The sequence below is a fragment of the Scatophagus argus genome, chromosome 11, assembly GCF_020382885.2.
Source record: "Scatophagus argus isolate fScaArg1 chromosome 11, fScaArg1.pri, whole genome shotgun sequence".
Taxonomy (NCBI): Eukaryota; Metazoa; Chordata; class Actinopteri; family Scatophagidae; genus Scatophagus; species Scatophagus argus.
The window spans coordinates 6,065,103-6,194,410 of NC_058503.1; the positions used below are offsets into that span (position 1 = coordinate 6,065,103).

A 129,308-nucleotide genomic window follows, 5' to 3' on the forward strand; every position below is an offset into this window, starting at 1 on the left:
CACACTGGGGCCAGTGGGGCATCATTACCATCTGGCTATAAGGCTATACCGATGTCAAATATAGGCCAGTGAACACACACACACACACACACACACACAGACATCATGATCAGCCACACAGTGTGCTGTTAGCACTTGGAGAGCAACAAGGGGGAGGGAGGTGATGTGGACATGAGGCTAGCCTCTGTGACAGTCCGTCCAAATTGACCGCCAGCGCTCTGGTGGCAGTTGGCCTGGTTCCTTCTCATTGCTCTGTGACATTCCCTCAATCAGCACTGTAACACACACACACACACACGCATACACACACTTGCAGAGCGAAATTCTCCAGCGGGCCTCATTGTCTCACTAGACTATCCATATGAGTCATTCTTCCCCTGACTGCAGCTTCCAGTGAAAATACTCTCTCACACACACAGACACACAGACACACACACACACAAGCCAATTTATCCCGTTTTATTCAGGAACAATAAAAATCAACATATATGGCCTGCTGGGACAAAAAGAGGTCAGCCATTATTTAAAAGGATTCTTCATTTTTGAAAATTGATCTCTAGAAGAAACGACTTTCTGTTTGAGTCCAGTGTTCTGGTAAATAACTTTATTTGTAACTTTAACACAATTTACACAGCAGTTACAGTCAGTTGTGACCACCTGCAGAAGTCCAGTACTCAGTCCTTTTCTAGCACCATTTTGATCTCTACCAACTGAATAAAACAAGTGCTTTGTTCACTGTAAAGCGGTAGCACTCCAAAATATCCGCCTCTGTTGCTACAAACGCGGCAGGAAAAGTCCTGACATGACATTAAAAAAGACTCGATCAGTGTTCTGCTGCTCGGCATCTGTCTCACTTAGGTGTCACGCCACTGCCAGCCCCTCCTCCTCCTCCCAGTGAAGAACTCAGCTCTCTTACATTTAACTCCCCTGGAAGAAAACATGATGCTTTTAGTCCTCTTTAGAACATGAATATTGACTAGTAGAGTTTTCAAGTAATGGTGCATTTTCTTGTTTTCATGTGAAATTGAGCTTAGACAACGATGATGATTGATGATTTCAAATGATTTCAAAACTATGCTTCCTGAGTGTTGTTAAAAGAATGAGCGTGACAAAGAATGTACAGTTACAAAAAACAAGTTTATCAGTTTGGACATGGAATATCTTGTCCTTGCATTACATTCAAATATGTCAAAAAGGATTTGCAAATCACTGTATTGTGTTTTTATTTATGATTTACAAAGTGCCGATTTTCTTTCATTTTGTTGCATTTGATTTTAGCCGGTTAATGACTGAATTCTAAAAACAAACATGACTCTATGGTAATATATTGTAGAAAACAGGTGAATCTACAGCACTCATCCCTGGTGAGTTTCACCTTGCCCAGCAGTCTTCTGAGAGCTGTTAGTCTCATTAATCTCTTGTTTTCCCTCCCTTGCCTGCTTTCCTCTCTTTTCTTCCCCCATCCCTCGCTCCTCCTCTCTCTTTTCCAGACAATGATCCAATTAGCTGCTAGCTGCCATGGCACCAGTTGCCCCTACAGATGACAGATGCCTACGCGTGTGTGTGTGTGTGCGTGTGTGTGCATGTGTACGTGTATGTAAGTGTGTGTGTGTGTGTGTGTGTAACTGCCTCAGTAATTATCAGTCTGATACTCCTGCCGCTCAGTAACCTTATTCTGAGTTGTGACTCCATGCATAACACTGCTGCTGTGCGCTGCTGTTTAAAGGGTACACAAACCTGTGAACAAGCTCTATTTTTAATCAGCTACACTGCCATCAAAGTCACGGATGAACTCACAATTTGGTCCACTGTGGAACAACCACACTGAAAAAAGTGATTCTGAGCATTTGTAAACCTAACATAAATTAAATCTGTGAAATTAACAATAAAAATCGTAGTTTGTATCTTTACATGAAAATGTATCGTTTGAAATTAATATGCATTTGTTCAAAATACAAAGTATTGTGTGTTTTTTAATTTACAAACGTTTTTTAGTTATCCCAGTCAATCTTCTCAAGTACAAACACTCAACAAACAATAAACTTGTTTCATTTACTTCGTGCCGTAATCCCGCCAACCGACATGCATTCTGGGTACCTCCTGCATGAAAACAGCGCCACATTTCCAGAGGCTGAGCGTATGGTTGAGTCGACTAACCTTTAAGGTAAGAATAAAGTTTGCCAAGTAGCTAGTTAGATTAGATATTACTGTCTTTTCAGTTTTCATAATGTTTTATGTGTTTTTTCCCCCGTGCTTTGGCTCAGAACGCCAGTCAACAGGACCGCCAGAAATTAGCCGGCGCCAGCAGGGACGCCAGTTTCTATTTTTCATAGTGTTGCAGAATTAAAAAGTAAACTTGCGCAAAAAGCGACTTGCAATTATTAATGTATGAAAAGGAGAATTGTTATTTTGTTGAAGCAGTGGGCAGAAGTTATAAAAAGTAATGAGGAAACACTGCTGTCATCAGACAATCATGCATCACATTCAGTTTCATGAAGATTGTAACCGAGGTCGGCTCCCTCAAATAAATGTCTTGCCCCCTCAAATCAAAATTTTAGAAGTTGAAAAAACAACATTTTAATATCCTCACAAAATTAATATATTACAAGTTGACAAAATATCTACAATAGCGGAAAAATCCGCCGAAAAATGGAGACGATACATCAGACTCCTCTCATCTCCGCTGTGTATCTTCAGGTGTCAGCACGGCCACGGACTTGCTGCATTCACTTACACTCGGAATATGACGTTTCTCGTTTCCTCTCTCCCTTAAGTAGCTGATGTACTTCCTTAGAAGTATTTTAAATGCTCGAAAGACATCCAAACAAACATCAACTTACTGTGACCAGTCATGTTTTCCGAGGTTGCGCAGTGAAACACATTTACCTCGGAAGTCGGAATTTCCGACCCAGATCTTTCCAAGTTCCGAGTGTAATTGAACGCAGCAGAAGCAGCAACGTTTTCGCAGGCACACCAGCCTGTAGTTCTGCACTGTTTTGTTTCAAATAATCACAGCGGTTTTTACAAAGCCAGCTTGCTTATTTTCCTCTCTGCTTTCAGCAGCTCACAAAGAGAAAGTTAATGCTGTGTAATGCATCTGTTTTTCAGAGCTTTTAAAAAGTGCAGTGCTGCTCCTGTCTGTATTGATAGTAGTAGCAATGATGCTGCTGCTAGTATATCAGAGACAGCAGCTAGCATAACTACTACTTTAGCATCAGCAAGCACTGCTTCTCCTGTACCTTCCCCAACAAGTGCTGCCCCAAAGCAGCCTGCTCAGCTACCTAATGACTTAAATGGCAATGCACCATCTCAGCCAATACTGGGTAGTTACCCAAAGCATGCATTTGGTACAACATTAAGATCATTCAATCCTGCCTGGTTTAAGGAAACATGATTGTGTACTTGATAACCTAGTTGTCTCCGATTTAGTCAAACAGTTGAGTGAGTCAAACCCAATTAGCACAGCTTTAAGAGCTGATGGTCCTCTTGCCACATCTTACAAAAGAAAGGAGTTTTATAAGAAGACTTTTAATGTGGTTGAGCCAGTTGAATACATTCTGGACATACATTCTATTGCATACACTGATTATCCACAACATTAAAATCACCTGCCTAAGAGGTTGTTTTAGTGTTCAATGTAGTGATTTATTTACCTGAGAATGCCTCTTATGCGTTTTAATACTGCTCTCTTTTTTTTAAAAAAAAAAGTTTTTAAATTATCTCTTTGTAATAAGATGTAAATGAATTTTTTGCATGCCTAAATTCAAAATAACCCTTTGTGTTTTTTTCCTACTACAGAATCAACATGTCTGTCAGACTTCGAGTCATACTGCAGGAAGAAATTCGCAAGCTTACCTTGCCCTCAGGAATCCCTCAGACTGTGGGGGAATTGAAGAATATTTTACAAGAGACATTTGCAATTGAACAAGATTTTAGTATTCAGTTTCAGGACCAAGATTTCGATGGTCAGTTTTTTAGTCTCCTTGAAACTAAGGACATAAAGGACAAAGACACTATCAAGGTGGTTCTTATTGAACCAGTGATCACACTAACATTTGAGGATTGTTTGAATGCTAAAGGACTCCAAGAGAGCACTGACTGCAGTCATGCAGAGTCATCGAAAGATACCTGTTCCACAGCATCCACCATAATTCTGTCTTCTCCAGAGAGCACCTCCTCCCTTCACTCTGAGTCCTGGCCAGCTCAGTTTGAGATACCTACCTTCTCCTTTGACACTGAACTCATTCTGCAAACTGCAAATGAAGCTTACAGAAAGGACGGAACCTTACTCAACAATCCTGCAGTAAAATCCAACATTCTGGACAAATTAGCAGCTAGCATCTTTGTCTACACTGCCTATCCTTCACAAGCACAAAGGGAGCAGGTTGCTGAGGCCCTTGTTGCGAAGCACCCATCTTTGAGGGACCCAGTATCGTTCAATGGTTTATATAGTTGGCACAACAGCTTGAAGTATAAGCTTGGCAATTACAGAGCAAAGGTGAGGCACCTTGGACTACCAGAGCTAAATGTAAACTCTCGAAAGAAAAAATTGGCTGCAGACTCCAGTACTCCGTGTAGACACTTGAAAAAGGCGACGAAATCTGAGGTAAACTACCTCCCACCCCACTCTCAAGGTGAAACTGATGCAACACTTGAGAAGGAGCGAGTGGAGATTCTCTATGAGTACAAGAAAAGAGACAATAACAAACTCATAAATGAAAAGATGGCAAAAACCTTCTCACTGTGTCGAAATGATGTAATCCTCAACAAACCACCTGTGATTGACTTCAAAGCTCGATGGCCTGCCTTGTTTGAGTTTTCCCAGGTATAATGAACATTTTAATCATGTCTTCTCATTTTAATCTGTTTCTCTTGCCCATGTGCGTCTGTAATTCTTTTCTCTCTGTATCTCATTATGTTTCTACATGTTTGTCTCTTGGTCTCTCAGATTGAGGAGGAATTCCGCAGGATCACACTGAAGCCACTTCAGTCCACATTCCTGGGCAAGTTGGACCAATACACACCCCAGCTGTTGAGCCTGTACAGGAGGAAGGGTGGAGCCGTTGGGAAGAAACTTGATGAGACCCTTGACATGCTGAATGAGGCATGTATTTACAACAGTGTAGTCGTAGTTAGTTTTAAGAAGTTGTCTTCTGACATCTGTAATCTCATATTTTATATTAATCTCATATTTCTCATATTAATGAGTATTCTCATTTCATATTTTTGTAGGACAGCAACATTGAGTCCCAAAGAGAAGTTGTGATCAGAGGCCTCATTCTCTACCTTGGTGAAAACACTGGAGAGTTAATCAAGGACTTCCAGGTAAAGAAAATATAACTTTTGATTCAAAGCCCTGTCAGTATGAGATACGTTTGTGCAAAAATAGCTGTTATTGATAATTTGACAAGATTTATTTTGTAGATTTAACAAAGAGTTATGCATCCTTAACATTACTATACAATAAATAAGTTTTATTCTCTCTGGTGTATTTCACAGGTTTTCGATGACGACGATGCTGCAGCTGTCCAAGAAGCCATTACTACATTTGTCCTCGGCATCTTTGTGGTCAGCAAAGCCAGGGATGGTCTCCCCAAGCAAGCTGGAATAGCCATCGAGGGAGCAGAAGTCCTTTTTGGTATCCCAGATGTGGCACATGCTTGCACCTATCTGATGGGCCTTATCTATGCCTTGGAACTAAGGTACCCTAATAAACTGAAATACACATTTGAGGTCTTTCAGAAGATCTTTTTGGAGCTGGAGGATGCAAACAAAAAAATGTCCTCCAAAGTCCATGATCTCAAAGTCTGTTTGCATGCTTAAAAGCCATACAGATGGTGTTGAAAGTATAGGATTTGAGTGAACTCACTCTTGTCAAGTTTGACAGTTAGTTTTACACTGCACATTCTGAGGTTCTCCCAATGCACTCTCTCAGGTTACACTACTTGTTTCTTTATTCTGTGATGCTGGAAAATATTTAATTTGATTGAATATGATGATGCTGGTGCATGCTTAATTTTGTTATGTATTGTGCATTCTATCTGTTCTCTGCACTTTAAATGGCACACATAATGGATGTAGCTGTTTTGACAGCTAGGATTTCATTTAGTTATAGTGTTCTGATCTCTAAGAAAGATTGTCAGTGGGGTTCTGATAGTATGTCTGGAGTTCATAGAGTTCAGTTCTTATTGTCAAATAAATTTGTTTATTTGAGCTAAACGACTTCCAAGTCTTGTTTTGGGTTAAGATGCATAATTATACCTAAGATTGTTTGACTCATGTGGGTCTTGTTCATGGTATACAGTGTGATAAATCGATTTGTAGTTTGGTCCATACTGTGTAAGAAAATGGTGAAAAATTAATCACTGTTTGATTTGTCTTAATCAACAGTCCACAATTTAAAACATTCACATCAGAGAATCTGGGATTTTTCTTCTTAAAAAAAAATGACTAAAAAAAAAAAAAAAAATCATAATTGTTGACGATTAATTTAGTTGTTAGCAACTAATTGATTAATCAACTAATCGTTCCAGCTCCTGGCTATTTATCAGTATGGTCAACACTTAGGTCCACGGCAACATATCTTGACATGTGATAAGAGGATTGTCATTTCCAACAGACAGATGACACATACTTAACTTTTTAAGTAGACCAAGCATGATACAAAATATTGTGCCTGATCTACTTACAAAAGGTAAGGCAACTTTTTGCATCAGATTATTATGTAGATAATGCAAGGCTAGTCTTTGTACAGGCTACTTACTTTCTGGAATGTAAGAAATGGTTTAAGGAAGTAAAGTCTACTTAATTTTGCAAGTAAAGTCAACTTAGCTTAATTATATAGACTTTACTCATAAAATTAAGTTCACTCATTTGCAAAACTAAGTTGATGTTACTTGAAAAATTAAGTTGACTTTACCTGATAAGTTAATATTGACTTTACTTGCAAAACTCATTTCTTACACACAAGAAAGTAAGTAGCCTATACAAAGACTAGCCTTGCTTTATCTACATAATAATCTGATGCAAAAAGTTGCCTTACCTTTTTTAAGTAGATCAGGCACAATATTTTTATCAGTGCACAGTGAAGTCATAGTCAAATACCAAGTAACGTGGTCACATTTGAAAGCACGTTCTAGCATTTTGAGACGGGTCTCTTAAAGCTCACATTCAACCTGAAATGAAATACACAGCACACAGTAGATGCTGATCTGCCCTTTGGATGAGTCTAAGTTCTAAAAGAGCTCTCACTATTTGTATTTCACAGCAAAAAACATGTGGGCAAAAACATTTTGATTATGCAGTGGCCAGGCATTACTTCAGGCACGGACCACTATCCATCTCATGTTTCACTGCCTGTGAAAAACTCATCCGAAAACATTATAACAAATGCCTGAACTGGACCAAACTGGACCAAAAGAGGTGCTGATACATTCATCCGCTGCTCAGATATATTTATATTTATACAAATACTGTATTTGTATTCTTGATATTGTTGTATGCAAGTCATCACATACATTTCACACTGCACACATTTCCATAATTTGTACATGAATGTATATTTGGTTAATATATTTGGGAAGTGATTCTTTTATTGTTTGTACTTATCACAGCTGAAGTACATCACCACACACTCATCCCATTCAGTCAGGTCTTTGTCTACAATGTACGCTCAAAAATTCAAGCTTCGTATCTTTCACAATTATCATTTGTTCTGCAGAGTTAGTCAACTTGGTCCCTTGTCCAGCAGTCAGTGCACAGTTCAGTCAGCTAACTAAGCTAATGGTGGCAATAGTTTCAGCCATAGATATCTACAGCAAACTGTATAGTGAGTAGCAGTCTCTTTGGTGATATGTTGCCCCTTTAAGAAATCTGAAAATAAAAATATATTTTCTGTATCTTTATATCTAAGAATTCTGCATCAGTGATTAGCGAACAGTGTCAAAATAAAAAAAAGCCTCTTCTGAAAAAAGACAGAAAAGCTTGGGGGTGGAATCTGCTGGCTGAATGTGGACTGAAGGCCAAATCAAAGAGAAAAAGAATCTTTTTAAAATGTATCTTCATCAATATTTACATGTTCATAATGCGTGCATGGAGAATCACATATGCTGTATTTCTGTGTGTTTGAAGATGCTGATGCTGATTACTGATCTATATTATGTTCTTTAGTTGCTTCCTTCTTCCCTTCCCTGCCTTTGTCCTCCTTTTCTCTCCATCCTCCGAGCCTCTTTCATCAAGGTCCTCAGGTCAAAGGGGGTAGCAGCTGCTTGAGGCTGTTTAGGATCCTGAGGGTTTGACCTCTGACTTTTTTGTTACAGCACCATGCCATCCATTTACACTCAATTTAACACAGCAACATGAGCGAACACAGAGCAGAGAGGCAGGATCAATGAGGGAACATGCCAGGAATTCAGCAGCAAGGCTTCATCTTTGTGTAAAGAGAAGGGGTTAGGGTGATGTCAGCTTTTATAATCTCATGACAATTTCATGTTTGGGGATGGAAGCTCTTAATATCAATAGATGTTATTTAGTGTTTTATTCTGTGTTTTTATAAGTGTCTCACAGAGAGATCAAACCACAAGACACTAACACTGAAGGAATAATGTATATTTTTATGAGAAGTGCAGAATTATTTCTAAATCAGAAAAAATAGAACTAAATAGAACAATAAGACTCTACATAGACAAGCAGTGCATCAAGCACCGACACAGTTTACTGTTGATCAGTTGATGGCGAGGGAATCAATTGACAAGAACTGTGCTGATTGCTTAATCATTTGTTTTCTCTTAAAAATCTTAAAAGGTTTAGGATCGAGTGGTGTGGCTGCAGATTGCAACCACCTACACACTCACACTGAACGCTCTCACCACAGAAAATGCAAAAGACCCTGTCTAGAGCAAATGTTTGGTTTGTCCTTTATTGGGTCCTGTAGAAACATGGTGATACAATGTGACAGACTCCTGTGAAGAGGAGCAGCTCCCTCCATAGATGGAAAAGGCTAATTCTGAGGTAAGGAAAACACAAGTGCAGCCCGAGCAGAATCAATGAACTCTCTGTTTAACATTGTAACATATGACACAGTCCCAATTCCCACCACTAATATGAAGCTCCCATATCAGGTCTCTATATCACCCGAATCCTAATCCTGACCTAATCCCAGGTTGTTGATAACCAGCCTTTTTGGCTTGTGACCTTTCCAGTCAAGCAGTGCCGACTCACAACCGCCTCCTCACAGGCTGTGTCTGCCTATGAGCTGTGAGCGGGTCAATCAAAGATGATTGTCCTCTCCTCAGACTGACTTGTGTTATTCATTTTTTTTGAGTCCAGAGGAGGTAAAATTCTTCTTTTCTCCCAACACATCAGGTCTATCTGGGAGGCCCTCAGGGGTGCCCGACCCCCACACTGAGAACCACCACTTTAAATAGATATGCCTCAGGCTGCAAATTATATTCAGTGATATTACAGACCCTATCAGGACCCACACTTCTATTGTATATCGATTTATTTCAAAATAAATCTCTACCTTCTCTTGACATGCCAATATTAAGGCAACAACTTGAGCATTGTACTCAAAGGAGAATCAACAACCTTGTTTTGATAAACCTAGATAGATACAAATACTATCTTTCAGATTCAATATAAACAGGGTTGTACTTTGGAAATCATTAAGGTTAAAGTGATGTTTTTGTCAAGCCTACATGGGTTTTTGGTATTTGGGAATTTCTCTGTTGTCTGTCCTGAAATGCTGTGCGTGTCAGTGTTGATGCACTGAAGCAGATTCAGAAATTTATAGTTTATTAATGTAGTCAGAAAGCAGTTTGACCTTTTTCATAAAGGCTTTATCCAACTCACACCATAGGATAATTAGACATTTTCTTTTTGATTTTGGGACATGAAAATTGATTTTTTTGCACACAGACTGAAAGTATCAGGTTAAATCTGAAAGCAATATTGTAATTTTAAAAAGAACAGTTGAACCAGAGGCTGCTTGTCAGGCATGTATTCCTCTTCCCTACAGGTGTGTCCATACAGGAGCATTTACTCATATAGGCCTACACAGAGTGTGTGTGCGTGTGTGTGTGTGTGTTTGTGTGTGTGTATGCATTGGGTGGGTGGAGCGGGTGGTGGGTGGTTACCAGGTGTGGATCAAGCAGAGACGCAAGAAACACGCACAGATGGCCAAAATCTCCAGAGTCTTTCATATGCACATGTGTAAACAGCCAACACCATGCCGCAGCAAACCAAAAAGCTTGTACCTGATAGTAAAAATTACCAGGTTTTTTTATAGGTGATTCTGTCTTACAGGAGCAGTGCAGTTATCGAAAAATAATTCACCACATGGAAGTTAACAATGCAAAGTATTCCTATGTTGTTTTTATTGGCAATTTACAGTAATTTGTTCTGTACAAATAAATTGACCAAACAATGCATAAATACAGTGGCCAACAAGAGTAAATGCAGTACAGTACCCAAAACAAGAGAAACGGGCTGCAACTTCCAAAACGATGCACAGTCAAAAACAGATAAAATCCAAAAACAACTTAATGCAAAAAGAAGTCTTCCAGGCTTCTAGGGGGAGTGCTAAGTAGGATATTCTAATTTTTGACCCCAAGAGAGACCAGACAAGAGGGAAAGTGTACATAAAAATGTACATGCCCATTTTTATATTTCGCTGTAGTCTTTTGCAGTATTACAAAAGAGCAACAGATCTGGTCTCTCTCTCTCTCTGGCTGCAGCACATTCCTCCTAATGGAAATGTTTTGGGCAGTCATGGCATGTTTGTCCTTGTTGGCAACCATACATAAGTAATCAAAAACGAACTGACAATGTAGAGGCTAGCAGAGAAGTGGTTGCTTAAGTGGATTCTTATTTTTGTGTCTGCTTTTAAATACCTCTTGTCCACTGGACAGGCATCAGTATAAACACATATGTATTGTGTAGATGTAAGATAATATAAAAATATGCATTATTGTATTAGTATTAAGACAGTGTACAAGAAAAAACATTCATTGTGGCATTCTTCACCCTTCTTCACCCTCATCTGTTGTGGTCTATGTTTGGACACCCTGTCCTACATTATACATATATAATTCAGAATGCGCATGTAGTGTTTTTGTAATTCACTTTGCTGTGAAAGTTAGCAGCATATCAACATTCAGACTTTATCAGTGATCCACACTTAAACATAAACAGGCCTGTAACCCCCGACCATGAGTGCTGATTAGTTCCCACTGCTGTGGTCTAAAGTCTTTAATTAACATGTCTGTGTGACAGTGCAGCATGTGTGTGTGTATGTGTGTGTATAAACTGGCAGAGGAGTGTGAAATTGGCTAATTAACGTGACCTCGCTTTGATCCAGGGAGAATACACATATGACATCTGAATTGGGGTGAGCCGGAGGGATGGGAGGGTTCCTGGAAATTTGGAAAAGTGTGTGTATGTGTGTGTGTGTGTGTGTGTGTGTGTGTGTGTATTTCCAAAGCATGCCACAGCTTTGAAAACTTGATTTAACCCTGTGTTTACTGTCAAACTGTAAAACATAAGAAACAGTAACACAGTATTTTTTTCCATGAGTTCAAGGTTAATGCTCATTCTTTAAAGTTGTCATGTAAACTTAAAGTTCCAGCAGAATGGTCAAAAAAATGCTATTACTTGTGTACAGGCTTTGAATTAGACACACTTCTATCCTTTGATGAATCATCGCAAATATGATACTAAGAAGCCATGACATCCACAGCCATTTTCTGCTATGACATATTGACATATGTTAGCAATAGCAAACTAGCAATGATGTTGAAAAATGTTTGAAAATCTTCCTTGCATTATACTAATTAAGTCGCTTCCCTCTTTACTTCTCTTCCTTTCTTTGAAATTGTTGTCAATAGTACAAAATTAATTCTTTGACAATTAAAAGATAAAATAATCAGGCTCATATTTGTAGCCACAAACAAATCTCAATAATCATTACTGTGGTCTTAAAAAATAAAAAATTAACTTTCTTGGTGTTATATCCCTGTAAAATTGCACACTAACACGGTTTGAATAGATCTAGGAGTGAAGCAATAATGAATAGGAAAAATCAGGGAATTAGCTGTTCTGTAAGCGTATAGCTACACCAGATGGAGGGAGCTAAACCCAAAACAGATGGACAATGAACTGCTTCATCACACCAATATGTAAGAACCATATTCATATCTGCAATGTGTTTGTTGCACCGAAGATGCAGAGCCCAACAACAGTAATATCTAGAGAAAAATTATTGTCTCATTCCTTAGAGATACTTCACTTAAGCAGGCTCTAAGGGAAACTAATGTGCTCTTTATGTCACTGAGAAAAATGACACTAGCAGTCTGTTGCTCAGATTGTGATTATGGCAGACGGATAAAGAGAAACACATAAAGAGAACAGATAGTAAAAAAACATGTAAATTTAAAAGATACTGTTTGGAGTTTTTGTGTGTGTGTGTGTGTGTGTGGGTGGGTGGTCTCTGGTTCTTTACAAACATTTCTTAATTAATGACCTTGGACTGGCTGCCAGTCAATCGGAGGGCCAACACAAAGACAGACAATCACACACACTCACATACCCACACCTGAGGTCAACGTAGAGTAGCCAATTAACCTAATGTGCATGTTTTTGGGACTATGGGCGGAAAACCCCATGCAGGCATAGGAACAACACACAAACTTTGCACAGAAGGGCCCGGAACCGGACTCGAACCCAGGAACCCTCTTGCTGTGAGGTGACAGTGCTAACCAAGGCACCACTCTGCCATCTTGGACTAACTGCATCTGCCCTAAAGCTTCATGACATAAACATGACCTGTATTTATGTCCTCTTAGTTTTTCATCTGTGAAGCACTTTCAGCTGCATTGATCTATGAAACGTGCAACACAAATGCATAGTCTAATTTATTTAGCAACTGATTAGCTGTATTGAGCATAGTATTAGAATTAAGAGGGACATAAATGCACTACTTAAATAAATGTAACTTATGTCTCCATGATTATGTCACTGAGTTTTGCTGTGTGGCAATTAAATGGCAACTAAATTAAATATTCTAAGCATGTCAGCTGTTTCTAAACATTTGCATACTTAGTTACTGATTGTGTCACTTGCCAAGTGCCATTTAAAATTTATTTTTATCACTTTGTTTCATCTCCAGATTTTATAAGGCTTACTGTAAAATAACCAGTTATACCTACTCTCAGCTTAACTTGTAACACTGCACAGTTTTCTGTCCAAACACTGAAATGTCTCTGTTTATTTAATTTTTATTTTTCACTTTAGCAATCTCTTGGCCTCATCATCTATTTTAGAACTACTCAATTTTCTTTCCTTTTCTTTATTTTTAACCTTCCTTCATCGTTCCTTTTTACTCTGTCCTTTTCCTCACCATCTCAATCAGTCCATTCTTATCCTGTCTGTCTGTCTCTGTCACATTTTCTCTTTCCTGCAGTCTCTCAATGTCTCTTTCTGGTGTCCTCACCTACGACTGTCACACAGAGGTCCATGCTCTTACTGTTGCTTTTCTTTTTCTGTTTACCTCTCCAATTTTCTCCCTTCTCCTTTGCCCCTCCTCTCCCTCCTCTCTCTCTCTCTCTCTCTCTCTCTCTCTCTCTCTCTCTCTGTTCCCCTCCATCACCTCCTGGGTAATGACAGGGGGGACAGGTGGAGACCAGACCATCACTACCACCAGTCTGTGTGTGGTTGTGTGCGCGTGTTTGTCTGTGTCATTTACACACACACACACACACACACACACAGATGGTGGACAGGGGTCCCTGCCGGCCAGCCTGCCTGTCTGGTGATGGGGTGTTGTTGTTGTTGAGTGCACTCAGCCACACATGATTACCTAGACAAACACACACACATACACACACGTATTCCTCTCTACGTAGCACATATGGGGCTCAGCACCAAAACAAGTCACCTGCTATTCCAGTCCCAAACACACACACACATACACAGACACACACACACCGAGCAGAAAAACGATCAGAGGGCTGGTGGACTGTCAGTACTGATTATGCATCTTTTTGTGTGCTTTACGTAATATTATCAGTATTATCACAATTGTGCTCCGCTACAAAGAATACAATGAGATTTTCTTGCATTTGACCCTAGAAAAACATCAGAAAATTATACATATGGTTGGTAATTAATCATTTATGTTTGCAGTTTAAGTCTCCGTTATTGTGGTTGTATAAAACTTTATGCAATTTCACGGGCTGTGAAAGCACAAGTCTCAGTTGGTCCTAATTAGACAAATAAAGGTAGCCTATGTAAATGAGTGTGTGCATATGCTCTTAAATAACCGGGTTACACGTTGCTTTCTCCACTAAGATGATTTCTTGTCTCATTACAAAGAAGACATATGGTTTGTCTCCATTAAACATAAACATGTATTCACTTTCCACTGCTCATTAAATTGCCATCTCTCTGTGTAAACTTTTCTTCTCTTGGACATTTTGATAGGTTGCTTCTGTTAACACTATTAGCTACAGCCAAACAGCTAAGAATGTCACTGCTGGAAACATATATGACAAATACGATAGTGAGGTGCTCTTTAGAGCATACTGACACTGATGGCTGGATTCATGCCTTCAATGTATAACAAGGCCGGGATGCTTCTTCAGAATAATTCTTTGAAGGGAAATGGGGAGATGGAGAGGGGGTCATCTGTTTTTCACTTTCAAACAACGGTGGCAATACATTACTGGCCTGACGCTAGTGATGATGATACATTTCTATATGTCTGCTCTCTGCTCTGACAGTCTGCTTCACTGCAGTTTTCCGAGCATCAGCGATGATGACAACACACTCATCATAGAGCAGGTGCAGAACAGGTGCAAAACACCCACCCATGTGTTACCGTCACGTCAAAACTGCTGTCACATGTCAAACAATGTGTTTCTCACGAAGCAGAAGGCGATGATGTTCAAAAGGTTGGGGAGGGTGGAGGTTCTTCATTCCCAAACTGACCCATGGAGAAGTTCACTGGACAACAGATCGGGTTAGGTAGCTTTTCTGACTATGAAATTCTGACTTTGGCTGAAAAGAAAAGTACATTCTTTTTCCTAGTGTTTTTATTATAATTTGCCTTCTAGGCATCACTTACAGAACAATGTCACCCAACACCCTCACCTCACCAAGGCTGTTCCAGGAAGACCATTCCCCTGTGTGTGTGTGTGTGTGTGTGTGTGTGTGTGTGTATGAGAGAGAGAGAGGGAGAGAGGGACAGACCACCTGGGACTGTCAGAACAATGCCTTCTGTTATTTTGAAGCTCATTAGTTTCATTACACAGAATGTTAGTTTTATTTCCTGACAGTATTCTCACTGTTTAACTAGCGGTAGATGTTGGTAAGTGACAAAGCATGTATAAAAATATTGCGCAAGCTATGAAAGTGTTCATTATAACTGTCAACATCGGTGAAATTTAATTAATTTTACTCTTTTGAATTTTGGACATGAAAACTAAATATCCTCCAATTTTATAGAGAAAATTCTTGTGTTGGTAGTATTGCTAAAAAGGAAAAAGCAATCATAGATCAACCAGTAAGTCAGACAGCCAGTGAAAATACTAAGTATCTGTTTATACAAAACAAAACATGTAAATTATATAATCCATGTACACTTACATTGAAAATCACCCAACAAAAAGTCCCTCATGCTCGTGGTCTTCAAGCCTACAACCAAATTACTCTTCCAGTACATACAGTTGCCCATTTGGGTTCACAACTGACTCCTCTGAGTCTGGGACTGACTGACTCTCAAACTTAGCATCTGGTCTTAGCATTATGGCTGAATTTCTCAGATCTTTCCTCTAACAGCAGCCATCTTGGCAAATGCTGCTCTTCCACCAATTCATAGATCCACAATTTCTCAATGAGGAAGAGAAAGTAGATTCACATCCAGCCTTTACCTCTCTCTTTTTCTGTGTATGTGTGTGTGTGTCGCTCCTATCTCTTCTCTCCACAGTGCATCAGCCGGAGCTGTCAGATCAGCATCATTCCTTGCCAGTCAGATTAAGGATGTTACAGCAGCAGCTTCCTGGCCAACAGCCGAGCCGCTGCAGATAGATTTCACATTTTCTGTGTTTATCTCTCCTCTGTCTCTGCCTCGTTCTCCATCTCTCTGTCTACTGTGTCTCTGCAGGACACCGCTGCTCTGTCGGCTCAGGTCCCAGGGTCGAATGGAGGTGAGCTGCGCTACGTGGAGAGGTGACGGGACAGGTGGTGCCACGCCACAGTTTCACAAAAGCCCCAGATGAATCATAGATCATGAAAAGTCCAATTACACTGTAAAATAAATTCATAATTCTGAGCCAGGTGGTGCAGGAGTGGAGGAATAGCAGATACTGATCAAGAGGAATTTCACACTGTGCATAGGTAAAATTTCATCAACTTTAATAATTAAAGTTTTCCGAAATACCAAATATATTATGTATGAATCGTGAATGTTGGTTATTCAGATATTTCAATAACCTCTATAGTCTAGATTTTCTCCCAGTGCTGTGCTGCCCTTTGCTTATTTAACAGCACATTTAGGTAATACATCATATCACATTAGCAGGCAGAACCTATTTATATTACAAACTCATTACTGAAATTCATTGTCATGAGAGTTGCTGAGATGTCTGTGTGTAACACAAAGCTGTGGTGGTTCTTGAAGCTCCATCACCAGGAAACATGATATTTGTGCCAGTCTGAATGAGGGAGTGGAGGGCTGAAAACTGTGCACAGTTACAGTACAGAGGGTTATACTGAGCTTGACACGACCCTGTGAAGGTCACTCATCCATGTAAATAATATGGCATCTATGAACAAACACACACTGACAAACACACAGCGCAGGGCAGTGATACAAAGACTCAGGATGATATCACAGTATCAGATGTAAACATGAATAAATCCATAAACTTGCTGTGAAATATGAGATACATATATGACCCAAGAAACACAGGTCTTGGTCAAAAACACATATTTAATATAAATGAGGCACACACACACACACGCACACACACACACACACTTAAATGCACAAAATGCAAAGCTATACCTCAGGAGCAAAACAGCTTTTAAAAACCGCAATGTATAATGGACATCCATTATTTTACTTTACTTATAATAAGTTAGTTTTGTCCTGCTGTCTACTTAAAATTAAAGCTACAGGAGTTACCAATGTCAAAAATTAGAAATCTCAAACTTACTGAAAAAGGATTTTATATAAAACATATAATGATATGTTTTGTTCAGGGGCATTTTTGAGTATTGAATGGAAATTAGCTGACATCTTACACCTGACACGTATTATAACATGTATTGATAAATATATGAGTCATATTCAGAAAGAACATGTTTGCTTTTGTGATGTTTGAATTGCTTAACCTATAATCACCAGCCTTGACCTGCTTAATCTTCACCACATCTCACATACGCTATATAGACAAAAGTATTTGTAATGGACACCAGACCATTACAAAAACAGGGATTTTAATGACATTGCATTCTAAATACATATTAAGAATTTGCAGCTGTAACAGCTTCCACTCGTCTGGGAAGGCTTTCCACAAGAGTTTGGAGTGTTTCTGTGGGAATCTTTGCCCATTTATGCAGTAGAGCATTTGTGAGGTCAGGCGCTGATGTTGGACCAAAAGGCCAGGCTGGCAATCTCCATTCCAGTTCATTCCAAAGGTGTTGGATGGGGTTGAGGTCAGGGGTCTGTGCGGGCCAGTCGAGTTCATCCACACCAAACTCTGGAATAAAAAAGGGTCTTCCCCAAACTGATGCCACAAAGTCGGAAGCATAGCATTGTCCAAAATGTCTTGGTGTGCTGAAGCATCAAGATTTTCCTTCAGTGGAAGTAAGGGGCCCAGCCCGACCCCTGAAAAAATAGCCCCATAAAGAGGTCTGTCTGGATACTTTTGTCTATATAGTGAATTGTAAGCTGCCCATGCATGTTAAAATAGCAATATTCTTTCACAGTTGACCTGATCATTGTTAAGTAAGATAGTCTGGTCTTCAGAGAACCTCCTGTTTGCGTCCCCAGCACTTTCCACCCTCCACCTTGCATCAGAAAGCGCAGCTCCTTTTTGTTATTAACTTTTAAATTGACTTGATCCCAGTACTTACATTTAAAAGTGTAATCCTCAGCTGCTGTTTCCACCATAATTCTCCTTTTGGAAAAAAAATCAAATTGTCACCACACACAATGCATCTTGAGATAGGGTGGAAAACAAGGCTGCATATTCTACCACATTTTGAGGATCCTGATGAATATATGTCCAAAAAAACTCCTGACAATAATGTCTTGTCTATTTAGCTGCTAATTTTCCACTAGCTAGTTGCTAACTTTGTAAGCCCGTTGGTACTTGACAGTTTGCATTGGGTTTATCTGAGCTTGACCCCTTATATATTTTACATTTGATTTGTTGCTAACGTATGATTAAGTGATCTTTAATACCTTAATGGGTGACGACTAAGGAAGGTTTGTGTCAATGAGCTTTTTCATGAGTGCAAAGCACAAACATGTGTGCAGGATGTCTATGGTGCTCCAACCACCATCCATGCTTCTCTCCTGGGTCCATGAATAATGTAGAACTCACATTTTCATACCACTTCTTCTTCCCTCCCTTCATCCCATTTTCTCCTCCCCCTCGTCCTCCCCCTCCCTGTGCCGTAGTAAAAATAGAACCACAGACCTGCAAGCTTTCGTTCTGGTGTTTACACCATCATGACCCGCCCCACTGCTCTCTCTCTCCTGACAGTAAGGTTATTACTCTCATTCATCTCAGCCTGTTCTCTCTATCCTCCACGGGAGCCAGAGAGCAGAAACAAGAGAAGAGGTTGTCGGGCCAGACCGGGAGCGGGGAGAAGGTCCTCAGGTAGCATATAGATGCTTTATCTCCATATCTTTATTATGTGACTCATGAAAACAGCCCTGTTTGGGCCTTCGCCTTTCGCCTCTTCTCGCCTCCCACTCCTCCTCTGCATGCACTCAGTCTCTGCTCAGGGGAAATGAGGCGCTGCTCTTTCCAGACATTAAAAGCAGGAACTAGGATGCAGGGGCAAAAAAATCAGATTCCTACTCCTTCTCTGTGGATGCAAAGCAGTAATAAAGTCCCTTGTCAGTGTAAGAATGTACACATCATGGGTATAAAATGTGAAAAACAAAGCGAACTCATTTTATCTGGATCTTAGTTGAGTAAATGGATACTGCCTACTTTTATATTATATAAAACTAATACATTTTTGATTAAATTCAGTTTATTTATATAGCGCCAGTTCACAACAAAAGTTATCTCATGACACTTTCCAATTAGAGCAGGTCTAGACCAAACTCTTGGCAAGTGATATTAAACTACGCTAAATGATTTTGAGTGATGTATGTCCTTTTATGTGAATGTAAAAAGAGTTTTTGAAGAGAGACAGTACCAACCAAACTGGTTTCTTACTCTCAGCAACTTGGAAGATGAAGATGTGCTGATGAAAACTGGCTACTTGCTGACTAAATCCAGCATAATGATAATGTCAATTGATGTGCATGGTCCCTGCAGGTTTAACAGCTCAACTTGAAGTGAAGAAATCAATTTGAAAAATTAGACCTGTCATCAAATGACATTAACTAAACCCCTCCCACAAACAGCAAATGTCCAGTCACAGCTGAGCAACTGTAACCTGGCTCACCAGACTTGCTAACCTGTGGATTTCTTCCCATGTTGAAGCAGAGAGCATGGAGATAATATTCAGTGTACAAGGAGTTTGGAGGGTTGTATCTTTTTTCCAAAACCACAAGAGAAGTATAAGAAGTATAAGGATTCAATCAAACTATGTGTTTGTCCTCTCTAATATTGACATGCTTGGGCAACCATAGAGAACCTAGCATTACTTCCAAGGTCAATAGTTCACATATTAATGACTAACTACATTAGGAATTAGAAAAACAGCTTGCAGCAAAAGGCCTGTTGGTTGGAAACCAGAGACAAAAAGCAGTCTGCCAAAGCTTTGTTGATCCGTCCATCCATCCCATCCTCCTCCCCACATGTACCTCTTTTCCTCCATTCAAAATTACTATGGTCACTGACAGACTTTGTCTTTGACTGTAAATATGTTATTTTGGGAGAATGGCTAAAATGGCTGCTTCTTAGGAAGACAGTCTCTGTAGGAATAGCAAAAGAATCACCTGGAGATTTCAGGCAACTCACAGATAGTTAACTAGCTGGCTGCAGCTAATGAACTCTGCCAGACACAGCTGTCATTTTATATAAAATCGATGGTCACTGACTGAGAACGAGAAGCCAGTACTATCAACCTTTGTCTGACATTAAAGATGTCAGACCCATTGTATCAATGTGAAAGGATGTTACTCTGACTTTCTACATATGAGATCTACTGCGTGGCTTAACAAGCATATCAACACTAAGCGGGATGGAGTTTAGCAAAGGGTCAATGCTTTACCATTAATTTACGAAACGTATATTCAGTGCTTCTATCATCAACATGTAAATCTCCTTCACGGATCATTTATTTCACATCACTGAACTTACTTAATGTTTAATATCATGAATGATGAGCTGTTTATGCCATGAATGGGACAAAGCAGTTTTTACACAGCAGGGAGCAGCAGTCTAGTTAGTGAACACACACAGGAAGTTTTAAGGGAGAGAGAGGGAGTTATGGGATAAGGATACACTCCATTGCTAAAGGTCTGCTCTTGCTTCTTCCCGTGTCTCCTCCTGCACGCTTTTAAAGGTCACTGTGGAAACAAGAAGAAGATGGATGGAGAAGACAAAATGAGAGCATTTAAACGCTGTCTTATATGCTTCATATAATAGAAGTGTTTGAAGAGCTGGGCTGATGATGCCTTCACCACACACACACACACACACATCACTCATATCATGCAGCAGAGGGGTGTTAGGACATTGAACTTAATTAAAAGTTAATTAAATGAGTTGTTTTGCATTGTCTGTCCTTCCTGCCCAGATGTATGTATGTGCTATTTTTTTGAACGTGACATCTCCATGTTCTGCCTGCAGTCTATGTTAGGCAACACAAGTACATTTTGAAGGTTGGTGCCTGCCTCTCTTCTGAGTCCGCTGATGACTGCCACTTTGTATAGCCATTGAAATTCCAAAAATCACTTATGTTTTAGTGATTCTGGCTTTTGAGAGGAAAAAATTGTTACCTTTCAGAAGAAACTCCAGTGAACTACTGAAAATAGCTGAACAGTTTTGTTTACTACTTGCCTTTGAAAGGTGTTTTAGGACAATTTTACAGAATTTACAGGAATGGTAATCAAGGGTTATGACTGACAGTGACAAGTTGGATGGCTTAAATCTTGTCTGCTTTCTTCTGGAAAAATACTAAAGCAACTTGCATCCCTTTTACTCTGAACCATGTGATTTGTTGGGGAAGATGAGTGTGGAAGAGCGGAAGAGGAAGACAGAAATTCAAAATAAAGTGAGTTAAGTGCACTTCCACCTCAGACTGAACAGACAATGGGGAGCAGCGAACAAACATACTGTGAAGAATCCACATCCATGGCATTGTTTGAAAGGACAACAGAACAAAACCAAATCATGTGAAAGAAAACACAGTCTGTAACACAGTGAAACGTGCTGATACAAGTGTTGAAGGAATCAAAGCTGCTGTCTTTGCACCCTTTATGAATGTGAAGCAGATTGCAGACGGACTGTCACACCTTCTCTTTGACCGATTCCTGTGGCAGGATTTTTAAATTACCCCCTGGACATCCTGCTGTCTCCAAAGCTTTTCAAAGAGCTTTTAGTTTGGCATTTGATTCCCTGCTCTCCTTTTCTTTTCTAGACGTATCTGTGCTTCTTTTTTCTCCCTCTCTTTTCTTCTCTCTCATGCAAAACACCTTGGCCCTAGAAAAGAATTGTCGAAGGAATGCATGGTTATTCAATGGGAAGAAGAGAGGAGACAAGAGGAGAGTAAATAAAGGAAGAAATGAGAAGAGGAAACAAGAGGAGAGGAGCCAAGGAGGGAAGAGGAGAGAATGAGAAGGGAGGAAACGCATGGAAAGGAAAGGAAAGGAAAGGAAAGGAAAGGAAAGGAAAGGAAAGGAAAGGAAAGGAAAGGAAAGGAAAGGAAAGGAAAGGAAACAAGGAGAGGAAATAAAAGGTGAGAAGAGAGGAAAAGAGACAAGGAGGGCAAAGAAAGAGGGGAGAGAAGGACACAATGGGAGTGGAGAGGACATGAAGAAGGAGAGGAGACTAGAGGAAACAAAAAAGGAGAGAAAAGAAAGAGAGGAAACAAGGGAAAGGAGAGAAGAAAAATGAAAGGAAAAAGATGGGACACATACATGAAAGGAGAGCAGAGTAGATCAAAACATGAAACAGAAGAGAAAAGAAATGGATAGGAGAAGAAAGAAGAAGAAGAAAAGAGAGGACATGAGGAGGATGAGAAGCCAGTCGTTCTTTAACCGGGGGGAGGCACAGCGGGGGATGGGGGGGGGCTCTTCATCCCTCTCTCCTCCAACTGAGCCTCCTTCCTCAAGGTCAATCATACACATACACACACATGTACATGTACACACACACACACACACACATACACATACACAAGCAGTCAGGTTGGCAGACATGGCACACACACACACACACACACACTTAGTCGAGCTCAAGTAGGAAAGACGCCTTCTGCCTGCTTTTCTCTCTCTGACTCTGTACCAACCAGCCAAGTCTCAGTCAACCATCTGGAGATAAAAACACCATTCTTCCCACACACACACTGTGTGTTTATGATAATAGACCAAATGCCTCTATTGATTCTTTCTCTTTCTGTGTGTGTGTGTGTGTGTGTGTGTGTGTGCTTGTTAAATCAGTTTTATTTCTACATGGTGAACACACTTCCCTCCCCCTTCTTAAAATATTCCCCTACACTCATCTTTTGCTCAAAAATGTACAACTTCTTTGTCTTAATAAGTCATTAATATAAAATATAACATGACATACACTAAAATAAAATGTTTGTAGCTGCTGGACCACACTGGACACACACAAACAGTAACCTTTCACAGTTTCTTCTTAAAATGACATCAGTACAACAGTGAAAATAAAAACAAGCAGCAGGGGTTTAAATTGGGTGAAAATTGAAAACCTTGGCTGAAATACTGTTTTTTTAAAAAAAAAAGCCAAACATGAACATGTTGTGAAATATTAAGTTGGCAGTGGAATAATTCACCTGTTTGCACTTGCATCAGCACCCTGATTATAGATTCAAAACTGGACAAAAGCAGCAATGGAAATGCTGAAGGACTATAACCCAGAAGTCACTGCAATCTTGGAAAATATTACAGCTTTTTTACCTGGTGCTGGCATGTGATCTCCATCTAGACATCTTATTTGGATGGGGAGAAATGCAGGCTCATATTGAACCTATTGAACATATAACAACTTCATCTTTCAATTTATCATAATCTTTTTCATTTTTAAAAAAAAAAATATTTTCCTGTTCTGTTTGGCTGTGTTCTGTAACAAAACCTCTGCTCCACCTTTGGGCTTCCAGTCACTGACTCCAGCACTTTCTGAATGCCTCTTCTTCTCAAATGCTAATAATGGCTGGCGCCTCTTCATTTTTGAGACTGACTGACTCCCAAGCAAAAAAAAAAAAAAAAAAAAAAAAAAAAAAAAAAGAACAGAAGTGTCTGTTTGGGCAATTCCTCAGAAATGACATATATGTCAAATTATTCATTATTCCTGTCATTATGATAATATAACAGTCTAAACATAATGATAGGTATTGTAACTCGTATCCATCAGGGGCAAAGGAGGAGGTACTATATTGTTGCTGGAGAGCAACTGTCTGCACTGCACAGATGGAGCTTTAAAAATGGGTAAATCAAACATTGAGCCACTGTTCATCTCAGCAACAGCTGACTTTGGTTTCTTTAAACCTAGATTCTCTGCACTTTGCTTGAGGGTCAAACACCTTCCCAAAGACATCTGATTATTTTGTGTTTTGTTGCTGTTGGTGCATGGAGGCTGCTGTCTAACATGTTGCTCCCAAATTTCCCATAGACGTTCAGTTGGTGAGGGCTGTGGTTCACTTAATTCTTAGCCACTGAGTGAGCCCTTGTGATTTGCATGGAAGTCTCTATATTAATTACATTCTCCTTTCACCTATTCAAGTTTTTCCTCTGATTTCTTTCCTGTTTATGTTTATATGTAGGTTTCTCTAGCTTTGTACTACTGCCATTAACTCAAAATTATACATACTGCAAATTATAAAATAACCCATTAGCAAATGTTGTAGTCTTTTTTTTTAAATGTTGACTAATGGATGACTGTCCTGCAAAACCAGAAAATACCGTAACTAAAAAGCCAGGTTGAAAGCTCTAATGGGCATGTGGAGAACAGGCTCAGCCCCTATTCCTAATATTCCTCCCCTCCTCTTTGGATCAAAATTGACCCTCCTACTTCTGTTCTTTTCTCTTTTTTTTCTTTTTTCTTTTTTTTTTTTTTTTTAACTGGCTCAAAATTCACTGCTGTTCATTACCCAGGCTTGGTCAATTCCCCAAACAATGTGTTTGGTGTCACAATAAAAATGGTGTTTTTTATGGGGTGTAGCAGTAAAATGCTATTAAACAGATAAAACACTGACAACGAGCATCAGGAGGATTATAAAGGGAATTGCCTTGATAAACTCCACATATCTGCGTGATGACACACCAGCAGCTCTCTTCTTCTTGTCGCTGGGGAGGAGGAGGCGAGGCAGAGATCGAAGAGCACATGGTCAGACAGTTTACACAGCTCTACAGCGCCACCATCTGGGGAGATAAAAGAAACAGGCTGCCTTTCTCTCTGTTCCATGAAAGAAAAAAAAGGAAAATCCTGTCTGATTTTTTATTTCCTGTTCTGAGGTTTGACAGAAAAACAAGACATAAAAAACTTCGATTCAGATGAATTGATGTGGAGAATCTTGGATCAAGGTCTAATTCAGCACCTGAGGAGAATTGGTGCTCAAAATCCAAACCCAGGGTTAGACAACATAATACTAGTTTGAGGCCCAAGTTAGAGGTTATATTTCTTTCTTCTTAATTTCCCAGCCTGGGACCAATAAAGTGCATCTATCTATCTATCTATCTATCTATCTATCTCAGATTATCTATCACAATGATAGAAAATCTGTACTTACCTTACCAGAAAATTCTTTAATCCTAAAGATTTTAAAAATAAATCTTGTATCTAACATTTATCTCTTCAAACATTAAAGAGAATGTTTATATTTCTTATGTAAGGTACTGTATGTATTAAAGGGTACCTGCAGAGGCGTGCTGCTGTGTGCACTAAAATGGTGTGATGCTTCCCTCTGGTGGTTACAGTGAGAATTGTGTTTCACGCAGACATCTTCTGGAGAGATGTGTATGACCAGTGCTGCAGGCTTCTTCCCTAATCTCCAAGGTGGGTATAGAGTGTTGCAATATAAACCCCACACAGAATCCTGTTTATCTTCAATACTAATTGCTAATGTGCTGTACTGACTGCTAATTATTTATTATACTCAGAGTATGTTTTATACATTCTTATTAGTAGTAGTGGTTTTTTGTGTCCTGTGCTTTCATGTTTGCTCCTAAGCACCTTACAGCGCTGCTCTTCCAATTTTGTTGTTTGCTGCATGTGCTTACAGTGAAAATTAAGGTATTCTATTCTATTTTCTCTGAAACATCCCTGCATATTTCAAGAAGAAACCTCTGATTCATGAAGGGTTATGTATAATCCTCAAGACTGGTTCCTCCTGTAACCTACAACCCAGATTGCATCCATCCATCCATTTTCTAAACCTATTATCCATCAGGGTCACAGGGGGCTGGAGCCTATACCAGCTGACTACAGGCGAGAGCTGGGGTTCAACCTGGACTGGTTGCCAGTCAATTACAGGGCTCGACCCAGATTCCAAAAATAAATAAATAAATAGAGGATACTATGTACGGTAAAATGTAAAACTTAATGCAATGATCTGTAGATCTAATATTCAATTGAAAACAGTATAAAGACAATATATTTAAAGTTTTACTCCATCAACCAAGTGGATTTTTGTAAACATCCATCCATCCATTTTCTATACCGCTTATCCGTCAGGGTCACTAGGGGGCTGGAGTCTATCCCAGCTGACTACGGGCGAGAGGCGGGGTACACCCTGGACTGGTCGCCAGTCAATCGCAGGGCCAACACACAAAGACAGACAACCACACACTCTCACACTCACACCTAGGGGCAATTTGGAATAGCCAATTAACCTAATGTGCATGTTTTTGGTATTGTGGGAGGAAGCCGGAGAACCCGGAGAAAACCCACGCAGGCACAGGGAGAACATGCAAACTCCACATAGAAGGGCCCAGACCGGGATTCGAACCCTCTTGCTATGAGGCGACAGTACTATTTTTGTAAACACTCATTGTGAATTTTATACCAGCAGCACGTTCAAACCAAGGTGGGACAGGAGCAACAAAAGAATGGGACAGTTGTTGAATACCCACAAAGACCTGTTTGGAACATTACACTTGTAAACAGGTTCATTGGTAACAGCAGACAGCATTATAACAAGGGTTAATTCACAAGCATTATTAGGCAGGCAGACTCACTTCCAGTTTTTAAATCCTCTCTTAAAACGCATTTCTTCTCTTTGGCTTTTAACTCAGTTTGAGATGTTGGCTTTTTGTTTTCTATATTTTTTTTTGTTTTTATCTTGTTCTATCTCTTTTATTGCCTTTTAATTTGTTTTTTTTTCTGTCATGTTTTTTGTGTGTGTACAGCACTTTGGCCAACGATGTTGTTTTTGAAGTGGTTTATAAATAAAGCTGAATTGAATTGAATTGAATTGAACTGAAAGCAATAATAGGGCAAAGTTCATCCCTTTTTGTGAAAAACTATGTGGACATATAATGCAAGAAGAATGTTTCTCACTGCACTATTGCAAGAAATATATGGATTTCACCAGCTACAATCCACGATGGATTCTGAGAAATCTCTATGCATTAAGGGGCAAGGCTTAAACTGGCACTGAATGCCTGTGACGTACAGTCTCTCAGGCGGCTCTAGATTAAAAACTGATATGATCAATATGACAATAAAGTATATTACTATATGAGTTCTGGAAGATTTTGGAAAACCACTGACAGTTTATCGCTACAATCCATGTAAAGCAAAAGCCATATATCAGCAACATCCAGAAAACTCACTGACTTCTCTGGGCTCAGGCTCATCTGAGATAGACTGATGCAAAGTGGGAAAGGGTGCTGTGGTTGGTAGAGTCCACAGCTTTTGAGGGCACCATAAATGCTCAAAATTACATGCAAGTTTTGGAGCATCACATGGTGTGAGCCAGACAATGTCTTTTTCAGGGATGTTTCTTCTCAGTCCAGCAAGTCAGTGAAGCCACATTCTGCATGACGCCACGATGTGGCCTCATAGTTATATAATGCGGGTTCTGGACTGGCCTGCCTACAGTCCAGACCTGTCGACAGGTAGGCAGGCCAGTCTCTCTTTGAAAATGTGTGGGGCATTATAGAGAACAAAGCAGACCAACAGAGACCCCGGATACTGAGATACTCAAGTCATATATAAAGCAAAAAGGGAAAAGAATTTCACTTTCAAAACACCAACACTTAGGGTCCTCAGTTCCAAAATGCTTGTTGAAGTGTTGAAGAAAAAGAAAAGATGATGTAAGACAGTGGTAAACATGCTCCCACCCCAACTTTATTGTGAGAATGATTAATAATAATTGTGTGAATGTGATGAAGGGAACAAATTCAGAAAGAGTGTATACTTACAACTTATCAATACCTTCTCCTAGTATTGTATTCACATAGGTAAAAAATGATTTAAAAGCAATACATTCAGTATTTTTTTATTCTGTTGCGCTACTTTGGAATAACATACAAAGCTTATACCTGCAACTCAAATAAACGATTATTATTTTTATTTTGGAAAGTGTAAATCAAAACAAGATGCGACCCAAGTTGATGACAACAGGTCACGGGTACAGCTTTTATGGCCGTCGTGTACGGATAATTGGTGATCTTGTTACATAATTATTAAACTGCTTATAAACTGCTAATCGTAAAATGTTGTCTTTTTGCCAAACGCTTCATGAGGCACTGGGGTGTCGTTATGTTCCGCGTCTCCTCGGTGTTTTCCGCCTTTCTCCGTTAGCTCGTCGGTCATTTCCGGCCAGTGTCGCCATCTGCTTTCTCGTCCTTCTCCAATCTCCGTGTTGTTGTTCTCGGTGACGCGGCGGAGGTGTAGCCTGACGCGGGCTCTTACGTGTCGGCCAGAATAAAAGTGGAGCTCCGGAGGCCCGGGAGTGACGAAGGGAGTCTGTATCGGTAAGGACGGAGCAGTGTCCGGGTCACAGAGAGACGGGACGCGGCCCTAGAAAGTGTCGGTCTGGTCGGGTTCGGCCCGAAGGAAACAAAGAGATCATGGCGCCGCGGTGCGTTTGTAGCAGGATGGAGGGAGGGGAGGCTGCGGCTGTTTGAGAGAAACTGAGCAAATGTGTGGCTTTGATAGTGAAGCAGGAGGGACAGTTTGTGTGTTAACACATCAGAAACTGTGACAGGACTCTAATACGCTCAGCTGTCAAATTGTGCTATAACAGACAAAGCTTCATGCGCAAAGATTTGCGCAGTTTTTCCCTATACGGCGCATAGAAATCATTAACCGCGATATGTTCATTTGTTTCTGTTACTTGCTCGACTGAATTTGATGTTACCGCCCTCTTATAGACTATATCTGATTCTAGGTCCTCCTCATATCACCTCTGCTCACACGATAATTATCTTGTTCCGATTTTTCATTCATTTGGTCTCGATGGAAATCGGCCATTGCAGGCCGTCGCGTTTGGTTGTACGCGGAGAAAAAAAAAGATCTCAGGCCTAGAGTTTGTAAACGCATCTTGTGTTTGCGGCCAGGTGAGGTTTTACTCGTTTCGTATCTCCTGGGATGTGACCGGTGTGCGTTGAGGGGGCGTTGCCCGGCCATGTGGCTCTGCTGTCACACACGGAGGATCCAAGTGATTTTTGAAAAGCAGAGGGAGAAATGTGTAAAGCCAATCATGCAGCGGGGAGAAGCTACGCACAGTGTGAGATCACAGTGAACAACGCGTCCCAGATCAGCGCTCACTGCACATCCTCAAGTCAGTCAGCGATCACAGAAGCTCCTTAATAACACAGATAATGTACGCATGTAGATTTGTTCAGAGCACGAGTATCAGCCAATGTGCCACCAAAGAGTCAGCCTGGCTCTGTGTTTCATCCAGAAGGTTCATTACTTTCTCCTGTCTATTCCCTCAATTATTTGATTGAAGAAGCTAAAATAAATATGTATTTTCTTAAACTATTTTTTTTTTCTCTTTATAGTAATTGATTCATCCACCACAGTCTCACAGTAATAATTCTTTAAAAGCCATAGTTTGCTTTGAAGCTAATTTGCTAACAGAAGTCTTATTATTATCAGTTTGGGGATAACTGTTGCTATTTAGAAAAACCTTTTGAACTTCTATTAAAAGAGTGTTAGCATAAGTATCCCACTTTATTACAGCTAATTGGCCAATAGGGTGTCATCACAGATTTTGTTTTTTCTTAGATTTAATTAAAACCTGATGCTGTCAGATCACTTCCTTGCCTTTTGCTCAGGTGGGCAGCCATCACACAGAATATGACATTGTTTCTCACATAGAGACTGAAAAGGCCACCTTTACCAGTCCTGGCAACAGTGAAAGCTATTTCAGGAGTGATGCATTAAATGTCACCACCACATACTGCAACAGCAGAGTCAAGCCCAACTGTTGACTGCATTTGCCACTTGTTTGTCTAGTGTTTTCCTACAGCATATACAGCATAAACACCTTTAAGTAAATTGCAATCCATTGTGATACCAGCACAAACTACAGCCTCCAGAATGACTGTTAATCAACACCTGATATTCTCAACAAAAATAATGAATACATGCATAAACCCCCCGTTTAAGAAAGGGGAGCAGAGCACTGACAAACTTTGTTATGCAGTTTGGTTTGTGCATTTGATATCACAAGACTGTAATTACAGTCATGTGATAAAGTGCCAGTATAAGATGGGAGTTTACCCAGGATGACCTTATATATTACCAATGATGAATGAGGGATCAAAGTTTGTCACAGATCTCAATCTAACGCGTGTGTGGATTCATGCACAAAGAAAGCTATTTCTTTTGATATCATGGCAACAAGAAAAGAACAAAAGTCTAGACCCAGTCTAGTCCAAGGACTTGGGCAAAATTACTAAACATGTAACAACACATTTGTATTAATGTTAATGTTAAAAGGTTTTTGTGACAGTTCAAAATGTGGATGTTGGATTTCAAACAATACAATATTGATGCTTTTAAGTACCAATACTTTCCACAATCTTACTTTGGGGTTAGGTGAACATTGCTATCCTTTCTCAGACCTGGTCCCAAATAGACCTGGGGATAGTTAGATCCCAGCTAACTACCAGCAATTGAAAATAACATCAGCACGTAATGTCACTTGCACTTCACGGTTCACACTCTTTTCTGTCTGCGTCACACATGTTTTTCTTTATGATGGAAGTGAAGCAACACCTGATCAGTGCTTATAGAGTCTGTCTGGATCCATTCAGCTATTAGACACGCTGGACTGAAAATGACAGCAATTCAACAGGACCCTCCCAAATCAGATCAGTTTGAATAAGAGCTGGTCCACTTTACCAGGAAACATAGACAATATACAGTCTGTGCTGGCAACCACGTAGAACCATGAAGACCTCAGCTGAAACATTCTTGTTCAGTAAAGTTGCAATCACAGAACCTTTCAGTGTGCTGCTGTATAAAGATCTTCCAGGAACTAATCGAGAAAATGTTATTTTCGTGGAGCTTAAGTTCAGTTTTCAACAACTGTGTTTCAAATCTTTGTGCTAAGCTCATCCAATGAAGATGGAGTCAGCTGTGGAGGCTCAGCAGGGGGTGGAGACTGTTGTGACTGAGACAGAGAGCCAGCAGATCACCCCAGCACAGATTGCTACTTTGGCACAGGTAACAGTTGATGTTAACACTGCTATCACCATTCCCAGTCTGAGTGAGCTGTGGCCAGCTCAGCCTCTGCAAGTTTGGCTTAGTTTGTTTTAAAGAAATTTTGTAGAAAGGTATTGCATAAGTATCTTATTCATTGCTGCTGAGGTTCAGAAAGTGCAACTGGTTTCTGAACATCTTGAAAAATACATTCCGTCTTTAAGTCCACGCACCAGACAGTATGGTCACATCACTTCTTAATTTCAGGTATCCATGACAACGGGTCACGCCTCAGCAACAGGTCCCACAGTAACGCTGGTGCAGCTTCCCAATGGACAGACAGTTCAGGTCCACGGTGTGATCCAGGCTGCACAGCCGTCTGTTATCCAGTCCCCGCAGGTCCAGGCTGTTCAGGTAAAACAAACACAGACACAAACATACAATCCTAGGTTTTGGTGTTTTCATGTCTGGCCACAGCATAAAGAAAATGAAGTTAGAAGGGTTGTGTGGTGCATGACTGACTCGTTATTGGTTTATTTGTCTTTTTCCAGATATCCACCATAGCAGAAAGTGAGGATTCACAAGAGTCAGTAGACAGTGTGACTGACTCTCAGAAGCGCAGGGAGATCCTGTCACGACGCCCTTCATACAGGTAACGCGTGTGTGTGTGTGTGTGTGTGGCTGCCAAGACCATCATTATGTCCCATAATTATATTTAATACATTAAAAATACACTAAAAAATACATTTTCAAATTTCATCTGAATCTGTGAGGATTTTAATATAATTAATTAAAAACATTATAATATAAAACTCACAGCAGTGGCACCACCAGTTGGGGGTTTTACAGGTTTTACACAGATGTTTGTTCCAACAGGAAGATCCTGAATGACCTGTCATCTGACGCACCGGCTGTCCCTCGTATCGAGGAGGAAAAAACCGAGGAGGATTCATCTGCTACTGCTGCCACACCAGCAATCACCACGGTCACTGTCCCAACACCCATCTACCAAACCAGCAGTGGTCAATACAGTAGGTGTTACCTGGCTCGGTGGAGCTGGGGCCATGAACTCCGCCTCTTGCACAGTTTTCAAACATTACAGCTTGTGTCACAGTTAATGGTGATTGTCATTAGGATTTTATCAACTCTGCCTCTCGTATTTATACTTCCTACTGGTTCATTTTTTACTATGAAAAATAATATATATGTGTATATACACAGTATATTTTTTTGTTTGTTTACAGAATTCATTCCAAGCAGAATTAGAATCTATTGGTGTTTTAAAACTTTTAATATACCAACAGATTGTAGTAGTCACTGTGATCGTCCCTATGATCCCTTAGATTGTAGATTCACTGCTTGGGGCGTGTCAAGGCTGTGTATCTGTCATAGTGTTTTGGGTTTTTGAGTGCTTCTGCTCCACAGACAAAAATAGAAAAACATCTACAAAAACCTAATAGAAAGTTGTGGAGATGAACCTAGGCAATGTTACAGCTATTTGTCCTGGCTTTTTTGTTAAGGCTGACTCTTTTTTGAATAAAGGAGCTAGTTGTTTACTCAAACATTATCTGAGGGTGTATTTCTGTTGACGGTGGGTCACATGAATAGTTTGAGCAGCTTGATTATCAAAATGTGTAAGACATTAAAGCAGACAAACACATCTCGATGAAAGTGTTTCTTTGTAAAAGGCTGAGGAACAGATTAGTTATTGACTTCCTACCCAAAGTACAAAATAAAATGTGACCCTACAATAATACGAATAAAACACATTTGAATGGTTTCCCTCTCTTTATTTATTTGATTTGATGAACTCTTTCATTTCCCTTTCTTGTCCTCACCATCTGTCCCACTCGCCAAACGCACAGTTGCAATCACGCAGGGTGGAGCCATTCAGCTGGCTAATAATGGAACAGATGGAGTCCAGGGCCTTCAGACTCTGACCATGACCAACGCAGCAGCAGCCGCCCAGCCTGGAGCCACCATCCTCCAGTACGCACAGACCAGCGATGGCCAGCAGATACTGGTTCCCAGTAACCAGGTGGTGGTGCAAGGTGAGAGTGTGCTAATTTCATTGCATCTCTGCTGAAATGGTGTAAAATGGGGTTGATGGTTACCTGCACATGTATCTACTGTATTGTGTAACCCAGTAGAAAAGGATTTTTCTTGCTAATTATGATAACTCTCTGCTGTTATTAGAATGTGCAAACATTCGGCTATTCTCAGCCACTAAACAAGCTGATATCACATTGATTCTCCAAGTAAATTTGGCTTTATAAAGTTTGCCAACCACACCTTTCAGCTGCCTCTGGTGACGTCCAGGCCTATCAGATCCGAGCAGCCCCAGCCAGCACCATTGCCCCCGGGGTTGTCATGGCCTCATCCCCTGCCCTCCCCACCCAGGGTGCTACCGAAGAGGTGACCCGCAAACGGGAAGTCCGCCTCATGAAGAACAGGTATGAGCAAAGGGGGAATCTGTGTCTTTTTGCATTTGCCTTGACATCAGAAATTTCCCAGTATCCAAGCTGGTGCCTTTGTGAAGGCTCATGACTGAGCTATGTCAGAGAGTAGAGTTTAACAGTCCGGCCTAAAATCTGCCATGGGGTAGGTCCCTTATCCCCCCAATGAATAAGAAAGACAAACTGTGTCTTGTCCTTCCTACAGAGAGGCAGCCCGTGAATGTCGCAGGAAGAAGAAGGAGTATGTTAAGTGTCTGGAGAATCGAGTCGCTGTCCTGGAGAACCAAAACAAGACATTAATTGAAGAACTTAAAGCCCTTAAAGACCTTTACTGCCATAAATCTGAGTAGTCCCTATCCTGAACACCAAGCTGGGCGAAGTAGCATTTCAGTTCTTTTCAAATACTTTGACTGTTTGATTCTGCCTGCCTTGAATTTTATAGTCTGAAACTATCACTAAAGGTGTAAAAATAGCTCCTGTCAACAGTTAACATGTTGCTTCACACACCTTTGACTGTGAGTCTACTCCTTATAATCATAGATTTGGCTAATACCCATATAGTTAGTGTGACACTGTACTCATCACAGCTGTTGCAGAGATACATGACTAGAAAATATTTGATAGGAGAGTAATATTGAAGAAATATTATGCTTAAATGCTCTTTCACCAACAAAAATGTATGGTTCAAAACGGGAAGACTTATGTTTAATTGGCCTCAATGGTCTAGTTGAGCATTTGTATTTAACTAATGATGCCTGGCAACTTGCGTGCGGTTGCCTCCAGTTTAATTAACCTTGATGTCCCTTTCATACCAGTTGTACAGTTGTGGACCAGAACTGCATTTCAAGCCTGATGTGTGATTTCATGGACAGCTGCCAGATATTCATTAATGAATATTTTCTATTGCATTGGTGTAACTTTACATTCAAAGTGATGAGTTCAGTGTGACAACAAGCATGTAAAAAAACAACACTGACTATGAATATAATTGAATACACCGAAATCGTGATTAGCTGATATTGTTGCCTCCTATATGCAATGTTTTGCAGTATGTTCATACTTTATCCTAAAAAAGTTTGTACAATACAACAGTTAAGACTCTGACATTTCTGTATCAGGCAAGCTCAGTCAGTATTAGTTAAAGGCTTGGAAGGAATTATGAAGCTCTACTTGATCCACATCCTTATGTGAACCAACTTTCAAAAATACAGCCACTTGTATAGCAGACTTCAACACCTAATTGGGCACAAACTAGTCATTTTTTTCTAAGTGTTTTTAAAATGCTACAAACTGCCTATCTTGAATGAAGTGGAAGTTAGTGTGTGTCAGTAGACAGTGGATGGCCACAGTCTTGTTGACTTATTGTAGTGTGACACTTTTCAGTTCACTCACCTATGTTTATCTGCTTCTCCACCTCAAGCGGTTGACATAGATGTGATTAAAATTGGATTATTAGCAGGATGAGAAAGAAGAAAGAAAGAAATTTATGTTTTTACAACCTGGAGTCACCTTTTTGTAGTTTTGGCCAACATTCATATTAATTATGGTAACATTTTTACTCACTAATTTTAGTCCTTTTTGGACAGCAAGATAAGGTGCAATTTTATCTAAATTATTCGGAAGTAAAAACAAATCATGTTGAAGCTAGCAAAAGAACACTGTACGCGCTGTTGTTCTGCACAAAGTCGTTTTTCAAAAGCACAACTTTAGCATTCAAGTGTGTTCATGGTCTACATTTGTTTAGAGCTTACCGACTCCTGTGGCTTTTGGTGTCAAAGAGTAAAATGTTGACTTGAAATAATGGTGAGTGATGTCTGAAAGGATAAAAAGATGAGCCAGGTTGTACAAAAAAAAAAGCACACTTAGTGAGTAGTTTTAAGACCGGAGTATTAGATGTTTTCCAAACCCAGATCACGTTCAGGTCAAGCGTCTTCTCATTGTGCCACAGTAGACTGTTAGCCAATGGTTTTCAGCGTTTTAAAATACTGTGTATGTTTTGCAAATGTTTAACGGTGGTGAGACATGGATCGCAACAACATGTGAGATTTCAGGGCCATTTTTTAAAAAATATGTAGCCAATGGGATTGTTTTTGAAGATATAGGCTACAGTTACATGAACTTAACACTAATAATCCGTGAAGACGTGTGTTCTGTTGAAAAGAGATCCTTTTTGTGGGACTATGTGTGGTTTTTGAGAAGATATATGTACGTATTTGTCTGTTTATTTTTTTATATTACTGTACATAGATTCTACAGCATGTGTAGACCTTGTGCATTTCTGTTTATTTGATATGAAAAATGTTCTTATGGCTTGTATGGAACCAACTTTGCATATTTGTAACATACATCAATGTATATTAGAACACAATGTATGTGTGTATCGATGTAATCCACCAGGCCTACCACCATCATGGCAGCTAAGCGTATTGAGAAAAGGCCTTTGCTGGAGATGTTATATTTTGGAGTGTCGTACTCTGTTTAGGACTGACAGTTGTGTTTGTAGAGGACAGCAAGTCTGCTGAGACCACTTGGGGTCCAAACACATATCAGTTTCATAATTACATTTTTTTAAAATTTGATAACTGCACAGCAGAACCCTTGATGGCTTCCAACCCAACCCCATATGTTTTTAACTGCAGTTATATTTTTATCTAATAGACCTAAGCAGAAATCAGTAACCATTTTTTGTATCTTTCAGTTCAGCAAAAGACAGCAGAATTTTTCCTTCCACTGGGTCATTTCTTATATTTATTGCATTGTACTTGGGCTGCAGTTATTTTACTACAAAACTACATTAGATTTTTTGTTTCTCATCGACACTGGTTTCAGTGGTAGGATATGTGGGTTAGTTGATCCTCAACCCAAGTATTGGCTCACTTCAACTGGAAACTAACAGAAATCCTCTCTAAACATACTTGGCATACTTATACAGTTGGAGTTGTGTTACGGTATTTCACAAAATCACCTTAACTCGAGGTCCACTTGATAGCTTTTTTTGAATGCTTTTAAATGCATCTCAGTCTTCTTCAGCAGATGGGGTCAGCACGTTCTGTATGGGTACAGTACAAATGGTGTGAAATAATAAGCTCTGATCAAAACTCTGGAAGCTAGTAAGTGGAGTTTGAGTTAACATTATTTTGGCTACAAAGCTCTTTCTGTATTTTCACAAATACCAAATACCTCTCATGAGGTGAGAGGAAATTTGGAGACAAGGATAGTCGCTCTAACAATTAGAGTGTGTTTCCTTAAGATATGTGTTTTGTTTCGTTGTATTAGTTTGTAAAAGATCATCAGTTTATGGTAGCTCAGCCACTTTTATTTTTCTAGTTTAAAGGATTTTGTAATTGTACAGTATATGGTATGTACTTGTGATGTATAGAGCACTAAAGGGTTGGCGCATTTGAAGAAATCACACAGCACTTCACATTCACATGTACTGCGCTGTACATGCTGTCCCTGTTTTACTCTCCTCCTACTTGTCACAGCATTAAGTTTTGAGAAATGTATGTGGAATCATAACAAAATGTGTAAGCAGTCTTTTCATAATGCATTTGAAGGGCCTTTGACCGCGCTGATCATAAAGCTTATTTATTTTAGAGGAGATTAAGCAGTCTGTTTGACAGAATCACTATTGAGGAGTCACAGAGTAATAAGTGCCATAGGCTTGACAATGTGTGTAGAGATGGGTAGCACCCAAAACATTTAGATTCTGGTGCCATCACATGCACTATATAGACAACAGTGTTGGTATAGCTGACCAGTACACCAACAGGGATTTAAAGACATCACATTCTAAACACATAGACAGCTTTGCAGCTGTAACAGCTTGCACTCTTCTGGGAAGGTTTTCCACAAGATTTTGGAGTGTTTCTGTGGGAACTTTTGTCCATTCATGTAGTAGAGCAATAGTGAGGTCAGGCACTAATGTTGTAAGAAAAGGCCTGGCTCGCAATCTCCGTTCCAGTTCATCCCAAAGGTGTTGGATGGGGTTGAGGTCAGGACTCTGTGTGGATCAGTCAAGTTCTTCCACACCAAACCCAACCAACCATGTCTTCGTGCACTGGGGCACAGTCATGCTGGAATAGAAAAGGGCCTTCCCCAAACTGTTGCCACAAAGTTGGCACCATAACATTGTCCAAAATGTCTTGGTATGCTGAAGCATTAAGATTTCTCTTCACTGGAAGTAAGAGGCCCAGCCCGACCTCTGAAAAGCAGTCTCACAAAGAGGTGTGTCTGGATACTTTTGTCTATATAGCATACCTGAAATGAAAACTTTTCTAAGTATATCTTGAAAAAAAAACATTTCAGCCTCTTGTAATTCACACATCCAGTGCTGGTGCTGGGCCTCATTTGTGCATGAAATCGATTGATGTCCATGTGTGTAAAAGCATATATATATAAATATATATATATAAATATAATTTCTAGAACAGTAATAACATTTTTCTAACTTTTAATGTGATCAATTTATATATTGCCACTTTTACAAGTTATCATTTTAAAATGCCATGTACTGTATAGTATCTTGTAGAGAGAAGGTCACCAAATGATGCATTGTATACTCTTTGTTTCAATATTGTCACATTATAAACTATACCAGCCCATTATTTGAAAGTGCTGTTTCTCTGACATAACATCCCCCTTTTGTAAACACTTGCAATGTCACAATAAACTGCTCTTGAAGATTGTTATGTATGTTGTTGGTAATTAATTAATTAATCATATGAACAATACATTCATGACAGACACTGATGTACAATGAAGGGGTGATTTATCTCTTTAAAAGATGTATGTATGTATTGCTCTGTTTTACACAATGGATGATCACATGATATTTATGATATTTTCTGTCTTTCTCTTTAAGTGCAGATGTAAAGTACAATTAATTAAAATAATCCATCACAAGTGAAAGTTCTGCATTCAAAAAATGTGTTTGTAAACTTATAGAAGTATTCCCAGTCACATATACTGTTAGAGTTGCATCTACCCAAAATGTTGCCGTAACTATTCCAGGATGAATTTTTAGGTGCCAAAACTATTATGACACTCCTTGTCTATGAAGTTGTTAAAAACATGTGCATTGGCAACAGACAAATGAATGTGATTAAACATATTTTGATTAATATTTCATTAGCAAGGACATTTTAATGAGAATATACTGTACAAGATATCCCCCTGTCGCTCATGCTGCTTGACTGAGGAGAGAGATTGATAGTTAGGTAGTGCAATAGAGGACCGGCTCCTGTTGTCACCGTCAAAAAAGGGTGTGGATCGGTGATGGTACAAAAATAGTAGCGTTGTAAATACATTTCATCTGTTTAAATCGTCTTTAGCAGACAGCGTCTTTACCCAATGGGAGGCTTTAAAATGTCTTTGTTTTGATTTTTTTAGCCAATGGGAATGAATGGAATTCCTAAGTGGGCTGGGCTACAACATATCCGTGCCAAGTAGTACCGTTTGTGAGCTCTTCAACAGATGGCGGCGGTGGCTGGGAGGACATCCAGCGCAAATCTGACGGGGTGGTGGCACCACCGATGGGGTAGTCCAGTCCAGCTACCATAGTTGGTTGTCTACTGCGGAACGGGAATAAGGCCTGGTTAATCTGACCTCATTGGACATTTCTTGCTACGGTCTTGGGTTTGTTTTGCTTTTTACCTCGGTTTTCCATTGGAGGCCACGGGAACCTCGGGTTAGATTTGGCGAAACACCGATCCGAGTGGAAGAAGACATCGGTGTGGTTGTTTGGAAAGTCTCGTGAAGTGTATTTGCCAGAATTTGGAGGCGTGAGATCACAACATATTTATTTTGTAGAGTCAATAGTGTTTCCAGGATAGCAAAAAGTGAAATTTGAAAAGTGGAGTAGAAAACAAAGTTAATGAGACAAGCTAACTAGTTAGCTAGTTTGCTATAATGCTAGTTAGCTGCCTAGCAGGGGAACTCTAGCATAATGAATGAATGAATGAATGAATGAATTGGCGACCAGGTGTGCTTCACTGATGTTTCTACAATAACACGTTGAATATCACATAACAATCATTTGTTACAGTAGTGTGAGGCTGTTGGCTAACTCTTTGACTGTTACACTAGATAACCACAAATGGACAGGAATGCGATTCTTGAATGTTGGTGGACAGCGGCGATTTAGCACGCAAAGATAATGTTGTGCTAATACTGACTTTGGGCTGTTAATTTTATGAGGCTGGAGTGAGCTAATTTTAGCTAGCTACAAATATTTGCACTACTTGGACTTGGCTGCAATACTGTGAAGCTTACACACGGTATCGGAATGGGGAATACGTTGTCATGCTGCGTCTCTCCCGAGTCGAGCCCCAAACTACCTTCGAGACAACCGGCGGAGCGGCTGGAGGAGTTCCAGACCAGCACCGAAGTGAGCGATGATAACACCGTGCCCTACCTGCAGCATATAAGCGACAGAGAGGTCCCTGATGGTAGGTGCTCACCTGATATCTTAACATCAGTGATGGTTAAATAGCTTGAACCTGATTCCATGTGTCTGAGCCAGTGTAGCGTTACACAGCCATATTGTTTGTTTATTGGGAGGTTCATCTGAATGAAGACACTATTGTGAAGAAGTTCCCTCTTGTGGTTCCCAAGCACACAAACTCATTGTGATTATAGAATTTGCAATTATCCACTACAAATATCAAACGTCTACTCTACTTGCACACACTCTCAGTCTCACGTACTTACTTGTAACAGTGTAGCCCCCCCCATGATATGGACACACAGATAACCTTTTATGTAACATAAAGCAACTTTATGATAAGCTGTTTTTCACAACTGCAAGGAAATGCACAAACACCCTCCTTAGCTTTTGTCAAGTGGTTTTTTCAGATTTTGTTGTTATCCAACTGCCAGCAGTGCACTGATGGCGATGACATTCTTGGCACTTAATCTTAAGATGGCTACTGCATCACACTGGTATTGCATTACCAAGCCAGAAATCAACAGTGAAAATAAGCCCCATATCTTCTCTGAGCGACATTAACCACTCAGAAATGAGCAATAAAAACAAGCCCTTCATCCTTAATGTCGTTTCTTTGCCCAGTCTCAGTTTTAGCTTAATGGCCTTGTAGGGTGGTTTTGAGGGGGTGGGGAGGTAAATTGAAAGAGCCTTAACCAGAACAAATGTGGTTTTTAATGAGCTTAATGTGTACTTAGTGACATACATTTTGCACGACTTTGCCCACTGTTGCAGAGCGAAGTGTAAATGACTTGCCTCTGATAGAGAAAGTGTCTCAGATATTTCTCTGTCATGAAGGCTCAAGCTCATTTTTGTAGCATCAGTCCCAGGGCCGCCAGACCTCATTGACTCCCAGACAAGCTTAGTGTTCATTCCACTCATGTGGTTGTTGTGGACAGAAGTGCATGAGTGCAGTTTGGCGGGACCAGCTGTTGGCAGGGTGAGGGTCAGAGTCTGTCCAGCAGTCCTTTCTGCATTCCTCGTGTCTCTTCTTGCTGTCCTCGCTTCACAAATGTTGCTATGGTCTAATCCCTCATCCTATATGTAGTTTGATTTCTGCACAGATTTGGATAAAAAAAAAACACTGTTCTTTAAGTCGAGTTCATGTATAAACCAGTGCAGCCTTTGTGTTTGCATTGCAATGAATTTACAGTCCTTTCTGTAAAATATCTTAATGGTCACAAGTAGTTTGATTACTACAGTAGCTGCCAGTAACTCTACAGTTTAAACTAATGTCACCAGATCATTCCCAAAAGTAAAGTCCTGCCAATGTTACCACTGAGCAATTGATAAAATATTTGATACATTTTGAAAGTAATAGGAAAAAGCACTAATAATTGGACAAATTGGATTTGAAATAAAACCTTCATGAGTTTAAAGCTCTGCCTTTCATCAGAGTATGAACAGTGTAGGAATGATAGCCTTGTTTTATACACAGTAAGTTAGTACATATCTCAAGTCTTGTGTTGTGATTGGCATCAAGTCTTTCGTAATTATAGATCAAACAATCGGTAATAATCAGATAATCTTCCCTGGTAATGTCCTGAAAAGTCTTTATAACAGACGCTCTCACTTTATGTTTGTGCCTGGACTTTTTTTGTAGTGAAAATGGTTTACATTATTTCTTCATGCTATCATATGCGCAATTATAGTGTATGAGTTCGATCAGTGTGTCAGATAATGGCTTCCTGCTTTCTCCTTTATCTTCATCATGAGTGAGCGCGTGGTGAGTGAAAGTGGTGTACAAAATGTCTTTGTTGACAGATTGTCCTTATAAATCATTTACATTGCGCTTTTTGTTTGCTCAGAACTGGCCCTGGAGTCCAACCCGTCAGACCACGCCCGAGCAAGCACCATCTTCCTTAGCAAGTCCCAGACAGACAGTGAGCAATCCTAACATGACACACGCACACACAATGCAGTGATTCATATGAACTGACTTCCTGAAGATCTTTCGCTGAGAATAAACACGTGTGAAACTCATTTTTCAGTGTTGATAATTAAGGGGTTAATCCTGTTTTATGTGTTTTAATATTCATGTGGTTGTTTGATCATAGGCTGTGTTTGTATAGCTGTTGTAGTCTTGGTAGTGCTGTTAAAATGTTCAACTCTTATAGTGCACCGTAGAGCTTGATTAAGATAGGAGTGCCTTACGCAGTCACTGAAGCCATAGACATTCTACAAATCAAGCCAATAAGTGATCAACTCAGGTGTTTTCTGTACTTAGGCTTCTGTGGATGTCTTTGATTAGCTGCAAGTATACGGTCACCACAACCATTCACACATAATACTAATTTCATGCTGGCTGTTACCTTGTTCAGGAGATGTAGTGCAGTGTACCAGACACTCATTCCTGCTTCCTGCTTGACTCTGCTGAACATCTCTTTTCCTTTTCAGTACGAGACAAGAGGAAAAGCAACCACATAAATCATATCAGTCATGTAAGTGTCAAAGTTTAAATGTTGATCTCATTGTTGAATTTCACTATTGTCTTTATTGACCGGGAGGTGAGTAAAGGCAGTTGGTTTTGTGCTAAATCTAGATTGTCACGCAAGTATTCAGTGTTAATCCAGAATTGTGTTGCTGTCATTGTGGAAAAGCCCTTCAGAACAAGATTAAAGCATGGAACACTAAAGCTCTGGATTAAAAGAGAATGGTGGGAGTTATAACAACAGTAGAAGCTGTTCATAATGCCCAGTTAATCAGATAAGGCTAGTACATCTAGCTCAAATAAAGACAAGGGAAAGCCAGAAAATCATCTTATGAACGGCAAAACTGATAACAGAATGTTTTTCTTTGTTTTGTCTTTTTACATCAGCATACAACAGCCTGTACAGCTGTGTAGATTTAGTAGATTAAGTGTAAGTGTAAAACTGGGCCAGTCAGAGTGTTCAAGTACTTATAAAATTGTGACTGGTGTGGGGGAACAGCTGTCACCAAGACCTATTCGGAAAAATAAATGGAAGACTTGGAGTGTGGAACCAGTCTAAACACAGCTACCAAGACTAACTCCTGTCCCTGAATTTTGATTGTGTGACCTCAATGTCTCAAGGTGTCTCCTGGTCCACTGTCAAAGAAATACAGCTCCTGCTCCACAATCTTCATAGATGACAACACTGTCAGTCAGCCAAACCTCAAAAGCACAATCAAATGGTGAGAGAATTTCTTACACACACACACATACACATACACACATACATATAATGCTGTGCTGTCCAAGACTCGCCCAGTTCACATGAGAAAATCCTGCTGCATCACAGCCTGATAATCCTGAAGTAATACTTAATGGGTGCATTACTAAAACAGATGTTCTTACATTTAATTTTGGACAATCCTCTCTAATGACATTATTTTAGTGAATCTGGAAAACATGTTTCGTCAGGATTATCTGTGTGTGTGTGTAAGTAAATGAGGCCTCCTTGCTGAATGTGTTCTTTCTCACTATAAGATCTGACACGCGCTGCACACTATTCTCCCCTTGAGAAACTAATCCACCCCTATTTCTCTCTCTCTTTCTTTCTCCAGTGTCACATTAGCAATATACTACCACATCAAAAACAGGTAGGTGTACATTTTTCATTTGATGTTAATCATGTAATTGTTTGTGTGTGCATGTGTGTGTATGTGTGTGTGTGAATAATTATGTTGACAGATGCATTGTGTTCTTTAGGGACTCGGACAGATCACTGGACATCTTTGATGAGAAGTTGCACCCTTTATCAGTGAGTATATTGAGATTTGAGTGTGAGATTTCCTTAAACTCAGGAAATGTAACTTTTGCCAGACAGAGAATCTCACTGCCTGACTCCCATCAGCAGGACAGACAAACAGTAACTCAAGCCAGTAAAGTCACCAGATCATTCATCTATTATTAAATCCCTTATCCCACCAGTCAGTTGGTCTGGGCAAACTGAAGATGTTTGCTGATTGCATTTACTTGCCTCTTCACCTAACAGCAGGCAAACACTGACCACCAAAATGCCAAGATCCAAGATCTGCGGCGCTAAAATGCCAAAATCTCAGCTACGATCTGGTACAACAGGTTACTCCTCTGCACACCCTCTTTTATGCCTTCAACGTGACATTTTACAGCACTGAGTTGGTATTTAGGCTTGCAAAAATACCAGCTCAGTATTTTAAGCAGCTGAAGAAAAGAAAATTGGCCAGTATGGGTTAGTAGGGAATTATTAAAAGGACGGTGAGTATGTGTGTGTGTATAAGGCTTCCCCAGCTCAATCCAATTTAGTGCTTGTGCCTTTGAGACAGGTCAAATCTGGTCAGGATGAATCTGTAACTTTAAATTTACTTGCTTACCTCAGACGCGCGTGTGTGTGTTTGTGAACTGTCTGTCCCATACAGAGAGAGCCGGTGCCAGATGACTACTCCCGTGTAGACCCAGAACACAAACTGATTTACCGCTTCGTCAGAACGCTCTTCAGCGCTGCACAGCTCACTGCAGAATGTGCCATTGTTACTCTAGTAAGTCTGTCTCTTTACATGCTGTCTTGTACTCGCCTAATTTTGCTTCAGCACATATGTTGTTAGAATAATAGTGCTGGAATCAATGGAGGAAGGTTTATTTGTTATTATCCAAATTTAATGACATAAAGTTTTGGTATGTACTTCAGACACAGCTTTATAAAATCTCAGTATTTTTATGGACCTTTAGAACTCTGTATCAGTCCAGTGTGTAATGATCCTCCTATCTTTAACCTGTTAGAAACTGTTTAAGCTGTTCTAAAATCTAGCAACACACTAATGAAACATTTGATAGAGTGTTTGGTATGTAGTTGACAATTACCTGTATATCATGTTTATAGTATATCTGTAGCATAGACACCTGTACATACTGTAAATTATTGTATACCTGGCACTTACTGCTTATTGCACTTCTGGTTAGATGCCAAACTGCATTTCGTTGCATTGTACTTGTACATGTGTAATGACAATAAAGTTGAATCTAATCTAGTTAGTAGAGGTTATGTAGATAAATACTGTGGCATTATTATAAAGTGGTCACCAGAGGGCAGTAAAGTGCTGCAAAGTGATTCGTCCCAAATAACACATATGACATTTGTCAGGTGAGTGTCTGTTTTATGATCACATAAGACCGACCTACATCAGAAACGACCAAAAAGCATTTGAAGCCGGCAGTACATGGACTCCTGGATGTGTTAAAAACTGGATTTTTAACTGAGGTGCAAATGCAAAACTACAGTCCCGTCTTTGCTGACACGCTCCATTTCCAATAAGTCATGTGAAATATGTTCACTTACAGTGGTTCCCCAACTTCTCAGTAAGATGAATCCCCACAGGCCGGTCTGATGCTTCAACAATACCACCCTTTATGTTTCAAATGTGTTCATTTAAGTTCATTTCAAACTGTATGTTTTATAAGCCTGACTATTAAACATATTTTCATACAGTTGAACTCAACTGAACTTGTTTGATTTGGTCAAGTTTGCAGTCGTACTACGACCACAGCGAGACAAAAGCTGGACGTTCCAGCCATTTATTGATTACTTTCAGCTAACTGTTTCATTAATCTCTCTCTCAGTTCCCAATTAAAAGTGTGTCCTTTCTAAACATTCTTCTTTTTCTAGGTGTACTTAGAACGCCTACTGACCTACGCTGAGCTGGATATCTGCCCTGCCAACTGGAAGCGGATCGTCCTGGGAGCCATTTTGTTGGCTTCCAAGGTCTGGGATGACCAGGCTGTGTGGAATGTTGACTACTGCCAGATCCTTAAAGACATCACTGTGGAAGACATGTGAGTTAGTTGGGGTTTTTGTTATTTTTGTTTTACAAAAGGAGTGTGGAGACACATGCCATGTTCTACAAACTAGTGTTAAAATTCTACGTAGTTTTATTGCTTCATTCATTTATTTTATTTTAAATTTGAGTTTGAATTCTAGCAGCTGTAGATTGACCATTTGGGGTGATTGGTATAATGAAGAAAGTAGTGTGCAGTTTTTAGACTTTCTTTTAAGTTTGATACATATTAGGAAAAACACAAAAGGGTTCAATTCTGTTATGGAAGATACACAACTATGTTCAACTTTGGAATGTCTACCAAGACGAATTTTGTGTGAGTGATTCAAACACTCCTATGGATCACCTTCACGAATGAGCAGCTTTGCCTGAAACAGGGAAACTGGATCTTCTTTCTGCCAGAGGGAAAGTGGTTCTGATTAGATACGGTTGGACTCACCTACTCTGGAACCAAACTGAATATACCAACGCCTGCTTTCTGATTCTGCTGTATTGCGTGGTCAGAAGGACTGCACCTTCCGTGTCTACAAATATAAAAAGAGTGGTTTTTGGTTGGAGTTCAGTGAGGCAACTGCTACCTGAGAAGAGATTTCTGAGCCAGAGAGATGATTCCAAATCCTGGATCTTATCTCACCTCTACACAGCTGTCCAGTCACTCTCTGAAGTGGGGATGAATGATGGATTGTTGGTCATAGAAAGTTACTGAAATGGTCGGCCACAGCCTCTCCAATCAAGCCCTTTAGACAAGCAGTTCTGACTAGGGCTGTTCCCAACTACTAATGTACCCGATGTTTAAACAGGAAGTCTAAACTTCAACTAGTCGAGTGGTTGATGGAACGATGCTTGATGAAATTGAGCATAATTTCATCTGTAGCATTAAATGATGTGCAAAAAAATATTGTGTACATTGTAAGAGCCATCTGAAACCGTTCTCACGTTGTTCAGTGACTGCTTAGGCACAGGACTTAACCGGCGTTGTTAACTTTATGAACAGCTGTTGTGCATTTTGATGTTTGTTTTACATAAAGTAATATTTGACTGCAAAGATGAGACATTTCAGCACAAATTATATCAGTACATGATTTTCATGTGTACTGTAGCAGCTAAGACAACACTTAAGACTATTAACTGATGCGCTCGCCATAGAGTCCAAGTGGGATCTGTATTGCTTAGCATTAATGCCCTTCTGTGTGTAAGATTCCCTAACCATTGTCCATAAATCTCCACACAGTGCAGCACTAAAAAAACTATTTGTGTTCCTCGATGAAGTAACTCCTGTCCCCTGAGTGAAAGCTCTTACTTAAACTCTCAGTGACCCAAAGCACAAAAGTGACAGCTACTGGACCAGTGTGGTGTCCTACATACACTTTGCTCTAGAAATGGATACTACATGTGCATCAGTATAATAATAGTAGCATTATTATGCTTGAAAGAGCATCAGTGTAGAGTAATGACTTAGCTTGTTTGTTAGTAACTGTCAGGTAATTTAATTAATGCCGCAAGATAAAATGGATAATAGATTATTGTTTCCTAAGCTGACATTTAAATTTCATATCTAAATTTGGTTGCTGCACGCTCATATCCAAAGAAACAGGTACAATAATAATAATAAAAAATAATAACAAAGATGCACTTAAAGCAAACAGAAGAGAAGAGTGGGAATAGAGGGAATCTATAGCATCTGTGCTGCCGCTTGCGCTGTAAGCCGGTGAAGAGGCCAGGGGCTGCACTTGGAGCACACAGGCTTTATTTCCTACAATTGCTTTTTCCTGTGTGCATGTGTGTATGAAAGAGGTTGAAAGTGTTTCCTTGCTTTTTGTGATTTGGAAAGGTGCGTTCACTGTCTGCAGGCGTGCTCTCAGTCACCGAGCCCCCATCCTCTCCCTCTGTCACTGGCTCTCTCTTCTCGTATATATCTGACCTCCACTCTCTCTGCTCTGTTTTCATTGCTGCCATTGAAGTGTCTTTGTGAGTCTGGTTGGGTCTGGATGGAGGGATGGGAAGAAGGGTTTAGAGAGAAACAGAGAGACAGACAGACAGAGAGAAATGGAGGGGAGGGTCTCAAGTGCTCTCACTGCTTCTACATAATGGCCCTGGCTCTCGCCCACTCCATTAGTTGCCCTGGGAGACCAGACATCACACACACACACTCACGCTCTCTCTCTCACCACCTTTGCTGACCAACAAAGCATCCTGGATGCTGTCTCCTTGACGACCACTACCCTTAGCTTTGCTCATGGCTGTGATGATGATGAGGAGGAAGGATGATGGAGGCTGTAGGCTGGAAAAGATGAACTGTGAGACCGATACATGTCTGATTATGTGTGTGTGTGTGTGTGAGAGAGAGAGAGAGAGAGAGTGAGAGCATGAGATCTGTTATTCCCATGATGAAAATCAAAGCCACTGCACAAATAACAGGTGCAAAAGTTAGTAATAAGATTTGCTTTCTGTTCCTGCGGCTGAATTTTACAACATCACTGTATCTGTAGTAAAATCATATCTTCTTTCTTTCTTCTGTTGAATAGCTGTCAGCAGTTTGTGAACTGTTTGTTGATCAAATCCACACACATTTATCTCAAAGTTGTTGTAACAGGATCACTGCCAGTCTTGTCCTTCTCTGAGTCCCATCAGAATCAAACAGGACTCTCATTTGTTGTTTTACTGAGTAATGACTGTATTCACGGTGGCTTTGCATCATCCCTGTCTTTTTAAAGGGTACTCTGATCGGAATTTTTGTGGCCGATAACGGATTGCCGGAAGGATTAGCAGCCGATACCGAACACCGTGTTGTTTCTTTATTCTATTATCATCTGTAGTTTTTATTAGTAGCTTGATAAGAACACTGTTAAAATGATAAGGAAATAAGTTATTCTTGAGCAAAATACACAATCAACTTAAATAAGTTTACAACAGAATGAAATTTCTGTCAGAAACAGAATTATGAAAAAAATAAACTTAGTTTAGTAATGCAGAATTTGTAAATAAATGAAATGAAATACTGTGTGTCAGTCTCAGTTCGCTCAGTCTTTGCAGTGAGGTCTCTGTGTCCTGAAGCCACTACTCTACTGCTGGGTCACTGCTTGTATGTGGTTACTTTCATCTCTGACAGAAGTTTGTTAAAATGTATGCAGTTTTGCCGCGTCCTCTTGGTTTAACCATCACAACACAATTGCAAGATCCTGCCAGCAAACCAATCGAGACTGAGGATAGATGAACTGGTTTGTCATGTGTCAAGTAATAGTCTGTTCGTCCCAAACACCTTTTCTGTACCCTGGTTATTTAATGATTTTGTCAGGAATGATGGGACGGCGTTCAAGTCAACATTCCGCACTGAGAAACTCCTGTGTGTTGATCTGATTGGCTATTCCGGTCGACCTTCATAGAGACCACAGATGACGGGCCACCGTTTAGCTACTGACCAAAGTTTTCGAGCAGACTTAAGACTCTTCATGGAAGTTTGGACTATCTGGTCTAACTCTTTCTAAATCTTTCCACCCTTCAGGAATGAGATGGAGCGCCACTTCCTGGAACTTCTCCAGTTCAATATCAACGTCCCAGCCAGCGTCTATGCCAAGTACTACTTTGATCTGCGGCAGCTGGCTGATGACAACAACCTCAGCTTCCCTCTGGAGCCTCTCAACAACCAGCGAGCCCAGAAACTAGAGGTGAGCTTTCCTCTGTGCTCTTGTTGGTGTACAGCCTCCGACCTCAGAGGCTGTCTCTTGGTGAAAATGGTGGCTACTTTACCCGAGTGAAAATAAAATACCTGTTTATTTTGGCAGCTGTATCAATGTGTTGAATGTTTGTAAGTGGATTTGTGCTGTTTGACCAGAGTGAATTGAACAGGGTGTTGTTTAACGCATCAGCAGTTACTACCATCAGTGAATTATGTTCTAAAGTGTAGAGGTGCAAATAAATAAAAGAGAGGGATGTCCAGTGTAAAGTTCTGCAGAATTCTTGGATGGAAACACTTCTGATTAAAATACAATGATGTATATACTTTTTCCGTGAGAACATTTCAGTAATTGCATTTATGTCCATCAGGCCATTTCAAGACTGTGTGAGGACAAGTACAAGGACCTGAGTCGAGCAGCGATGAGGCGATCCTTCAGCGCAGATAACCTGATAGGTATACGACACTCCAACGCCGTGTTGTCATAGGTCAGGCTCCTGCTGCAGTTGGATTTCCAAAGCCCAGCTAACCCACCGCCAGTCATGGACAAATGCAGTCACCTCACAGGGTCAGCACGGCCACACCAGGCAGGATTCAGCCTTGAAAGGCTACTGTATGACCTGTCCAAACGGTAATTTGCATTACATCTGTAGACCTGTGTGATTGTCGAATTAAACTTGAAATTGAGGCGTTTACGTAAAACTTCACCACGCAACTATTGTTTTTACAAATCCCCTATTTATTTCTTACTTGTCTTTATTTCCATGTTAAAGCATCAAGTAGGAATTGCTCTGCTGCAGTTATAACTGAGGGGTAATCTTTGGATTGTCATGAAAATGAAATCTTTGCAAAAAATGTTTTAATTGTTCCATGCAGCCTTAAATAGTAAGGCTGGTGTTTTCTATGTTTCAGCTGTTTGCGACGAAATCCCATGAAAAGACTAAGACCAAGAATGTGTTAGTTTGTTTGTCTGTACTTCCCTACACTCTCTCTCACTCCCAAGGCCATTGCTTAACATTAATATTTAATATGGAATACATCTCATATCACATATACAATTTAACTCTTAAAAAGACTCAGTCATTTCTTAAAACAGGCATCATATCAAATATTTCTCAAACAGGAGGAAATGGTGTCTTTTTGAAGGGACTGTTTTATGTCATGGATTAGGACACATTTGGTGCTCTTCGTCCACTTTTGCAGCAGCAGAGGATGTATGTGCGATTGACTCATTTTCAGTGTTACTCCAGTGCGCGTGCTCATGGTAGTGAAGGAACAACTAGGGCAACAGTGTGGCTGCCTGATGAGTGTTTAATGGAGCTCTGTGGCACAGTGGAGTCAGTTTTATCAGGCTATAGATACATAGACTATACTTGTTTGTGAGATCAATCTGTTGTTGATTTTGGTCTTCTCATTGAATTTGTTGACAATTGGAAAATATAGAATACAAGCGGACATGACCTTGAATAGGCACATCACACTAAATGCTAAAGCTGTTACTTGTGAATTAGAGTTAATACCAAAATTTCTGACAGTGTTAAAAAAAAAAAGAAGACAACTTGTTTACTGTTCATTCCAGTGGTCTTGGATTGTGTTTCAGTAAATTAATCCACACATTTGAGTTTGGATGGAGCATATAACATGTCTCAGATGACAAAGTATTGAACTGGGAGTCAGCTGTTATAGTGTGTCTGTGAATCAGGAGTGCCAATCAGGGGTCAGCTTTCAGGGGGTCAGAAACGTCCCACATACAGGCTCAGAGAGAGGCTCGATATAGCAGCTGACATAATGACAAAATGTAGGTTGGGTCCACACTGTCCAGCCTCAGTATTGTGTCCCTTTATACTCTGCCATCCTGACCCCGCCGCAAAGAGCCCGTCAACAGATCCCCAAACCTGTGACTGTCCAAGACCCCGAGCGGGGTTTTCGAACAAACTACATAGATACTGAGGGGGGAAAAAGAGACTGATGGATGCTCCCCTCCTTTTTGCTTACTATGTAGGCTACTAGCTGTGAAATTTGTCTTTGTTTTTAAATGAAACAAACATTTGCAGATGGAGTATTTTAAATAAACACTAATCATGTAACAAAGAGATGTTGTGGTAATTTCAAATTGTTTTGTATGTATGATGTGTGACATTCAGGTAATCCATATTCAAGACTAAGCTTTCATAAGTATTGATACTTAAATACTTTTTCCAATACTACATGTTTCCATCATATTCTCATTTCACAATAACATACGGAAGCCTAGAACTGCCATAGGTGTTCTATCAAAAGTAACAAGGATATTAAAAAAAATCTCTAATCAGATTTTCAACCCAAAGATACACTGATGTTGTGTGTTGGTATGTGTTCAGTGAGTTTTTCTGTAGCAGCACTGTGTGCAGATTAAATTATAAGGAAAAAAAGAAAAGAGAAATAATCCCATTTTGTGTGTGCCATGGTATCAAAAACAGTATCAATTATCATTTTTTTATGCCAGTATTGTGTCAAAGTTTGAAATCCTGGTGTCGTGAATACCTTGAGTAATACATACATGATTTAACCAGTACAACAGTTGCAGGATTTCTTTGTGGCGTGTTGCAGCAGAGAGGACAACTTGTTTGAAACAAAGACCATCTCTGCCGACATTAAGGCTGTCACGATGTCACCACATGATTATCGTGGCCAAAAAACTGACAATAATAAAATTGTCAAGAAATTTGTAGAAAATTTGAGGAAAAAATGCTGTTCGTCAAATTCATCTGTTTGCCAAATAAATTACGCTCAAAATAGGACTGCAGGAACTGTACAAAAAATTACACTTAATGAGTAGTAAAAAGGCAACCAGATGAGCTGATAAATGAAATATCCACAAGGCCTAACATCTGTGCTCAATTATTTACCTCGCATCTATGTATTATTAACATGACAGAATATATAATGCCCATCCATCCATCCATTTTCTATACCCGCTGCATCAGGGTGGCGGGGGGGGGGGGGGGGGCTGGAGGGGCTGGAGCCTATCCCAGCTGGCATCAGGGCAGAGGCGGGGTCCACCCTGGACTGGTTGCCAGTCAATTGCAGGGCTGACACACAACCACATGCTCACATACTCACACCTGGGGGCAATGTAGAGTAGCTGATTAACCTAATGTGTGTGTTTTTGGGACTGTGGGAGGAAGCTGGATCACCAGCAGGAAACTCATGCAGGCACAGGGAGAACATGCAGACTTGCTGTGAGGCGACGGTGCTAACCACTGCACCACTGTATATAATGCATATTATATGTACTGGTATATCATGATGCCCCAATTACTTTGTGAGATTAACTCCAGGTGGAAAAGCAGAGCTGCTGTTTCACACTGGGAAAGTCATTTTCTTTAGTGTAGCAGCTGTGTCATAGGGCATCATCTTCTAACTAAACTGGTTAGAAAATGAGGACCTGTGTCCTGCACCACCCCCGGCTGAACAGTTTCCTGGATCAGTTGTAAGTATTAGCCTTTTTAACTATCTTTACCATTAGGCTACCTTTTTTTTTTCAGGAGGAAGTTACTTAGTGGTGTCATTGGAAGAATACTTCCTCTGCTGTAATTTTAGTTTTTTTCTCCCATGTTTAATAAGTTTAAATTGTGTTATGTATTAGTGTTTAAAAGTAGTTACTTGTTGCAGAAATTTTCTATTTGTAACTTCACTGTTATGCAGCTCATAGAAATATAATGTTTATTAGGTTTTTTGAATCAGTCCTACCCCGCATTCAGAAACTGTTAGAGTTCTAGTAGGAGGTCTGACATGGCCTAAAGTAGGGTTGGGCAATGTGATGACGTATACTATGAAACAACATTACATAGATTGCGCCATACTGTTTATACAGTGATATCTCTGCCTTCAGTACCTCTGGTTGCATAAAGTTAATGTATCACTGTCAATGAGCAGTTGCTCTGTAGGACAGTATGAGTTTTAAATGAGTCAGTCTACCATAATTTTGAAGCTATTTAATTTGCTGGATTAGCCAGAGACAGACGGGCCCATCCATTTTATGGTTCTTAGATAATTTTAGAACACAGTTTGACAGATGGCAATATGTAGTGACACACTGATGAAGTTCCATATGCTGCTGTGATACAGGGCTTTATAGAAAACAGAACAGACTCACCATGTATATGATGTGTGTGTCCCAAATCACTTCCTATTTGTAGTCCAGTGCATTACATTTATTACGTTCTGCTATCTCATTAACTGTCTGCTCTGGAGTTAACTGTCAGTTTTGTTCTTTTGATGCACTGTATGCTGGTCTGAGCCTACAGTGGCTACAGAGGAGTCCCTTCAGGAAGTGATTTAAAGATGGAGGATGCTGCTAAAATGAAATCAACAACCCATATGCAGGAGTCAGCGACTCATTTGAGGAAGACTGCAGCCTGTATGAAGTAAGACCTTTTTGATTTTTAGAACAAGGTTTTTCAGTTTCCCTAAATGCCCTTCTACAGGATATCACAAAATATGTATACTTTTTGTAGAAGTGTGGTTATAATTATCATTACATTTGACCATCATATTTAGGCCACTGAAAATAAACTTTCACTATGTGGAGATTAGTGCTGAAGCTATTTGACCCAGCAAAATCAACTTTTAAATCAAGTTATTTAACAAATATTTTCTTCCAGTTGAGTGAGCACAAACAGACTGATCCACACATCTTTATTCTTGTTAATTGGATCCACTGGACTGAAGGCTATCGTGCTCTTAACTCCCAGATACCTCAGTAAAGGTGAATACAGCATATTGCAGATGTACAGAAACACACAGATGTAGATGACACATGCACCAAACTTGAGATCAACTCAGTTTTAATTCCACAGTGAATCAAAATCTACAATATTCTTATATCCTTTGAGGAACTCTATCAATATGACAGCAGATTTACACTCGAACAAATAAACAAATAAAATGTCAGTCTTTACCAAAACTAACTGCATCCATCATCACTCACACGATCACATTCACTCCCACAAATCAGCCTAATAAATTAGAGATTTCAACTAGCATGTGGACACCCAGTAGTCTAAATAACACAACCTGCTGACAACATATGAAAATATCACAGAGCATCAAGGCAGGAAGGGAGGGAGGGAGCAGTAAACCAAAGCTTTACATGTGCCTCATTTGACCAAATCTCAGACATTTAGTCCATTTAGGTTACATTAACAGTTGATTTGTATACTTGTGCCCCCATCAGAAACAGTAACGGCGACCTCTGACAGGAGGTTCCCTGGTCTCTGTTGTCAAGACCCCTAAAAACAGGTGATTCGTGTTAGACCACAGTCCCCTGCTGTGATTTTTGTTCTGTGGAACTGATTTGCAGGGTTACGTCTCTGTACAGATTTATGTGGATAATGTCAATACACCAACTGTGATGAAAAGCAGCATCATCCAAATGCATGTTTATGTTATACATTTTCTGAAATAATGACAAATGTTCAAAGTGCTTGTTTTGCCCAACCATCAGTTCAAACCTCCCAAAATATTGAATTTACAAGATTTAGAAGGTCGAGCCAGAAAAAAATATATATTCTGTCTTGTACAACTTTATGTGTATGATTTAATACAAGCTGTCTGTTTTCGGCTAAATAAGGAAATTTTCTCATTAATCGGATGTATGAAAATGATGCAATAAGTAAATATTGTGTGTTTGACTCTCACTGCTGTTAAACAACACGTATGGCTGCAAAAATTAATTATTTTCTTTATTAATTTAATTGTTTTTTGAGTATTTGTTTGGTCTATAAAATACCACAAAGTAGTGGAATCAGATTTCTGTTGATAGTTTAATCAATTAAACATCAGTCTATGACAGTAATGTTCAGTAATCAATACCTTCATCTGGACAGTCTTGGTACAAAACCTTCAGCTGAGGGTCTGTGGTCTAATGCTGATCTGTCTGGTGGTCCTGATTTGAGAGCCCCTGATGTGGAGAACAAGGAGGGAACAGTTCCACTGTGAACCAGCAGATGGGAGTAAAGGCCATGATCAGCTTCATCCTTCAGCTTTAACCTGAATGCTGCCTTTTAGCTCACATAACAAGGACGCATCTGGTTCACTATTCAGAGACATACTTCAGGGACTTTAAGTGTGATGCAAACTGACAACAGCTCAGGTTACAACCATATCCACTATCACTAATGAATTCTTTTTTTTGTTTAATTTCACAAAGACAATTTCTCAGGCCTTTTTTACTTTGTAATCAAACAAAACACACAAGATATCACACTCAAACACTGACAAGAAACAGCACATTTATGTACAAGTTTGCACAATTCAGATCAGACAAGATCTGTTTCTCTGTGTTGGACACTTAGCTTGTAGCAGTGGTAGGTTACATACTAAACATTTCACACTATACACCTAATTATCTTTTTTTTTTTTACAGAAAAATTATACAATATGTACATAAATAAATATGTTCTCAGTGGTCAGGATAAGCAAATAGGAAGAAGCATGTGTGATTCCATCATGGATCCATGTAACTCTGTGGGCGTTTCTCGCTAAATGTCAGGTTTGGTCAGCTGTTTCAGCTTGACCATTTAGAAAAGCAGTCTCAGATGTTGGAGTCACTTTCCACAGAAGTCAAACTCTCTTATAAATATTCTGGGATAGAGTTTCTTTAAATTCCAATTACTCAGGTTGCTTTTATTTTTCCCTTTTTACACTCTTTCTACACTCCAATCTTTTGGCTCATTGTGTTTCACCTTGTCTCAATTAGTTTGTGACAGATGAAATTCTCAGCCCAGGATACACAAGCAGGCAGTCCTGTAGATGTTTGCCTGCACTCACATTCTGGGTCTTTGGATACTTTAGTTTATTTCCGAGCATCCACAGAGCTGACTGTACAAACAGTATGGACACCAGTCACTGTGCCACTCAGTTCATATATGGGATGGCACAGCTTTATGGTAGATCCCTGATGTCAGTCCAGTTCCTGTATGTCCAGTTAAAGCAGTGCTGGCCTCACTGTACATCGAGGGTGGAGCAGTGGCTTTCTGCAGCCAGCAGGGGCAGCATCGAGCCACAAACCTCCTCCAGGACTCCAGGGTTTTTCCGGACCAAATCCAGACTCCTGAGGTTATGCCCACCACTAAGCACATGAAGTACTTGAGCATGAAGATGGCGTAGTCTGGGCCCACGCCCGAATGCTGGCGCTCAGACAAGCAGGAGCAGGCCAAGGCTCGCTCCCAGCCGGGCCGGTAGTACTGCTCATAGACCAGGCAGGCCACCACAATGGTGGCGGGGACAGTGTACAGCACTGTGAAGAGCCCGATGCGGATCATCAGCCGCTCCAGTTTGTCTGTCTTGGTGCCACCTTGCTTGATGATGCTTCGGATGCGAAAGAGAGAAACAAAGCCGGCGAGTAAGAAGAGTGAACCAGTGAAGAGGTAAACCACGAGAGGTGCAAGTACAAATCCCCTCAGATTCTCCAGACTCTGGTTCCCCACATAGCAGATTCCAGCCACAGGGTCTCCATCCACAGAGCTCAGAGCCAGGACGATGATGGTCTTGACACTGGGAATGAGCCAGGCGGCGAGGTGGAAATACTGAGAGTATCCTGCGATGGCCTCACTGCCCCACTTCATCCCTGCAGCCAGAAACCAGGTGAAGGACAGGACCACCCACCAGATGGAGCTGGCCATGCCAAAGAAATACACCAACAAGAAGACGAGGGTGCAGAGAGCAGGGCCAGTGGTGTCATAAAGGATGTACAACTGGTCACCACCAACACTGCTGCTGGTGCCACACGCCACTCGCTCATGACCAGCCACCAGGCGGATTATGTAACCCAAAGAGACGAAGAGGTAGCAAGCGGCCAGGAAGATGATGGGCCTCTCTGGGTACTTGAAGCGTTCCATGTCAATGAGAAAGGTGGCAACAGTAGTCAAGGTGGAGACGAAGCACAGCACCGACCAAAGTCCCACCCAGAAGCTGGTGAAGGCACGTTCATCAGCTGAGAAGTACGGCTGGTGGCAGGGCTGGGCGCAGTGGGGAACAGTGCCGGTGTGGACTTGACTGTACAGAGCGTGGGACTCCCTCTTGATGGGGACCAAGGGTTCTCGACAGCGGCACTCCCCGTCACACTGTGGAGGGCTGGGGGGTCTGGTTCGGCCTTTAGGAGTGGGTTTGGGGAACGGCGGAGCAAGTGTGGTAGTCTCGCTGCTGTTCTGGTCCATGCACAGGGTCTCGTCACCCAGCTGGGGCAGCTGTTCGCAGCTCATTCTCTCGGGCCACTCGAATCCATACTGGCTCATCAGAGGGGAGCATCCTCGTTTGGCCCGTTCACACACGGAGCGGCAGGGTGGCAGTGGCTTGCGGTAGTCAGGCAGACAGATCGGCGTGTACATGCTGCACAAGAAGAAGAGCAGGTCTGGAGAGCAGCGGATCCGAACCAGGGGCCAGAACTGGTGCACCTCTAGCCCCACCTCCTCCTGGGTGTCATGGTTGAACTGATTGGGCATGTAAGTCAGGTTATAGCCGATGCCCTTGCACATGGGCACAGTTATGGGTTCACACACCAGATCCTTGGAGGCTCCTGATGTGAGACCAGGACACCGAAGCAGCAGCAGCAGCAGCAGCAGCACGAGGGGCCGCGGGTCCACCGGGCTGCACGGTGCGTGCCTCACCGTAGATGCCATATAGAAAACAAATATTTTATTGTTTTAGAGTGATTAATTTAGTCATTAATACCAGAAGAAATATGAAAGGCGGTTTCTTTTTACTTCATGAATTCATCTCGGAAACCTGGAAACATTCTTCCTCTGCTGGATAGATCAGGACCCGAGTTTCATTCTGCTCCAAGCACTTTTCAGACTCTTAACGATTAAAGCAAAACAAGTTGAAATGCTGACAGTAAATCCAGTTTGTCAGTAAAGGTCCACGGAGCGCGAGGCGAGCCTCTGCTGTCAATCATTCACCAGGAGCTCCCTCAAGCAGTACGAAGAAAGTTCATCTCCGGTGGTCACGTTCCAATAAATTTAACGACCCTGTAATATTTTCACCAGCCACGTTTGTTCCCGGCAGGTCGCAAACGCCAGACAAAAGTCGTACCGTGAGACTCACAGTCGGTGGCACAAGAGTGAAGGCTGTCCAGGAAAATGTGACAGGACAAAAATCACAATTCAGCAGTTGAAGAAAATATTTTAAATTCTCCGGTCTGTGCGTTCGGAGCACGATGTGTAAAATCCACTTGACGTCTCCTCTCGCGTTTATTCCCTCAGTGACATGAAAGCGACGTTCAGACACGTTCGCTTTTTTTGTTTCCAAAGTTTCATAAGTGTCATAATTGTTGCCTTTGCGGGTGAACGAAATGAAATACAACAATAATCCGAAGTAGTCCTCACAGTAAAAACTTATCCCGTGTTCTCGCGCACAGCGGCGTGCAGCAGCAGCCTTCACTGAGCCCCAGGACAGAATAAAGTCCGTCTGAAGCTGCAGCACCTCCTCATCACACAGAGGGACTGCTGCATTCAGAGGCTGTCGGAAATGTCACGCACAGAGGACATTTTTGAGAGAAGCTAAGGCAAAGCAATTGTGAAGTCAATTTTATGGAAAACTGGCAACGTTTGATGAACACCTTTGATTTATAACATGCTCCAAACCCAAACTAAAAAAAAAACTGTTCTAAAGTGAAAGATGACACATTACAAATATCTTACCACATATTTTTTACTCTTGTTTCTGTGTGAATTTTAAATAATTCGACCCTCATCACCTTCAAGCAAGTGTATCGGCTTTATTAGTGTATTAGACTTTTACGCAAGACAAGGCCAGGAACTATATTAAGATTACAATTAAAGAACACAGACGTGGACTTTACTACTTTAAATAATAAATTGAATTAAAAACCAGCCAAAATAAAAATTAAATTGCGGGAATGTAATATACACTGGTCCCACTGCTGTAAGTGTCAATTCTGCAGCAAAGTGACCAAGAAGGCCTACATTTACTCGAGTACTGTAAAGGTGCAGTTTTGAGGTACTTGTATGTGAGTACTTCCATCTTCTGTTTCTATATCATTTGATGTTATATAGAAAGTTTTTCTTGATGCATATATTAAACAGTAAATGAGTTATTAAACTTTCTGGTGAATAGAAATTGGCTGATCAAACATTTGTTTTAATACTATTTAATTTACAGGATATATTTATAATATATATAGCCCCAAAAAGCAGCCTGTGTATCCATGCTGTAATCACCTCCAACAAAAGCCCTGAACGCATCAGTGAGCTGTATTTATGACTTCCTGCATTAGGAAGTAGGACTTTACCAGGAAAGCTTGAAGGTATCACATGATGGATAAGGTCTTTCCATCAACAGACACTTCGACCACACACACACAAACACACACACACAGGTGTATTCTGTGGCATTTTAATTCACATTTTCAATAACCGATCCCATTTTGCCTCTTATTGTACCTGCACGCAGTGTTTCAGTTTTGGTTTCATTTTTATTTTATGAACATTTTGCGCTTATGGATTGCTTGCGTCTTTTGCTCGCTCTAACTTCTTAATTTCCATCCATAATGTCCACTTTACAAAATTCACTTGTGTCAAACAGTAAGCTCTATCTAGAGTCCCTCTGTTTTCAGTCTATATTCTTGCTAGAAGTGTTCCCATTCAAGATTCAAAGATAAAGATTATTGTCTGAGGACCAACCTTAAGTTTAATCTTTTATTTGGGTCTTTTCAATATTGTGACACATCCCAGGTGTATGTACACAGGAATATTAATGTGTAGTTTACACGGTCTTTGACCTTTGAGAGAACTCACTTTGTCATTACCATCCACCGACAATGTGTTTGACTTTTCCTGTTAGCTCAGTTTACACTGACGATGACAACAGGACATAATGTAACACAAACAGCGGCCATTAAACCATGTACTCTCACAGCAGGCCAAATGCCTATGATTAGCAATTTATTTATTTCTAGCATAAATGGTGCATTTTCAGACGCAATTTTTTATTGCCAAAGAGGACAGAGGGGTGCAGTCTTTCTCTTTCTCTGTCATTTCACTGCCCCTAAGTCAGTGTTACATTACGGGGGTGATTGATTAATCAGAATAATTGAAAAGTTCTGCGGTGCTCAGTAACTGATCTCATGGCTTTGCTCTCTGTCTACACACACAAACACAGCCATATCCCACGCTGGACAAAGGTCACAACACTCTGTGGGGGACAAAGGTCTTAAAGGGTGTGTTTGTGTGTGTGCGCAACATATCAACCAAGACAAATCTTTCTCGGTCTGATTTACCTCGCCTCAGGTGACTTTGATAAATGAAAGCAGGCGGCGAGTGGTTCATGTACAAAGCCTGGATGGCATCAATCTCATATGTGTACACACACACACATACATGTGATTACTTGTGGTGATTTTCCCAGGTGCCAGGCCTGTTTGACTAAGACTTAAGTGAGAACACAAGGAGACATGACCTGCATCTTATGCTGATGAGCAAGCACAGACAAATATGTACTTCTACTTATACAGTTATCTTCATCTACATCCTAACACAAAAACAACAAATAATGGAAACACTTTCACAATCACAGCCTAAAATCAAATGAGTCTTACTAAAGAAGTACACAGCATACAAACATTGTGTCAGACAAAAAGTAAAAAGTCATTTTGTTAAACATCAGCCTACATTATTAATTTTTCAAGATGAACTACTTATGACTAAACTGATGAAGGAGTGCTGTAAGAACTCCATGTGGGGTCAGCCAGTACCCAGATGGGGTCCAGATTTGTAAGATTTTCAGTCTAAATCTTGTTTGTTACTTTTACAAATAGAACTACAGCACAAAATGATCAAATTCATGCAAAACCTGGCAACTTGCTGTGGTCATTTCAAGAATTTAGGAGCTAAAAGGGCCCAGAAAACGTTGAGAAACCCGTTTTAAAAGAGTTCTCCATTAATTTAGCATTGTCTTGTCTTTGGCTAAACTGTCATATTCCCAAACCAATCCACATCTGTTCTCTTATGCCTTCATGTGATAGATGAGAGCAAACAAATCCATGTCTGCTAGCGCCCACACAGGACTTTCTGTTGACTTGACGTAATCGTTCCGCCTCTAAACGTCCCTTTTGTGTTCAGTCTGAACACACCTTTGGCTATTTACTTACAAATAATGTAAGCTTTACTACAGAACATTTTTCCAAGGCATGCTGATTGTGTTTTTTCACCCTCCCAGGCAGCCACTTTTATGTCAGCACTGCATGAAAATCAACATGCAGAGACTTGGAGCCTGTTGGAGTGAGGTGATCCGTCACAGCGAACAAACGTCATGTCTGCTTGTGTTTGTCAGAGCTGCCTTACTGTTTTGTTGCTCAGACTTTTTTTTCTTTTTTACATCAAACTGTATTTACACCTGGCTTCATTTAGGCTGTGCAAGTTTATGTCAATGTGATAACGAAACTAACAGCTGCCCGAAAGGGAGGAAAAACACGTGAAAAAAAAACAACTCTGCATTTTTGGAGAAAATACAGTTAAGCAACAAACCTGCGACTCAGAGTGACTGAGGGTGTTTTAAGCTGGTATCTGTAAGTTTCTGCCTGTAAAGTTCCACTCCAATTATCCTGATGATTCAGATGCACCCAAAATGCTGCTTTGAACAAACTTTATTAGCATTTTGGTCAAGGACGGGACACAACAAGTTTTCAGTTTCAGTTTTCAGTAGCAGCAAATGAGGACAAAGAGAGTATTTCACTGTAGTTAATGTGCTGATAATGTTACAAGTTAAAAGAAGAATATTACAGATGTGCTTTGCATCCCTTACTGTGTAGAAGAAGTCCAGTCATTGCTAACAAGGTGAAAAGTGTTCCTAGTCTGGGTCACACCAGAGACAGCAGTCCACATCCTGTCTCAGACCAACAGTTAAAGTGAGACTGTTTAACTTGCAAAAAGAAGTAACACAGCCTTCCTCATCAAAATGAAAAGTTGAAACGCTATAATGAAACACTCTCGCTCAGTTAAGTACACAGTGGTTTTTCTGCAACGGCATTACGTGTGCCAGTCATTTCAAATTTAAAGGTGAGGTGAATGTTTTTGGAGAAAGCCAGCTGACTGTTGAGTCTCGTTCCCATGTTGTCAGATTTTTTTTTTTTTCTGAGCACTTTGAACCTGCAACAACTTTTTTTGGTCCACTTCAGGGGATCAGAAGTAAGCTGAAAACACAAGACTCGCATGTTTTAAGAATAAATTATAATTTCTGTGGCTGAAAGCATGCTAAGGTCTGTGTGACGATAGTAAATACAGCCAATGTGTTAGCATGTGGCTAGCAGCTACAGAGGAGCGTTAGTCAGTCGCATTGTTATTTTTATACATTGTTGTTCAAATGTAGATTAAAGTCGCTTTAAGGATTGTTTTGTTGATACTCAAACCAAAATGGCATTTAAACACTTTGATAATAAATCAAAAAATGTGCATCATCTGAAAGAGATTCAGAGCCACGAGGAAGCAAACAAAAGACAAGGAAGTAAGGCATAGGAGATTTTAAAGTCTCTGTAGGATTGCTCAAATAGATCTCAATCTCAGCCAAAACAGATATTATTTATAATTATTATAATTATCTTTATTGTTTGTGCCCTCCTGAAAGAGGAGTGTGTTTTTACCTAACTTCTGTGTACTCATTTCATTTCTCTTATTATTTTATAAATTCTCTATTTGATTGTTATGTTGGTCTTCTGGTTGACAGCACAAAGAGGAAGAGAGGAGGATGGAGAGTGGGAGAGATGGAGCCGGATGGAGTCGTCACAGAAAAAGAGAGAACCAGGTGAGAAAGTGAACAGACAAAACCACATAGTGGAACACCAGCTCAGCCTCTGTTGGGCCCACATTCACAGCAGTGGACTCTGCTGCTCCTCTAACACCTACTTACATCATTAATGCTCTCTTTGGTTTGTTTTTATCACATTTTGTCATTTTCTAGCTGTATAAAATATGTTTGCGTGTGATTGTCAGCGCAAAGATGAAGAGAAAGAGAAAGAGGACAAAGAGAGAGAGAGAGAGAGCAGGAAGAACCAGATGAGAGAGTGGACAGATGGAGAAGTCAAGGTGGTTAAAGTGGTGAAACACGAACTGTTTGAGTGAGCAAAAACATATTGAGGGAACTTACAAGTTAATGATGAAGAAGGTGGTCATCTAACTTTGTTTTTACAGTAATTCTGTCTGTGTAACTGCTGTCGTCTACAAGGAAACAAGAACTAAACATTCCAGAAGCAACTTGAAGGTGACAACAGGTCAGTGTTAATCCTCACACCTGATATTGATTCAGTTTTAGTCTTTTGATAATAATGGATAATCATTTTAGTCATTAGATTTTTGTTCGGATTAGTATAGTATGCACTTATTTGAACCATAAAATGTTAACTGAAGCACTGTATTGTATTATATTTGAGTTGTTAAGCGTCAAAGCCTTTTCGAAACAACAACTGTCCCTCTGTGGTTTTATTTGTCCTGCCTAGGACCCCATACAGGTGTGCGTGCACAAAGCCTCTGTTCTGACGCATGCACACACACACATACACGTTTCTCTCTCTGTGAACACAGTCACAAATCTTTCAGTGTAGCTGATTTAATGTCTCATTAAATATTTACTGTTATCAGCTCTATTTGGATCTTAATTTATTGTTTAGAGTTTTATTTTCTTCAATAAAGCATAAATCAAAGTTACATTACCTATGTGACAGTGTAGAGAAATCTTTGGTTTGCAATAGTAGGAGATAACTTAAACATGGAATTTTCAGACTTTCTTAAATACTTTCTTAAATAGTCTTTCTTTTTTTTTGGTGGTTTTATGTCACAAATCTGCTTTATTTCCTTCAGTGTTTCAGAAGTCCCTGTCTGTGAACTTGGAAAAAACCGAAGAAGCCTGGTGAGGAACTTGTTTTATGCTTAATGGCATTAATAGAAAAACACACTTTGATGAGGATTTGAGTAGAAAAAAAGCAGTGGATCTACCCTTTAACACTGACAAACGCGCACAGACAATCTGCTCGGCTCAAGCCTGCTGAAAGCTTGGACGTGGCCAAACGAGCCCCTGAACAACCAGGTCACTGGGAACACTGGGGCCCTGCCAGCTTTTGTGTAGCAGTTCACTAAATGTCGGGGTGGGTGGGGGCAACTGCGTGTGTGTGCGTGAAAGCCATACACCCTCCTCTCATGTTGGGAGAGCAGAGGCCCAGTCCTTCACTCCTCCATGACCGTTGTCCCCCCCCGCCCCCCTCCACCCTCACCCCCTTGTCTTTTTCTTTCCTCCGTCCTCTTTTTCTCCTTAAACTGTCTTTTGTTTTCATTTTCGTTGGCATTTCTGCTTCGTCGTTGTTCAGGTCCTAAATGAGTCTTGACTGGCCCGCAGGCCATTGGAGAAGCACAAAGGATTTCATTCTACTCGCTACAGTTGATCCATTGTGGGCGTCCCACAATGCACTAATTGGCGATGACAATTAAGCGCGGTCGACACTCAGCTTCAATTTGCCCGCTGCTCGACATACATCACAGGCAAATGATTCAGCCTTGGAGCTCTCTCACACAATATGCATATTCACTCAGGCAGGTTTACATGTACGTTTGAGTCACACAAATCCGTTTTATTCTCAGCTCACTGTGAGGTTAAGCTCATAGCCTGACAACCTGCTGCAAACTGACACTATTTTTTTGGCATCTCTGCCAACCTTGAGCTTGTTTGGAAACTCACACATGCCTCCACACTGGAACAGGCAGTTTACAAAATAATCTCACTGCTTTCAATCATTTCATATAATCTTCATCAGCAGAATGAGTTTATCTAGTTGTCATGAAACTAGTGGAATGGAAATGTTAAAAGTTCCATTTGAATTTCCATGTTGGCTGGACATTAAAGTGCTCAGAAAAATCAAAATATACAGACATTTCATCACACTTTGGAAAAAGTAGTTGAAAATATATTTTGTCTGATCAGGTCTGGTAGGATCTGTTGTGTGTCTGCTGATCTCAGGTGTGTTTGAGACAAACTTGGAGGGTAAACTGTGAAGAGTTGTGTTTGGCTGCTTGTTAGCTGATCGAGCATCATGGTGCTGCCACTGTTTCTCTCTTTGGGGGTGTTCAGGTTGACTGGCTTTTGTTCTTATTGTCCACAGTTCCATTTCAGACAGGTTTTGACTGTCCATTGGTCCCTTTCTAAAACTGATTGAGTTCTGGGTGGTCTTTTCACTTGTTTGTTTCACATTGGGTTCAAAAGACCTCCACAGTCAGATGCTGAAGATGAGCTTCAAACTTTTAAATCAGCACTCCCTGATTCCATCGCAGTCTCTCTCCCACTCCATGACAAGCTGTTTGCACTGTCTTGTCTGTCCTCTGTGTTTATACCTCATGTTTAAATGGATGTATTTTGCTTTTAATTTTATTTTTTTATTTTTAAACTCACTATGTGGAAGCCTTTCAAGTAGCACCATGTAGCCTCCTGGAGGAATGTTGTGTCATTGCTCTATGTACTACACATACATGTTTGTATTGACAATAAAAACTCCTTGAACCTTGAACATCAACAGCAGGCTGCTGCGAGGCTGTGCTTGCACAGCAGTGCTTTAGGCTAAATGCTAATGTCAGCATGCTAATTAGCTATAAATACAAATACAGCTGATACTGATGTGAATGCTGTTAGATATGTCATAAAAGTATTGGACAAACTGAAATTTCCACCAGATGATGGATAGTAACCCCCTTCATCACAACATATTAATGTGTGTACCAAAATGTATTGTAATCCATGTATTAGTTGTTAAGAAAATTTTGTTTAAAACCACAAATGTCAGCCTTGTGATGGTGTGAAAGGTCAGCGGGGTTTTTCCTGAAAATCAGCACCAGTAAAACTATGGTAGTTTTATCAGTGAAAGATGCCATGAAAGGCAGACCTGAGCTTCCTAAACATTTCAGCTAATCCTACCTTCCTGCATCCTCCCTCACTGTGTAATGATGTGCCTCAAACAGCCCAGTGCCTCAGCGATGTTGTGATTCCTGCAGACTGTTTTGTTACAGATCTGTAAATGAAGAGAGGATGCAGAATGGGTTCACCTCTCCAGTTCGTTGTGTTCGGTGTTGCTGGTGCAGACGCCAACATGCAGAAGGAGTTCAGTGAGTGCTACACATCGAAAACGTTTCATGGTTTCAACAGTGAACGCTGAGGTAAGCAATCTGCTTTCTTTCAGTTTTGGTAGCGATTTGTCCTCTTGCTGGCCGTGAATGACACTAAAACTTTTGTTCCTAAGATAAAATCTTCTACAGCAGATGGAGTTTGCTGTGGAATTGTAGATGTTCACACTTCATTGTTCTGAGTCGGTTTTTGACCTTAACATCTGTTGTTTTGTTGCTCCTTCTCAGAGGATGGCAGGTGGTGTCAGCTTCAGAACAATTTGTCTTTATGGCAGAAAAATTAACTTGTCAGAGATATGACAAAATACTGTGCACTGCTTCCATTTGTAGCTATCACTGTTGGCTCATGGATGCAAGCTAACACTATTGTGAGTATTTAGCTTAATAAGTTTTTCGCTCAAACTAACATGCACAAAGGAATATATAAGCTGCAGAAGCTATATGAACATTTATCCACACAATATTTTAACACTTTCACTATTAAGATGTTTGTCTTTATTGGCATCTGTGGCTAGCAGACAAATTTGAACAAAACCAGACAGGAGGAAGGGCTAAGATCAACTTCCTGTACTTGCATAAAAGTTTGGCTGCGATAAAAACAAACAACAATAAAAAATAATAATAATAATAATAACTTAAAAAGTGCAAAAGAGAGAGGGGTTTCAGTGCAGGTTCTCCTCTGCTTAAATACTGTACAATATATCCTCCTCCCAACATGTTAATTAAAAACATACTGTGATGATCATAATGTGCCTGCAACATAAAGAACATTTCCAGTCCTGTAATCAGTTCAGTTCAATGTGCTCATCTTGGCAACACAGATGCTAATTGACAGTCATAAATTAGTCTTCAGGTTTTATCTGAGAAATCTTTGTCTGTGGAAAGACGACAGAATTTAGCATGGAGTCCACTAAAGCTGGAACATATGACACATAACATATTCTTCAGCGTGTTCATATTTGTGCTTCCAAATTCTCGAAGAAATGAAAGTTGGTAAAATCAAGTAAAGACAAACCTGCACCTCAAAATTGAATGAATGAATAGACAATCAATGTGAATAATAATAATTAAAAAAAAACAAAGAAATTAATACAAGTTTTCAAATGATCAGATGCAAGTCTGTCACTAACCACGAGGGGACAAAGCCCAGCAGGTGTTAGGGGTCTATTTTTCGCTAATTTGTGCATATAAATTAGTAAATAATTCTCTCGAACAAGCATCAATATACTGTAGCTATAGGAAGTACTTGCCCCAGTTTTGCTCAGTGGAAAATGTACCTAAAACAGATCTAACTTGGTCTTCAGTGACACTATTAAAAACAGGTCCAACACGGTCCAAGAAACATGACTTTTAAACATGGCAAAGTTTATCCAGGTTATCAAAAGTACTTCACTTAGACATTAACTGCACACCTACAGATAAGTGGGCTCATATTTTGCCTGTTAAACATTTAACACCCCTTAAACATGTTTTACAAGGTTTGTTTTATTATTTCATACACTCGCATTAGTACTTTGTGATAGGATTGCTGCCCCCAGAAATCTGATACTTTGCCAGGACCCAGCGGGTGGAGCTGTTTTGTTCCATAAAGCTTGATCATTTCTTTTTTCTTCTCTCTGATTTGTTGCAATTTGAAAGTCTAGGAAACAGTAATGACAAAAAATAAAACCGGAGCTTCTGGTTATGGGATTGATTCAGGTCTCAGATTTGGCAGCACCAGTTTGTTTCACTCATTTCTGTGCAGATCTGATTGCACACATTCAAAAAGTAAGATCCCTGAAACTTGCCAGACTCTGTAATACTTCAATGAACAGCATTTAAAAACAGCAAATTAATAAAAACAATCAAAAAAACATGCAACGTAATTAAAATACATCTCAGGAATACTTCAACCAAAGGCTTTGTGACCTTTTCATGACTTTTTATGCAGCAGGCACAAACAACAATAACTTAAATATTTCATTTTTAATATCACCTGACATGGCTGCAGACCTTCAAAATAAAAACATGTACCGTAATAAGCTGACATCAGTGCATTTTCCCTGTCATATTTTAAACTACACTACATTACTTAGTTTCAGTCTACAGTATCCTACATGCTTCATAAACATGATTAACTGTCAATCTCATCTTTATATATTCACGTGTAAACCAGTAACTCAGGTTTGTCAGTCAGCTGCTGAGTACAGCAACTTATTCACACAGAAATTCCCCTCAGAGTTGTTTTTATGGCTCAAACAAGCTGAAAGGACAAAGAGTGGACAGATGAGCAAGCAGCAGGAACAAACAGCAGCTACATTTTCATCCAAATTAGTATGAATTCCAGTATAGTGAACTGTAAAAGTTGCAATCCATGCCTTTATTATGAGGCCCAAAATCCTGATTTTTTTGTTTTCCTCCAAGCTTGTGGATATTTAGAAACTGAAAGCAAACTTTTCTGACATTATTAAAAAAAAGGAGCATCAATATTTTGCCTGTAGAAAAAAAAACTAAAATTTGAAAACTAAATTTGTCGAGTTATCATCGTCATTACTTTTGATATTCTCCAAAAACCTTAAACAAAACCAAAACCAAAAACATGAACTGAATCTGAAAGAAAAATTTGTCAAATCTAACCTAACTTAAATGATTTTCTGTTTTCCTTGCTGATTTCCTTTTTGGACACTTGGGGAAGCTGATTAATCAGTTGATGGATGTTCATTTCTCTGACATTTCTGTAAAATTTGGCAGGATGGAGATGCAGCTGGTGCAGCAGTGTTAAAAAAAACATAAAATGTGTTTCCAGACCTTTACACATGAAAGCAGTGGATTATAAAGGCCATCTAGGTTGCATAGAGATACTAAAAGCTAAAGCTGCTATCATGTTTGATAGATTCTGCATGAATAAAGCACAACAGGAAGTAGAATCACAGGGGAAGAGAGAGGAGGGAAAAGGCAACAATGAAAGAATAAGTTACAGTAGATTATTGCCCCGTTATTTTACAGACAGTGATGGAGGGAAGAAAATGTGCTCAGACGGACAGACAGTCCATTCTACATGAAAAGAACACTGATAAAATGTTCTACAGGGTCAGTTTAAGGAAAAGAACAATGACATCTGATAAAAGAGGAAAGAGAAAAGACTGAGGGATTTCTTTACTTCAATCACAGCTATTGTAATATCTATTTCATTATTATTTATTATTATTTGGCAAAACATCCAAATCCAAATGGCTCCTATGTGACTCCAAAATGTAATCAAACACCCCCCCCTTAGACGTGAATATGACTGTAAAACATTTGTGTTCTCCTTCTTCACCAACAGCAGCTGTGGTCACTTCATTTTTAGTAAGTTACAGAAGATTTCAGTGGCAATAAGTTGTTGGGGTTGCAATAATAATAATAACTCCAAAAAAAAAAAAAGCGCTTTATAGTCTGGTAAGTCTATGTGAAAGTTCTGGAATAACAAACACCACATTCTAACTTTACTGGGACTTCAACTAATGAATACTTTAATGATCGATTATGCTCCTTAATAAGTAAATTCAAAGTTTAATGCGATGTAAGACAAGACAAAATCAGATTTCTCTCATTTGCAAAGCAGGTTTGTTGGCATTTTTGCTTGAAGATAACAATTATTCACTTATCAAAATCATTCTTGATTAACTTTCTACTGATCAGCTAAACAATTTATCAACTAATCCTTTCAGCTCTAAACTTTACAGGCACAAGATGCATTGTACACTTTTTACTTTGTGATCTTTGAGATGAAAGGAAGTCTGAAGATTGATCTGATTCTGATCATTTTTCAGTATTCTAACAGTATTTCAGTGGACTTGTGAGTCTCATGGAGCTCACACCAGAACAGGAAATGCACTCTTGGATTTGTTGTAGAATTGTGGTTAGCAATCTTAGGGCAAATATAATGGTGTGTTAGGAACAAAATGAGCACACAGATGGAGAGGGAACTAGTGGCTTGAAAACAAATTAAAGGACAGGTTCACATTTTTTTTAAAGTTTGTCTTAAACAATACTACAAATACACAAATGTGGAAAAAATTTTTTTTTCTTGCTGCAATCATTCTTGGTTCATACTGGCCATTAAGATTTTCCTGTTGCAAAATCAGTGCAATTCTCATTCTGTACAAAGATATATGAGGTGGTCTCAGTTAGAGCCTTCTGATCATAAAAGCTGCTTTGCCATCAAACTGAAGATTTAGAGTCCCACAAACTAGACTGAATCTATCCTTTAATATCTGATTTCATTGTGACCGTTGACAATAGCTGTTAGTCTCTGTAAAGAAGAAAACTACAAATGTAGGGGGGAGTATCACTTTAAAATGAATAGGGCTGCAACTATTTTCATCATGTTTCATCAAGTATTTTTTAATTAATCATTTAGTCGGTAAACAAAGACAAAAAAACATTCATGTTTTAAGAGGCTAAGTAGACTTTTTTCTATTTCTTCATTTTGTTTGACCATCCGTCCAAAATCAAAGTGAAAGCAGCGGAATAATTTGAGGAATGATTAATCAGTTAATCAAATTGTTGATACACCTTTTGTCCACTGACTAATCGCTAAAGTTAAGAATGGCTGCGAGTGCAAGTTGTTGGTTAGAAGAGTTTAAATTGAAAAAACTCACTTCTGTGGTTTATTAGCTGTGATTTTACAAGTTCAACCCCTGAAATTAGAAATATGTGAAGGTAGTGATGTGGTATAAGGATGAAGACGACGAAGATGCCCAGAAGATGTGTGATGTTTGACTACAAAACATGTCATTAGTTCAGTCTGTAAAACCTGACGATGCATCAGACACTCTGACCCTGTCCTCTGTCCCAGAATTTGTCCTGGAGTCACACACGAATCAGAGAAACAGACACTTTGTCCAGCGCCGTGGCCTGGCAGCGCCCTAATTGTTGGCTGCTTTTCTGCATGTGTCTCAGGTGTCTTGGTAGGGCAGATGAAAGCATCCGGGGCTGTCATCATCGGGTGACCAGAAGGACGACGGCCTCTTGTGGTGGAGTTCTCTGCGAACGCAGCGAGGGCACGGCTGAGCTTTCTGCCGACACTCGGCGTGGAACACAGCGCCGCAGCCATCGCACCTGCAAGCCGAAAGATCGGCACACGGGTTGGTTATCAAGTTGTATGAGAACACCGCCATTCTGCTTATTTGCCTTCTTACCAAGAGTTACATGAAATGCACTCATACCACACTCATGTCTGTACACTAAATATGAAGCTAATGCCAGCAGCCGCAGCTTAGTTTAGCTTAGCATAGCATAGTAACTTCCTGAAGTCTTGTTGACACAGTGACATTGCCAGCCAACAAGCGGAGAAACCAGGAAGTCTCCAGAAACAGTCTGACACATAAGCCCCTGTTAAACCAAAACATTTTACACTTACTTTATTCAACAATTTTACCCTTCAGTTCCTGTACAGATTAAAGATTTGTGTACTTCAGATGATCTGGTAGGAGAATTTTGTTGTTAAGCTAACCAGCTTCATGCTTACTGTACAGAGAGGAGAGTGATATCAGTCTTGTCGGCAACATAAAACTGTGTTCCCATAATACTTATCAAATGTCACTTTCAGGAATCGCTAAAACTACTGTATATTTCATCACACTGCAAAATGTACAAATTGTCCAGAGCTCTCAAAGTTCTGTTATGATTTGAAACTAACTAACTATGATTTCCTATTCACAGCTAGGATTCAGCTGCGTGTTGGCCCCTCAAGAGTGCAGCTGTGGTCGAGCGAGCTGGACACTGAATGAAGAGAGGGAGTGGCATTAGCAGCAACAAAACAGTGAATCAGAGATACATTTTCTCATTGTTTCGTGGTGATTACATTTGAAAGCACAAATGAAGAAATCCACACCAGCTTGTAAGCCACATTGCCAGATTATACATGAATTACAAACAGAGCGACCTGCAACTCTTTGTACATCCACAACACCAGCAGGGCAGAGCAGAGAGACAGAGATACAGTTGTAACTTGGTCGATATGTTTTTAGCCTACCAGTCTGTCATTGTCTGGTGGCAACAAGCCCACTACCCAAATGTTGACATTCACAAGTGTCCCACACATATCAAAATAACAATAAGAAGATACGGGCACACACAGGGTCCCTAAATACCACCACACACTTCTAGTGGGTCTTAAGTGATGACTGAGAGGTGATGCTGACGCTTCAGCTAAGGCCTATTTGATCTTGGCAGAGGTATGAGCTCTCCCTTCTAGATTACTCTGCTTCTGCAAGCTGCATGGGTGGAGTAATCGATGACAGAGCAGCCTTTAACTCAAGCTGGATTAAAGAGCTGTGTTGCATTTATCAGCTCCCAAAACAGCAATTTCCTGCTGATGAACATGATGGCCAAGGCCAAAAAATACAAAACAGTTGATTACAAACTTGACTGTAACAAACTGGATGATCTATTAAGCGCGGTGGGCTGTTTACGTCCTGTTATTGCTTATTTCCTGTACCATCAGTTTCTGAGTAAAAAAGTCAACAGCTCAGCTCCAGTAAGTACAGTGATACTGCTGTTATCAGTTAACACTTAACACTTCCTTCACAAGTCATAAAACACAACTCAACAAGCAAGGTGTGTACGTGTGTGAGTGATAGTCCAGATTTTATGCCAGTATCTCCCTCCACAGCTCGGAGTCTTCTAGGAATCGGCCCTGATCAGCTGTTATCTGTCCACTGACTGTCACTCTGAGTTTAAGAGACGAGGACGAGGTTCTGGACTGTGTTAACTGTCCGTGTCACGAATAACCACCCAACCATCTCACCTTACACACACACACACACAGCTCTCTCATGCCAGCCAGCGTCGTTGACAAGCAGCAGGTTCAGCTCTGTTGCACTTGCTCTGTTACACACTTCATCTCATGGCTTTGAGCGTATCCATACAGATTTTGTTTGGGTGTCTGTGATTTCCGATGTTTCTAACACTCCTGTTGCGACTCACAGTGGAGGTGCACAGATTTTAGTTTATATTGTTTACATCCCTGAAAGTGTAATCATAGGGACTATGATGGAAAGTACACCCAGGATGTTGAGAAATTCTGCAACGAGATGTTAAATTTAAAATGTTGGGTTTCAATGCTGCAAATTCCATTCACCTCATTTTTATTTTGTTGGAAATGAAAATCTCAGAAAAAAACTGGAAAAATAAAATCAAAACTACGGGCATGGCTAGATATCAGGAAGTTGAAAAATAAGGTTTTGGGTTTTTTTTTGTTTTTTTTTTTTTGAATAATTTCTATAAATTACCCATCAGACCTCAAACAACCCTTTGATGAAGTCAGAAAGAACCAAATTGTCTTCCCTCTGAGGACTCAAACTTACATTGGTCTTCACGAAAACAGAAGTTCATGAGGACACGTATCGAGCATGAACAAGCACAAGAAGATACACATACTCAACTTGGGGGGCCTGGAAGAAAGTAAATCTAACCACCATCTCAGGCAGTCAAAATACAAGAATATTTCTGATGAGCTGCCTTATTTAAGAGGAACATTCATCTATTCAGCATGTCTCCAGACAAATATAAAAACCACATTATGTGATTGTTATACAAGTGCTTTGCTTTGAGGTACTCTCTCAGAAAGTGCCTGACACAACTCATTGCCTGCTAAAGAAACTGTACGTTTCTACAGAACAGGATTCCTCAAATCAGACTGAGCATAAAGCAAATGTTAGAGGTGGTAACGGAGAGACACAAGCTGACATGGATTCAATCTAGGCGGCATAAAGTCAGGCATAAAATAAGCCATTCAAATCCAAATCGTTGTAAAAGGTCAAGGTTTTTTTCTTTACTCTGTTCATATTTATCTGAGGACGTGTACCTCTTGGTTGCGTTCTCCTGGAAGGGGTAGATGACTTGTCCGTTGTGGCAGAGCTCACAGATGAAGCCTTTCTCTCGACACAAACTGCAGCTGAAGACATGGGAGCTAGCAAACTTGATCACCTTGGACAGGAAGGGAGCCAGTTTTCCATCAATCACCTGGAGAGTGAACAGAGAGGATGAACAGAGTAGAAGACGTGCTCAACAACAACAAAGACCTTTAAATCCAAGTTCATAAGGTTTCAGACGTCAATATTAAGGTACCAAACTGGCTGTCAGCACCCTCAACACAAACTGATGTGCACGTGACAGTTAGGTCAGGCTGCGCACCTGTGTGAAATCTACAGTGGTTTACCGGGTACACTTACACATTAACTCAGCCTGTTAGCATGGATCTAATTGTGCTGTCATACCAACATTAGCTCTCTGGTGCAACACTACATGGCTCTGGATTAGTGTGGATGAAATCTGAGAAACTGAAATGCCAATCAGGAGTAGTTTCAAGGCTTCTTAAAAGCAAAGACCATTCCTTAATGATGGTTTATGGTCCTTCGTGTCAGGATTTTCTTGAATTCTGAACAGCTTGCAGAGAAGCAAAAATGTTCTCCTTCGTCTTTAAGGATAACCAGTATAATTAGATACGATTAACTGTTAGAAGCTACAAGTTACATGAGTAAAGCATACAAGACTATATGCATGCCAAGAGAAGGATTTGGCCTTCAAGCAGTCAAATTTAGAGACACTAAATACAGGCAAAAACTAGTGGCCACAGGCACGTGATATATTTTAATCTAATCTAAACTTTGTTGTTAACACACAGATATTTTTGAGGCAGTATGAACTGAGGCAAACACATTTCTTTGTGACCTGAAAATGTTTAAATATGAATTTTAAATGTGAATTCATTTTTTAAAGTGCGTGACGAAACTGTAATACTGTTGTGACTACACAAAAGCAGAATCCTCTTTAGGTAGGAGGAAATACACAAGACAAGAGGACAGGAATCTGAGGGAAGGAAGGAAGGAGGAAGACAGTACATGAGGAGAGCACCTTTAATCGCAACGCTTGGCAAGTTCCATTAAGAAGTGGGGTGGGTGGGGGAGTGGGGGTCTGGAGTTTTGTTGTAGTGAACAGACAGTGGATGACTCACAGAGAAAAACATTTAGAAAGAAAAGCTGTGTAGAATCTTAGAAAAACTCAATATGGCCGCTAAGGTTTGTCGCATCATGTTGATAACTCCAACAGAGCTATAAGCATAATGAGAGAGTGAGACAGAGAAGGAGAGCGCAACAGAGAAAAACAGAGCATAAAGTAAGAGAAAGAGTGGTAGAGATACAATATACGAGAGAGATCTTGAGAGAGAGCGAGAGCCTGTATTCAGATACAAGTGGTTCCACCTGGCAGAGCTCTGGACCTCCCAATTATAACCTCCTTCATGCTGTTTGTTACACGACGAAAGGAGAAGAGGAGGACATGAGATGGAGAGAAGAGGAAGAAAAAACACACACGCAAACACACAGACAACATGGCACACTGAGTTATACTGATACTGTTTACAGTAAATCACACAACAGGGCCAAAGTCTATCAGATGTTACATCAAGAGTAATGGCCTCCAGTGAAGGCTTTTACCATAACAACCCATACAATGCCCTCATGCACCATCTATGGTATCAAATTATCAGTCTCAGACCAACATGTGAGTGATATTTTAGATTAATATCAGGATAAAAAACAGGAATTATCATTAGCCTCTGGCAAGACTTGTTTAACTCAACCTTTACGGTAAAACTGTTTGCGGCTGCAGCCACTGATTATTCATTTTTCATTGTTGCAAGAGTCTTAAAATGAAAAAATGAGCAATGCACTACACAAGCTAAAACAGTAAGATGAGATGAAACAATATTGCATTATTATTCATAATTGCATAAAGAATGAATAAATGAGTTCCTTCATAGCCAGCTACCTCCACGACTGTAGACATGAAAAAAGTGTCCAAAGAAAAGCTTCAAAAAGAGAGAAAATCATGGATGAGAGTGAGCTGTACAGGTTGTTATGAGCTGACTTACTTTGTGAAAGACACTATAGACCTGACTGTGACAATCTCGCTAACCAGCTCCTCACTTGAAGGTAGCTGTGGAGTTTTGACCTCTGGAGGTGCTCTGGAGCTGTGATGCGTAATCCTCCTGGTGGTTTCACACTATTTCACTTAATATCAGCTGAGGAAGAAGAAGAAAATGCAAGCTAGTATACATGGATGTAAACGAGGGTTTCAAACTGTTCACAAAAAAAAAAAAAAAAAAAATCAGCTCCTTTGTGAATTTTCAAGCAGTCAGTCAAAGTTCTGACTTGAATCTAATTGAGGTGCTGCGGCAGAAACTTAAACAGTAGGGGCAGTTCATGATTGTAAACCTTCCAATGTTGCTGAATTACAACAATTCTGCACAATGGGCCACAGTTCCTCCAGAGGGATGTGAAAGACCAATCTCTAGCTGTCAGAAGTATTTGGTTGCAGTTGTTGCTGCATAAGGTGGTACAACCAGTGATTAAGTTTAGGGGGGCTGCTACTTTGTCACACAAGGAAAATAGGTGTTAGATCATTTTTATACTTCAGTACATGAAATGATCTTTTTTTTTGTTTGTTTTGTTTTGTTTTGTTAATCAGGTTGTCTTTTTTCATATTCTATTTTGTTTGAAAATCTGAAACACCTAACTATAACAAATATACAAAAACAGAAGAAATCAAGAAGGGAGCAAACATCCACCCTCTGCCCAGCACAGCCCACACCAAACCTATGCAGCCCCACTCAGCCCGGTTCAACCCAGTCCAAATGACAAATGCCTCTCCTGATGGAGGCTGACAGGCTCAGTAATTAAGGTCCTCCATAATTGGACTGGGCAGAATCAAACGAGTGGTAGCACAGCTCTGGTGGCTGACTGGTAGGACTGGAGGGACTATGGGAAAGAAGGAGGGAGGCACAAAAAGACGGATGCATGCGGAGTGACAGAAAATGGAGATGGGACAATATGAAGAAAGGGACTTATACGCGTATGAAGCCTGGACGCAACCTTAAATTATAATCACTGAATTATTCAACATTGATTTACCAGTGAAATTAGCACATTTAATTCCCTAAATTCACAAATCCTTCCCTCCATTATCCTAAAATTCCCATATCCCAGCTGATACTACATGCTGTAAAATATCCAGTGACCATTTTATTACCTATACTAAAGTAGCAATGGCCTGTAGGGCCCCACTGGAACCATAATTTAAACAGGAGCCTCCAACTTCAACCCTTTTAATTTGTACACTCGCCCACATCCAACAGGGACAACAGTGAAGGCAAATACTGATGGCTGCCCTGTGTGTCTGTAGCTAGGCTACTGGCACATCTCTCAGTGGTCTGATGGGCATTTGGGGTCAGCTGGGTCAGACCGACTTCTGTTCCTGATATATTTAGATATCTAATTATTAATTATTATGATAAAACAATCTGAGAAAGTTAGGTCTCAGGTGGGACACACATGTAACATGAGATGAGGGGATACAAGCTGACGTTGCTTCTTTTTGAGGGATCACTCTGCAAAAAAAAAAAAAAAAAAGTCAGGAACAACTGCCTTATGAAACCCACACTGAGCCGACAGCACAGTACAGTATGACCACACATTCAGGTCCAGTAGGTAGGATTTAGGAGGACTGGGCCCCCTTTATATTCATTAATCGCCTCAAACAAATATAAGACTCCCAACTAAAAAAGAACAACGGGATGACTTTGTGTTCTTTTCCATATAACAGCAGTATCAGTACCAAGATTAAAACTCTTGGAATTTGCAAACAGTACAAAAGTGAGAAATTACTTACATTTTTTTTTTGTAATGTCTTCACAATGTGATTCTAGATTACCGTGCAGGAACAACCCTCCAGATGTATTCACACCCTTTACCCTTTTTCCCTTCAAACACACGCACACACACACACACACACTTCACCTCCTCTCCCTCCATCCATGGTCTTAAACTCCTCCCCCTCCAGTTCAACCTCTTTCTCTGCTGCATGCAGAGTCTTTGTGTTCCAAAAGCTCCTAATCCCCTAAAACTGCTGTTTAACAGCCGTTCGCCTGCCCTCCTCTTTCCTCTCTGTCTCTCTCTCTACACACACTAACTCACACACTCTCATACACACACTAACACACACAAACGCAGCTCCATTGAGGAACTGGAAAGCCAGCTGAGATTACATGGCTGGAGAGACCAGGGTGAGCTCTGTTTGGATAACACCCTCTCTCTCTCTCTCTCTCTCTCTCTCTCACACACACACACACACACACACACACACAAGAGACGTGATTTATGTTGACTGTCAGTGGATGCATGGTGGAGTCAGTCTTATTAGGGGGTTCCCCAAAGTTTGGAGTTTGGAGATTGACAGCACTGACTTCAGCCACAGATGGTTCAGTCCTCTTGTCATTCCTCCACTTTTGTTTTCATGTATGGGACTCTGACATTGGCACAGAAAATGGGGAGAGAACAGGTGGAGAGATATTTGGGAAAATACACTTTTAGGACGGGTACACGGTAGCCACGGCGTAACCTCAGAAACGACAAACATTGCTGCTGTAGGAACAGTGTAACTCCTTAATGCAAAAATACCGATTTACAGTATACTGTAATACAGTTTAATCCTTCAACATATTCTAGTGACAAAGACATATTCTTTTAACTTTTAAGCCTTAACAGTTAAATCTGCTATGATCTATCCTTTTACCATTTGTTGCCTAATTACCACATGAGGCTGATTACCATGGCAGACCTTATCATATGTACATCTGCCAAGAAAAGCCTCCACCTGAACTGAAAGCCATGAGCAGAAACTTTTCTGAGAAGTTTTAACATTTAGTTAAGAGGCCTCTGTGTGTGTGCACAAGTGTGAGTGGAGAGGCATGCCAGACATAGAGGGCATGCCAGGGTGTCACTGTGGGAAGCCTGCTGCACACACACACACACACACAGACACACACACACTTACTTGCCTACTACTTAAATCCTTACACAAAACCCTAGAAACAATCCTTAAAAGCAGCACAGGAAAAGGGCAGAGTGTCCTTAGACAAACACATATGTTTTCCCCAAATGAACTGGTTCCTAATAGGGGATATGGGTGGAGGCTATTTGTTGGGAGGTGAATAGACCAGTGTGGTCCAGGGTTTAGCCAGGGGAGGTTAGCCTTCACTGACCTCTGAGCTGGAACAAAAAAAGCCATGTTGATTAAGAGCGTCATTTTATTCAGGAGGTGAATCAAAAGAAACAAGCTTGTTAATATGGAAAACCAATTAAGAGGCACAGTGCTTGAGAATCTCCAAGAGGGAGGAGGGAAGAGAGAAGAGAGGGGGAAATTAGAGGGGGAGGAAAAGAGAAGAGGGAGCTGTGCTACCGAAGACACCTATTGTTCGAATTAGTACTAAATCGCCAGTTTATGAGTACATATCAGAGTTTAGCAGGGAAGAGAGAGTGAAGAACACACACACATAACACACACACACAGACAAAAAACACACGTTTGCTGAGCGTGTGTGAGGCCAAGGGGATGTTAGGAAGAATGAAGGGATGTCACGCTTTGTTTTTCTGCCTGTTGATTCTGAATGTGACCAATTAGTGAAGCAGAGAGACACAGAGTGTGGGAGTGGAGGAGGAAAGGGAGGGGGGGCGGGGGGGGTTTCCAATCTCTTTCACTGTGAGAGTCTGCAGACAAGATCTGAGTCAGAGAGGGGTGAAAGAAAAAAATGGGGCAGGGTACAACATAATGAACATAATGACAAACAAAAGAACTTTTCAGTCATTTGTGGTTGCTTTCCTGTGACCCCCCAACTCAGTCCAACCACTAGATACTGAACTGCTGAAAGGCCAGGGTGTGTTTCCTTTTTATGATCGCTGCTAAACAAGAATTTCTTTATTTTTTATTTTAAATTGAACACATTTAAATTCATCATATAATTTCACCTCACAATCAGGATTAAAACACAGCTGAGCAACTTAACTGGTCTCAACAGCAGGTACACTAGCAGAGATATGACAGTTTGCAATTTGATAAGAAAATCTGCTGATTAAACGAGAGATAACGCACAGTGATGTGTCTTGACACTGGAAAAAAACAGATGAGGAAAACTTAAAGGTTTTCACAATGCCAGATATGAATTCTTTCCACACCGAGACCATAGTTTTCCTGGATTACGACACTTGAAAGAGCAAACCCCGTTCTAAACAGGGCCATTAGAGGGTATTACCCTCGCTTAACCCTGTTATGACATGGACACTTGCCAAAGAAGCAAAGGAGAGGTTATGTTTACTTAAAGGATAAGGTGAGCATTATTCAGTGTTTTTCCACTGTCAACAAATCCAACAAAAACACCAACTCCAATGTATTTGTTTGTGCCTTAATATTTTCTCTGTGTGTGCCTTTTAGCTCCAAGCCTATTAGACCAAAATGAAGACGTGAGTCCTGAGCAACAGGTTTTTAAAACAGACTTAATAATTCACTAAAATAACTGTGCAATGCAGTGGCCAGACGACTCTGCAGGCCAGCAAAATCATTTTTTATTGACAAATGTAACGCCAAACATTAATATATTCCAATATTTTCACTTTTTTTTTTTAAATTACAGTTCTGTTTCCGCTGCTCTTCTCTTCTTCTTTAGACCTGTTATTGTGAAATCTTAAATCATTTTACTAAATTAATCTTAATCATTAAAAGACTCTTTGAAGAAGTGAGAACGAGCCCAGTCTAAGGTCTAAACCGAAAACTGATCAATGGTTTTCTATATCAGTTTAGTTTTAGTGAGTAGTATCACTATTACAGTATAAGAGCATGTATGTGTCTGTGTGTGTGTGTGTGTGTGTGTGTATGTGTGTGTGTGTGTGCATGTGAGCGTACCTGCTGCAGGTCAGCCATGGAGTACAGGTGAATGTGTTGTAGCAGGTATTCCCTTGGGAAGATCCTGTGAAAAGATGCACAAGAAAAAGTTTTAATGCATCTTGCTCTAAAGCAGGTTGTGCATTTGACCAATTGGCAATTCTGTATATTTTCTTAAATGCAAAATAACATCCCATATCACATGCGCCAGCAACATCAGTCAAAATAACCATAAAAATGGCAGTAATTAGCAGGGAGTGACCCTGATGATTACACCCAAAGTGAACGCAAACTGAAGCTGATCTTTTGCCCTTTTTTCTAAGTCAAACTGCCTTCTAATACTAACTGTGCATATCGTTATTTAAAATAAACAAACATCTAAATATGTAACAACAATAACATACTGTAGTTAAATATGAGCTTTTCGTTGATTTAATGTTTAACAAGCAGCCTTTCAGTTCATGGTGCTAAACATAGTAGAGATATTCATCTGGAGTTAGCAACATTCCATCGTCTATTATGTGACAAAACACAGACAGGAGAGCTGAAGTGTAGTATACTGTACACTATACGTGTGTGTGTGTGTGTGTGTGTGTGTGTGTGTGTGTGTGTGTGTATTGCAAGGCCTCCTTTCAGACCACTAAGATGGATGGCACCATGTTAAATCCTGTCTAAGCTGTGATGAGTGTCACCAAAACACAAGTATGCATGTGTGTGTATTTATACATATGTGTATGTGTGTATGTGTGTGTGTGTGAGAGAGAGAGAGAGAGAGAGAGAGAGAGAGAGAGAGATCCAGGCACCTCATGGTGATAGGCACCACTGATAAATTACTCTGTTTGGTATGTCACCAATGGTTACCACATCAGCATTCATGAGACAATACCCACAATACACACACACATTTGGCTCCAGCAATCAAACACACACAATAATCAAACACACACTGGTTCCTCAGTGATTGTGTAGTCAGCGCCCAGACGAACACACCCTTTAAGTGTGTGCTGATCTTGATAAAAGTGCTTGAGGACTAACAGAAACACACAGATCCATGCTTGTATGCCAGCTTACAATATTTGTGTAAGACCCAATAGTATTTAATTCAATATTTAATTTCACCATCCTCAGTGCTCTGTCCAGTCCAGCAGACACACCTTTCATTAAAAGTCTGTTATCACTAAAGTGATTCTGATCATGTACTGAAGGTGAGTCGGACCTGGCTGTGTGAACCAGCAGATGGAGGAAGTCCTGTAAATATATGTGTTTGTATATGTGTGTGTGTATGTGTATATGTGCATATGTGCATGTACACATGTGCAGGGGATGGACAAACACATTACAATCTAATGCAAACCAAAACAATATCTTTGCAGTAAATCTTATCTTTGTCAAACTTAAAATGTTCAATTTGTGTTTACATAGTGTCAACAAGTGTTGATACAACTTTTTGCATGTGCTTTGTGGTGTTAACATTTTAATGATTTTGTAAGGCCTCATTTACATACGCAGCTTCTTCCAGCACTACCCCCAACCCTCTAGTACACCTTCACAACCTTGCTTTTGTTTAAGCTCTTCGTTTATGCTTTTGGTGTCATTGCTAGTTTCTGACTGATGACGTTTTATTTTTATGCCCAGAGCCCACATTGTGTAAGTCACAAATACACTTGCAGCCAGTCGTTCACCCATGGGCGTGTTGATTCTTGAGATGATCTAAAGTCAATGCTGCAGTTAGAGATCGTGTTTGAACTGCTGAACAGGGACAAAAATTCTGTGCTGTCTGACTTGCAGCCTTTAGTGCCTCATGTGGTTGTGTGTGTGATTGTCTGTCCATGGCTCTTTGCCTGTATGCAACAGACACCTCTCTTCAGATCCCCCCTGAAGTAGACTGATGACCAGGGGAAGGTTTTAGCGCCACGGCCCTCATCAATCCTGCAGTGTTTAGAATTGGCGGGGCACTAGCCGGCACTAGCTAATGGGACAGAAGTAAACACAGAAGGACATGATGCTGCTCGTCTCTGCGACGCAACAGGGTATATGACTAATATAGGTTCTTTAAAGGCTGATAAAAACCCCTGTAGTTTTAGTGTGAAGTGACATGGCAAAAACATTTTAATAGTGGGACATCTGCAGTTTGAGCATCTCATGCCGATATTCATTGACAATCAATGTGGGTAATTCTGCCTCTGTATATTTTACCAACATTTTCCATTAACATGAAAACAGGGCTCAGAGAAAGTAAAATATGTCCAAACCCACAGTTAACATAAATTTCCCTTTCAATATTCCTTCATTATTATTGTAAGCTTCTGGTTGTCATTTTAGTTAAAGATTTTTTGCCATTACCTTCCCAGAGCACTTCAGCAAATACTGGCATCTGACATACAGTCTTTGACATTTTGTCTTTTGCCTCCAATGTATACTTTGCTTGTCAAATTAATGAAATAATATCTTTATAGCAACTAAATTTACACTACACAAACATACACCGTCTTTGCTACCATCTGAATACTACAGAAGTGTTTCTGGTGTTAGCATTCAAAAAGTACATTTAATTAATATTTATTTCTTAGCAAACTATGTTCTAACAAACATCAAGCTACAGGAGACAAAGAATAGGCTACATACTGTTACTGGTAAGAAAATATGTTTGTTTGTTGGTTTTTTTTTTTGTAAATTATCCTGAGTGAATATTATTTAGATTCCAGTCTGAAGCAGATGATTCTCCTTTAGACGTGGCCCGTTGGATCAGTGTATTAGTGACCTGGACCAGGGCAAGGAGCATCCATCAGCTCACAGACAAGGCTTTCAGTATGGGACCCCACTCGGATAAACAGTCCCCCCTACACTCCCCACTGCGATCATCACACACGAACATATACACAGACACACATCCTTTATGTATATGCAGCATATATACACACAGGAATGCATGCAGATAAAATTGATGGTAACATACATGCATGCACTCAGACATACACATGTAAACAGACCTTTTTTTTACGATTTTAACAGTCTGTTAAATCAATTCATCCACTGAGGAATATAACTTTATTTTAGTGTATGAGTCAGTGTGACTCTTATGACACCAGTGGCTAATTTTAAACATAACAACAATAGCTATGCATTGAAAATAGTAGATAGATAGATAGATACTTTATTATCTCCCCCCTACCCCCATAAAATCATTATTTAGTCTGTTCTACACCCACATTGAAAAAAAAATTACTTCTTACCATTACCTAACCATCCAAATTGTTTGGTATGTGTCTTCTTGCACGATTAGGTGAACTGATCCTTTAAATCTGCAACGTACTTAACTGAGCTCATTCAACTCTTGTTGATTGGTCATAAACAAGTCCCTAATTACATCCAATCCAAATTAATTTTACGGGGTCACAAGCCAAAAGATGGCGGGATATGGTGCCCTAAATTAAGATGCACATTATAGATAAAGTTACAGAGAAGAGAACTACGCCTCCACATCACAACAGACTTGAACGCTGACCTACCTTCGTCTGAGGTCCTCAGCAACCGTTGCTCGGCAGCTGAACAGGTAGGCCCGCAGTGACTGGAGCTGTTGACGGAGACGCAGGACGGTGCTGAGGGGCTCACAGTGATCATACAGACAAGGGTTGAGCTGCTGGATGTCCAACAGGGGCTCCTCATAAACAAACTCCAGGAACTCTTTGGCCTGTTTAGACACCTGAAGAAGCACAGCAGTATACATAAGGATCAGTGCACCAAGGACACGAGTTGTTTGTTCCATGATTGTAACGGGTGATGCAGGCCTCCAATTAGTTAGAGGAACATTTTCTTCACCTTCAGATAGAGCCAGGCTAGCTATTTTCATGTTTCTAGTCTTTATGCTAAGTAAAAGTCCCATCTGCTGTCTGGAACTTCACATTCAACAGACAGACATGAGAGTATGTGTATCAATCATCTCATCTCGGCAAGAAATCTGACAAGTGATTTCCTTAAATGTCTATTCCATTTCATCTGAGGAAATCTGTTGCAGATGAAAAATGACCCTTAATTTTAGCAGGCATCCACTGAAAACAACAAGCACACCGTACAGGTTTTACAACAGTCTAAGGTTTGTGTTTCAACAAGATGATCAGCAGGTAAAAAGGTGAGTTGTACTTTTACAAGTTGTGATGTGGCATGACTATGTTTAAAATAATGAGATCACTGCGCTTATTTATTTATTTATTTTTTTTTACACACGGGTAAAATGAACACAGCCTTAGAAAAATTCTTAGGTTCAAGAAATAAACACACATTACCAACTAATTTAGCCTTCAATTTAACAGTTCTATTTGAAGAAAATAACACTTAACAAAATTTGGTTCAGATTGACTAAAATCTATTTGAAGACTTGAAAATGAAACTGAAACTTGAATTTCCAGGAAAACCTTCAGTTGCTCTTTAATGGGGCCTTCGTGTTTTTTTCCTAAAACTTAGACTTTTTAAGTTCACAATAGGAAATTTGCATTCTTTCACCTTGTGCTTGCTGGTGTCCCAGTTGTGCAGGAGGCGTGCTGGGATGAGGAAGGAGTTGTCCTGATGGCAGTTCTGGCAGTAGTACCAGCCACTGTAGTAGCAAACCTTTGCCTTTCCTCTGGACAAACCAATCGGACGCTGACAGCCTGAGGAGAGAGTCACTGGGTAAGTATGCAAGTGTGTGCATACTTAAATCTTATAAATAAACACGGATACATAAGATACTTAGGCAGTGGTTGTCAACCTGGGGGGCATCACAGAGCCGCTAAAGGTGGGTGAAATTGATCTGAATGAGAAAATGAGGATGACTTATCAAAGTAAAAAAAAATGATGCTGTCCATCACTAAAATTCAATTTGGATCTGTTTTTTATTAGTTGCTTCCCCAATTATTGCTAATGATTAATAAAGTTGCAGATTTAAGGCGTGCAACGAAAAGTTTGAGAATCACTGCTCTGGAGTGTCTTAATGTCTCAATAATCATGAGGAAAACAAGTTAAACCCTTTTTAGTAAAAGTGGAATTCAAACCAAAACAGAACAAGTGTGTGTTATCTCTGATTTATTGGGCACCCTGTACGTCATCAAGTGATGGCTTGGATAAAGACAATCATATAATTGCTCTATCTGACCATTCTGATATGTGTCCTAAAGGGTTAATCAGCACTAAGGTGTTGCACAAGTCATGTTCTAGTATTAAAAGTGTGTTGGAGGCGGCAGCAAAGAGCCAATATCAAGAGAAAACATTGGCTGAACCACTTGGTGTGATAATACCTGTCAGTTTACTGCCACTCACTAAATACCACACTAATCTAGCTGAGCAAACTAGTAGTTAATAAACAAGATAGGTTAAGTTTAAAAGGAACCCTGACCCCAATAAGGGAATAGATTTTATCACGACACAAAAGCTGGATGAAAAAAACAGATCACCAATTTTATATGATTAAAGAATTGTTGAAAGAACACGGAGAAAGGAAGGTGTTTAATCTGATCAGCAGTATAGATTCCGACCTATTTTCAAGTTTTACAGTTGGGATGGAAACATGCACCTCATACAAAAAAATAAATAAATTAAAAAAAAAAATCGGATGCTAAATGGGACATGCAGTCATTGACCGAATATGAGGAGGTGTGAAAAGTAAGCCTTCTCTTCTCTTCTGTTTTCCAAAAAAATGCATCACTCTGAATGTCTTCCAGGAGAGACTGTCTGCAACGATTATTTCAGCCAGCTCCCATTTTAATGACTGCTTGTCACCCTACCTTTGAGTGTGGCCTTAAGGACCAGCTATAAAACCTTTAAGTCACCAGTTATGGTTTTGGTGACTAAACTGTATTTAAGTCACACAGTCTTTGCATGCTGCATTTCTGTGGTTAAAGTTCTGGTTAAATGATCTATTTTTGTATTTCATGTCTCTATCAGCAAAACTAAATCTGGTGTTCTTGAGGAGTTAGAGTATAAATGGTGAACAATGTCATCATGAAATGAGTCGCTTTTGTTTTTGGGGAGGAAGCCCACCTAATTTCATTGTGTCCACTGCCACCCTAAAACTCCTGAAACCAGATATACAATCCGTCATTATGTCCAAACCTGTGAGGCAATATTTGAGAATCCTTTTCATCTTGTTCAGTGCATCTTCTAATATTAATATCCATGTTTGCCAAAATCTCCCCTGCCATGCTTATTTGAAGCGTTCCCTCAGATAGCAGAGTTATGGTTCTACCAGTAGTCACAACACAGAGAACTTCAGTAAGAAAGTGTTTTGTAGACCTGAAAGACCAACAGATCTTCAGCTCTATTCAGCCTGATTGCTGCCCCACTGCCGTCTTTGTCTTCTAGGCTCTTTAAAGTTCATTCTTCACCCAAACACCCGGACCTGGTCTGTGGCCACACACCCACACACACACACACACCACAGCACTGTGACAGGTGTCCCTTATCCACACAATCTCAAAGGACATGAGGCTTGGAGGAAAACATTTGCTCTTCAGCAAATGAAGAGAGGTAGAGAAGAAAAGAAATAGAAGATTGTTATCTAGATTTTGGAAAACAGAGGCATGGAAATCTGAAGAAAAAAAAAAAAGAAGAACGACAGAGGAAGAGGGACGTGTGCCAGCATGTTTGTCAGTGGTGCTTCAACACAAGGAACAACACGCACTGCAAACAGGGAAATAGAAGAAAAAAATACAGAATGAGTAAGGCTATCAGGAGATGAGAGGAATGAAGGAATTGAACAAAAGAGAAGAGTAAGATCAAACAAGATGAAGGCAGACAATAAAGAGAAGTTAGTCCGGCTACGTTTCCATCATAGACAAGAATCAGACGTCTGAAAAAGACAGACAATAGTCCAATCAGTGCTGGGAGCTGGATTCCTGTTTTATCTGCCCACAAGAAGGGAAAAGACTCGTGTTGGAGCACCAGTCAGCCACACACAGACTGAAGGATGGAGTTTGGTTTGTAATGTCAGTAAGTTAAAAGACATTGTAGTACAGAAATGTTTAAGGCTACGTAAGAACAGTGTCACATTAGCATCTTCATTAAACAGTTTATTCACCAACAAGAATCAACAAGTTCACTTTTTTAACTGTAAAATGTGCCAGTCGTGAGACACTGGATCATGTATATTATCTTTAAGAGCTGCAAAAATTAATCGATTAATCAAACTGCCAACTATTCTGATATTCAATTAATTGCTGCAGTCATTTTTCAAACAAAAATGTCAATTTGCTTGTCATTGTTTCCAGCCTCTTAAATGTTAGAATCTGCTGCCTTTGCTGCCATTTACAATAGTAAATGAAAAGTCTTTGAGTTTTGGACTGCTGGTCAGGAGCTGGCACCGCTTTAGTGAAAAAGCTTTCCAGCAGAGGTGCCAGCTCAGCAACCCTTGTCAGTCACAGGACGCTTGTCTTGAACATCACGCTGTCCCTTGGGAATCATGTAAAGCTATGCTGCTGTATGGGCTGTACTTACAAGGACAGCATTGTCTGGAGTTTTTCCAGGGCAGCTGGAGTTAAGTGGCCTTAAACATTATTTTTAAAAATTAAGGCTAAACTGAACAAACTTCTGAGTCATGTCCAATTGTGGTCTGGCTGTCCCAATTGCATTCTGACTGCAACAGCTTCTGCCATTTTTATTATTTCCTTCAGACACTTTTCAGGATGCTGAACCTTTTGGTAATCTATAAATTATCAGCATCCACTTTCACCAGTATAATTTAAACCACAATTTTTTTTCCCTTTGAAAGAAATTGGATAAGATGAGAAAAAGTCAACAACAAAGTCTTATCTTTTTGATCCATGATTGAATACATATGTGTAACTAATTACAGCAGTGAGCTCATGCTGTTGTTGGGGTGGCTGCTCTTTCAAAAAACACCACAGTCGACTGGTCGGGAGCCAGCACGCAGAGGGGATGGTCAACAGCCAGAGAAACACCGTGTCACTTCGAGGAAAGAGCTGACCACCAGGCTGGCTTTCTGGCCAACTGTGACCTCGATTTTGGTCTGCCACTGCTGGGGCCGGAGCAACAAAGACACATATGTATGTAGCATGAAAAGATTTGCAAACTAAATAACAACCTTTAACCTTAACCTCAAATCCTATATCATGAGGTCAAGTACAGAACAAACCCACGGAGACATATGTACTTCTAGGAAGCCTACAATGTGCTCTGCACAGTAAAACAAGCAGTCAAGCCTCAACAAAAAATGCATGTGGGACTACAGAAGACGACAAAGGATAAAATAACACCAAGCATATAAATCTTATGGTGATCTGATTCTGAGCAAAACCTCAAAAAGCAGCAAAACAACCTCAAAACAGAGAGCACCCCACTGAAATTCACCAATGAGCAGAGAGAACACTGAAGTAGACTGAACCAAGGACAGAGTGCAAGGATGTATAAATAAAAAACAAAAACAGTACTATACGTTTCATTCCTAGAAATAACTAACAAGTTATACACATTGACACAATGATAGATTGTTCATGCCCAACAGGGGGTGGAGGATGACACCTGCCAATCAATCAGCTATCAGCTTTATCCTGCCACAAACTATTATTATTTCAAAATCAACTATCAGTCAACCTTTATAAAGTATATAATGTAAGAATGTATATACATATATAAGCATAAATGTAATGCTGAAAAATGCTGATATGAAACCACGATTACAAAAAAAGATATGACAGTTGCTGCTTCCGCCAAAGTTTGCGCTGCCATGCACTTTAATGAAGGATGCTTCATTCAGTCTGACTACAAAGTGAGTTCATTACGTAACACCTGGATGTTAGAACCACTGCTGTAGTTACCTTTCTTTCCTGTGTGTGGTGTAGGATGGTAGGTGATGGTAGATGAGTATGTGAGGGAATTAAATCCAGTTCACATACACAGAAGACAGTAATTACACTTATTCAAGTGAGTGTACAATGAAGTATCAGTGCTTAAAACAGTATACATGCTGACTTGTGGTTTTGAATGATTGTCCAAATAAAACAGTAAAAAGTTTCTCTGTTTCAGCTTTTCCTGCACGAGTATTTGCAACGTTTGTCTGTCTTACACCATTACAAATTTTCAAAGTTGACCATCACAACACTAACTTCCATTTTCAGATGATACTGAACTACTCAGGAATGCTACTGTCTTAATTTCAGTTGTAACTATGAATACTTTCTGCTGCTAACTACTTGCTCCATTATCATCACACAATCCACAGTAACAACTGCTTTATCTACTTGTCTCTGATCTTTTATGAGTCTTTTGGAGGGGGGGGGCAGAGGAAAAGATGAATGGGAATTCAAACGTAGCTCAAAAGGTCTACCGATTGTACTGCGGCTCTCTGTAGTGAGAGAGGGTCACTTTGACCTGCTCAGAGAGAGGTATGGTCCAGAGAGGGAGGGAGGGAGGGAGGGAGAGGGAGAGGGAGAGAGAGAGAGATACAGCAAGTGAGCGAGAGATGACATCAGGGCAAAAAGGGGCTCCCGCTTTCATCTGCCCGCCGCTGGTTTTAAACCACCACACCACACCTCTGAGAGGATGCTAGTGTGTGTGTGTGTGTGTGTGTGTGTGGATGGATTAAAACTGAAAAGACGAGCAGCTTTGATGTGTCTCATTCACACCGACCAAACACTCAAATGAAAATGTGCACAAATGGAGAGTACTATGATTAAGACAGTGAGTGAGAGTGTGTGTGTCTATCTGTGTGTGTATGTAAGTGAGCGAGTCAGACACTGTCTATCTTTTGATGTGAGCCCACCTCCTACTTCCTCCCTCATATCTACCGATTCCCACTTCACCCAAAGCCCCCCTGTCCAGTAGACTCACATGGTCTGTCAGGGGCCTGAGAATGTGCACCCGGGAAATGATGGGGGTCACCCAACCTGAGAAGACACTCTACAATGTGTATGTGTGCGCGCGAGTGTGGGATGAGGGGTGAAGGGGAGTTACAGCCTTCAAACAAACACTAGCCATTTCCTTCAAAAGGAATCAAAAACGCAGCAATTCCCATATGTAATTAGTTGAATACATTTTACATTTTGATGTTAAACAACCAATCACGCGATATGTATGGATGTAGCATGCATATGCAAAGAGAAGACTTGAAACACGTTCAAAGAGAAATCATGGAAACTAAAGTAGCATACACAACATCAAGAGATCTTGTTTAGATCAGCGGCTTCATATATAAATAACCTGATAAGCATTCACAACTCAAGATGGATTGGACTTTGGGGTTTTAGGAGATTACCAATTAGCTGCAAATTTGTCAGTAACAGACTACTACAGCCAAAACATCAAGTCCATCATCTAACGGGTTCAGCATTCAATTCCGGGATATAAGTTTAATTAATTTCCCCATTTGCCTGTTCAGACCGAGTAGGGTTTAACTGGAAAACACCTGGCTTAAAAGGGAGGCGGATCACACCCCAAGCTTACTGATTCCTCCTGAAGATACAAATCTTTAGAAACAGCTCATCAAAGTGTAGTTTCATGAGTCACTGTAATAATCATTGTACAATAAATAATGCTCACATAGACAAGTAACTCTTGTATTTGACCACCAGATATTCAGTCTGTAAAATGGCAGAAAATGAATCACAAGTTCCAAGTGCCCAAAACACAAACGTATTCAATTTACAATAATGTCAAACAGAGGACAAGCAGCAATTGTTCACATAGGCTGTCTTTTAGTTAAGTTTAAAGTTGATGGCAGTGACATTTAAAGACAAATTTCCTGAAAACTGACATTTAAAGACAAATGTTTTGAAAATAAAAATAAAATTAAAATGGAAATAAAAACTATAAACTTGAAACATAAGGACTTGAACAATAACCTTTGGACTTGTGCAGCCTTGAATTGAAAGACTTTTTTCAGGACCTGCTGAGTAACACTGCAGGAGACTAAGACCAGATACAGTCAAATAAATGAGGGGGACAAAAAGAGGGAAAGGCTGTGACTCTGAATGAAGGGGTGACAGGAAAAAAGAAAGGGAGGGAAAGGAGGAAAATAAACGGATTGAGAGAGCAGAGGTATAGAAAATGGACGTATCCAGCTGTCCTTCCCATCCAGCTCTACCCTAAAACCCTTCAATCAAACAACTACGATCAAGCCGAACCACTGTAGCATCCACAGGCCGCTTTCATTTGCTCTCATTCATTCATTCATTCATCCATTTTTCCTCTCCTCTGGTGCTTTAAGCCTACCAATTATCATCAGTTGCCCCCAGACGGCCTCTGTCCTTGTTCCTGTTTCAGCTGGCTTTTCAAACAACCCTGCATTAATAAGCCAGTTGTTACAAATAAAATGGGAGGTGAGCAGTGATTATTCAAAGCCCTCCCTATGAGAGAGAGAGCGAAAGAGAGGAAGCCCACGTTTCACACCCAGGGAGAGTAAAAGCACCGCCTGCCATTCATGGGGCTGTCCAATGGCCTGGCATGGTGACTAACAAGACGAACAATAACGGAGGGAGAGAGCCTCTAATGATTCAGGATATGAAAAAGGGCACAGACTAAATACTGAAAAACACCCCAAACCACTGACAGACAGGAAAGGGTGGCTGTATTCAGGGACAGCATCTTTCATACATCTGTTAAACATAATGAAAACACTACAATAAAGCCACTTCCTCATTTCTTGAAACGCTAAAGTTTCTCTGTGTAAATTTACCTGCACACCTGAAGCTCTGAGCTGTGAGACCCTTCTCCACAGCCAGGCAGGTGAGAATACTGAGGAAACTGGTGGTGACTGACTGCCGCTTGGCTCTCTGGGCCTCTCGCTGTCTCCTCTCTCTGGACGGTTTTGATCTCAACAACACTCCTGGAAAGGCTGGAGCATCTTCTCCCATTTCTCCACATTCTTCTTGGGCAGGCCTCTGTGCTGCGACCGCTTCCCGCAGGGCCTCCACCCATTCCTGAGCCTTGAGCTGATCGTCAGCCCGAAGTCTGAGTACCTCTTTGGGGAAAACTGCCTGGAAGCAGTTCCCTCTAGCTGGCCATGGTTCTCCATTTTCTGGCTCCTTATCGTGCTGCACGGACAAGCAGGAGGCCAAAGAGTACTGGAGGACAGGCTGGGACACACACCCACGGCCCTCGGTAGGGAAGGCTCGAAGAGAAGATCTGGTCAGGACAAAGGTGAAGGCCAACCAGTTGTTCTGATCCATCAGCTGGTGCAGCAGACCGGCTTTGAGAACGTCCTGGCAGCGTTGGGTGAACAGAGGCAGGGTGGTGGGTCTGCTCAGGATGCCAGAATTCAGCTGGAGAGAGAGTGACGCCTCTGCTGAGGTGGAGGTGTCACTGTCACCATCAGGCCGGGTGTCGAGCCCTGATGGAGAGGGTGATGAGGAGGGCGACATAGGTGTGGGAAACTTTTCCACCCCGGTCTTCCGCTGGCGGCTCTCCTGCCTCACAGGTTTGGCCGCCTGCACCTTCTCCCACATCAGCCTTCTCCACTCCATGGCCTCCCATTGGTTGGCTGCCCTCAGCTGCAGACGCGTGCTGTTGAAAAACAAGGCCTGGAGCGTGCGTTGATCGGCAGGTTGAGTGATCTGGCCGGGCTGGCTGCATGGGGCTGGTGAGATGACACTCTGGCAGTGTGACAGAGAGTAGGCGGTGCCCAGCTGGCGGTTGGCACTGCTGTCCAGAGTGTACAGCCGGAGCTCACAGGGTGTCAGCTCGACATGGCAGGGTGTCCAGCGGCCCTGAGGCCCGTCACGCTGCTCCATCTGACCCTGCTTCACAACACTGCTACTGCTGCTTCTGCTTTTATCAGCTGCACAGAGATACAGAAGAGGAGGGAAAACAGGGAGGGAGAAATGTTTATGAGCGACTTGTATTTGTATGCATGTATCTTTCTGTATGTATCTGAGACAACAAGCAGTTTCATTCTGAAAAAGAAAAAAAACACTCCCAGTGGTACAGGTCGTCTGATCTCATGATAGATCATATACCATTACCGATATCTTTAAAATGTGCCTGTTTTGACCTCTTTTTGTTTTTAACTTCTGAATGGATCCATTTAACTGCAGCATGTAAATGTAATCAGCTTTAAAAGATAACTGAAAGTATGAAACCATTAAACTTTATAGCGTAATCCTTCATGGATGTTGGAAGCTGTAGTTTTTAGATATTAAAGGAACTGCTGATGTTTCCCACCTTCATATTCTTATATTTTTAGCGCTGTCCTTGTGAACAACATAATGTATCTTCTGATGTTTTCTGGACAGACATCGAATGGAGAGAATAAACAACTAATTTCACATTTAGGATAACTATTTTTCTACGCACGTGGAAATGGAATTTGGTTAAATAAGCCACTTAAGAAATGAAATCTGACAGCATGGAGACTGATTTAATGTGAGTGTTTCTCTTATTTCTGTCAAGAGTTTAAGAAAAATGCACTTTGTTTGTCTTGAGGCTGACCGTTCTGTGGTGAACTGAAATTTTACAGATATGTTATGTTGACAAGGCTGGTAGTTAGACAACCCAAGCAGCTCATTATTTCTTTTCACCACCAGCACCTAAAGCCATACAAATGTTGTAACAGGCCCCAAAGTACTGACTGAAAACTGGGTGAGGATCGCAGTATTCAGACAACCCTCTCAAGCCACTGCTGCACTATAATCCACTTCTAAGCCACTGATAAAACTGTTGTAAGTAATCAGCCTTTAGATGCCACACTACATACTACTTCCAGTAGAACGTAGCTACAAGGAATGATTAACACGCAGTGTATTCAGCTCTGTTGTAGAGAAACAGTAAGTGTTTGGAACAGATGGAACAATGTTAGAGTGAATCACGCTGCAGGGGTGGTTTGAGAAATTTATGTCCCCTGTTTCTGCTGTCAATCCAAGCTGACAACAGTTGCCACGCTGCATGAAGGCACAAGATACATACTTTTCAATTTTCCACCTTTAAAGGCTACAGCCATAGGAGTGGTGGATCCTCCAAAGATTCTCTGTGGGCTATACCTTTAATGAAGTGCACAGTTGAGTCAATGCAAGTTCCATTTTTTGGAAGTCAAGACTAAATCAAATGCAATGAACTGCATCGTTTGGCCTCTAGCTTTGCTTACTTAGCTTTTTCTCCCAGTTTGCCTGAATCCTTACACCTCTAATTAGATAGGCCAGTTTCCTTCATGAGGTAGCTTATCGGAGGCTTGGGAAGCGTTGGTATTTCGGTTAGAGATAACCCTACTGGGTTGTTTGGAGCTGCTCCTCTGAGAACATGTCTTGTCACCCAGGCAGGAAGAAACAATATTATTAAGGAGGCCACTAGGCAAACTGTCCCACTTTTCTAATCTTAAGGCAAGGGGAACACTTTCATTTCTCTTTGTTCTTTCACTGTTCGTTGCTCAGGAGGTTGGTTTTACTATCATTTATGCCTTTCCTCCCTCTGACTCCTCTTGTGATTAGGGTGTGTTTTCTCTTTGATTAAGGGAGCTTCAGACTCAGGTAGAAAACAGCCATGACCTACGCTAGAACATAAAACTGGGTCAGCCTTAACTGTGAGTTATGCTGCATTCACTGACCTGTTGGAAAAATCCTTAAAAATGCATATTGGTCAGATAGCTGCTGCCCAGAAAAAAATATATCCTATTGAACAAAAGGTTTAATTGTCTTGCTGAAGGTAAACCTATTGATAATGATAAGAGCATCAGAAATACTGGATTTTTGAGGCCAATACACAAACATATTTTGTGATAGATATGCTGATGTGAAGATATTTCACTTTTTGAGCAATCAACTTTACATCAAATTAAGCAACATCATGCTAGAGATTTGGCAGTACCTTTTCCATCACATATATCCAATAGGCAAGAACATGTCTGACGCATGTTCTCCTCTGAACAATGTCCAAAGAAACAGGTTTAGTGTCTCCACTATATATTTAGCTGTGTAGCAAATCAGATCTGGCTTCTGCTGTGATCTCATGATCTCACAAATATATATTCAAAACATAATTACAAAAATCAATGAAGTTAAACATTAAATATATAGACTTTGCTCCATTTCCTATTGAGCATGTGTCAAAAAGGATTAGTAAATTATCACATTCTGTTTTATTTATGTTTTACAAAGCATCCCAATCTTTTGGCATCAGGGTTGTAAATTTTGAACAGAAATGTCTCTAAACTTTAAAGGTCCAGCGTGTAGGATCTCGTGGCATCTGGATGCAGACTGTAGCCAACTGCATACCTCTCGCCTCACTGTCCCCTTTCAAACACTTCAAAAAGTGCACACAAAGGTCAAACCTGAGCTGAGGCAAATAACTGAGTTTGACAGGTGTCCAAACCATTTCGAAAACCAAACTTTACCTCATACTGGTGACCTGTGTGTGAATATTAGGGAACTTCAGCCACACTTCAGCACTCAGCATTTCATATCAGCCAGTGAACCCAACAAGGATTTCACCATTTGAATCACTGAAGGTTCCTTTTTTTTTGTTTCAATCTCAACCCACAATCCAATAGAAAAGAGGAACGGAGAGAAGCACCTGCTTCTCTCTGTTCGCAAGACCCAACAAAAACTACAGGCTGCAATATGAAAATGGTGACAAACTGGTGAATCTTTAGGACTGTGACCATGATAATCATTATCCAGAAAGTTTCATTTCAACTTTGTGCTGCTTCACATTTGAATACTGAAATGTTGTTTACATATAACCTGGGCACATAAAAAGCTTTTTAGTTTAGCCCGGTTTAAACCTTAATATCTAAGTCTTTTAATGGGTAGGCAGGTTCACTTCAAAATAACAACAATCACCTACTCCCTCCCCTAGACCAAGCCCACACTCTGATTTAATTGTAAACCCTCACCAGGAGTAGTCTAATTGGCAGATATTGCATTTAGTTTCTTTAACGTGCTAAATCACTCAAGGAGGGAAAAGGAAAAGCTAAATCCTTCACAGCTCCTGTTAAGTGGACGGTGGCGAGTCAAGTGCCTCATCAATCTTATCAAAACAGCAACCCAGACACGATGTCGCTCTGGGTCTCGGACGTTGCATGTTAACAAACCTTTTCCAGACGGAACAAATGAATATGCAAATCAGTTGAGTTGGAATCAAGTCTGGCTGATTGGCAGTCTTCACGCTTGGGAGGGTCGAGATGAGAATTAGGCATTGTGGCAGGAAAAACTGCTCTCTTCAATTAGCCTTCATCTCCACCTGGTAGGTTTTTGACATCACACTCTTGTAATAGTTCAATATACACACACAAGCCTTCAACCAGAATTAACATTTTTCTCTATCCAGTACTGCCGCCCTCGAGTCAATCAAGATGCAAACCTCCGTCTCAGCCTTAAACAAGCAGCCTCACCCACTGATTAGGTAGGCAATCATAATATTGCCTGCTATTTTACGATCTAACAGACTCCCATGTTTCCTGGATACCAAAGTACATATACACTGCATAAAAGGGGGGGACGGGGGCAGGAGAAGGCAGCCACACACAGGTACACCAACCTTTCTGCACCAGTGCTGGAGACTTAAAACAAAACAAAAAAAAATTTAAAGGCATTTTCTTACAGAAGTAAGAACTTACACATCAGTGCAGCATTTGAGTGTGACTGTGTCTGTGTGTCATCTGGGTCTAAATACAACGGTAAATCCCCAAGCTGAATAAGTCAAGAGGAGAAAAAGATGTGTGTTATGACTGATGTTTTCCAGTATGCTCGGATACATCAGGAACCCAAGTACAAGTACACAGTCACCACGAAGACGCCAATGTACATGAAACAGAAGCAGATTGGCTCACAGCTGTTCAAACTATGATGAAAACGCAACCTTAAGTTTCAATATCACAGAATTTTCTACTGAGTTTCATTATTGTAGGGAGGCAGCAGCACAAAACAGACAGACCAACTGGAAAAATCAATTAAACAAGGGGAACAACTTGACTATCTTATAATACTTTAAGCTAATGTTTCCACTATCTGTTTCAACAAATATACAAACCTAAGGTAAGGGAACAGGTCCATTGATTATGTATGGATAAGAAATACAAACCAAAGAAACTTCACTGGTCCATCTCATATGAGTACACTGAGAAGAAAATTTACTGCATGCTGTACCAGAATGCACCTTTAAACAAGAGTTCATTTATTTATGCCACTGAGTTCACACAACACCGCATTCTTTTAAAGTCTCCTCTAGGACGAGACTCTAGGAAACGCTAACTGTTTTTGGTCCAGGAGTGTTGTCCATTGTGTGAGCTCTCTCTTTGTTGTCCTACTCTGTTGTCCCACTACTGCTTTACACACAGCACACCTGCAGCCGTGAAGCCTGACGGGCCAGAGCTGCACAAGGTGTCTGTGCTTCATACGAGTCGCTGCCTCTCCTGCAGTCATTTTTATGTGTGGTTGTCTACTCCATGTCATATTTAATAGTCAAAACTATTTTAAGATTTTAACACTTTAAAACAATAAAATTTCTTCTCAATTAGCAATAAATTAGAAAAAACTGCAAATCCCTGTATATTTGAAGTGTGCATTAACCACTTATCAACATTTTTGGTAATTACTGTCTTGATTGATGATGATGTTGATTCAATTATTTCCAATCTGCACATTTTTCATTATGCTTTCACATAGATACTGTGTTTTTGTCCTGGTACTGTCTCATCATCCAGAGGACTAGTACGAGCTGATTAGCTGTAAAGGTCTGGAGTTCTGGTGTATTAAATCCTGCTGCTAACACAACATGGAGGGAATGCTTGGGACAGAGAGTGCAACCAAAAACAGACCCATATAACAGCAAGAACAACAACATCCAAACAGAAGACGGCGGTCGTTACAGTTTAGTGGCCGATGTTATAAAACATCAAGTCATACAGCCTGTTTGGTCCTATAGATACATGCATATTGTGTGAATATCAATGATTATTATTTCCATTTACCGTCTAAACATCCCCAGCTGTCACTAATGAAAAAGCAAACAGGCAACGTTTTTTTTTTTTTTCAGTGTGAATGAAGAGACATAGTGAGGCTGAGCTAAATCACTCTGCCTTCTGCTTATTACCATCCTTCCCTTCCTACTTCTCTCCTTTCAATACACATCGAGCCAAACTAAATAGCCTGATGCCTTTTCACACATATGCTAATACTAAATAATCCTGCCAGTATCAGGGGGCGGGTAATTGGGTTGCCTCTTCTTTCGCCTCATTTGAGTCCATTTGCTGACAGGATTACAGGCTATTATCCCTCAGGATCCCTTAGGATCTCCTTAGGCCTTCAGATGGCCAAAACACACAAACAAATGGTGCGTGCGTGTGTTGGGCTCTTTGCCTGAATACTCACTGTCATAGCACAGCTGTGTCATTTCAAGTTATCATCATCTTCTATCATTATTGCTTTCTCTGAGGATGCTTCAACATAAGTACAGCGTACGCCCCAATCTGCAGAACAAATAGTCTAGGACTTCTGTCCTCTGAAAGCCTCTCAAAGGCTGAGAAAGCTTTCCAGTGAATGGAAGGTCGATCAGAGCATAGGAGTAGAGAACACCAGAGAACACGACATCGTCTCCATTCCACAAATGCTCAATTAGAGAAACCAATGCAATTAAAGGGTCAGTTCCCCCAGGCTAGAAAACATTGTATCTTCCTACTTGGCTTTAATGATAGTTTTACAGATAGTATTTTGGACTTCTTTTATTATTCCTTTCTTTGTGGTACTCTCACCATTAAAATTTATTATTTATATATATATATATTTATATTTGGATATAGTTGGATGTTCAGTTCCAGATATATGTATATATACTGTATGTATATATATATATATATATATGAGGTATGTAGTCTGTATTACTTTGTCTGCTAAAGTCAAAGATCAACTATTTTTTTCACAGGAGTGGGGGTGATATCAATTAACTATCAACTAATATCAACTATCAGCTCTTTCCTACTATCGTTACTACATCGGCCTTTCAAAATCCCCTATCAGTCGACCTCTGGAGTGAACTCACCTTCTTGCTGGTGGTTGAGGATCATGTTCTTCAGAGTGTTGCAGTCCACAGTGGGCAGTCCGTTGTCTGTGTATGCAGATGGCCGATAGTTGACGTCTGACCTAGACCGGCTGTGTCCTTTCTTGAAAGCAGAGTTGGATGAGGAGTTGGCCGTGTTGTTGGTGCACTCCTTGCTATGGCCTGCCAGGTCATTGGTGGAGCGCGCTCGGCTTCTCTTCCCATGTCTCAAGCCCATTCCTAGCCCCAGCACACTGAAGTTGTCAGCCCAGGCCAGGCCTAAGGGCCCCACCTCTGGCTGTTCTCCAGCCAGCAGGCTCCACACGCCGCTGGAGCTTAGCTTCCCCAGTGCAGCACTGGAAACCTCCTGCAGCTGCTTGGGTTGCCTGGAAGCCTGGAGGGTCCCTGTTTGAGCTTGGCTGGGACCTTGGTCTTGCACCCCATCCATGCAGTGGATAAAGTCCTCAGTGGCTTCAAGAGCTGGGCTGATATCACCCACCATGTCAAGGTGCTCAAGACCTTCCATGGCTGGGCCTTCCCCAGAGCTAGAAGTCTCACAACTAGATGATTTTCAAAAATGGGCACAAAGTTAGCAGCATCCACATGTTCTGCAAACCATGCTAGCTGTCAGCTGGTCAAATGCTGGTCTTTTAGGCATGTTGATAAGCGACAAGGGATAGAGATCCAAGCAGCCTGCAGGCTTTACAAACTGTGGTCAGAAGCCTGCTCTCCCACACAAGACAGGGCCTTCATCCAAGGTTATAGTTTTCCTTTTCAATGGTGTGCTTCTAGCTCTGTAGGGGAAGTCGACTACCTCTCAGGGGAAAGCTACTGCAGCTTTATGACAAAGCTGAACAGGACTGGCAGGAGCCTGAGACTCCGCAAATTGAGCCAATTTGGGTGGTAAAATTTGCTGCTGAGCCAGATACACACAAGGTAGAATTCCTGTGTTTAGAAATTTGTTTCTGGTTCCCCTGAAATGTTCAGGGGCTGTCAATCAACCATCTACTTTATTATTTGTGTTCTTCTGGCCCATTAAGTGGCTGTGAGGTCAGAGGATGGAGACTTTTTGTGGCTTTCCTGTAACAAACGAGAGAAACAGGAAAATAGTAAAGAGGAAGCAACTCATGCAAACACATGAGAATGGAAACACGAATTGCTGTGATTCATTCTGACACATTCTAGGAGTTTCTCAAAATTTAAATGGAGGCTTTGCCAACAGATAGAAGTTAGATAAGAGGTTGATAACTTTAAGCATCAAACAACCTACCCACCTACAGGATCTTCATTACACCTTCATGACACCATAGCTTCACAGATCCCTCCTCAGCAAACAGAAATGATCGTCCTCCCTTATATGTCCTGATGAAATAACACTTGACTTCCTCCGCAGCTGCTTATCACTGAACTGAACAGCAAAGAGGAAGCAGGCCTGGGTGGGGTTCCCATCCATCTGCCTGACTGCCTGTCTCTTCTGATTCTCTCACTCCCCTCTCTCTCTCTCTGTCTATACCTCATTCCTTTTCATTTCTGCTCTCTCACCCTCATTGATTTTCTTCTCCTCCCCAGCTCACTCTCTTTAACTTTTCTCCACATATGAATTATTTAAAGACCATTACATCACTGCCATTCAATTGATAGTGGGGTCGGGCCATACACACGAATACTTAAGTTATTCATGATAATTTGTTTGGGATACAAGGAGAAGATTTTCATAGACATCACTGTGATTTTAATGAATTCATGGATTTTAGTTGGGCATCTATTAACCCATTGTGCTTACATGACCATACAGTCCAAAACTGAATAGCACCAGAACATTTTGTGCTGGAAAAGGGTAGCAACATTGCGATGAATCTACTGACCCACTCAGTGTAGCAGTTTTGCAAAGAGCCACAGTGATGCCCAAAATCATATTCTCTAGACTTAAGGGATCAAGTGAGCAAATAAAAGATCACATCATCATCGTTTTTCTATTCCGATGAAAATTGTAAATCATTTCACAGCAACATGTGAAAATAATCAAAATATTTTTTTCTTCATATCATTCAGCACTACTTTCTACTATGACATCATCTGCCTGGAGAGACAGCTCTGACCTAATAAGATTGTCATCACTCATCGAGCTTCCCACTGAACTCCTGTTGACTCACACATGCTGTCCAAGCAAATACAGCCAACACTAGCCATCAGCCACTAATTACAATATTTTTGATCACTGACGACATCAACTCAAGAACAAATTATGAATCTATCCTATTTTAAATTTAAAAATATGCCTAAAATATGAACTGGAGACACCTGAATGAGCAAAAATCAGTAAATCAAATACCAATGTGACCTATTTTGTCCTGTAAAGTTTCACTCTCACCATTGTTGCCTACATGTGTATAATCAGAGTGACTCTGTAACTTGTTTGTTGCATAATTAAACTGAATTTACTATTTTTTTTTATTAATTTTTATTCTCACATTGCTGAACATCTTATAGCCACCCAACACTCACACCTTACACGACCTTTCATGCTACTTTATATATCTGTTTAAGTGGCAGCTTGTGTGAGGAATCTGAAAGCATTTCTGGTCCTGAGCTCAGCTTGTTTAGCTTGACTCATTGTTAATTAGTCACACAAGTTACATAGTGAAATAAACCTAGCAGCAATCAGAAATTAAAAACAAGCGAATTCAAGCCCTAGTTCTCACTGCTGCTGTCTGTGTTTTCCTCCGTGTTTCTCCATAAACACACAGTCAGCATTTCAGCAGTGAACACTGCCTAAGGTTAAGCCACGGTCAGCCTTTCGGGTAGCTACACTAACTTCCAACGTAGTCTAGTTCATTAGTATGTCCGGTTCATCACGACACACATACCATATAAAGCTACACATGTAAACGAGATTAACTGTTCTGAAAGCTGACTGAATAGGGCCTGCTTTTACTCCCAGCTGATATGAACCGGGGCTAATTAGCTAGTAGCAAACGCTAGCCTCTCTCCATCCTTGAGCAATGTCACTTTAATACGAGATAAAATTGGACACTCGTTCAAGCTATAACCTTCACGTATCCGTGGATCTGTACTGGTATTATCTTGTGGTGAAACCGGTGCCGTTCGCGAGCTGTTAAACATATATCGAGACTTACCTTACTGTGTTTACCACTATGTCATTTTGACAGTCCGTCAGCGAAAAGTCCTCTGAATGCAACTGAGGCTACGGGATAAACGTTCCGCGTAACATTGTACACCGTGGAGTATAATCATAAGGTTCTTAGTTTATTACATACACAAATCAGCAGCCTATATTATGCAAGTCCTCGTAAGCCCCTGTTTTAATTAATAAAAAAGTAATGCATATGAATGAATACAGAAAATGATTTGAATGAACCACTAAATAGTAATTCAACAAATTATTAAAACTCAACATGTTCCAAGCTGTTTGTAGTTTTATATCTGAAGGAACTGGGTCACATTTTCATATTACATGTCAGATGTTTCTTTTCCCTTTTTAAATTTCTTTTCCTGAAGATGTCAACCTCAGAAAAGATGACAAACAAATAAAACCAAACAAGACATACCCTCACAGGTGAAGTGCACCTGTACAGTCACAAAACAGCCATCATCACTACTGTCACATTCAACTCATGACTGCTGATTGGAATTTAAAAGCAGTTTCATCATCTCGAGGTATACTAGAGTTTTTCTATTACTTTATCACAATTTTTAATTTAAAAACCATGAGACAAAATTTTGTTTCAGTGTCTTTGTGAATTTTACCCATTTCATGGCACATTCAGAATATGCTCATTTTTATTGCTATCTGCACAGTTTTTAATAAACCAAAGGCTGTACAGTGATCAAAAGTTTTGGCCACTGACATAAGATTTTACCAAATCTTATGAGCTTTTTTCATTTTCTCAGCATCCATTCTCTGTCTCTCACTGATGTGGTCTGTATTAAGGTTATTTTGTTGTACGGGCCATTTCCATTACTTTCATTATCATGAAATGGGATAAAGATCCCTAAAAGGCATAATCTATACCAATGTTGAAGCAGAATGTGGTGCATTTATTTAGTCTTACAAAGGAAGGTTGTGACACACATCGAGCCAGATAAATCTGATCATGATAGGAAGGAGACTGGAGGGTGGAGGACAAAGCAGAGGTGGACAATAGTTTCCCCTAATGGGCTGCTTGAAGCGACACCAGCTCTCAGTGTCAGTGTCGGTCCAACAGAGAGAAACATCTTTCAAGAGGGACATGACAAAGTAGTTCTCCTCCAGTCTGTGCTCCAGTAAGGGCTGAATCGATATATGGAGCCACATCACACATATCATCAGGCCATCAGGCTAAAACAATGCTGTCAATTTTTATGCAGTAAAGTGGTCCCTTGGAACATGTTTAAAGAACTGATTTGTTTAATCCTGCATGAGGTTTTCTTGAGTGACAGTGCAGTCTTATTCCAATATAATGGAGAACGGAGTTGAAACCATGATTAAAATTCATGTTTGCCGAATGCTGATCATGTCATTACAGTTACATTAAACAGGACTGAAAAAGAGGCTTTAATTGCAGAAAATGTTAAGTTCCTGTTCATATTTCCATTTTGAAATCAGATGTTATAGGTTCTGGTTCCATTGGTGTTTTAGTTATATTTTTCTGGTTTGTTTTTTGGCTCAAAGTGTCTCAGACTGTATTTGGTTCAATCCTTTTCAGTGTCCAAACATTTTTTATTTTGTTGTATATCTAATCATGTTTAAGTTTAGGTAGTTCCTGTGATAATCAAACCGACAAATTATAATGATTTCTCAAAAACCTCCATGTTGTCATCTAAATTCAAAATAACACTGTCTCTCTGTCGTTACAAATCATGAATAAAAAATGAGCCGTTTATGTTTGAAAATCAGTTCGCGTGTGGTTCACCCTGAGACATCTTCATGATTCAGACAACAGATCCACACACTGCAGCACTAGCTAATAATTGTGTTTGTGTATATTGCTTGTTATTTTGTGTGATGGCAACAAATGCCTGATGATGATGATCTCTCTCAGACTGAAACTTTGCACAGTTAAAATTGCTGGATATTAATGCAGTGTGTGGTTCTTTTGTCAGATTCTTGCCTGTAGTTTGCCCTTTGACCCAACACCTGCAGAAGTTTTCTGGGTGTGTGTAGTCCCTGTGTACACCCTGAATGTCTCGGGATATGGCTGACTATCAAAAAGTTGCACTTTTGCAGGTTTGAGCTTATGTCTAATTTTTAGCTATCTGATCTGCATAACTGTGTTGCTGAGTGAGGCCCTGGTCTTTAAAAATGAATAGAACAGAATTATTTCATGCCATTCATTATTAAATTATATTAATACTGGTCTTGCTTCAAATGTAGAGATATTGATAAGTCCTGTTTCAGAAGCATAATGAATTCAAGAAAAATGCTGAAAATTGAAACGACATTTTCTGTATTTTTTTTGTTAAGAAACGGGTGAAGTTAATTATTCCAAACGTCAGCACAAATTACTGTTTATCAGTAACTCCAGTCCAAGAAATATCATCAGCAGATTTCAAAAGCCATTTTGAGGAAACCCCGTTTTGGGCCTCCTACTCTCATCCTTTCTCTGAATTCTCTTTGTCTGAATTTGTTTCAAAAGTTCTCCCCTGTGAAGGGGAGCAGGGCTGGTCTGCCCTAAAGGGCTCGACTCTCTCTGCAGCATTGTTGCAGGATAATAGTTCTACATGTTTGAACTGGTCGAATTCAGTGATGTTCAGATTTTTCTTTTTTTTTCAGAATCTGTTCATTCTGGGAACATTTTTAGCAAAAGCAAATAAATATAAATAGGAACATTATCCAATATTTGACATTCTATTCAAACAAAACTTCTTCACGGACACATGATTGGTTATTCTGAGTGAGCACATTTTTGCTTAATTGAGAAAATTCTGTTACCTTTTGGTCTTTTTCTTTCCATTTCCTTTAAGCTTTTGTAATTTGATTTATCATAATTTTACATGTAAAAAAGACATGAATGGTAAAAGGTACTGAGGTATGACGTGGTCCTCTGTCTCTGCAGAAGTGAAGCTGCTTCTGAGCTTTAGAAACCCTTTTAGGCTAAGTGCTTGTGCATGGATATAGAGACTGATGCAACAAATAAGCATCAACTTTAGGAATAAGACCACCTTTGTCTATGAAGCTGCATCATTTTCCATGTAACAGCAATCTCAAACCTCCCCCTCCCTTGACTTGCACACTCAGGTCTTTCTCTGTCCTGTCAGTCTTGCCTATCTCCTTCTTTATTTTGATCATGTCATCTTCCAGTGATGACTAAATTATGATTAGATTTAAGGATGTGCAGTGCTTTCATCTGTGTAGTGCGTTGTTTAATATTGCCCCCCTCAACCCCTCTCGAACCACCACCCCGACCCCCCAAACACACACGACACAATAGCCATCTACCTCGGCTCTCTCACCCGCTATTGAAGAGCGGAGTGGCTGTTTGGTTCCCATGGAAACAGTGTATGTGTGTGTGTGTGTGTGTGTGTGTGCGCGTGTGTTCAGTAAATGTTTCTTCCCGGCTGAGATTAAGTTGGATCTGCACACACGCAAATAAACACAGGTATATTTTTTATAATATGCAAATAATCTGTCGTCCTCTAATGCAACACGTTTGCTGTTGTATTATACATCTCCCACCTTATACAACAAACTTGCATGACAGTTTCAGTTCTGGTGTAAATCTTTACCTGATCTGAGAGGTTTATTACTCCAGCCATTACAAGAACCCCTCTAAAAGTTTCTTTCTTCTTCTTCTCTGTGTGTGAGAGGGGACTAAATGTACAGCCCTTGTTTTGTGCACAAATATATATGAAAGTTTATCAGAAGATAATATGAATAACACCTCGTTTTGCACTACCCTGAACAATGTTTCCATGCTGAGATGCAGTGGAGAGAAGGTAACAGAGAGGACAGTTTACAGTTCAAGAAAAGGATGTTTTGGAATTCAAATGAGCACCTGACTGTGACATTTTTGAAAAATATTTGAAAACAGAAGTGACAAACTGTGAACATATCCAACTGAAAATCATACCCCTGTAATGCTGTAAATTCTCATTGTGCACTAAATTTGTGGACTGAAAAGTAGAAAATTTTCTATTCCTACATTCTTAGTGCTAAAAATTTCAGCTTTGTCCGCCGTGTGGCACCAGAGGAAATCCATGGTGTCATCTGAATAAAACTCAGCTTCTCAGGCTCAGCTTTTCTTGTCTTGTTGTCAAATGCTAAACATAACGATAAAGGCCAACAAGTGTAGGCTACATACATTACATTTTATTAATAGTGAATTTTCTTTATTTACTCGCTTGTGTTTTGCCTATTAGGTTTTGCTCTCTTAATGATTTCCACTGAGCACCTTCAGTCACTGTAAAATCAAGGCACACCTTTTATAACAGCTTTTACTTCCATAGATTAAGGTGTGAAACTAAGCCAGAAACCATGACCAGGACTGGTCTACTTTAGAGGAATAACTTACCAATATAACTTATTTCAGACTTATCTTACAAAAAAGGGCATAATGTCTGTCTTAACTGGTCTGGTTTCTGTGTGTTTCCCAGTAAGAGGATTGGAAGGTTGGATTTATTGTTTGTTTTAATGTTACAGCATGGAGTTGAGCTTTTCAAAAATGATCTGAAAACACACGTTTTCAGATTTATGTGGATTACAGTGGACATGTGTCTATGTGCATTTGATGTCCACTAAAAAGCATGATAGTCGATACAAAATACATTATAAATATGTGTGTGTGTGCGTGTGTATGTGTGTGTGAACTCTGGCACCACAAGTCTCATTCACACCTAATGATCGCAGCCTCTCACTGGCAGCCATCTCTCCTTCCAGACCAAATCCAATTACCGTGGACAATAGAAACCAGCTCTAGGCTCAGGACTCCATCAGCTCCTCTGTGCTGCTGCTTCCTGCTCCAAGACTCCTGCTGGACCCCTAATCATGTGGAGGGTCCACAAGGGCCACAGAGTACACCTGTACACACACATAAATGCAAGTACAAAGAAAAACACAAATATAAACACATATCAAGCACAAATCCAAACAAATAAAACCCCCAAACATACACAAGTACAACAGTCAACAAAAAGATCTGAGCAACTATAGATAAGAGCTGTGGAAACGGATGCAACAAGAAAAAACAAATAAAGGAAGGAACAAAACAACAAACAAATTTAACATAAACAAAAATAAGCAAGTAAAATAATTATACAAAAACAAATAAAAGCAAATAAGACAAACACATGCACAAATGTAAACATACATATGCACAAACACATGCAAACATGCATTACATTGAATATTGCTAGCTTCCAGTTCAACAGGATAAACGAATATTTATCAAACAATATTGTTCATTTCTATTCAATGAAACACACTAACACATTTTACAGGCCACGATGTTTGCTTGTCAATAGCTCCATCTAGTGACATAATCATGAAACAACTGCAACAATTTATTCTGGAGATAAACCAGAATGAACTCAGGAATCCAAACTCAGAAAACAAACCTTTAGAAAATCACAGTGAGTATCAGTTACAGAAATAGGCATTAAGCAACTGACAAAACCATCTCACCGCGAGGTCTATGACTGCTCTGGAGCATTCAGCACAGTTTGCTTTGACATTTTTAATTTCTTAAGTAGTCCTTAAAACACTCAGGAAAAAAAGCTTGTATCCTAATAACTAACTTTTTTAATATTTGGGATATTTGATACATATTGGTATATTAAACTAAATTTGCTCAAAACTTTCCAATTTATGTCATCATGCCCTGTCCAGTACACACAGGAGCAGCAGAGAGATGTAAAGCCACTAGAATAAGAGATATTTGTAGAAAAAGTGGCCACTGTGATATAATGCCTCATTGGACAAAGTGTTTCCATTAACTGATTAAAGGTCACAATGGTGTTTACTCTAGGAGGTATGTCAACTAGGTTTGTCAATCACCAAAAAAAGACAAAAAACATCTAACAACATCTGTTTGTCAGGGATAGGTATAAGTACCATTACTTGGCCATCACATGACTTGTGATCGTCTGTCCTGTTAATATTCCTTTAAATCTGTAGTCTTTTGTGCAACATATGACAAAGCTTTAGTGTATGTTTTACTGATAGACAATGAGCCTGTGTGCCACCACAAATCACCTGACAAAAAGGAATTACCTGAACACTAACATGCTGAGAAAGGACATCCTGTTCTCAAAATCACCCTAATGTTCTCCTATCAGTGGGATTGAGGGGGGGGGGGTAAATACATTATTTCATTTTTTCCAGTCAAACAAACCTATCTTGAAGGTTCGGAGTAAATGAGAGGTGGCACAGCGGTGCAGTGGTTAGCGCTGTTGCCTCACAACAAGAGGGTTGCAGGTTTAAATCCTGGTCTGAGCTTCATGTGTATTTGCATGTTCTCCCTGTGCTTGTGTGGATTTTCTCCAGGTACTCCAGGTCCCAAAAACACACACATTAGGTTAAATGGCCACTCTACATTGCCCTCAGGTTGTGTGTGTGTGTGCGTGTGTGTGTGTGTGTGTGTGTGTGGTTGTCTGTCTTTGTGTGTCAGCCCTGCGCCTGGCGGGCAGTCCAGGTTGTACCCTGGCTCTCATGCCTTATCATCTCATTTTTGTCAATAAACGATCAGGATTACTAAAATGTTTGGAATTTCCTGATAAATGATTTGAACAATTGATAATTGCTCAAACTGGCACCAGGAACAACTCAGTTAATTCAACAATTTCAACTCATTCTATGTCAAAAGGAAGTCCTAATATAATAGTATTATTAGTATAATAATATAACTATTAATATAATAATATTAATAGTTTTAATAGTATATATTAAAACTGCAAAGGACTGCAAAGCCCTGACCCTGTTTTCAAATTGTGGATGTCTCTTCACATTGCTTATATCATGCCACAGCTACAGTATAATGAAAGAAAGAACATATCAGCTCATAGAACATAGCAACGAATGTGTTCTATCGAAAACAACTAGTAGCATCAGAATGTTGGTGTTTGGTTCTGGTCAAACTGAAAAATCACAGAATTCTCGCCTGATTCCCTTGGCAGCCCTTGGAGAGGTAAGACCTTTTTACTGCTCTGAGGAGACTTATTTCACTTTTCCTGTTTACTAGGACCTGTTTTATGTTTTAGAATAAGTCATTTAGTTTCTCTGCAATGTTTTCTATCAGTTAAATTGCTTTTTAGATGAATTTACAATCCAAATACCTCCACAGTAACGTGCACTCTTTGGTGCAGGAGAGGAGTTGTAAACATACACAGTTTAAACGTAAACTTGCTGGTTGCTGGTTGCCTCAATTTCAATTCAGTCAATCAATTTAAATGGATTGTGTGCGAAATGGACTGCATTTGTAGCGTTCTTCTGCACCACAGGAAATTTCATGCTATCTGAACAGGTTGCAGTCCTTGAACTTGTATCTTGCTGTAGTTTCATTTGCAGATTTCATGCAAATTAAAGACTGTTCAGTGGATATTTCATTATATATATATCTGTTCCAGTCTTTAGTTAGTACTGTGTGCAGTTTACTGATTAAAAAAGGCTTTCTTGTCACATTACCCTAACACGTTGTCTTTAAGTTTGGGAAATAGTGCTTTCATTGCATTATGATTTATGTTCTTCTTTGAATTTTCAAATCATAGTAGTGACCAGAGACATACTGCTTAGTTAATTTCAGTTCAGAGAGAAAGTGTAGTGAAGTTAGACAGTCAGTTAAGTAAGAAATAATTCAGTGTGCTCAGTGTGTTAATGTGTGAAAATATACTCTGATTACCAGTGAAATCACTGCTGTGTGTGTTTGTGTCTGCAGTTCAGCAAGTACAACTTACGGAAACAAAGCACTGAGAGAATGTCTGCATCCATGTTAGGAAAAACTTTCTTTAAAAGTCCTCGGACTTCAGGAGATAAACCAAGGGGTTTGGGACCTTCATCACCTGAAGGCTTTGACCCTCCTACGATCTGCAAGCAGCCCAGAAGAAGGGGTGAGACAACTTCGTTTTGTGAAAACACCTCCACTTAGACAAGCAATTTCACTTCCATTGATGAAATAGATACAACTGAAAGTCCTCAGTCTTCAGAAGAGAAACAAAGAGGTTTGAAACATTCATCACCTGAAGACTTGGCCTCTCCCATGATCTGGAAGGAGCCCAGAAGAAGAGGTGAGAGACCTTCATTTTGTGGCGACACTGATTCTTCCACAAACGGGGACAAGCATGGACGAAAGGGTCAGAGACCTGCGTCACGTGGAGGCTCCAACCCTTCAAAAATCCTGACGGAGACCAGACGAAGGGGTGAGGGTCCGTCATTCTGTGAAGACACGAGGCCCTCTACAAGCTGGAAAGATCACAGACAAAAGGGTAAGAGACCTTTGTCATGTGAAGACACAAAGACAGATGAACTGGAGGATGAGGAGACAGAGATGGACGAGACAGAGCAAAAGAGACTGGCAAAATTAATTGTGAAGAAATGGCAGAGGAGAATGGAGAAAAGGGAAGAACAGTATAAGAAAGAGAAAGAAATACAGGAGCAAGAGGAGAGAGAGAGGCAGATAAAGGAGAGAGAAAAGCAAGAGTGGTTGGAAAAACAGTGGAAGCAGTGGGAGTTGACGGAGAGAAAAATATGGGAGAAGGAGCAGAAGAAAAGAGAGAAGCTGGAGAAAATGGAGTGAGAAAAACTGGTGAAGGAGGAGAAGGAGGAACTGAAGAGGCAGAAAAAGGTGAGAGAAAAGCAGGAGAAGGAGGAGAAGAAACGAGAGGAAAGGGAAATGAAGGAGAGTAGAAAACAAGAAAAAGAGGAAATAGAAAAAGAGAAAAAGGAAAAGAAAGAGAGGAAAAGGCAGGAAAAAGAAGAGGAAAAAGGACAGAAGGAGAGGAAGAAAGAGAAGGAGGAGAGGAAATCAAAGAAAATGAAAGAGACTCAGGAGAGTGATGGAGTAAGTGAGGAGACAGAAGTACATGTGTTGGACAAGAAGGAGGGGAAAAGACAGGAGAAGGAGGAAAAAGAAGAAAAGAAAAAGGAGAAGATGGAGAGGAGAAATCAGGCAAAAGAGGAGAAAGAACGGAAAGAAAGAAACAAGAAAGAGAAAGGAGAGAGACAGAGAAATTCGGGAGAAAGAAAAGGAGGATGAGAAAGAGAACAGAATAAGTCAAAGGACAAAGAGGAGACAGACAGAAAGGAGGCCTCCCCAAAAGGTGGACTGTATTACAGACTCCTCCGCCGTTTTCTGAACTGGCAGAAAAAATGTCATCAAAGCCATCAACAGGAGCTACGAGGCCGAGTGGTTCATCACACTAGACAGTAAGAAAATCAATATTCCTGCTTTCACATTATGTTTCATAGAAATATTCACTGCCTCCCAGAGACACACGCTCAGTTTCAGTTGTTAACAATCATGTCTGATATGTTTAAACAACCGTTTAAAACCGTTTGTTTTAAATAATATAATTGATTCACACTGTTTATATGACTCCTATACACTGCAAAATTCATAAACATACAGAAACACTTAAACATGTTGAAAAATGCTCTCTTTCTTGCCACAAATGACATTTTAAGACCAATACCACTCTCATATCTATGCAATAAAGGACAGGTTGAGGTTGACATTTTTAAAGATGGAAAGTAACTAAATACATTTACTCAAGTACTACACTTGAGTGCAAAGCTCAGGTACTTGTAAGCCTGTTTTACTTGAATTTCCATTTTGTGCTATTTTGTTCTTCTATTCCAGTATAATTTCATATCATTTTTCATTTCAAATATTTATCTACTACATTTAGCTTTTAGCAACCTTTGCTCACTTGTTATACATAAATTCTAAATACAAAATATAATCAACAAAAAATAAAAGATTGTGTATTGTGATAAATTCTATCATTATTACAGTAGTTCAAATTGCCCATACTGCAACATTTATGTGAATCTTGCACTCTAATAAAGCAATCATTAGAATCCATTTGTATCATATGTATATGTAAAAGAAACCTGTATTTATAATATAATAGTGTCTAGTGTACAATAACTGGATAATCCACTAACCTCACTGCATGTATTCTGTGACAACACAACAAATGATACTGATGGGATCTGTTGGGAAGGGTGCAGGTGAACAGTTGGACCGTGGACTCAACCTTTTATGTGTTGTCAGTTTCAGGAGATATGGCACAGCAGAAAGAGTTGAAAATAAGGAGGGAGAATTACAGAAGGTGGCACCTGTACTCGCTGCAAGGACTCATAGAACAGGACATGGAGAGACTAGAGGAGAGGCAAAGATGGAAGGCAGCGAGAAAGGCCAAGAGGAAGTGTCTGGAGGAAGGCCATCAAACCAGCGGCCCAGGGGGAAGGTCCAGCACTCGTAAGTCCCAAAAGAGGACACATGACATACTGAGGTCACACAACCGCATCCATACAGGAACCAATTTTGAATTTCAAGTGACTAAAATAAAATAAAACAATTAAAATGTAACAAAAAAGAAATGCAACACCTAACAAAATAAGAATAAATAACAACGATTGAAAGCAAGCAACCTAACCTAACCAAAAATAATCTAAACTAATTAAACTAAAATAACTTAAACTAACCAAAAAGTAGTGGAGTGTCTGGAAGGGGAAGAACATGTAATAAACATGTAAAATGCATTCCCGAGCACACAGCTGTAACACAGTGTTCAGAAGAAAGTGAATGAGTCATTTGGGGAGAAGTCCCACCAGTCATGAAAACAGGATCATATCACACATGAGAAAGGGTCAAGTATGGAAGACTGTTAACCTATGACAGGTAAGATCCCCCTGTGAAACCTTGGGACAACCTAAGACAGGTACAGTCACGAGTACTTGACCCCAACGCCACTGTGAGCAGGCACAGTGTGCGAGGACATTGTGTTGAGGACACTTGTGTTTCTGTACCATGCGCAGGAACACAGGTGCTGGTCTGACAACACATTAAACAAAAAAAAAAATACAGGCAAGTATGGAAGGCTGGTTCGCCAATGACGGGTAAGATCCCCCTGCAGAACCCTGGGACAACCTAAGGCAGGCACAGTCACGATTACTTGGCCTATTTGCCACTGTGAGCAGGCACAGTGTGCAACGCCACATCTCGTCTAGACTCAACTCATGTTTCATAGTGTTGAGGAGGTGTGTGCTTTGTCCTTGATACCTGGGACTGGAAGGGACACCCAAACAATGATCTCAAACACACTTTCTTTGTGGTCTAATGCCCCCCTGAATGGAAGATCTTGATAAGGATATTGATAAAGACTGGACCCGAGACTGAACAACTGAGCAAATACAGGCTGTGTTGCAAAGGCATGTGCATCTACAAATCGCAATAGCAGAGGAGCTATATTTGAACAACATATCATTCCCCCTGAAATAACAACATGCGGCCATTCCTCAAAACTCCATTCAAGTTGATTGTATTTTTAATAATAGATTGTATTTTGATAATTATGAAACAAAGAGGCTATGTAAATTACCTGACGTCAGTTCTTCTCTACGGCTCCACGGCTATGAAACATTAACAAAAGTAACGAAGAAACGAAAACAGACTATAAGAATTTACGCAACAGAAAACGCTCCCAAGGGAGGAAAAATACTTCTATCTAAGAACAAAAAATCACTCCAAACAGAGGATAATCAAAAACTCACTAAACAAAAAATCAACAACAAAAAATCACTCTTAAAGAGGAAAAAATCAAAGTCTAAATCTAACTAGTAACTAAGCTGAGCTATGAAAAAGTACAACAAAAAGTCACTCTAAACAGAGGATACAACAAAGAGCTTTGAGACAAGATTCTGTGGCTATGACGAGATATGCTGGCGTGATCATACAGGGACGAAACACACTGGCACAAAATAAAACAGGAAATGACGAGACAAAAACCCAAAACAAGACAATACCTCACAGCGGTGTGACACCCCCAAAGAGGCTTTAGGATTGATATGAAAATGTCACACTACAGGTTGCTTGTCAGGAAAACACACAAACGGGTTGTTTTAGACTAAATGTATGTGTGCATGCTGGGGGGTTCAAATGGTTGTCATGTAGTTGTTAGGTTGTTGCTACATACAGGCCATCTGTATTGGAAATAATCATTTAAAGTTGTTGGTTGGTTCCTAAGGTAGCGGTTGCTGTATGGCTTGTAAAACACTCAGCCTCTGTGCACTACCTCAGTGTCCTCTGCGGGACGAAGGGTAAAGCCTCCCCTGAGTCCTCCAGCATTTCCACCTCCCCAGAGAGCATATTGATTGTGAAAGTCTGTGATGAATCTCAGCATAGACAGAGCTCTGCCTCTCCTGCCTCTCTGCTCTATCATCCTGCTGTCCGCCAGTTCAAGTCCACCTCCTTCTTCCTCTGTTACCACAAGAGCCCCAGCGCCTCAAGTCTGCTGATTCCTAATTCATCCTCACAGCTAACCTGTGACTCAGCGTGGTCTAATATGCCCAACATGTCTCCATTGCACCTGAAAGTCAGTGCTGATCAATCAAGTCCTGATTATCAACTTCCTTCTCCCTCCCTCCTGTAAGTACGCTAAACAGGAAAAACTGGTCTGATAACACTTGTAAGTCAATAGTTCTCTTCTTATGCTGAGAACAGCAAAAGTCCTGCCTCTCGCTCCTCAGTCCTCTAACAGACTTTGGCCTCCTTTGGACCACCTGTGGGCGTAACTCAACAGGAACAAATAGTCTATTCTCTGGGCACCCACTAGGTGGCGGAGCTTCACCGTTGGCCTGCTTTACCTCTTTTTCTATTTGCCAAGTGACCACTCCAACCACACAGGAACGTGGAAGAATAGGTTCTGGTTCTTTGGCAACAGGCTCGGGGTCGTAAAGGCGTGACAGGGCATCAGGCTTGACGTTTTGAGACCCCGGCCTGTAAGAGAGAGAAAAATCGAATCGGTTAAAAAACAACGCCCATCCGGGCGGGAGAAGGAGGAAAAAGAAGAAAAGAAAAAGGAGAAGATGGAGAGGAGAAATCAGGCAAAAGAGGAGAAAGAACGGAAAGAAAGAAACAAGAAAGAGAAAGGAGAGAGACAGAGAAATTCGGGAGAAAGAAAAGGAGGATGAGAAAGAGAACAGAATAAGTCAAAGGACAAAGAGGAGACAGACAGAAAGGAGGCCTCCCCAAAAGGTGGACTGTATTACAGACTCCTCCGCCGTTTTCTGAACTGGCAGAAAAAATGTCATCAAAGCCATCAACAGGAGCTACGAGGCCGAGTGGTTCATCACACTAGACAGTAAGAAAATCAATATTCCTGCTTTCACATTATGTTTCATAGAAATATTCACTGCCTCCCAGAGACACACGCTCAGTTTCAGTTGTTAACAATCATGTCTGATATGTTTAAACAACCAGCAGTTTGTTTTAAATAATATAATTGATTCACACTGTTTATATGACTCCTATACACTGCAAAATTCATAAACATACAGAAACACTTAAACATGTTGAAAAATGCTCTCTTTCTTGCCACAAATGACATTTTAAGACCAATACCACTCTCATATCTATGCATTAAAGGACAGGTTGAGGTTGACATTTTTAAAGATGGAAAGTAACTAAATACATTTACTCAAGTACTACACTTGAGTGCAAAGCTCAGGTACTTGTAAGCCTGTTTTACTTGAATTTCCATTTTGTGCTATTTTGTTCTTCTATTCCAGTATAATTTCATATCATTTTTCATTTCAAATATTTATCTACTACATTTAGCTTTTAGCAACCTTTGCTCACTTGTTATACATAAATTCTAAATACAAAATATAATCAACAAAAAATAAAAGATTGTGTATTGTGATAAATTCTATCATTATTACAGTAGTTCAAATTGCCCATACTGCAACATTTATGTGAATCTTGCACTCTAATAAAGCAATCATTAGAATCCATTTGTATCATATGTATATGTAAAAGAAACCTGTATTTATAATATAATAGTGTCTAGTGTACAATAACTGGATAATCCACTAACCTCACTGCATGTATTCTGTGACAACACAACAAATGATACTGATGGGATCTGTTGGGAAGGGTGCAGGTGAACAGTCGGACCGTGGACTCAATCTTTTATGTGTTGTCAGTTTCAGGAGATATGGCACAGCAGAAAGAGTTGAAAATAAGGAGGGAGAATTACAGAAGGTGGCACCTGTACTCGCTGCAAGGACTCATAGAACAGGACATGGAGAGACTAGAGGAGAGGCAAAGATGGAAGGCAGCGAGAAAGGCCAAGAGGAAGTGTCTGGAGGAAGGCCATCAAACCAGCGGCCCAGGGGGAAGGTCCAGCACTCGTAAGTCCCAAAAGAGGACACATGACATACTGAGGTCACACAACCGCATCCATACAGGAACCAATTTTGAATTTCAAGTGACTAAAATAAAATAAAACAATTAAAATGTAACAAAAAAGAAATGCAACACCTAACAAAATAAGAATAAATAACAACGATTGAAAGCAAGCAACCTAACCTAACCAAAAATAATCTAAACTAATTAAACTAAAATAACTTAAACTAACCAAAAAGTAGTGGAGTGTCTGGAAGGGGAAGAACATGTAATAAACATGTAAAATGCATTCCCGAGCACACAGCTGTAACACAGTGTTCAGAAGAAAGTGAATGAGTCATTTGGGGAGAAGTCCCACCAGTCATGAAAACAGGATCATATCACACATGAGAAAGGGTCAAGTATGGAAGACTGTTAACCTATGACAGGTAAGATCCCCCTGTGAAACCTTGGGACAACCTAAGACAGGTACAGTCACGAGTACTTGACCCCAACGCCACTGTGAGCAGGCACAGTGTGCGAGGACATTGTGTTGAGGACACTTGTGTTTCTGTACCATGCGCAGGAACACAGGTGCTGGTCTGACAACACATTAAACAAAAAAAAAAATACAGGCAAGTATGGAAGGCTGGTTCGCCAATGACGGGTAAGATCCCCCTGCAGAACCCTGGGACAACCTAAGGCAGGCACAGTCACGATTACTTGGCCTATTTGCCACTGTGAGCAGGCACAGTGTGCAACGCCACATCTCGTCTAGACTCAACTCATGTTTCATAGTGTTGAGGAGGTGTGTGCTTTGTCCTTGATACCTGGGACTGGAAGGGACACCCAAACAATGATCTCAAACACACTTTCTTTGTGGTCTAATGCCCCCCTGAATGGAAGATCTTGATAAGGATATTGATAAAGACTGGACCCGAGACTGAACAACTGAGCAAATACAGGCTGTGTTGCAAAGGCATGTGCATCTACAAATCGCAATAGCAGAGGAGCTATATTTGAACAACATATCATTCCCCCTGAAATAACAACATGCGGCCATTCCTCAAAACTCCATTCAAGTTGATTGTATTTTTAATAATAGATTGTATTTTGATAATTATGAAACAAAGAGGCTATGTAAATTACCTGACGTCAGTTCTTCTCTACGGCTCCACGGCTATGAAACATTAACAAAAGTAACGAAGAAACGAAAACAGACTATAAGAATTTACGCAACAGAAAACGCTCCCAAGGGAGGAAAAATACTTCTATCTAAGAACAAAAAATCACTCCAAACAGAGGATAATCAAAAACTCACTAAACAAAAAATCAACAACAAAAAATCACTCTTAAAGAGGAAAAAATCAAAGTCTAAATCTAACTAGTAACTAAGCTGAGCTATGAAAAAGTACAACAAAAAGTCACTCTAAACAGAGGATACAACAAAGAGCTTTGAGACAAGATTCTGTGGCTATGACGAGATATGCTGGCGTGATCATACAGGGACGAAACACACTGGCACAAAATAAAACAGGAAATGACGAGACAAAAACCCAAAACAAGACAATACCTCACAGCGGTGTGACACCCCCAAAGAGGCTTTAGGATTGATATGAAAATGTCACACTACAGGTTGCTTGTCAGGAAAACACACAAACGGGTTGTTTTAGACTAAATGTATGTGTGCATGCTGGGGGGTTCAAATGGTTGTCATGTAGTTGTTAGGTTGTTGCTACATACAGGCCATCTGTATTGGAAATAATCATTTAAAGTTGTTGGTTGGTTCCTAAGGTAGCGGTTGCTGTATGGCTTGTAAAACACTCAGCCTCTGTGCACTACCTCAGTGTCCTCTGCGGGACGAAGGGTAAAGCCTCCCCTGAGTCCTCCAGCATTTCCACCTCCCCAGAGAGCATATTGATTGTGAAAGTCTGTGATGAATCTCAGCATAGACAGAGCTCTGCCTCTCCTGCCTCTCTGCTCTATCATCCTGCTGTCCGCCAGTTCAAGTCCACCTCCTTCTTCCTCTGTTACCACAAGAGCCCCAGCGCCTCAAGTCTGCTGATTCCTAATTCATCCTCACAGCTAACCTGTGACTCAGCGTGGTCTAATATGCCCAACATGTCTCCATTGCACCTGAAAGTCAGTGCTGATCAATCAAGTCCTGATTATCAACTTCCTTCTCCCTCCCTCCTGTAAGTACGCTAAACAGGAAAAACTGGTCTGATAACACTTGTAAGTCAATAGTTCTCTTCTTATGCTGAGAACAGCAAAAGTCCTGCCTCTCGCTCCTCAGTCCTCTAACAGACTTTGGCCTCCTTTGGACCACCTGTGGGCGTAACTCAACAGGAACAAATAGTCTATTCTCTGGGCACCCACTAGGTGGCGGAGCTTCACCGTTGGCCTGCTTTACCTCTTTTTCTATTTGCCAAGTGACCACTCCAACCACACAGGAACGTGGAAGAATAGGTTCTGGTTCTTTGGCAACAGGCTCGGGGTCGTAAAGGCGTGACAGGGCATCAGGCTTGACGTTTTGAGACCCCGGCCTGTAAGAGAGAGAAAAATCGAATCGGTTAAAAAACAACGCCCATCCGGGCGGGAGAAGGAGGAAAAAGAAGAAAAGAAAAAGGAGAAGATGGAGAGGATAAATCAGGCAAAAGAGGAGAAAGAACGGAAAGAAAGAAACAAGAAAGAGAAAGGAGAGAGACAGAGAAATTCGGGAGAAAGAAAAGGAGGATGAGAAAGAGAACAGAATAAGTCAAAGGACAAAGAGGAGACAGACAGAAAGGAGGCCTCCCCAAAAGGTGGACTGTATTACAGACTCCTCCGCCGTTTTCTGAACTGGCAGAAAAAATGTCATCAAAGCCATCAACAGGAGCTACGAGGCCGAGTGGTTCATCACACTAGACAGTAAGAAAATCAATATTCCTGCTTTCACATTATGTTTCATAGAAATATTCACTGCCTCCCAGAGACACACGCTCAGTTTCAGTTGTTAACAATCATGTCTGATATGTTTAAACAACCGTTTAAAACCGTTTGTTTTAAATAATATAATTGATTCACACTGTTTATATGACTCCTATACACTGCAAAATTCATAAACATACAGAAACACTTAAACATGTTGAAAAATGCTCTCTTTCTTGCCACAAATGACATTTTAAGACCAATACCACTCTCATATCTATGCATTAAAGGACAGGTTGAGGTTGACATTTTTAAAGATGGAAAGTAACTAAATACATTTACTCAAGTACTACACTTGAGTGCAAAGCTCAGGTACTTGTAAGCCTGTTTTACTTGAATTTCCATTTTGTGCTATTTTGTTCTTCTATTCCAGTATAATTTCATATCATTTTTCATTTCAAATATTTATCTACTACATTTAGCTTTTAGCAACCTTTGCTCACTTGTTATACATAAATTCTAAATACAAAATATAATCAACAAAAAATAAAAGATTGTGTATTGTGATAAATTCTATCATTATTACAGTAGTTCAAATTGCCCATACTGCAACATTTATGTGAATCTTGCACTCTAATAAAGCAATCATTAGAATCCATTTGTATCATATGTATATGTAAAAGAAACCTGTATTTATAATATAATAGTGTCTAGTGTACAATAACTGGATAATCCACTAACCTCACTGCATGTATTCTGTGACAACACAACAAATGATACTGATGGGATCTGTTGGGAAGGGTGCAGGTGAACAGTCGGACCGTGGACTCAATCTTTTATGTGTTGTCAGTTTCAGGAGATATGGCACAGCAGAAAGAGTTGAAAATAAGGAGGGAGAATTACAGAAGGTGGCACCTGTACTCGCTGCAAGGACTCATAGAACAGGACATGGAGAGACTAGAGGAGAGGCAAAGATGGAAGGCAGCGAGAAAGGCCAAGAGGAAGTGTCTGGAGGAAGGCCATCAAACCAGCGGCCCAGGGGGAAGGTCCAGCACTCGTAAGTCCCAAAAGAGGACACATGACATACTGAGGTCACACAACCGCATCCATACAGGAACCAATTTTGAATTTCAAGTGACTAAAATAAAATAAAACAATTAAAATGTAACAAAAAAGAAATGCAACACCTAACAAAATAAGAATAAATAACAACGATTGAAAGCAAGCAACCTAACCTAACCTAAAATAATCTAAACTAATTAAACTAAAATAACTTAAACTAACCAAAAAGTAGTGGAGTGTCTGGAAGGGGAAGAACATGTAATAAACATGTAAAATGCATTCCCGAGCACACAGCTGTAACACAGTGTTCAGAAGAAAGTGAATGAGTCATTTGGGGAGAAGTCCCACCAGTCATGAAAACAGGATCATATCACACATGAGAAAGGGTCAAGTATGGAAGACTGTTAACCTATGACAGGTAAGATCCCCCTGTGAAACCTTGGGACAACCTAAGACAGGTACAGCCACGAGTACTTGACCCCAACGCCACTGTGAGCAGGCACAGTGTGCGAGGACATTGTGTTGAGGACACTTGTGTTTCTGTACCATGCGCAGGAACACAGGACCTGGTCTGACAACACATTAAATAAAAAAAAAAATACAGGCAAGTATGGAAGGCTGGTTCGCCAATGACGGGTAAGATCCCCCTGCAGAACCCTGGGACAACCTAAGGCAGGCACAGTCACGATTACTTGGCCTATTTGCCACTGTGAGCAGGCACAGTGTGCAACGCCACATCTCGTCTAGTCTCAACTCATGTTTCATAGTGTTGAGGAGGTGTGTGCTTTGTCCTTGATACCTGGGACTGGAAGGGACACCCAAACAATGATCTCAAACACACTTTCTTTGTGGTCTAATGTCCCCCTGAATGGAAGATCTTGATAAGGATATTGATAAAGACTGGACCCGAGACTGAACAACTGAGCAAATACAGGCTGTGTTGCAAAGGCATGTGCATCTACAAATCGCAATAGCAGAGGAGCTATATTTGAACAACATATCATTCCCCCTGAAATAACAACATGCGGCCATTCCTCAAAACTCCATTCAAGTTGATTGTATTTTTAATAATAGATTGTATTTTGATAATTATGAAACAAAGAGGCTATGTAAATTACCTGACGTCAGTTCTTCTCTAGAAGAGAACCCACGGCTATGAAACATTAACAAAAGTAACGAAGAAACGAAAACAGACTATAAGAATTTACGCAACAGAAAACGCTCCCAAGGGAGGAAAAATACGTCTATGATCAAAAATGATTCCAAAATGGCAAGATAAAAAAAATTCTAAGTTGAAATATAAAATTAGAATCAAAAATAGTCAACAACTGACAATTATACATGACTTCAGAGGGTTAAAGAGGAAAAAATCAAAGTCTAAATCTAACTAGTAACTAAGCTGAGCTATGAAAAAGTACAACAAAAAGTCACTCTAAACAGAGGATACAACAAAGAGCTTTGAGACAAGATTCTGTGGCTATGACGAGATATGCTGGCGTGATCATACAGGGACGAAACACACTGGCACAAAATAAAACAGGAAATGACGAGACAAAAACCCAAAACAAGACAATACCTCACAGCGGTGCGACACCCCCAAAGAGGCATTAGGATTGATATGAAAATGTCACACTACAGGTTGCTTGTCAGGAAAACACACAAACGGGTTGTTTTAGACTAAATGTATGTGTGCATGCTGGGAGGTTCAACTGGTTGCCATGTAGTTGTTAGGTTGTTGCTACATACAGGCCATCTGTATTGGAAATAATCATTTAAAGTTGTTGGTTGGTTCCTAAGGTAGCGGTTGCTGTATGGCTTGTAAAACACTCAGCCTCTGTGCACTACCTCAGTGTCCTCTGCGGGACGAAGGGTAAAGCCTCCCCTGAGTCCTCCAGCATTTCCACCTCCCCAGAGAGCATATTGATTGTGAAAGTCTGTGATGAATCTCAGCATAGACAGAGCTCTGCCTCTCCTGCCTCTCTGCTCTATCATCCTGCTGTCCGCCAGTTCAAGTCCACCTCCTTCTTCCTCTGTTACCACAAGAGCCCCAGCGCCTCAAGTCTGCTGATTCCTAATTCATCCTCACAGCTAACCTGTGACTCAGCGTGGTCTAATATGCTCAACATGTCTCCATTGCACCTGAAAGTCAGTGCTGATCAATCAAGTCCTGATTATCAACTTCCTTCTCCCTCCCTCCTGTAAGTACACTAAACAGGAAAAACTTCTGGTCGGTCTGATAACACTTGTAAGTCAACAGTTCTCTTCTTATGCTGAGAACAGCAAAAGTCCTGCCTCTCGCTCCTCAGTCCTCTAACAGACTTTGGCCTCCTTTGGACCACCTGTGGGCGTAACTCAACAGGAACAAATAGTCTATTCTCTGGGCACCCACTAGGTGGCGGAGCTTCACCGTTGGCCTGCTTTACCTCTTTTTCTATTTGCCAAGTGACCACACAGGAACGTGGAAGAATAGGTTCTGGTTCTTTGGCAACAGGCTCGGGGTCGTAAAGGCGTGACAGGGCATCAGGCTTGACGTTTTGAGACCCCGGCCTGTAAGAGAGAGAAAAATCGAATCGGTTAAAAAACAACGCCCATCCGGCCTGGCGAGAATTCAGCATGCATGGGTAGAGCAAGCACAAAAAGGAAAGCACAACAGAAAACATACTGCGTCAAACCATAACAGTACCCCCCCCTCAAGGGACGCCTCCCGGCGGCCTACCAGGCTTGTCCGGGTACCGGTTATAGAAGTCTTTAATGAGATCAGAGTCTAAAATCAGGGAGCGAGAAATCCATGAGCGCTCCTCTGGCCCATATTCCTCCCAATCCACCAAGAATTGGAAACCTCGGGGGCTGGAAGCCATTAGCAGCCATAAACGGAGACATACCTGTGGCAGAACAGACCAGGGAGTTGTGGACGTACTCTATCCAGGGTAGGTGGGAGGACCAGGAAGCTGGCTGATGTGAGGCGACGCAGCGAAGAGCTGCTTCCAGATCTTCAGTCTGAGGATGGTATCCAGAGGATAGGCTGGTCGATGCCCCCATCGCCTTGCAAAAAGCCTGCCACACCCTGGAGGAGAACTGAGGGCCTCTGTCGGAGACAATGTCCTGGGGGATTCCATGCAACCTAAAAACATGCTGGGTGAGCAGACTAGCAGTCTCTAGGGCAGAGAGAAGTTTGGACAGAGGGATAAAGTGAACAGACTTCGAAAAACGCTCAACAACAGTCAAAATGGTGTTGTTACCTTGTGAAGGTGGCAGGCCTGTGACAAAATCTACTGCAATGTGAGACCAGGGCCGATGGGGGATAGGAAGGGGGCGAAGGAGACCAGCAGGAGCACGATGAGAAGACTTACTGCGGGCACAGACTGAGCAGGCAGAAACGAACTCCTTGGTGTCAGCGGACATAGAGGGCAAAAAAAGAACCCTGCTCCCATGGGTGAGGAAGATGGACGGATTAGGCCAGCTGCCAAGGAATCTGAAATATAGGACTCCATAGCCTCTCTCTCATGCCTGGAGAGGTTGTAGAGCTTGCTGGTGGGATAGGGGGCACCAGGGAGCAGGTCAATACAACAATCATAAGGTCTGTGAGGTGGCAGGGACAAAGCACCATCCTTGTTAAACACCTCCTGGAGGTCATGATACTCTGTAGGGACAGAGGCAAGATCTACTGGCTTGGGGGTAACAGGAGCTGAAATCAGTGGCGGTCCTAGCCTGAATGGCGCCCTGGGCGAACAGCCCCCCCGCACTGGCTCACACCTCCACCAACCCAAAGAGAACATCGGGTGAAAAGTATGTAAGTATAAACTTTATTAAGATAGAAATACAATTAAACAAACTAAACATTAAACAACCAATTTAAAGTACACAACCATAAATATATGGAAGATATATATAGTTTTTAAAGTGCTTTATAAATAAAGCTGAATTGAATTGAACTGAAAGAAAATACACATTTCATATCACAAGCATAGAAAAGCACGACAAAGAAATAAGGATAACTGAATATAAATAACAACAATAAAAATACAAGTCAAAATACACAAATTCTTCACACAGAACTAAAACCTGACCCTTCTGTTGACAACATCTCCCATTAGGAAAAAAAGAAATCTGATGCCACCTAACTTGGCCCTCTGCGTACCAACTCGGTCCTTATACTGTCTGTCAGAGGTAATGGCCAGTCTGCAGGGTCTGTTGAAAGAGGCTCCTCCCCAGTGGAAGTTGAACTTTGTGGGGGTTCAAGCACTTCTGCAGAACAGCACATTTGATTTGGCACATTATTCAAAGCACACAGCAGTGGAACAAAACATGGTTTTAAGAAATAGCAAAACTGGATTAATCACAACTAACAGGTAAAAATGTCTACAGGCAGGTAAAAGATAAAACACACTGCCACTTCTATCTTCACACACACACACACACAAATGACAGCAAAATACCACCCACCTATAGGCTCCTGCTGGGGAGAAGCAGCAGCAAACTCTTCATGGCCTTCCTGAGACATGGCAGGAGATGCCATAGAAGCCATAGCAGCCGTAGAGGTGGATAGGATCACCTGAACCTCTGCTACAGATGAGGCCTCTGTTGCTGGAGACTCATCCTGGGCAGGAGGCGCTCCTAAATATTTTAGCAGTGCCCCTGGAAAAGTGTATCAGTGTAAACATGCATGAACGGCACACTTAAATACATTAGCTATCACTTAATGTCATTACGCCTATTACATGCTACAGATTAACCAACGGGGAGAAATGCTTCATTGACTAAATTCTATTAACGTTATACTGAGACAGAAAATAATGGGCGAAATGTGGGCAACGTCCGTCTTTTTAAGGCTAGCTTACTGCACGGAAAATCCCGACGGCCAAATACAGTACGCAGCGATAACCAAATGGTCACAAAGCAATGACAGCAAAGGTGCTGATGGGTTAAGTGTAGACACAGTTATTGGGATGTATGTATGTTAACTCAGATAATGTTCAGGTAAACTGTAACTAGCACACAAAACAGCAAACAAGCTAATGACCGCTAAACAATTAACGTTAGCCCCTTTTCATAACGCAATTACAGTCGTACGCAGAGAGCTTAGCTACATACCTTTGTTTTTGGACCGTTTCTCCTCTTCTTCTTTCCTTTTCTTTCTGAAATAAGCACCCGATAGCTTTGGCCTTTTTCTGTCCATTATGTTTATTACCTGAATCGGAGTCGCCTCGGGAATCAACAGGTTATGCTAATGCCAATGCCCTCTGACGTGACGGACAGCAGGGGTCAAGACTAAACCAACACATTGGTGGTGTACAGATAGACTCATTTTTGAATAGTGAGGCTGTATTATTGGCCTTTGCACAACCCTAACAGATGATAAACAAGAGTGTATGGAATTTGAAATAGGCCTACAGTAGGCAAATACCTGGTGTTATGAATGAAATTTACTTTGAGTGCTTTTTGATTCCATAACTGTGGAACAATTAGGAGGATTCCCGCCCATATGAGAAACCGCTACTGTGTGCAAGTGTGTGCAAGTATGAGGTAGTCCAGAAAGTAGTCCTTAATATTGCACTTGTGAGTCTTTAGTATTGCACTTGTGTATTGCACTTGTAGGTTAAAGTGTTTGTAGTGCAGGGGTGGGTGGTGGGGGGTCAGGGTGTGTGTGTATATGGGTATGGGGGGGGGGATTACAGGGCATGGCTGGAGTTCAGCAGTCTGACAGCTTTGGGGAAGAAGCTGTTTCTGCGCCTGGTGGTCTTGCTCCGGATGCTCCTCAGCCGCCTGCCTGAGGGGAGGGGTTGGAAGAGTCCGTGTGCAGGATGGGTGGAGTCCTTCATGATGCGGAGAGCCCTCCCTCTGCATCGTGCTGTGTAGAGGTCTGAGGTGGTGCGGAGGCTGCCCCCCATGGTCCTCTGTGCAGCCTTTACCACCCTCTGCAGAGCCTTCCTCTCAGCAGCGGTGCAGTTGCCGTGCCACACAGTGATGCAGGTACAGAGGACGCTCTCCACCGCGCAGTGGTAGAAACTCCTCAGTACTGAGCTCCCAAGCCCAGCTCGCCGTAGCTTCCTAAGGAACTAGAGACGCTGGTGGGCCTTCCTGACCAGCCGAGAAGTGTTGGTGTTCCAGGTGAGGTCCTCGGTTAGGTGTACACCAAGATACCTGTAGCTGGAGACCACTTCCACATCTACTCCTCCGATGTGCAGGGGAGGGGTGGGGCGCCTGTCCTTCCTGAAGTCCACCACCATCTCTTTGGTCTTTGTCACATTGATGCAGAGGTTGTTTTCTCTGCACCACTGCACCAGGTGTTCCACCTCCTCTCTGTATTCCGACTCATCATTGTTGTTGATGCGTCCCACCACTGCTGTGTCATCTGCAAACTTCACTACATGACAGCTGGGATGCCTCGCCGAGCAGTCGTACGTCAGCAGAGTGAACAGGAAGGGGCCAGTGCTGAGGGTGATGGAGGAGAAGGTGAAGTTGTGGATCCTGACAGTCTGAGGTCTGTTGGTCAGGAAGTCCAGGACCCAGTTCCCAAGTGACTCAGACCAAGGGTGGAGAGTTTCCGTACCAGGGTCTGTGGGATGATGGTGTTAAAGGCAGAGGAGAAGTCCAGGAAGAGCAGGCGGACGTAGGAGTTTCTGCTCTCCAGGTGGGTGAGGGCTGTGTGGACCACTGATGAGATGGCGTCATCCGTGGAGCGGTTTTTCCTGTAGGCGTACTGGTGGGGGTTCACAGTGACGTCGATGGAGTCTATGATGTGTGCCATGACCAGCCTCTCGAAGCACTTCATGACTACTGGGGTCAGAGCTATGGGTCGGTAGTCATTCAGGCCTGCCACTGTGGAGCACTTTGGGATGGGGACAATAGTGGCAGTCTTTAAGCAGGTGGGGGACGGACGCCAGTGACAGATGTCTGTCAGTACCTCAGACAGCTGAGAAGAAAACAGAAGTCTGCTTGGCTTTTGATGAGGCAGGATTTTTCCTGGAAAAACAGACCCACAAAGAGGCAACAGATGCTCAACTTGCTGAGAAGACTCCTGCACTCCAGGGGGCGCTACAGGAGCCTCTGGTCCAGTATCAGCAGACCTGCAGCTGTTATTTTTAATTCATATTGTTGATTTCTCTTGCCTAATCAAAACAATAAATCATAAAAATAAAAAATAATATACTGTTCATTTTCATATTAATATTTGTGAATGCAGATGTTAATGATATTCTGTTATGTATATTGTTATTAATATTTCTTTTCTCTGAAACTTCAGATAGTTCAATCTCTTAAAAATCTAACTGCAAATTATTACATTTAAGTGAAATGATCATCCACAGACAGGTAACAAATAATAATAATAAAAAAAGCCAAGAAACTCAAAGATATATATCTAGATGCTTCCATACAGGTTTGACAAATATCAACATGATATGAATTACATGTTGAGGCCTTCACAGTCACAAGATTTTAACCCAGCTGAACAGTTATGGTTCTTGTTCTCCACCATCAAAATACCAAATGAGTATTCACAGATTTGGAGAAGCTGAAGCTATGAGAAGTGGCACTGAAGTAGTTCAGGAGGCTCGTATAATGGTCAAACACCAAACTACACAACACTTTTCCCTGAATGTGTCAGTCATCTTTCTTTTCTCAGATATGAAATGAGAAACAAATCCTCTTATCTGATCTGCAGGTAGAAAAGGTAAGAAACAGAAAAGGTAATAACGCCACAAGTAAAGGTATGAATTATGCAAAATATTGTCTTTTAAAATATTCAGACATTTAA

General features: G+C 40.6%; 5 protein-coding genes and 1 long non-coding RNA gene across 9 annotated transcripts; 4 read left to right on the top strand and 2 right to left on the bottom strand.

Moving 5' to 3' along the window:
• The first annotated feature begins 2,015 nt into the window (after positions 1-2,015).
• Positions 2,016-6,219, top strand: LOC124066764. The gene is made up of 5 exons (XM_046403524.1): positions 2,016-2,164; positions 3,799-4,825; positions 4,949-5,104; positions 5,233-5,325; positions 5,500-6,219. Exons 2-5 carry the CDS (start codon positions 3,806-3,808, stop codon positions 5,821-5,823), a joined length of 1,593 nt encoding a protein of 530 aa, XP_046259480.1. The 5' UTR covers positions 2,016-2,164; positions 3,799-3,805; the 3' UTR covers positions 5,824-6,219.
• Positions 6,220-28,188: 21,969 nt separating this feature from the next.
• creb1b (cAMP responsive element binding protein 1b) lies at positions 28,189-37,377 on the top strand. The gene is made up of 8 exons (XM_046404650.1): positions 28,189-28,354; positions 30,946-31,058; positions 31,302-31,448; positions 31,586-31,686; positions 31,911-32,065; positions 32,900-33,085; positions 33,334-33,487; positions 33,696-37,377. The coding sequence occupies exons 2-8, from the start codon at positions 30,954-30,956 to the stop codon at positions 33,838-33,840; spliced, it is 993 nt and encodes a 330-aa protein (XP_046260606.1). The 5' UTR covers positions 28,189-28,354; positions 30,946-30,953; the 3' UTR covers positions 33,841-37,377.
• A 1,550-nt stretch (positions 37,378-38,927) lies between these two features.
• ccnyl1 (cyclin Y-like 1) lies at positions 38,928-51,510 on the top strand. The gene is made up of 10 exons (XM_046404437.1): positions 38,928-39,939; positions 41,783-41,857; positions 42,372-42,415; positions 43,027-43,127; positions 43,500-43,535; positions 43,645-43,696; positions 44,334-44,453; positions 45,578-45,744; positions 49,249-49,411; positions 49,791-51,510. The coding sequence occupies exons 1-10, from the start codon at positions 39,777-39,779 to the stop codon at positions 49,905-49,907; spliced, it is 1,038 nt and encodes a 345-aa protein (XP_046260393.1). The 5' UTR covers positions 38,928-39,776; the 3' UTR covers positions 49,908-51,510.
• A 2,572-nt stretch (positions 51,511-54,082) lies between these two features.
• Positions 54,083-58,877, bottom strand: fzd5 (frizzled class receptor 5). Its single transcript, XM_046404728.1, has one exon. It carries the CDS (start codon positions 58,080-58,082, stop codon positions 56,325-56,327), a length of 1,758 nt encoding a protein of 585 aa, XP_046260684.1. The 5' UTR covers positions 58,083-58,877; the 3' UTR covers positions 54,083-56,324.
• A 4,568-nt stretch (positions 58,878-63,445) lies between these two features.
• LOC124067040 lies at positions 63,446-66,569 on the top strand. The gene is made up of 3 exons (XR_006844691.1): positions 63,446-63,500; positions 63,606-63,685; positions 66,462-66,569. It is a non-coding gene; the product is annotated as an uncharacterized LOC124067040 (long non-coding RNA).
• Positions 66,570-67,047: 478 nt separating this feature from the next.
• Positions 67,048-103,481, bottom strand: plekhm3 (pleckstrin homology domain containing, family M, member 3). 4 transcript variants are annotated; one of them, XM_046404052.1, is made up of 8 exons: positions 103,397-103,481; positions 100,263-101,339; positions 92,974-94,074; positions 85,815-85,960; positions 84,824-85,017; positions 81,336-81,399; positions 74,407-74,564; positions 67,048-71,657 (listed from the first exon to the last, which is right to left on the bottom strand). In XM_046404052.1, the coding sequence occupies exons 2-8, from the start codon at positions 100,783-100,785 to the stop codon at positions 71,495-71,497; spliced, it is 2,349 nt and encodes a 782-aa protein (XP_046260008.1). In that variant the 5' UTR covers positions 100,786-101,339; positions 103,397-103,481; the 3' UTR covers positions 67,048-71,494. The 4 variants fall into 4 exon arrangements, 3 of the variants coding, with proteins under 3 accessions (XP_046260008.1, XP_046260006.1, XP_046260009.1); XM_046404050.1 differs by lacking the exon at positions 103,397-103,481 and adding an exon at positions 101,534-102,626; XM_046404053.1 differs by lacking the exon at positions 103,397-103,481 and adding an exon at positions 101,530-102,626.
• Positions 103,482-129,308: the final 25,827 nt, after the last annotated feature.

Bases quoted from the DNA above. Each gene is read 5' to 3' on its own strand.
- fzd5 (XM_046404728.1), bottom strand. From the start codon at position 58,082: ATGGCATCTACGGTGAGGCACGCACCGTGCAGCCCGGTGGACCCGCGG.
- plekhm3 (XM_046404052.1), bottom strand. From the start codon at position 100,785: ATGGAAGGTCTTGAGCACCTTGACATGGTGGGTGATATCAGCCCAGCT. The intron at 85,961-92,973 runs GTAAATTTACAC...CTCTCTCCTCAG, and splicing joins TCAGAGCTTCAGGTGTGCAG to GCTGTCAGCGTCCGATTGGT. The intron at 74,565-81,335 runs GTACGCTCACAT...TTCACTCTCCAG, and splicing joins CCATGGCTGACCTGCAGCAG to GTGATTGATGGAAAACTGGC.
- ccnyl1 (XM_046404437.1), top strand. From the start codon at position 39,777: ATGGGGAATACGTTGTCATGCTGCGTCTCTCCCGAGTCGAGCCCCAAA. The intron at 41,858-42,371 runs GTGAGCAATCCT...TTTCCTTTTCAG, and splicing joins TAGCAAGTCCCAGACAGACA to TACGAGACAAGAGGAAAAGC. The intron at 43,128-43,499 runs GTGAGAGAATTT...TTCTTTCTCCAG, and splicing joins CTCAAAAGCACAATCAAATG to TGTCACATTAGCAATATACT.
- LOC124066764 (XM_046403524.1), top strand. From the start codon at position 3,806: ATGTCTGTCAGACTTCGAGTCATACTGCAGGAAGAAATTCGCAAGCTT. The intron at 4,826-4,948 runs GTATAATGAACA...TTGGTCTCTCAG, and splicing joins CCTTGTTTGAGTTTTCCCAG to ATTGAGGAGGAATTCCGCAG. The intron at 5,326-5,499 runs GTAAAGAAAATA...TGTATTTCACAG, and splicing joins AGTTAATCAAGGACTTCCAG to GTTTTCGATGACGACGATGC.
- creb1b (XM_046404650.1), top strand. From the start codon at position 30,954: ATGAAGATGGAGTCAGCTGTGGAGGCTCAGCAGGGGGTGGAGACTGTT. The intron at 31,687-31,910 runs GTAACGCGTGTG...TTGTTCCAACAG, and splicing joins TCACGACGCCCTTCATACAG to GAAGATCCTGAATGACCTGT. The intron at 32,066-32,899 runs GTAGGTGTTACC...CCAAACGCACAG, and splicing joins AACCAGCAGTGGTCAATACA to TTGCAATCACGCAGGGTGGA.